Source organism: Trachinotus anak, unplaced genomic scaffold (assembly GCF_046630095.1).
Source record: "Trachinotus anak isolate AG129_WGS33_773 ecotype Australia unplaced genomic scaffold, CSIRO_AGI_Tana_v1 ptg000033l, whole genome shotgun sequence".
In the NCBI taxonomy this organism is placed as follows: Eukaryota; Metazoa; Chordata; class Actinopteri; order Carangiformes; family Carangidae; genus Trachinotus; species Trachinotus anak.
The window spans coordinates 5,606,556-5,716,108 of NW_027273884.1; the positions used below are offsets into that span (position 1 = coordinate 5,606,556).

Sequence of the window (109,553 nt, forward strand, 5' to 3'; positions counted from 1 at the left end):
GGTATTCGTGATTATACAGCTGACATCACTGTTGTGGTCAAGCCAAAAGGAGAAACATGTTTAATGTGCTGTCATGTCAATCACCAAGAATTCACAGACATAAAAGACTTGCAACTGACTTGAAATTGTCCTATAAAGACTTGTCATTTGATTGCTACCTTGGGATTTAATTAAAGCCCTGATGCTGAGGAAACTATTGAAACCAAACTGCCATGTTTTTATTGCTCTACTGTGTAAATGTCCCAGATGTCTTCAGAAACTTTTAGATCTACAGTAGAATTTGTTGATTTGATCAATGCTTGGCTGCACAAAATGACCCTTCTGAAAAAAACTATATGAATTTTTGAATAATTTAATTTTATCTTTAATTCTTTAGTCTTTCTTATGACTGAAAATATCTGTTACCAACACCTCTTGTCTTTTTTTCTTCTCACCACAGCAAGGGAAGAGAATGTGGCCACTTTCCGTGGCTCAGAGTACTTCTGCTACGATCTCTCCCAGAACCCCATCCAGAGCAGTAGTGATGAGATCACGCTCTCCTTCAAGACATGGCAGCGTAATGGCCTTATCCTTCACACTGGCAAGTCAGCTGACTACGTCAACCTGGCCCTGAAGGACGGCGCTGTCTCCCTTGTTATCAACCTCGGCTCTGGAGCCTTTGAGGCCATCGTGGAGCCAGTCAATGGAAAGTTCAATGACAATTCATGGCATGATGTCAAAGTGACCCGCAACCTTCGACAGGTAAGTCACAGGGTGGGGTGTATTATTATCTAAAACTATGCAAAAATACTCTGCTATGATTAATAGTTTGTTTAAAATGGTTTTCCCACATGAAAAGAAAAAAACAAAAAACAAAACTAGGACTATAAGCACATCGACGCTTACTTCCTCAGTGAGAAATGTGGATCAGGCTTTGTGCCCTGCCCATCACAGCTGCTTGCACTAGATTTTCAGGTAAAACAACAGTGTGTATCAAGATGGTTAGTGGAGGAAACATCAGAGAGACTCAGCTACATGTTTGAGCCTTAGTTAGACCCAGACTCAGATGAGGAGTCTGTTGTGCACCAAAATCAGTGACTAGCAAACATAGCTCACAACTGGCAGTGGCTGACAGAATGTTAGAGGTTATGCTAATGCAAACTCACGCTTTCTATAGTGACAAGGTTTCGGGTTTATTTTGCCCGCCCCACATCCCCGCACATTGATGGGATGGGTGCCCTAGGTTTTATGAGACTGTCATTGGTTCACTACAGTTCCAAGATGGCATTGTGCAGTCATGGCGTTGACTGCTTTTTTCGTTAAAAATATCTCTTATATTACATTAAAAAAACATCATGTTAACAAGATTAAAAACTTGATTTTCATCAAAGGGGGTCTTTAAAACTTACCTTAACAAATGGCATTGATAATGATGTATAGAAGTTAAGTTATAACAGCTATCTAGCTGGTAGCATGCTGTTAGCCTTCTACAACAGGCTGCTATAGCATACTAGCTTACTAATTAGCTAATTGCTAACTGCCAGTTAACAAGACAGCTTTTTTCCTAACCAGACCATATTTGTCTTTCAAATGCTTGCAGACTGTTTGAGCAGTTTATACACAATAACAAAGGATCTAAAATTGGATGGTGTGCCACAGCTAATGATATAGCCTTCTTGGCTCTTCTGCTGATCCTTCCGTCAAAGGTCAGCACTGTAAAAAGGGTTTGCAACTTAAAATGTCTAAAATGTCTTTTGAGTTGTGTTCTTACATTACCTCAAATGTTTCATTTGATGATGTACTGTTACTGGTTTGCTAATAATAGTGTGGGAAAGTTGGTGCTTCTAGTCCTCCTTGATGTTTAGATTGTTGTAAAGTGGTTAGTTTTGTTTAGGCTTTTTTATTTTTCCAATTAAATGTTGTAATTAGTGTATTCGGTGTGGTAAACCATCTTACTGTGAGTTGGGTAGGGATAATTATGAATACATAATTGATTCTTGGTAATTCCATCATCTTTATTGTGGCAATCCATCCTCTAATGGAAAGTGGTAGTGTTATCCATTGATTTAAGTTGAGTTGATTAAGTAAAGTTGAGATGGAACATCTCTGACAGAATTTTATACCTAAATATGTGAAATTGCCTCTACTGGGGGGTAAGTAGGGAATTTGTGATGTAGTGTGAGCGCTATCTCCATTTATTGGTGGATATTTTAGTTCATTGTGTAATCAGAAATGTTGAAGTATGCATTGATGGTTTTGGTAAACTCTGTGATTGATATGTTTGGATTTTGTGGGAGTAGGAATGAATCTTATGCATGTCGGCTGATTTTATGTATTATCTTATTAGTGCGGATGCCTATGATATTGTTTTGGCATATTGTTGCTTGCTAATGGTTCGATAAAGAGTGCAAATAGTGAAGGTGAAAGTGGACATCCTTGTCTGGTACCCGGAGTGTGAAATTTTGTGAGATTTGGTTGTTGGTCAAGATTGCTGCCCTTTGTTTGGTTAGAGTTTTTTTTATCAATTATATAAATGACTCTCCAAAATAGTTTTTTGTTCTGTTAACTTTGTCAAATGCTTTCTCTGTCTAGTGAAAGGATTATTTTCTTAGAGTTATTTTGTTTGGGATATATTTATAAAGTTGTTATGTCTGCCTTCAGTAAATCCTTTTTGATCTGGGTTAATAAAAAAAAACAATACTTGTCCTGGGTCTTTTCATAGGATTTATTGACAGTAAGAAAAAAAAAAGATCCCGATCCAAATCCTTTAAAATTGAGTGTACTTTGATTTACCTAACTGACACAGATGCCCAGTGCATCAACCACATCAGCATCAATAACAAACTGGTATCTGAATGTTTTGTACACTGCTCTTTGCTAGTATGAAATAGAGAAAAGAGATAAATATTTTACAGTGGATTCATTCATGAGATTAACAAATCTGTGCATTTTGCCAATCCAGGTGTCATACCTCAAAGTCCCAAACCAAAATAATTTTTCACATTTACATACTGCAAGAAATGCTTAACAGTATGGAGAGCAGCTTTGTAGTTGAGAAAACATAGTTAATTAAAGAAAGAATCTCCATTTCATTGGGTTCATTTTACCCAATACAAATACATTAAATATACCTTGAGTGGCTTGGGATTCTCTACAAAAGACACAATGTCCACACTTACACAGACATTTTGAGCCCTTGATACAAACTTGCAGTATTTCTGCAGACTTTGCTTGAGGGAATTACCCACAGTTCATAGCATTGTGATGTTAAATATGGGATCACCAGGGGAAGCCTGAAAGCGTTGAAAAGGAACCAATCCTAATGTTACAAGAAAAGGTGTTGTCAACTTAACATGATATGTCACAAAGTGCCAACCCATTCCTAGTTATACCATTTCGAGCAAACTCATTCACTTATGAGGTGATGCCAAAGTCTGTGAAGGCTCAGGACCTAGGCTTCAGGGGGGCATTGGGATTGGGCCTGACTGTCAAGAAACAACTTTACCTTTGGATGTGTTTAAGAAACAAGGCCAGTCCTTTCGATCTAACCCTGTTTCTACCTGTTAACCTCTACCATTGTTTGTCCTGGTAAAACTTCTCTTAACTTAAGGAACAAAATGAACAATTTTTTACTAACACGTGTAATAACTCCCTCACTTTTCATCATTTGGTTTTCATTTAATTTGCTTTAGTGTTTTATAAAACCACTGTTCACTAACTTACCCCACCTTTCTGCAAAGCAAACAGGCATTGGATACGCTATGGTAAACAAACTCCATTGTATGGTAGATATCATTCTTATTGTCATTTTTGGTTTGCTGTGTACTTCTCTCCTTGCCCTTTTTAAGACTTCTGTGCATCAAGATAACATTCCCAAAATGGTTTTGTATTTCCCAGCTTTCATGATTGCTTTACTTTCCTTGTCTCTCTATCCTTCACCTGGGTCTCCCACTCACATTGCTTTTATGTTTTCCTTTTCAATCCATTCCTCTTTTTTGGTCGCCCATCATCACTTTTGTTTCTAGGTGTTTGCTATGGTTTTAATCTCTCGGGTTTTACTAAATCTGCTCAACTCCAGATTCTCCAGTAAAATGTTTTTGGTGATGATATTGTTGAAATCACGAGATTTGTACTGTAACCAAAAAAGAGAAAGACAAAATCCACACTGGAACTCTGACAGATGTGTCCTGTATACATGGCTTAACGTGGACTGAATCCTCCTTACACTAAACTCTCTTCTTCATTCATGCTCCTGACCAATTGAAAATACAAAGCAACCCACAGTGTAGGGGAAAACTATATAAACTACGAATTCCACTACATTTATTTGACAGCTTAAAGAACTTCAATCAATATTAACAGTTACTTTCCACCTCTGCTGGAAAGACTGTCAGTTCTAACCAAAATGCTGTCACAAATTAAAGGTTTTGTCAACAGTAACGATATAGCTACTACCATACATGGTTCCCAGACTGATATCCTGCAGTGTCTGCCATTGTGTGTCCTGCATGTTTGCACATGATTTTTTGTGTTGTGACATGAACTCCTCCCTCTTTTCTGTTGGTTTGTTTTTTGTCTTTTCCTGTGTTTTACTTCTGATGCAATATCTTTTTTAGTTTATTTCCTTCATCACTTGTTTAGACAGAGAAAAGAGAACCAAATAAAATGGTAAAATGGTAAAAACCACATGGTTTGTGGAATGAAGATGAATATTTAATGCAGGTTTGTTCACCGGGTTCACATTTTGTTTTAACATGTTACTAACCCCTTCATACATCAATAGTTTGAACATCTACTCGCCAAAAAAAAAAAAAAAAAAAAACAAGTGGGCTGGCAGATTTTCCTTGAATCACAGGTAAACACAGGTAAACACATCACCAGGCCTTAGATGTATAATTCACATAGACCTGAGTGAATCCTTGAAAAATAACATTTTTTTCCATCCCTACTATCAGGTGACAATATCAGTGGATGGAATTCTGACAACCACGGGTTACACCCAGGAAGACTACACCATGTTGGGCTCTGATGACTTCTTCTATGTGGGTGGAAGCCCCAGCACTGCTGACCTGCCTGGATCTCCAGTCAGCAACAACTTCATGGGCTGCCTGAAAGAGGTAAAGTATACCTGATTCACTCTTAGAGTGAAATGTGGTGCTGGTGTGCTGTGTTTAGATGCATTTATATTAAATGGATTATCAATTTTCACTAAATATTAAGTCTTACTTTTCCAGCTGGATCTTAAACTGTCTTTTTCATTTCACTTAAAAGTTTTTTTTCTATTATATAAATATTATATATATATATATATATATATATATATATATATATATATATATATATATATATATATATATATATATATATATATATATATATATATATATATATATATATATATATATATATGTATAATTAAGAATTAGGAAATCTACAGAAAAGGAATGTATTTAGAGGATACACTTTACAGTAGGTTTACATAAAATTGCAGTGATATATTTGGCAACTAGGGGTCAAAAGAATGATAAAACAAGCTGATAAACAGTCCAGCCATCCCTTGTCTGCTGGATAGAGAGCAACATTATCTGGAGTCATGTTTTTGTTTGCTTGATGAAAGTGCATGTAGTGAGTCTAATCATTGTCTTTCTCTGAGAAAAATATCTGTCTGTTACGATTACTTTTTCACTAATCTCTAACTTTACCTGTCAGCTGTTTGGTGTTGGTAGTGTACAGTGGGCTCACCAGAGCTTGTTTGTGACAGTGCCTGAAAATGGGATTGATAAGAGCAGTGGCCTTCAACCATATAATAAATCTGCATCATTGGCATGCCGTAAGGGCAAACAAGGACAGCAGTGCTTGCCCAGTTAAAGCTAAAAATAGACATCAATTACAACAATACTGAAGTGGGAGTGATGTCTCTCCCTGCATCTGATCTTGGAACAGCTTTCTGTCTGATAAAGGATCTGTTTTCTGTTTGTGTTCATCGTGTAATTTAATGCCCACTTGTGGCAGCAGCAGGGTATTGTCCCTGCAAACTGGCTTGACCTCCAGTCATTGTAGCTATTTTCGTCATTGTAGTGACATCATTGTAGTCTTTTTCGTGGGTGTGACCATGTCAAGCGGAGAGGACAGCAGCCTTTTTTGGGGGTGTACACATTGAGGATAATCCTAGGGTCTTTGACTGGTGATTAGCTATAGCCAAATTGTACTCTTTGTAAACCACACACCACTGATCTCAATACAATAAAACCAAAATTATGAGCTAGATAGTTTGTGATTATAGTTGCTATAATCACCAACTGATACAAGTACAGCCTTCAAGCTACGGAATAACCAATCACTGTATATGCTCTGCCGAGCTAAGCTAAACAGGGCCAATGGCACGGCTACTGTTTGGCCTCAAACATTACATAGCATTACTAATAACAGTTTCACTATAGGCGGCAAACACAACAACAGAACAATTTCCTCAGAGCTTGCCTAACACACACTTTACCTACCTATCTTCTGGCCCTGAATTGCCTGCCCCTGTCGGAGAACTGCTTCCCTGCCCAGGATTACTCCAAATACAAGACAGGCAAAATAACAAAAGAGTTCCCAACAGAAGGACTGAAGCACCCAGCTGGACACTCACCTACCTGACTGAGGAAGCTGCCCAGTTACCGCGGTAGCCAGTACAGACTAAAGCACAAGAACATGACTTGCTTGGGCCATATACGAGCCTCCTAACCTTTCTCTAAATCCCAGACAAGCCCACAAATGTTACGTCCCTCAGAGGTCCAGGGGATGGGGGAGTAACAGAATGAGTAAACCAGGGAAAAAGGAAACCAGGAAACCAATGTATGATCGCAAATAAGGACTGTTTATTAACAATGTAAATAAAATAACACAAGATCCTTTAACCATAATAGAAGACGACCTCCAGGATACGGGTGAAGCCGATTAATCCTTTAATGAAAAAAAAAATCAGAAAACTATACGTTAAAATGAAAACACCATCCCAGCCACAGGGAGTAACACGTGTAGCACTATCTCTATTAGCGACAATGACAACCACCGAGCAGTCACTACTCGCACACACAGCCTTCACGCTGTGTTCTGGCCCACTGGCCCCGACACATATATACTATTTATGTATATAAATATATATATATATTTATACTATTTATTTACATTTATACTGGCTCTGATGAGTGATAGGATATTGGTGCACTCATCCACTTGCTGCATGAGGGGCAGTACCTGGAGAGGCAGCACACAGACACACAACACAACACTACAGCCATAACAAGGATTTGTTTGTTTTGAATTGCTTTTTTCATACCAATTTTCAGAGTGTAAGAATTGCCCCATTGAGTTAACCCAGACACGCACACAGATACACACACACACACACACACATGCACATTGTTCCTTTGAGCTGATGACGTCATATCTTAGGACTTGACTGGAAACAGTTGTTGCAGCATGGTAGCAGGGACTTGGCTTTCTCTGTCACTGCTTGATGGCAACACACACACGTACACATAGGGTACGTAGAGTACAGAGCATGATATGGGCTGCAGAGAGAGGGAGGAAGTGGTGAAGTAGCCATTTAATCCCCCTCTGGCCTACTTCCTGCCTTGTGCCACGCTGGGCAGGTTTGCGATTCCCTGTATGAGTAGAGAAACAGGATGACAATGCCCCTATCCATAGTGCATGACACAAGGAGTCACTGAATGGTTTGATGAGTATGAAAATTACATGAATGTTATGCTATGGCCTTCACAGTCACTAGATCTCCACCCAGTTGAAGTATGGGAGATTTTGGACTGACGATTTTTGACTGATGTTAGACCACCTTCATCAAAACACCAAATGAGGGAATATCTTTTGAAAGGATGGTGTTCATCCCCCCAGTAGAATTCCAGAGATTTGTAGAATCAATGCCAAGATGCAGTAAAGCTGTTCTGGTGACATGTGGTGGTCCAACACCATATTAACACTTTATATTGCTTTTTCCTTACAAACTGAAACACACACACCCAAACATGCATGCCTGCACATTAGGTTTGAGTCCTCACAGACATATCAAGGATAGAGTTGGTGCCACATAACAAATATGAGACACAAGCACCTTTTCATGCTGGTGCACACACATATACAGTTCCTTGATAATATCCATCGCAATTCAACCTAATAACTGTGCATAACACTTCTGCTACAGTGTTTCAGTGTTGATTTATGAACTCTCTAATCTGCAAATCAAGCAGCACAGTTATATGAAAACAGTGTGACAGCATGTCATACACACATTCATCAATTTCAGATTATTAGATGTTTGTTACAATCATCAAATATTCTACCATGTTAGTGATTTATCTTCAACCACATTGATAAACATTACATACTGTATGTAGAATAGAGAAAGTGAATACATTTTATTTAAAGAAATAGGATTTATACTTTGGTCATACTTTGATTTGTCTTAGTTGAGAATGAGTTTTACAAATTACTTAAATGATTAATTAATTATTACACATGCATAAGTATTTTCCCATCAGCAATGAATATAAATTCTGTGACTAAAGATATTTAGTATATCAATCAGCTGTTTATTGATTTAAAGATTATTACACCAGTTCATCATTGCTCTCAAATAACATTATGAGACTCAAAACACAAAAGAAAATAAAATTAGTTTGAAGTCTAGGATTAAAAAAAAAATGCTGACAAAACTCTGTTTGCCCCCTCACCATGGACACACATGCAACATTTAATGAGTTACTGTAAAAACTGAACAACATTCTGAATATGAGGCAAAATATAAAGTTACAGGAGTGCTTTATGTATGATTTTTAAGAAGAATTAGGGAATTTATCCTGGATTGACATAGACAGTATAGACTGAGAAGAATAATTCAGTATTAATTTTGGCAAGTCAAAGTCAATTGTGTCAGTCATTTGATAGGGTAAAGTAGTGGGGAAAAATCTGTGCAAGTCGCATTTATCTGTTCATTCAAATCATTCTGTCACACACTCATTGGTTCTGGTTAAAAAATTATTTTCTAATAGCTTCAAAATCTGAAGAGTGAGTGCCTCTCACAAACTCTCATTTATTTGTGCACACTAGTCCGAAACACACTGCCTGAAAGATTGCCATCGTACTTTCTCCCTTACACAGTCACACACATTCTACTCACCTCCTAATCACAGGATAACCAACCCACATATCTACAGCACCCCCAGCTCTCCCTCTGCCTGCTGTCCAGCACCCTTGCATCCTCTGCTTCTTGCCATTAAGACTAATTTCCCTGCTGCCATTGCTCTTGTCCTCGCCATCCACAGAGCGGCATTATGGATAAATGTTTTGTTACCATGGCACCAGGCACTGGTCGCCCTTGGTAGCCCCTGTGGCTGGCTGGCCCATGATTGTTATGCCTTTTATAAGCCAGCAATTACAGAGAAAGCCTACATCTCAAAACCTACAAAATACATAATGGCCTACAATAACACATAATTGCTATAATTGTCATTGTCATTACACCTCCATCAACCACTCACATGGAGGCTTCGGGCTGTGCCTGTACACTGCAGCCAACAAAAAAACACAAAGGACTAGTGCATAGCCAGAACAGTGAGGATGAGCAAACACAATGAACATTGGTCTTAGTTTCTTCCAGTGGTAATGGTACTTTGTTCATGTAATCAAATATCTTCATAGCATTCAGATCACTTATGGAATCATTCTTTCTGATTTGTCTTCTACTTAACTACTACTTTAAAAAATGTTCCAGATGTTATTTGCTGCAAAATGAACTAAAAAGAATTAGGCCACAAGCAATTAAATTTTGTGAACACTAACTTTTGATCTTCATTTTAGTGAGGGGGAGGTCTCAGATATTTACCTCTTGTGGTATTAATCATGAAGTGGTGGAATTTTAAGTAAACAAACTCATACTGTGCTAAAGTAAAGCTTTGAAGTACTTGTGCTATACTTGAGTATTTCCAGTCAATGCAGCTTCTACTATATAGTATTTCAATACTACTATACTATTTCAATACTTTTCAGAGGGATTTATTGATATTCTTACATCATAATATTTATTTTATAGCTATAGTAAGAGGTTATTTGTTTTACAATGCATAATTTAAAAAAATGTTTACACTTTCATATAAAAATATAGTAAAAAAAGTATATCAAATTTATAAAATACGGTGTGTTGTTATATATTAAATAGGGCTGTCAAACAATTAGTTTTTTCTTGATTGCGATTAATCGCTGAATTTCAATAGTTAATTGTGATTAATCACATGTTTTATCACATGATTAAAATTCTATTATTTTGCATTTCAGAGCTGTTTTCTCTTGCTTTACAACACATAACTGTCAGTCTGTCTGAACTAGAAGCTAATGTTAGCATGTCTGATGTGTAATTATGAAGATGTCTGATAATTTATTTATCCATAGACGAGCTCTCGCTGAGTTATATATTTACTTTTCAACTTATTCAATCTTCACCAACGTAGTTCAGGCATTGGATTTAAACACTTTAGGTCTCCCGACACGCCCCTTTATGCAGACCGTATGACTAGTATGATTTTTACTACCTGCTGCCTATACAGTAATGGATCAATAATAATATTATGGCATTAACAAAGCTGATTTTGCAGCATAATATGTAGGTTTATGTCTGTATATACTTTAAATGCATTTTAACTGATATTTCTGTAGTTTTACTTAAAGCTGCATAAATTAAATTTTCTTTTTTCGTCCACTTGGGAGAAGCACAACAAGCTGTGAAAACAGCCCTGACATGTTCTCCTCTTCTAAAGTTGTTATGGTGAAAGTATTAGGAAATAGCAGATCCAGCACACAGAAGAATATTGTCATTCCATTAATCCAGCATTCACTCTATTTTAGCTTTGGTTTGAGCTTCACCAACATCTAAGAAAAATATCTGGCCGTTTAGCTGCTTAATGCTTCAATGTTTTCAAATGCTAGGTGCTAACGTCAGGAACACACTGCCTGCGTTACTTGTGCATGGTGGCTGCCATTGCTGACCTACTGCAGAGAAGCACACATGCTCACACCAGTAGTGTGTCTGCTGTGTTGCTGCTCCTGCCAGTTCTGTCATTCTACATATGTTGTGCATGAAAGTTACTGGAATGTTGGATTTATAAATTCATTTCTTATTTACTTTTGACAGAAAATGTCACTAAAATCCCGCCGTCTTCATGTGCAGCTGCTAAAATGGTTAAAAAATATATTTGTTTTTCACATCTGTGTCATATTCAGATTCATTCAACCAGCAATACGTTCCACATTACTCATATAACAGAATATGTAGAAGGATGACTCATCTGACCATATCACTTTGTTTCCCATCTTTACGGACTAGTACCTCTGGTTTTTGCACAACTGATCAAATGTGCGATGAGAGGCACATGCACTGCAATCCTACTATAATATCCCTCTCTGTGTAATTGTCAATGGATTGTTCTTGCTGATAGTCTGATCACATCCTGCACTGACATTCTCAATCACCTGAGAGAAGCTGCTCTTCTGTTTTTCCTTATTTATTTACCATTTTCCTACCAATGCATGTTCTGATAGTATGAGGAACAGTCACATTTAATTAATTAGTTTATTAATTAAAAAAAAAAATTGTATCACAATAATACAGCTTTCTTTGGGCCAATAAATTCATTGCTGAAGCTCAAAATTCAAAGCATTACATTTACTCTGTGACTGGTTAAATAAAAGCTTTCCTCAAAATAAAGGGCAAACACAGACGCACACACAGATGCACACACTTACACCTTGTATAAAACCACCAGCACCAGTCTTAGTCAGAGGATCCAGTCACATATTTCATTCCTCTGACCAAGGAGGATCCCAGCCCAGACTATGTGTTCTGCAAAGGAAATGATGCCACCTTGTGGGCAAGACCATACACTGCAAAAGGTCTGATCTTGCAAAATACCCCAGGGAGTGTCTCATGGCAAGAAAATGTGACTGTGAAAGTAGACATACCTGATTTACCAATATGGATATATACAATAGGACTTTTTCTTGGTGGTGGAGCACCATTGCCAGTCTTCAACCCTGTTTAATTAGATATTATATCACATATTATATTACATGCATATAATATGTGATATATGATGCATATAATTTGTGATTGCCAGAGTGAATGGAAAACCTCCACTCTCAGTCTGTAGCAGTCAATGCTGTCCTTGTGTAATGTTTTTGTTTCCTGGTGGATAGTCATATCTGCACAGCCATATATGCAGCACACACATGTGCAACATACATTATACACTGTGAGTAGGCAAAGATTTATGGTCAAGCAAGAGATCTAGAGATAATAAATGTGTGTGTCTCCCAGTGCCTGTACATACACAAACACTGTAGGAACAGCGAGGAAACAACGTCTAATGCTAACATCTTCATATTGTTTGTCAGGGCATATTTAACCTTGAGTGTGTGCACTTCTTCAGCAGTCATAAATATAACAATACAATAAATGGCAGTATAGCAATTTTTGAAGATTAGGTTGGGACACAAACAGTTAATTATACACTGCCCCATGGACTTACTGTATATCCATTCAGTAGTCGACCAATATTAGGCCTACGCTAACAACACACTGAATAAGTAATGGTTTATTTTACTGCAAACTGTATACACAAATCTATGCACTTCACTTTATGTTTAAGTAAGCAAAATAAAAAAAGGCCACTTTCAAAATAAAAGCCCAATAAAATTCTATACTGTGGGGCCATATGGAAATGATTTGTGGTCCCTGGATTCTGGTTGTTGAACAGCATTCTCACTGAGCATGGAGTCCAATTTAACAGACTAAGCAGTGGGCAGAAGACACCAGGAATTTACTATGAGTTTATTTTGCAGGACAATATTGTAGAGCTTTGTTTTCTGCTCTTGTATCATCAGAAATTATAATACGATAAATGAAGTCCACCAAGTCTCCCAAGATCTACAGTTTTTTATGAAACAAAAATCCAACGAAGGGAGAAAAAAAACTGTGTCTGGTGTTGTATTTATTATTTCTGTAGTGTCTAGTCTGAATTCGAATATCACACTGTATTGCTATAAAATTCACGACCAGTCTGCCAGTTTATTTTCTTCTAGTACACAAGTACAATTTACAAAAGTACAAATGTAACCTTTTTTTACACCTGAATGTGACTGGATAATGACAAAGCAGAGTCCATTCAGAGGTCAACTACCACATGTCCCAAAAGTTGTTGTAGACTTTGAAGATGGATTAATATGCAGGAGCTTGAGGAATACCAAATAAAAACATCATAAGAGCACTCACACAGAACTTAACACATCTTGTGTTAATGAACATACAGTACATTTAATTTAAATTGTGTTGGTCACAGATGTTACATGGTTATGTTAATCAGTGTTACACTCTTCTGTTTCTACAGTGTTTCTAGTAGTGTGCATGTTATGTGCATGGTTAGTACCTTTCCTCCAGTACATGGACAACTGGTTATGTTTTGAAATTGGGAAGAAAACTTCTGGGGACCTCCCCCAGATAAAATTTTTTAAAACAAATTTCTTGCATCTTTACACCACCTTACCTCTTGGATTATTATGTCAAGAAACAGCCACCTTGCACTAGTCTAGATTAGTTAGATAGAGCGTGCTAAGAAAACAAAGACTGTATGAAGAACTGATCAGGAAGGCAATGATTATTAGAAGAAGGGCAATTTATATTCATAAAAATATGATTTACTAGATTGCAAGCAACAAGGCCATCTTCAAGGTCAAATAAGGACAAACAATTGATATAAATGAAATCTACATCACCATATGATTTGGAAAATTAAACCTAACCTAACAGAAAGTGTTCACAGAAAGCCTGTTTCACATTTATAATGAGGGAGTGGCTTTGAGGCTTTCTTTTATTTGGCATGAGATTTGAGAGATTGATTTGAGAGAGATTGTGTTGGGAATCAGAAGAAAGTTTCAGAGCAGCAGAGACATAGAGTGTCCCCTTAACCATAATAACTCACTCACACACTTGTCTGCATGCACACAGCATGTACAGTGTATTGCACAGCAGCCATAATCAGTTATATGTAAAAGAGAGAGAGACTGGATGTTTCTCACTTTTCCCCCAGTGATGTGAATAACTCACTGCTGCATGGTGCTGCTGTAGCACTGTACTGCCCAGTCTTATCATTTTTGTTTCATGATGGCAAGGTGGCAAGCCTGTTGCAGTTGTGCTGTGTGAGCCTCCAAGTAACCACAGGCCTCAAGAGACAAAAAAAAAAAAAAAAGCTCATGATGTCTAACGAGTTCCCTGGTTGGTTGGGGACCTGAGGCCCACGTAAGCCCGTGCATTAAGGCACCACAGGACATGGCCTGCCAGGGTTTGAAGGTAGTCCTATCCTCTGAGGTAGAGGTTTAGTGTCAGTTCAAGACCATTTAAGTTTGCTCCACTGAAGGCCACAGGAGGTCTTCCAACCATACTGATGTGTAAATAATCTAATTATAATCAAGATGAAGAAGAATCCCTCTGTATATAAAATAGATAGATATGGGTCTATAATTATTAACACAACCTGGATCATCTGCTTTAAACAGAGGAACAACTTTGGTGGTTTTTAGATCCTCTGGCACAACACCTGTTTTTAAAGACACAGAGGAGATGTGACCAAATGGTTTCAATATTGACTATTTCACCTGTTTGACAAGGAATGCAGAAATATTGTCATGACCAGCTGAAGATATTTTTAGTTCATCAATTAGGGGCTTAAAAGAAGAGATAACTGGACAATGTCTTAGAATAAAATACAGTTGACTACCATGACAAACAGGAATTTTATTAGCTAATTCACAACCAATATTAACAAAAAAAACATTATTTTCATTGAAATACTTGCAGATCTAACAGAATGATTATATGTATTTCTATAAGATTTGTAAATACTGTGGGTAAGAGGAGTAGGATTTAAGACATACTTTCTATACAGTTTATTCTTTTTCCTCAACAGCTTCAGCAAGTCAGCTATAAAGCAAGGCTTGTGGAAGTCTTGGCAGTATTTCTTGGTAGTACTGCCAATTGGAAAACATTCATTAAAACTGGAACTAATAACTTTCATAAAATATTGATATGCAGAATCTGCATTATTTTGTTCATGTACATCATCCCATGAAATACTGGCAAGTATATCTTTAAATTTGGAAATATTTGACTTGCTCATAATTCTCTTATGCATTATTTCCTTTGTATGTTTAGCTCTATTAACCTAGTACTGAAATATGGAAAAATGATCTGACAAATGTAAACATAAGACCCCAGATTTAATTTCTTTACTCAAAGAATTAGTTAATATATTGTCAATTAAAGTTGCAGAATTTTCTTTAAAAGTAGATTTGTGAATAAGAGGGAAAAAATATTTAGAATAAAGAATATTTTAAAAGATCACCTGTAAGAGTATCTGAATCGTTTTTAAAGAGGTTTATATTGAATTTGCCTAAAATATAACAGGGTTTATTCTCTTTGTTTATCAGGTAAGAGAATTTACATTAAAATCTTTGATGCTAGAGTCAGGTGGGCAATAATAACAGCAACATAACATTCTTTCCACCAAAAGCCCAGTCTGATTTCAGAGAGAGATCATCCCTAATTGTCAGTTGAATAAACAGTGATAGTCCACCTCCAGATCGATTCTCACTTACATAGTGAATTATATTTATTTAATTCAAAGATTTCTCTAGAGTCCTCTGTAAGCCATGTTTCTGATAAAGCAGTAACAGAAAAATCATGTTTAGGTGAAAATAAATAATAAATACATTTGTCATAATTTCTAGAAAGGCTCCTTATATTTAAATGAAAAGTAGAGAAAACATTTTCAAGTCTGGATCAACATCAAAATTGTATGAGTCAATTGTGGAGGGATCAAAGGGCCTAAAAATCTGGCCTTCAAAATCAGATTTATTGTAGTCCATAGTGTGAGCAAAGAGAATGTACCATGGATGAGTGGTTTAGTAATCAGAGTGCTGTGTAAATGCCTAATAAAAGAGACTAATGACCAAACTCTGAGTGTTGGCCTTCCTTTGTTGTGGTGGATTTTGATTTTGGTGGATGGACAATAAGTTTGACATATCTTAAATATGCAGTGTCACCTCTCTCTCAAGCTGCCTTCATTGCTGGGAGCAATTCTTTCCCTCTTTGCTGCACAGCTTCAGGGAAGTCTTCATTGATGAAGATGCCTAAGCCCTTCAAGTTTTTAGTCTTATCCAGAACAGCAAGTTTGTCCTTCAACCTCAGAAATCTCATCACAATGGGTCGGGGCTTTTCTGATGATGACCCTGGCTTCCCAGTCATATGAACCCCATCCAACTCTATTTTCAAATGATCCAGATTTAGTTTTTCACTGAAGAGTTTTCTCACTTTTTCTTCAGATTCAGACACCTTTTCTTCCCAGACTCTTTAAGGCCATCTACAACAATATTATGTTACGTGGAAAGCAGGAGGGCTATAGCAGCCAATACTTATATATGTTATATAATTATGTTATATATCTGATTAAAGGTCTCCATACAGAAGCTGAGTGATGTGCTGCTGTGGATGGGGCAGTCTGCAAAAATGTGTTTTAGCCACTTTTTAAAAAATGCTAACAGAAAAAAGCTGATATCAGTTTAGGTATACGCTATATTTTTAATATTTTCACTGCTTTATTTTGCTGTCATACAGCACTTTCCTTTTGAACTACAGTTTGTGAACTGTTGAACTATCACATTGCTAGACACTGTATTACTCTGGAGATCTGCTGTTTGAGTCAGACAGAGCTAAGTGTAGGTGCACTTGTTCATAGTTCAATGGTTGAAAAAATTTTGTTCCAAAAGAAATGTTGGTTTGATTGCAACATAAAAATTTATAAATATTCCAAATAGGGTACACTGAAACTGATATTAGCATTTTTCTGTGGGAAAGTTAGGATGTTGTGGAGAGGATGGTTGGTATTGTCCAAGATGGCCTTCATCTCTCACGTGCACATGGAGAGCCACAACAATTGTAAGTGAATCCAGACTCCTACCAAGCACAGACCTAGCTTTTTTAACTAGCTTATCCAGTCAGGTGTTCTTGTCTGACCTGCTGCTGCTCCAGCAGCCCACGGCATAAAAAAAGGACACTCGCCACCACTGACTGATAAAACACATGTAGCATTTCACTGCAGACGTCAATAAAGCTGAACTTCCTAAGGAAAAAGAGCCGGCTCTGCCCCTTCCTGTAGATTGCATCTGTGTTCAAGGACCAGTCCAGTTTACTGTCCAGGTGCACACCTAGGTGTTTATAACTGTGCACCACCTCAATATCCTTCCCTCAAACTTTGACTGGCTGAAGTGTGGGCCTAGGCCTGCAACAGTGAGTGACCATCTCCTTGGTCTTGGAGGTGTTCAGAAGGAGGTAGTTCTTGTCACTCCATTCACTAAAGTCAGATCCCTGCACTCTCCTTCCTGCCCATTCCTGATATGTACCACAATAGCTGTGTCATCAAAGTATTCCTGGATGTGGCAAGGCTCAGAGTTGTATTTTAAGTCCGCCGTAGGTGGAGGTGGCAGAAATTGTTGTATGGATCATGTGAATTATATCCTGTAACCATCTTCTGGGGTGCCTGTGGCTCAGGAGGTAGAGTGAGTTGTCCACTTGGACAGTCGGTGGTTTGATTCCTTGCTCCTCCAGTCTGCATTTGTGCCCTTGGGCAAGATACTGAACACCAAAACTGTGTGAATATGCATGTATGTTAGAAAAGGGCTGTAAAGTGTGTGTGAATGTGGTTTGTATTGTAAAGCCCTTTATGTGGTCGATAAGACTAGAAATTTTCCATTTTGTAACAGTTTTTAAAGGCACTGACAAAAAACCTGCATTGTCATTTTATTTTGCTTGCTTTTTCATAAGAATGATACACAGGTTTCATCTGAATTTGCAGTTTTTATCAAATTTGTGAAACAAATTATTTATTATTATTTATTTTATAATGCATTTAGCATCATAAAATAAATAATATGAAACTAAAAAAAATAATGGAGCATAATTTATGTACTGTAGGACACCCAAACATTGACTCATTGTTATCACATCAAACAAACCACTAGAGACAAGTTAAAGTCAACCGTCCTCTCCCTTCTGTGCTGTGATGTCTGAGGGAGACATTGTCATTCATATCTAGGCTTCTGTTTTGGAAGAGAAAGTGGTGGTGCTATTCAATCACAGAGCAGCAGACAGAATGGTTGCTTCTTGCAGAGAGGTGGTGGAATGAGATAGATGGATTCAAGGGGCGAGAGCAAAATGGATGGAACAAAAAGAGAAGGAAAAGCAGTAAAGAGAGTGGGAAAGGAGAAGAGGAAAAGAACCATTTTCCATCCGGTCCCTGAGCACCTTTAGTGATAAGCTGATTTACTGTCAAATCTACTCGTGGAGTATCAATTATCTCACCCAATCCCCTCCACTCAGCCATGGCTGCACTCTCAGACAGAACCCTGGGCGAGGAGCAGGAGTCGAGACATTTATATAAAAGAGTGAAATGGAAGAGAGGGTGTGTTTGTTTCGTTTATGTATGCGCCCAGAACATAGCCAGACTGAGGGTGTTTCTTTGCCTAAAGAAAAAAAAGGTCCTCAATTTTCCACTTGAGCAGATTTCAATTTACACTCACAACCCCCCTTGGTGACTTCCCCTCATTGTTATTGACAGCACTTAGGGCTGCTGTGATAAAAGATTGGACATTTAATGTTTGTTTTTTTTTATTCCTTTTCCATTATTGAAAAGACACTTGATCATACAGGAAACTGTGTCTGTAGAAACCACCTTTGTGGCGTTTGTGGTGAGGGGTGTTAACTGTGTATCTGGGTATGAATGCAGCACAGTAAAATCTGTAGTCTGTGGGGCTAATTCAATTAACTATAATAAGCACGAAGAAGCCTGCTACTGTGTACCAGAGATTACTGATTTTTTTATTTCTCTATTTTTTTTTTTTAGAAAATACTTAATTGTATAGAGCAGCAATGACATGACATATCTGAAAATAAAATGTAGACAAGCCACTTAACATTTTCACATGTTTGTAGTATAGACTTTCAAATAGACTGCTGAGACAACCAGGCATTAGAAGAACCAGGCTTATATTAAAGACAGGCCTTTTTGCTGGCCTTTTTATATGAAGTGGTTAATATATTTTAGTAAGAACGCAAACTCTGCAGTTGTTGCATTTTTCCCTAATGCACTAAAACAATTAGTCAATCAGTAGACGATAAACAAGCAGAATTTTGATAATCTATCAACAGTATCAGTCAATTATGCAAAAATTCCACAACATTCCCTGTAATAATGTTTTAAGATTTTCTGTTTTTTTTCTGTTTGAGAGCATTTCAATTACTATTATTCTACCTCAAAATCATGCTGTTTTGCATGTATGGAACATCATTGTACTTCATATTGATATTGTCCATGGCAACCTGCAGCAGTGAACTCTAGGTCTCTGAAATTGACCACTTCCATGCCTACACAAGCAGTCTGTTTAAATAGCAATGTCAGCGATTGAGTATTTTTCTGTTGTTAATTAAGAAATGTGGATGGTGTATAAGCTGCTGTCTGGTCTGGTCTGGTCTCAGCATAACAGGCTGGAGGATGTTGTGGGTTTCTCTCACTCTGTCCAGGTGTCCAGAGATTATTTATGACTCAATTATGTAACTGTTAACCAACCAGGTTATCAATCAGGTTAAATCCATTGACTTTGCAGTTTAAACCCTACCCTACCTGACCCCTCAATATTACCTGACATGAGACAAACAGAAAATTCTACGTACAATTCTAATAAATATTTCCTAAAAGCAATTCCTGTCATTTTAGGTATGAGTCATCACGCTGATGTATGTTGAGGTGATGATCTTTCTTTTTATTACAGGACAAGGTATGGCTTGGCATGACTGACAGCTATGATTGACAGTTGCTTTCAAAACTCTGTCAGATGCACCACAGGAGCAGATGAGTTTCTGAACAAAGACATTTTTCAGTTCACATTGTCATTTGTAATTGTTACCAGCATTTTTCAGTCAAACTGATGCTGCTGTCAGCTGTTCTGAAAGATACTCTCAGAGATCTTCTCTGCATTCTGTTTGGTAAGATGGCCATTTTTGTCATCTAACTTACATTAGCTCAATAGCACCTAATGAGTGTAAAACCCATAACCCAGTTGGCCAGACTGAACCCACAACATCATTCAATTCATTCAAATTCAAAAATAATCAGCCAATGGGTAAATACTGTCCTTGAAATCAGAATTAACATTAAACCATGAGTCAATAGAAAGACAGTCATTGCAGTGTTGCACAAAACCAAAGCTAAACAGACACGGAGATGTTCAGAGACTGATATACAGTATAGGTTTAGATGTGGAAACGTGAACCATACTGCTGTCAGTCACTTTGTTAGTATTGCAGTCTGGTGTCAATACATATTCCTGTTTTCCAGCTGTATCCTGAACCTCAGATAGCTGCTGAGCAGCTGCACATTTGACCTAACCCATCTAGACATGTATGATTCTTTATTAACACAATAACGTACTGTGAAGTACCTGAATACAGGTGGGAAACAGAAGTGCTTGTAGTGAGTCAAAAGAATTTGGTTAGTCAAATTCAAGCATAATTTTTGTCTCATCTTTCTATTTCATATAGTAATCAAACATGAGTTTAAGATAAAAAAATGAGATGAGTTACATGTTTCTCTTAACTGGTCAAATTCTGTTAATTTTCTTCTGGCTGAGCAGACAGCACAACAGAACAAGCACTTCCCTCTACATTTCCAGGAATGCTGGCCAACAACATTTCACTGAGATCCCCAAACTACAAACACTAAGGTTCAAGATAGGATTCTGTTTTAATCCAACCTGTGGTGGAGAACAGTCTCTCTACACTACAAAAAGTCATGGGAGGAGTGATGATGCCTCAATGTTTTGGAAGATGTCCAACAGACTGGAAGAAAAAGCTGCTCCTGCCCTCATTATTCCACACAGATCCTCCTGGATATGACTATCCACCTCCATCAGCTGTCTGACAAAGATGGTTATTAGGATATTTATTAGGATTAGGCCGCCATTATTTTTCTCTGTTGTTGCTTTTGCCAGATTGGTTGTGAACTATGATGTCCGAGCTTTTGATTCAATTTTCTGTTAGGTTTATCACATCATGTCACGCTCTCTATTATATTAGAACCATTAAAAGCTCTCTTTCCATCCCTCACTAAGATCAATGCACTCAGAGACTCATACTGCTGGGCTCCATCAACCCCAAGTGGCAAATTTGCACATCTGAAATTATTTCTGTAATGTGATAAGCAAAAATATTACCTTGTGTCTTCATAGGGACTGTGCCTAAACATTAGTTTGACCACCCCTTTCAGCACACTGAGCAGGTACTTCCAATATTACACTATTACACAAGTAACATTAAGAGTTTTCTCACTGTTCTGGATTCGGAGTTCCAGCTTGTGTTTGTGGGTTTCTCCAAGTTCCACGGACTTCTGCTGCTTCCTGCCATGAATCTGTGTATATTGTTTAGAGCCTCAAAGAACATGTTAACATACAATTAATGCTGCACAGAGGACCAAATTCAGTCTATGAGAATTACAGTTAACATCCATGGTATGTGTGTTTTCAAATCACATGCACACCTTCCTTGTTTCCTGACATTAGGGAGGCAAACCATGTGTAAATATTTGCATTGTTCTTTTAAGGTGACCTTCTGAGAAATCTTGATTCCTCAATTATCATCATACACTGCATTTATAAATGATGTAAGCTTAAATCAAAATTCATATCTAAAGATGTGCATTGCATTCATCTTGAGAACCCTTACATTTTCATATTACTTGACGTCTTTTCTTGTTTGATAAGAAAAATAACAATAAAGTTTGTTGTATTAACCAAAGTAGACTAATAGTAAACTAAAGGTAAACATATCCATCTTTGACCATACCCTAGAAGAATACTTATAATGTTATCCTTGCCCTATCACAGGTGGTATATAAGAACAATGACATTCGACTTGAGTTGTCTCGTCTGGCTCGAATTGTGGACCCTAAGATGAAAATCCAGGGTGAGGTTTCCCACAAGTGTGAGAATGTGGCCACCTTGGACCCCATCTCCTTCGAGACTCCTGAGGCCTACATCAGCCTCCCCAAGTGGAACACCAAGCGGATGGGATCCATCTCCTTTGATTTCCGTACAACTGAGCCCAATGGCCTCATCCTCTTCACCCATGGCAAACCCCAGGAACGCAAAGATGCTGCTCGCAGCCAGAAGAACACAAAGGTCAGTCCATACTCCAGATAACTTGATGACTAATTTCATTTCTGCTTTAAGAAATTGTTGTTTAGAAGGACTGATGAATCTTCTAGAATTAATAGAAAAATGTGGTCAAGACAAAAGAGAAAATCCAGTTGCATTTTACTTAATAATATTCCAGGTAACCTATGACCTGGATAACTCAGAGTCTTCACAGGACTTGCGTTTCATTAAAGCGAAGTTCAAGTTATTTGAGGAGGGGTTTTGGGAGGTAGTTATCGATAGTCTGTGTATTACATGCAGTAGATTCAGATCCACACTGGCACACAGGAACAAAAGCTGAGCGATGTGCTGCTGTGGAGGGGACCATCCATTTTAGCCACTTTAAAAATGCCCAAAGAAAAAAGTTTATATCAGTTTAACTGTATACTTTATTTAGAATATTTTCACCGCTTTATCTTGCCATCTAACCACCCTTTCCTTTGGAACTATATTTTTCCAACCACTGAACTACTGTATTCATACACACAAGCACACCTAAGCTTACCTCTATCTGCGAGTAATGCAGTGTGCGCCATAGTTGCGCTTGTGCGGTAGTTCAACTGTTCACAAACTGTAGTTCCAAAGCTTTGTGATGGCAGGATAAAGTGGTGAAAACATTACAAATAAAGTGTACACTTAAACTGATAGTATCTTTTTTCTGTGGGCACTGTTGAAGTTATAATATGTAACTTTTCCACACCCGAACAGCACCATTTGAGAGTAGAGTGCCTGTATTTTTAGTATATCAAAAATTACATTAATTAAATTCAAACCTTGCACCCCCACCAGACCAAAAGTGGACCCCCCAATTGTTCTTGTATAATTTGCACTATTTGCACAATTTGCACCACCCCTCGTCAAATAACCCAAACTATAAGAACTTCGTGAGAGGAGTGGTTTGTGACATTTTTGATTTGCAGTTGAATAAAAAGGCTAATACTCATGACCCCTCATCACAGGCTGCATATGTCTTAACCAAAGAGTGATGTTCCCCTCTCAGATCATCTGCAATTAAAAGTTTTTTGACATGTAAAAATTATATAGTGTTTTTAATCTAAAAAAAGCAATGGTTAGCAAAGCCAGAAACGATAAACAAGTTGTGTTCCCTGGGTGCTCCCACTGGTCTAGAAGCCTGGACTTGTAAAATTACATCTGTATTTTGCCCATACAATTGCCATTATGGTATCACGGGGATTTTGAGTTGTGAGACTGACAAAACAGATTTCAGCTACTCCACTTTAAAGGTAACTTTACAACAGGACCACACATAGCAACAGGGATGTCATGGCATACTGATGGACTGAGTACACCACAACATGACTGCAGCATTTTGAGAAGTTAAACTAATGAAGGTTAGCAAAAAATAATAATAATAATAATAATTCAGGTGTTGTTGTCAAGTATTTGGACTGAAAGGTAATCTCTGTTTGTGTCCCTTTGCCCTTGTCCAGGTGGATTTCTTTGCTGTAGAACTACTGGATGGCAGCCTGTACCTCCTGTTGGACATGGGCTCAGGGACTATTAAGGTGAAAGCCACTCAGACAAAGGTCAATGATGGTGCCTGGTATCATGTGGACATTCAGAGAGATGGACGCTCAGGTTAGTTGTATTGGTGAAGTCGGGTTAGGGGTTGGATTTTTTCAGTATAAGAATTGTCTTTACGAATTACAGAATAAAAAAGGATACCAAAATCTTTACTCAGTAATAATACTCAGAATAAAAAATAATTAAATACTTCCATAATATTACTGATAACTTATGAAGTTGTTACCAGAGATTTGTTGAGTTTCCCTTAAAAGAAACAAATTAAAACAAACTGATTGACTGTTAAAAAAAATTCAAAGTACAGTAAAGTAAAAATAAGTAAAAATAAGAAGTACACCAAATGCTTTCTTATGGTCTCATCAGGATGAATAATTGATAATTGCTGCCATTACTGTGTGTAGAATGATTTCTTCCTGACATCACCATCCTATCTTGTACCACACTCACCACAGGCACCATCTCTGTAAACAGCAGAAGGACGCCATTCACAGCCAGCGGTGAGAGTGAGATTCTGGACCTTGAGGGTGACATGTACTTGGGGGGGCTTCCTGCCGACCGCACCAACCTCATCCTGCCCACTGAGCTCTGGACTGCAATGCTCAACTACGGCTATGTGGGCTGTATCCGTGACCTTTTTATCGACGGTCGAAGCAAGGACATCCGTCAGATTGCTGAGGCACAAAATGGTGCTGGCATCAAACCATCATGCAACAAGCAACCGGGCAAGCAGTGTGAGAGCTACCCATGCAAGAACCGAGGTATCTGCAAAGAAGGCTGGAATCGATTCATCTGTGACTGCACTGGGACTGGCTACTGGTCACGCACCTGTGAGAGAGGTACATGTTTGCATGCCTAGTTCTCTTGCATAAACCTTAGAACACACTGATAACTATATTCCAGCAAAAGACTATGGTTTTTAATGCTACTGTAGAGGATTGTAGTAAAAAAAGGAGACTAGTCATTGTGACAATTATAAAGGAAGTCCTGATTATAGGCTTGGGAATATGAGACAGACTAGAACTGTATCCTATTTAAGGAAAGTTGCTTTGAAGAACACAGGTTACCAGGCTGAACCTGTACCTGCTCCCCAAAGATTATTATCATGTCATTGTGGTCCCATCACAATAAGAAAATAACCAAATAAACAACTGGTCTGCAGTAGATTTTGGGATAGTGAGAACCCCAAAGAGTATTAAGAATATACTGTTGTGTCCTCCACATTTGGAACGGAGTAGGCTGTTCTATTAACCACATTTGGACAAGCCTTGACAGGTCAGATTTTTTGACAAATAACGTATAATATTCAGTCTTGAAATGCAGTAGGCGGCGGAGGCAGTTGCTGAAAGTAGTCACAGCCTCTATATTAACAGTGAGCAGAGATGGGGTGGAGCCATAATCGTCAAAACTGTAGTTTGTTTTCTTTGTGTTTGAGTGGTGGGGTTTGCTCTTTGGTTTGAGTCACATGGGACAGATTGTAAGTATTTTAGTTGTTAACAATACAACATCTCAGTTAAATGGTTAATTTAGTCCTGTGCAACACCAAATAGAAATGTCAAAAATGTTATGAGGTGTGGCAGTCCAGTGTTTCCTCTAGAATCTTTTCCACACCCTCCAGCCAACCCCAAGTTACTGTTTCACACTTTGGCAGGATACAAGGCAACTGGGCCTATAATGTGCATCTGCCCTAATCCTGAAGCACCACAGCTGTCAGTAAATCAATAGTGTGATTTAATGAAAAAATGTTAAGCGAAATGTTGGATGGTAAAAGGAAAAAAAAACCAAAGAGAAACACATAGTGCTCCATGTGCTCCCGCTGTACCTGGCAACACACTCATCTCATACAAGTTAGCCTTTAAAATAGACTTGGTTGTGTCCTTGAGTCTTTTGTCCCTAATATCAACCCGAGAAGTGGTCTGCGTTTTTCAACAACTGCACTTTTGTGTAGCCATCATGGTGCCTTTAAAAAATCCTCAACATGAGCCATTTTACAAACCCAGAACACAGTAATGTAGTAGTCAACACACTTGCTGCAAAATGACAAAAAGGAGCATCTGCCTAACCACATACTAAACTTACTTACCTCTGGGTGACATACATACCAATCCTGTCACTGATTGGTCCCTCCACATACACTACCTCACTGCAATCAATCAGGAAAACTGATTAAATGCACACAACCAAACCTAGGAATCAAACCTTTAGACTGATGATGACCATCACAGAAGGCTTCAATAATGGAGGTGTTCAAAGTCTGCTCAGCCTATCCTTATTAAACCAGATGAGAAATGTAGATCATAAATGACAGATACACAATCATGTTGTGTCATTTTATTAGAAAAAATATTAGCTTCAGCAATGCAATGTCCTTCAACCACTCCCATCATATTATGACGGTCTGTGTGATCACTGCTAACCTATTGACTAGTGACCTTGTCCTGACTAGAAATTGAGATAGACAGAAAAGTGCTGATATACATGTTTTCTTTTCACACACAAGTCTTAATTGTATTTACTACACAGTCTTGCTTTATCAAGGAATGTATTCCGAAAACTAGTATGCTTTAAAGGCCAAAGATCCCTGGTTATGGATGTCACGATACTGACCTCTTAACCTACTTCTATCCTCTATCTCCTATCTGGAGCTTCAATTTCAGGTCCAGGTTTATTGTAATTTCCACACATATGCTTGATATACATAGAGGGAAAAGAAATGTTGTTCCTCATGGACCTCAGTGCAAAATAGAACAGAAATAGAACACAACACAGAGTGAGCTTTCTTTAGCTTTAATTAGCATGAACAACTTGGATGTAGACAAGATTTAGTGTATTTTTGTCTTTTCTATCAAACTTTTTGTAAGTCGTCATATATAACATGCAGTGTTCTTATTGGATTTCGTACATGTAGGTGGGACGTACCATGAGGTTTACTTTCTTGAAATTTTCCACACATCATCATTTTACCACACTCCACAACTTCTTATGCGCAACTTCTTACACGTGTTTTGTGAGTTTTTGAGCTTCCATAACCCCTCAACAAGCTCCTGTGTGATGGTGAAATATTGAAATTCCCCACACCGCCACAGACACACTGGTATATAAAAACTCACTATTTTTACAATAAAGCATTTTCAAGATCTTAAGCATTTCCTGGCCAAGTTTGAGGTGGGTGTGGTCAACTCGCTAGAAGGAGCATATCAAATTCTAAAACATGACATTTTATGTTGCCATAAGGAAGCACTATGTTTAGAACTGACATTGTAATATTGGTGCGAAAGATGAGTACCATATACCAATACCACAAGTGCTACTTAGTTGAAAATTTCTAGGGGTTGCTCTCAAGCTATATTACCACTCCTAAAGTCACGACCCATATGAGATATCAAGTTACAACACTTCAGATACATTTACAAAGTACCCATAGAACCTCAAAAATGCTAAAAGTGTGGGGCTATAGAGCCAACGTACCATGCCATGCCCAACTGCAATATCAAATCAAACTAGACAAGTTTTGTCAGTTTTTGCTCATCATAAAGTCCATAAAAATGTGTTCATAAAAAAGAAAATCCAAAATGGCTGACTTACTGTCAAGTGAAAACATTTTTTAAAAATATGTATTTTGTCTAGAATGATGGGAGCAATAATGTCACTGAATTTTATGAACATCCCAACAAGTTTATTTCCACATGGCCCTGCATTTGGAGGAAGTGGAGCCTGCTGGCCATGCCCAAGCCTTGAGCCCCAACATCTCATTTTAGGTTAAAATATTTATTTTATTTTCATACTGTATTAAAACTTTGAAAAAAATTTTCAAAAGATTATTTATCACACCTCCAAATCTCCTACACTTGAGGATACCCAACTGCTGGAAATCCCTCTACCTTGAAATTCGACCATGATCGATACACACATTTCTTTGGTTGGCAAGTCCTGAATCATTGCTCTCTAAAGAAACACTGGAAAAGTCGATTTTGGGGACTAAATTGGTTCTCCAAAGCATGTGCCTGCGATGTAGTGTGAAGTTGCAACTGGCTCGCTAGAAGAACACTGCTTCAGTAAAAATGTAAATGTATATGTATGTGTATATGTATATGTCAGGAACTGACACCTACAACCTTGCTGAGAACAAAACAATTTGAACTTGGGTCCAGGATAGTAACCATGTGCAACTCTTAAATGTCAAGTTTATCTCAAGTTTCTAACCCTGGCGTCAGGAACACACTGTTGTACGTGCATGGTGGCTGTGTCTGTGTTATGTTTATATTATATTGTAGCTCCTTACATATTAAGATTCTGGAAGGCAACAGCAGAATCTTATCCCAGACATTACTATCTACCATACATTTAAGCTGTGTACACCAAGATGTTCTCATGCAAGTTTGTCCAGGGTCAAATATCTCAGAGTAAAATTTTGATATAAAGTGCTTCTGCTCTATAGGGTCCTAAAAAAAACTTGTCTAACAGGTGAGAATCATTTGTCATTTGTATGTTTTCCTCAATTTTCTCCATGTCCACAGTACATTGCTCATGAAAGGATTGTTCTCAGCAATGTGTGACAGTTCATTCAGAAGTTTATCCAACGAGTTCACGGTAGAAAAAGGTTTACATATCAGTAACTCTATATCAAACCAAGGAGATGAGTGTTCATTCACCAAGAGGAAGAGGAAAGAATTCTGGCTTTCATGGACAATATATAATTTTGCCAGGAATGATATAGGTAGGTTTCTCAATGTTGGATTCAGGTTTCAAGGTTGCAATGAGGTCCTTTATCCAGTGATTAATATTTTCTGCATATAGCCGATTAATTCTAGGAGTAGCTTTAATTCGTACGTATATAAATCCAGATGGGGCCCAGTAAAAAGTTCTAATATATGCAAGTTCAGTGTTCCCACTGTTGTCCAGGGGCATTATTTCTGACTATTTTCTGGCTTATTTTATTCCCAGATTTTAGAGGTATCAGAAGGACACCGTATAGTAAAATCTTACTGCGGCACATATAAAATAAACTACTATGTTGCTTTGTACCAATTTCTACTCCTTTAATATTTTGATTTTCTAATATCCTAATAGCCATTGCTATGGGCTCAATGGCAAAAGTAAATAGGAGAGGAGATAATGGGCTTCCTTGAGCTATGCCTCTTGTTAATTTAAAAGGAGCAGATAGCAGACCATTCGTCTCAACCAAAGTTGTAGGTGCTTTATATAGAAGTCTAATCCACCCCAAATAACTTGGCCCAATACCAAATTTCTTCATTACTTCAAACATATATTCAACATACATATATCCAGTTCTATGAAAAGTTTTTTCAGCATCCACAGAAACAACAGCACCTGGAGTATCATTAAAGTTGAGATAGTGAATAATATTGAACAAACGTCTTGTATTGTAATAGGAGTTTCAACCTTTAATAAAGTCTGTCTGATCTGCATCCACAATGGAAGTCACAATTTGCTCTAACCTGACAGGCAGTATCTAAAAAAGTATTTTATTATCCACATCGAGAAGTCTAATTGGCCTATAAGATTATTAATTTTCCCTTTCATCATTTAAAAAAACCCAACTGGAAAACTATCCACTCCTGGGCATTTCCCTGATTCAAGTGCAGAAATAGCTTTATCTACTTGTAATTGGGAAATAGGTGATTCCAGTAGGGTTGCTTGATCCTCTGACATCTTTGGAAAGGTTAAGTAAACCTGTCCCAGGTGTCTGCCGATCAACCTCTGACCTATATCACTTAGAATAGAATTCTTTAAAACTAATTAATCCGGCGATTGTTTAATTGTCTTTGGCTATTTGGCTATTTGTCCAGAACATCTGGTATCAATCTTTCCAAAAATTCAGTAAGTGTTTTACCTTCCTCACCGTCCTTGCAGTCTGATTCTGTTGTTGATTTTCAATACTTTCCAGGTAGTTTTATTGAGGAAGCTTACTACTTCTAGGAAAAAAGTTAAATTGTGGTTGACAAGCTTCCAACGATGCTGATAGGTCTCTCTTATCTCCTGGAAAATTAGGGAGTTGTCAGTGATATGGTTGAACAAAAACAGGGTCTCTTGGCAAACATTCCCATCAAGCTGCCTATCAACATTAATGGTCCTTTGGAAATTTGGGCCTCTTGGAGAAAAGTAGTACAGCTATTTGTTGGCAGTGCAGATCCCTGATGACTGGACAAGAAATGTAACCTGTGCTGCTTGCAGCATCATAAAAATGTTACTGAAAAGAAAAGAAATTGGATATGTTGTCATACTCGGCTCATAAGAAATCTCAGAGAATTCAGATTTCGATGTCATGCACACAGCTTTGTGTCACAACATGCAAATATGACATGAAAGTGTCATGCATACAATAATAATGACTATTACACAGCCTTTCTTGGTATATGGATCTTCGAGGAAAGGCAACAGCATCACAATCCCAAGAGCATACCCTTCTGGGATTGGTTTAGTGGGGACGTCCCTGAGAGGAGATATTTGATTAGTGCCCTAAATTTATGCAATGCCCATGCAGTTATTTAGCACAAATAAAAAGAATATGAAACACACATATCCATGATTATCAATCACGTGAGCCCCCAGTATGTTAAACATTTGTCTTCTTGTGGTATCTGTCAAGGTTTCTACTGGTACTCCTGTACTAGTTCTTAGCGTAGCTTCAATCAACTAATAAATATCAAAAACACAAAAATGCAAAACATGGTGTTAAACAGCTTTTCTAGAGACACTGAAAAAATGTAAAAGAATTAAAAAACTCATTAGAGCTTTCTTATGACCTGTTTAGCAGTGACTGCATTAAGTAAATATTCAATTCTCCGTCTCGTTAGGGACCTCGTCTACAATTAAGCCTGGAATATACTTGCTTTTTACAACGCATATGCATATGCATCTCGGCTGCCATGTGTATCCTGTGTTCGTTTGGTGCGTCGGTTGTGCACGTTGTCAAAAATTGTGCGACACGTACATAAGATGCAATATTGACATGAACGTTAGGGGTGGTCATGCAAGTACAATGACCCTGAGGTCAGAGGATCAGATAAGGTCAACGAACTGGCGGCTACAAAACAACCGCTGTCTCTTTTTCTGGTGCGATCAAAGCAAAAGCAGGATACAGACCTCTTCTAGTGTCAGCATGTTGTTTATTTACATGAGTGTGCAAGACTGGCTTTGGTTACGACTCTGGGTCTGATTTCTGTGATCTGCCCCCAAGTGGAGAACTCCAGTATCATAGTGGCCATGGTGTGCTGAAGCAAGTTTTCGTTCACAACGCAGCCGTTATGTACGCGAATGCTTGGTCAAACAGCAAGTATATTCCAGGCCTTACAGATGATGCACTCAAGCTGAAGCTTGAGTCAGACATCTCAGAAGCAGAGGACAGGGAGCATTCAGAGAACTCTAAAAGAACAGAAAAAGTATCAATAATTTTATTCTGTAGGTTGTAGAGTGTTTGATTATACCAGCCTTTATATTTCAAAGTCATCTAAGAAAACTGTCAGCACCACATTACCTTGTCCAATGCGATTGATTAATATTTCTGGATCAACTTCTGTCCCTATGGCAGCCTTGTATATAATTTTTGGTCAGACAAAATCTCTCAATTACAGTAAAAGATAACAAGATAAAACTGAATGTGTTTTTTAAGTGTTTCTTGCCTTGTACCGAATGACATCACAATGAATACATTCATCCACCACTGTATAATCACTAAATAGACTCAGAGTGTTTTTTTTCTCAGAAACCCATTCCTTCTTAAGTCCAAATTTGAAGGTTCAGATTTTACTATTTTTTGATTGACTGTTTTGGTATATATTATGCTTTATACACTAAAGAATGAGGCACATATTGCAGAACTTGAATGTTTAGTAATTTACCCCCCATTTATGAAAGAGTTCATTCTACAACATTAAGGAATTTGCAGAAGTAGGTTTTAAAAGAATACGGGTGGCTTTTTCCCAAGCCAAGCTAAAGTAAAAGTCCACACCTTTCTCATGAAATTGCAGGAAGTCAAACTGGGCTTCAACCTTGTCGAATTTCACATACTTCTGCCATTGGCTGTACTTCACCTGGATCAGCATTTTTACTGAGACATACAAGAAAGTCTGACATGGTAAATTTGCATTTCAAGGAAAAACAGTAAAAAAACAAAACAAAATAAAGTTCATGTCACACAGAGAACTAGACATGTGAAATGTGTTTCTGCTAGTTGGGACATGTTATTTATGGTCCCTTTGATGCTCAATGGCTATGAAGGTTAAAAAAAAAAAGTTCTATCTCTTCGAAGTTAGAACCCTGGCCAACCTGAGAAAAAAACAATAGGGTTCTACCCCTATGCTGTTAGAACTGTAAGAAATATTAGTAAAAACAATAGGGTTGTACTCCTTGGGATGTAGAACCTTAATAATAATAGCTTATTCATATAGCACTTTTTTATATTGCAGGATGTCTTAATTATTGCATGATTCCCAGCTCATTGAAAGATTTTTACTGTCTTCCAGACACGATGCACATTTGACAAACAAAAGATTGTATGCAAAAACTGTATCTAACTATTAAGTTCCAAAGCTAGAGTTTCAGGACATGCTTTGTATTATCTATGTTGGTGACAATGAGTAAAGTACAATTATTTATTGTGTACTTCAAACAGCATGAATAGTAGTTGTGTATTGCATGCAGAATTGCAGATTATTGATTCGGGACACCATGATCACCAGTCTCTTTTTGCATTAAACAGATCCCAGATCTTGTTGTAAGGGGACATCCAGACTCAATTGCCTCTTCCTACAGTCGTCTGCCAGAGAACATTTCCTTTATGACCAGTGTTAAGACAGTTTAATAAAGACTGATCAGAGTTGAAAACTAATTAACCCATGCACAACCCTAATAAATTGCTCCTACTGCTTTTTAGCATATCAAATAAAAGCTTTCTTATCATATCTCTTTATCTATAGCAGTTTAGTAGCGTGCTCGATGATAATTTACCCCGCAGCTCATTTTTACTCCTGAAAAGAAAAGTTGTAGGGCATCGGTGGATCGATCTGATATGCAGTGTGCATTTCACCTTGAATTATTTTGCAAGAGATAGCTTAATGAAACATTGCAATATAATTTTCAGGAACCAAAGATTGTCAAGATTGCATAATGTCTTTTTTATTAACACGATAATTCATATTTAGATGTGTAAGAACATTTCTCCTTTAGTCAATTTGACCCATGTGAAAAAAATAGACATCATATTACCCACCAGTCTTAGAGAGATACATCTGTGCTTTTCACCCGATGCTGTGATTGGAGAACAGTTGTGGCAACTTAAGGTGAGGACAAAAAGTTTCATCTGGATACTCATCTGTGTGTGTGTGTGTGTGTGTGTGTGTGTGTGTGTGTGTGTGTGTGTGTGCGTGTGCGTGTGTGTGTGTGTGCATGTGTGCACGTATGCATGTATGATATAGGAACCAGTATATAAGACATCACTAGTACTGTAATGGAGTTGATATAACTGAGGACAGACTGGATGGCATCACCAGGAGAGAGAATGAGTTAAAGGTGGTGTTCCATGATCAAATTCATGATATCAGTATCAAGGCAGACTGAGATCCAAGCTGAGACAGTCTTGCCATCTGGTGGGAAGGACAGATAGAGCTGGACATAATCAGCATAGTTGCTATGCTGATTATGGATAATAACGGCGTTTGATGTGAGGGAGAAGATGATAATGCAGCAGAGACAAAGATGAAGATTCTGATCATGATGAGATTAGCGGACAAACTGGGACACCTATAGCATCAGTTACAGAGGGAATCCCCCTATAACACCAATAACAAGGGAGTTTTGGGAAAGAAGTCCAGCAAGACACCTATCCAATCTGTGGGCCATTCACCCTCTGGAAGAGCAGGGCCACGCTTACACCCCCCCCTGACCAAATGTCACATATTTAATGATGTTACTTGTAAAACTGGGTTCTCAATAATTATATCTTGTGATTGAATAACTACAATGAATAAATATCTGGCATCCTGGCATCTCTTCAGTGGTTATAGAAATATTAAGGTAAGTGTTTAACAAACATACAGCTTGCAAGTTTAACTATAAATAATGAAAAACCTAAACAAAAAACTTAATAAACAATAAGAAAAGTAATAATTCATGACCTGGTTACACATTCACTTGTCTATAGAAGAGTACACAAGATCGGCAGTGAGAAAAAAGGGACACATGGCAGTTCCTCCTTATATTATGTTTCTCAAACAGTGATATGGGACTAGTCTGATGATTTAGTCCAATCTTTTTTTTAAGAAGGTATTTTGTGCCCTTATTATTTGATAGGACAGTAGAGGGGCAGGGAGAGGGGAAATTACATATAGGAAAGAGTTTGGTGCTCATGGGGTACACGTTCTAACTACTCAGCTATCGGGTCATCCCAAATGTGGTCCAGTCTTGGAAAATATTTCATTCTTCTGTATGTAATCCTAGAGGTCAAACAATGGTCAGTTAACAATCAGTTTGTGGTTCATGAGGACCTACTATCACAAGTTTTACGACTATAGTGATTACATCACTGAACTGAAACGTGTTGAATGTCAAAATTGATTAAGGGCTTCTTTTGAGTGGTTTCTACAGGGCAAGGTCAGCTGGTTAAAAGTGTATCAATCCATTAGGCACACTGAGATCATCACACATGCAAAACCGTGATAATACACACACACACAGTTACATCCAAGAAATATGACATGTCAGAGTTAATCTGACAGCCTAGCTCAGAGCTGCAATGAAAATTAAAATTGTATATGTTACACTGTGCTGTCATCTGACACCCTGTCAAACACACATCAGTACCGGCATCCGTATCCAAACATAGCCATGTGCAGTTGAATTTAAGATCAATTAATCAATTAATAAATATTAATAAATAAATATTTATAATATAATATATAATAATATATAATTTATATAAATATTTTAAAAGGACTCTAAATTGGGGCGTCCCGGTGACTCACCTGGTAGAGCACATACTACTGAGGCTTAGTCCTCACCCCAGCGGCCTGAATTCAAACCTGGACTGAGGCCCTTTGCTGCATGTCATCCCTCTGTCTCCCTGACTTTCCTGTCTCTCTCCCACTACAGCCAGTGTAATAAAGGTATTGTAATAAACTGCCCAAAAAAGAAACTTTAAAAAGAAGCTATCATAAACTGATTTTTTTTTTAAATTTGTATTTGAAATGCATTTATTAAAAAGGAAAGGCACTGTTAAAGCTAAAATAGATATCAAATAGAACAACACTGCGGAGGAAATGATATGTCTCCTTCGATCAGATCTCAGAACAGCGTTCTGTCCCATAAAGGATGTGTTGTAGCATGTTTGCATCCATCCTGTAATTTACTGCTGTCTTGTGGCAGCAGCAGGCCATTGTCTGGAAGCTAGCTTGATTATCAGCCATTGTTTCTATAGTTTCTGCCTTTTTTGTGGGCAACTCTGTGCTGTCTCCTGTTGACAAAGGATGGGGCTATAATTCAGCACAGAGGGGAGCAGCATTTTCTGGATGTTTGCATTGAAGACAATCCTTGCATCTTTGATGGGTGACTGGCTACAGCCAAAGTATGCTTGTCAAGCTGCCCTTCACTCAGCTTCTACCGTTCTAAGATCAGTTGACACATGTGGAAATCTTAATGGTATGAGAGTGAGCCCTCTCATTAGGAGCAATAACTTGCAATGCTTGACATGCTATGGAATTTTGGAAGAACAATCCCCAAATCTGTATGACTGAAGTCACCATTGACGATGAAAAATCCACCAGGATGTTCTGATTGTTGGTTGCTGATGCTCCTGTACAGCTCTCACAGGTAGACTGCTACCATAGCAAAGGCATTGAAATCCCTTTGCTATGGTGTTATGATAGAATTGCCGGCACTTCACAGTTGTAAAACCCACCACACCAAATTGTCTTTGGACATAATCACAGCACTTGTGCACCTTTTCTTGTGGATACAAACAGTCCACAGCTATGAGTCCCACAAGGCAGAGTAGAGAGTTAGGCTTTCTAGTTATGTGGATGTGTTCAGACCGTTGCTGTGTAGCAGTGTTTCAATGAAAACAAAGCAGCAGTTCTTCATTTCATTTTTTTGTAGCCCTTTGCACGCACTCTCCAAAAGATCCTGGCTGCATAAAAAAGTGCTCTTTTTTTTACAGTTGAAGACCTGACTGAAAGATTTGGTGTGAAAGGGCTGAGGCGTCTACACTCATCACCGTGGCGACCAAAACATTCATTTCATTTCAGTTGGTTATTACAGTTGTGAAAATGTATCTTTTGGGGAGCATGGATGTCCATCCAGCAGTTGCTGAGATACTTCAATCTGGACCTATGTTGAATAACATACTTGGAAGAGGGGCCCCTAAAGCTCAAGGCTTTCTGTGCATTAGATGGTGTAGGCTCATATGAGTTTTGTGCTTATGTGTTGCATATTCCACAATTAATGTGTAAATTACAACACAAACCGAAGACCAAGTAGTACTGAAATTTTTATACATTGCACAGAGAATGGGGATTTACAGGGAGCACAGATGCTCAGGTTAATTTAGTCATGGTCTATGTGAAAGGGGTGGATGAAGTGACCAACATTGCCAGCTAGAGCAGCTAGCATGACTAATTCAGTATTTGTACCAAGTATCATGTTCTAACTGATAATATTGTCATTAACCTTACTTGAAATATGGCTAACAGTCTTTTTGTGCTCCTGACTTTTCTCACACAGAGGCTTCCATCCTCTCGTATGATGGCAGCATGTATATGAAGGTGGTGATGCCAAACATCATGCACACTGAGGCAGAGGATGTCTCCCTGCGTTTTCGTTCCCAGCGGGCCTATGGCCTCCTTATGGCCACCACCTCCCGAGACTCAGCCGACACGCTCAGGCTTGAGTTGGATGGGGGTCGCGTCAAACTCACAGTCAACCTAGGTATCGTATGCACCCCCAACCATCTGCCTCCATACCTACATCCTTCACCATAAGACAGTTTACCGTTAAGCAGTGACCTCTCCCTCCCCTCACCCTCTTTCTATCTTTCTTCTATTTAGTCTTTTCATCAGTTACTCATCACTATGATCCCTTAAAGGTTTCTACCAGCTTTACAACATAGATAATTAGGTTTTTATCTTTTGCATGGGTGTTAATGCATTTTGAGCACACAGGTAACCATGGACTACTTAGTGAACACAACTAGTTGCTGGATAAGAATTCAAGCTATACCATTCAAGCTATACCATCCTGACTTCCATTTCAGTGGTAAATAAGCTTGGCCCATATTTGAAACAGTCAAACCATAGTCATATCCATGTCCTTTTTTACAGAACTTTTCAGACAGTCACAGCACAATAAGCAGAACACATGACATGATGTAGAGATAATGGGCTTTAAAGTCCAATCTCTAACAAAGTCTTTGGCAAGAACAAAGTGTGATAAGAGTTTCTAAGAGGTGACTTCCACCATGTATAGCCTTTGATCTTCAGTCCATCATCCACCAACACAATATCAGAAGAAACTTTTCTTGTCCTTCTCACTAACCTCATTTTTCTGTCTGACATGAAGTAACTTCTCTGTCACCTTCCAGTTCCTCTGGGTGGTTGTTTTCTTTGCTTACAATGATGTGTATATGGAAGTCTATGCTTACGTTTATGTTCTGCTTATGTTTACCCGTCAACTTCATTTTCCATCATGTTTTGTCAAAAGATGGTATTCACCCCTTCAAAGGCCTTAAGCCTGCGGCCCGTCAGGTGAACAGCCCGAGAACAGAGCCCAGCAAAACCTACAGCTGGCTGTGACCCCAAATACTTCCAAAAACACTTACAGTCATAATATGTAAGGAATGCTACAATGAAATTTAGCCATTTTATCTTGCATATACAGCACCTCCAGGAAAAATCATGAAATGTAAGAATAATACCAATGTTAGCAGTTGTTAGCTTGTAGGGGAAGTCTTGTTCAGAGAAATTCTAAACCGATTATATAAATTCGTGCAAGTCATACCCTAGATTTCAGTCAAAATGTTTGTAGCTCTAATTGTTAAGTGCCCATATGATTTCTTAGCCTACGTTAACCTGTGTGATTTTCTGCAGAGCGTTGTAAATATAGATCAAGCTTCTGATCCAGCTTAGTGACACATGCAGGGATAGCATTATACTCCAGATCCAGTGGTTGGGGTTACTGTGCCTCTGCATGGTGCTGGTGCTGATTGGATCGTGGCTGTTTGCTCCCACTTTTCTGTTGCGGTTGACGACACATGAAACCACCAGCCACATAGTGACCAACCCTCACTGTCTTTACAGTTGCATACATCAGTTATTCTGGCCTCAAAGGAACTTAAATATTTCATATTTACTTATTTTTTTATCACAGCTGGTTGCTGTTTGAATATTAAATCAAACTATGTCTCAACTTTTCAAAGATCCAGCACTCTAAAATGAATGGCTACTGCCTCCTTGTTGGTGCAGAGGCTTTGGAGCCAGAGACTTTTACTTTTCTAATCTGATTATCTAAAACTTAAAAGATTAAAGTCCAACAGTCAGAGTTGGGTTGGAAAACTCATGTAGCTGGTACTACAAGTGGCCATTTTACTGTAAATACTGTGCCTAAACAATTCATACATTTGAACCCTGGTATTACAGGTATCAAAAGGGCACAAGCTCTAGAAAAGCAGCTAGCACATTTCTATGATTGACAAATCGAGGCATTATTTTTTTACTATTAATGATGGTTTTGGAAATTTATAAAAACTATCATTTATTTTATGGTAATTAGGCATAAATGTAGACACAAATACTAAATAAATAAAATGGCTACTTTTTGCATGTGTACGTCCCCGGAAGGGTGGTCTTATTGTTTTTGGATGTCTGCAGCAGTAACCTTGAAGGATGCAATTTCATCTGTCATTTATTCTTCCCCATCTAGACTGTATCAGGATAAACTGTAACTCCAGTAAGTTAACACTCAAGTTTCATTTTGCTTTCTATGTTGATGGTCTGTTGATGTTTTATTTAAAGAAAATGTTTTGTTTTTTTGTTTTTTTTCCTTAAAATGTGAGTCCTGCTCCACCCTCCACTTTCTCTTAAGTCTATCATGTGGAGGATGGGTTTGCTCAGTTGGTTTGAGTACCCCTCAGTCAAATGGAAGGAGTGGTGACCTGCTTTAATTCTTAGACATAACAAAGTCTTTTTAAATCAACCACGTTACTCTATTTTCTGCTGATAGTTCTGTTGTCCCCTGCTCTATTTGCTATAAAGAACCATTTTCACATCATGTGCACTGTATACAGTGGCAGGTTTAAGCAAACAGTTTACATGTAACTGAGTGCTATTTAGATTCATTATCCAACCTTTAAGAGATAGAGGAAAAAGAAAAAGGAGAGTAATTCTAAATAAATATCTTTGATACTGTAATACCTTCGGTTCTAGTAAATGCGACACTTAATTTGGATAGTCTATTTCTGATTTTAATACTAGTGCTGGGCAGAACCCCTTTAACTTTTCTAACATCTAACAAAGTTAATTCCTTCCATCTGTTAATATTAATTATAAAGAATAATTTGTGTGAATAATAAGTAAAATCCACAAAAACACACTATTAATAAGTAGAGCATGAGACTGGGCTTGTCTGCTTCTTTACCTTGAGAGCCCATATTCCACACACATTTCTTTAAACCAAAACCTCTTCTTCAGTGTAAGTGTATGGAACAGTATTTGTTTAGAAGACTTTTACATGAGAGAATGTTAAAATCCTCTTCTAAAACAGCAGTCCAGTAGTCTGTATGAATGAAACAATGTAAGATATTTTAACCACAACTCTCAAACTTTGTTATAACTTTACCAGCATGGGTGAGACTCACCAATACGCAAAACAGATGCAGCAGCAGTATCCTGAAGGTAATGCTGATACTGTCCCAAGCAGGAAACAGCATAATGAGGGTGAATTCTGAATGAAAGTGAAGAAATGAATTGTCTGGATCATTCAATCCAATAGAATAACCAATCCAGAAGTAGAATATGACTACTTGATATATTTATATTTATATTGAATATGAGTATGGTTGGCTGAGCTGAATCCACTTAGTTATTAGCCCTTGACCCCCAATGCATCAGTTGTTCAAACGCTTAAAACTAATCTTGATTTCTAGTGGGGATCCAAAAATTTCCAGACACCAAATACTTATGGCTGGATTTTGGAGAAAAGTCTACAAAATTATACAAAAGACACAAAGGACAACTTGATTGACATTTTGATTAAATGATGAAGCCATTATATAATATAGCTTTGATGTGGGAAGAAGCTATGTTGGAATGTCAGGAGCTATGTGGGGATGTCATACAGTGTAAAAAAGTTTTTTTTTTCCAAGATGAAAGACAATAATGGGTAAATTTTTAACCAAAGACAAACCCAATAGGCTAAAATATTAAACATTTACAGGACTTTTTACTTTTTCAATCTTCAATTTCAATTTCAGTTTCTCTAATAGAAAGTTGCAATTTAAGATGTTTTGAATTACAGTTATTTTGATTGTTAACCTTTGCATGTTAATGACAAATAATTAGTCATTGATTAGTTGTGCACATTCCTATCCCAAACCCAGAGATTGATCTAAACCAAATGACTGAAAATCACAATGTTTCAATCAATTAAATATTTTTGAATCAGACTCTTCAATGAAAAAATTTAGTTATGTTATAGGAGACTGAGTATCAAAACTGGACTTAAAATTGGACAAACATCTTGCAGACACATAATATGCAGGATTGTTAAGTATTGTTAGGAAAATTTATGTCAGGTTTCATTCTACACACTATAAGTTTAGGAATGATGATTCAGCTCTGTTTCCAACTGCGAGTTGAGTCTACTGCTTTGCCAGCTTAAAGTTGTATATAGAGTCTCTTAGTTGCAGGCAGTTGTCAGGCTCTCATAAATCACTACCAATTGCTTTTACTCATAAAGGGGCCATGGAGATCTTTGCCTTTGCCTTTATGCTATTTTAAAGTAAAATAAAATAAAATGAAATAAATATATCCATCCATTATCTATACCACTTATCCATACAAGGTCGCAGGGGGGCTGGAGCCAGTCCCAATCAACACTGGGCAAGGGCAGGGTACACCCTGGACAAGACGCCAGTCTATCACAGGGCTGACATATAAAAACAAACAACCATTCACCCAGAGGGAACCCATGCAGGCACAGGGAGAACATGCAAACTACACACAGAAAGGTTCAAACTCAGAACCTTCTAGCTGTGAGGCAACAGTGCTAACCACTGCACCACCGTGTCACCCTATCTGTGTGTGTGTGAGAGAGAGAGAGTGTGTGTATATATATATTCAAAAAATAAGAAATTATGGTAAATAATATTAATAATAATAATTATTATTATACATAAAATTGCAATAAATAATTACAGATCAACAGGCTGAAATGCTCAGTACAGAAGAAGACATTTATTATATATTATTATCTATTATAATGGCACACATCAAGGAAACATCGGTGTGTTCCCTGAAATTAGCCAAAGCTTGTGACATCTGCCTCTAACTTTTTATTTATTTTATTTTATTTATTATTTTTTTATTTTTTGAGCAAAATTGCAAAATATTCAAAGCCAAATTTGTTGAACCACTGCAAAGGTTTGAGTCCAATCTCCACAAAACTTTGCATTTATAATCAAGAGACGCTCATGGTCAAATGTATTAAAAGAATTGTGGTTATCAAAATAATGCACAAGTTACAAAGGAACAACTCTAGGTGGCAGTCCAAACAAGAGGCGTTGCATACCTTAGCAATTGTCTTTCCTAGTAACACAAAACGTAGGCCAGTAGTTCCTCATATCACCCTGAGGCTCTGCACAAAATCTTGTGCCAATTGGCAACTAGGTGGCACCACAAATATAAAAAGTGAATTGTTATACTCAGATTTTTAGGGGTATATACCCAAGAGTACTGTGGCCCATGCATGCAAAGCATGGCTCCCAGTACCTGTGGTGCCAGGAAACCAATTATAATCGCTCAGAATTGTATTATTATTAAGGATTTAAATTAAGTTGAACCCCTTTCCACTTTCTGTGTTGTTCAGTTTTTATAGCTGTTTGTTGTTGGTTGTAGCAGACACTACAACTTCAATTCTGAAATTCATCAGTCCTATAGTGGACAAATCAATCTGCCAAATTGATACTGATATTGTATTGATCATTATCATATTTGCAGTTGGGCACTTTGGGCTGTTTATTGAAATATTTGGCACAGAATAACCATAACAACATATAACGAAGCTATTTTACACATTAGTAGCCTCAAAGGTCGATTCTAGACAGTGTCAACATACACCAGACCTCAAAGAAAAAAATTCCAATTCAGAGATATTTCAAATCTAACCCCAAAATTTAAACGGCTCTTTCAATAGGTGATTCTGTCGTGAAAATGCTTTGTGGGATACTTTATTGCCATACATTGTAGGAATGGCTATTGTAGGAATGGCTGCCAATGTTTGACGATTTATATGCTTAACCTTAAGAGTGGTACGGCGGGGGAGGGAGAAAGTCTCAATATTATAAATCTGGCTATCAGGCTGACAGTCCAGACTATGGGGATTTTCCTGAGTTGACTTCAGTTCTAAACTATTGGACTCCTAAACTACACTTCCTCTAGCCCTAGCAGGCTCTCTAATCGCCTGCGACCTGCTGAGCAGTAAGTCCCTAGTGTCAAACCTGCTGTATATATTCCTAGATAAAACAGCAGTGCTAACTCCAGTAGGATGGAGACCGTCTGCTTTCAGCAGGTCTGGGTGGTCCCAGAAAGAAAGCCAGTTATATACAAGTTGATGTCCCTGCTCCCTACAGTGACAGGCCAGCCAGCTGTTCAGAGACACAAGCCTACTGTAAGCCTCGTCAGCCTTGCCCCACAAGGGTAAGGGGCTAGAGACATATAATTGATGCCGACTCATCTTTCTAGCAAACTCAAACATCCTGGCAAGGCTTTTGTGACCTCTGACTGCTTCATCCTTATATCATTGGCACGGACATGAATAACTATGTTGTTGTAGCTGGGGGTAGTGGTGGAGTGTGCCTGGGATCCCTGTTTCTCTGTGTGATGACAGCACCCAAAGATTAGCCTCTATGTCAGAGGCTCTGGCACTAGGTAGACAGTAAATGCTGGCTGGTGAAGCTAGTCTAACATTGCGGGTAATGGAGTCACCTATAACTAGTGTACATAGCTTAACCCCGTCAACGGGAGCGGAGGAGGAGTGCAGGCACAGGACTACCAACAGAGCTGGCAAGGGTTGAAAACCAGTTTGCAGTCGGGAGGGGTGACTGCAGACCAGGTCACACAACCGGTTGCTTGCCCTTGCAAGCCTTTCCGCACCTGGTAATGGGGAGGAACTCCGCCGCATCTGCCAATGAGGCTATGCTGCTGCTAGCACTTAGAGGCTCACTGTCGAGCCTGATCCTCATGCTATCTGGAGTGCCCATCATATCTACAATAAGCTTAGGAGACAGCAACTGTTCTAGCTGATGGATACGTCTCTCTAGTAGAGACGTTCTGTCTGCAAAACCAGAACAACCAACACAAGGCATCATTAAGATCAAAGAAGTTAGGTAGCATTAGTGGAATCAGATTAGCGGCCAGTGTGCTAAGCTAACAGAGGTGCAGACAAGCAATCACCCAAACAAAAACAAATTAGTTAAAAGGTGCAGCTAGCAGCTCAAACACCCGGTGAATTAGCAGAAAGCAGTGAAAATTGATCAAGAATAATTAGTCAAGGGTATAGTAGAAGCGTAAAGGAGAGAGAGCAGGTGCTGATCTCATGGACGGGTACATGTCACAGCGTCACGGCAGAAGCCAAGTGTTGCTCACTTGAATACCTTTCTTCATTTCTCAGTTCAACAAGGAAAAATTAAAAAAAGGAATTTACAAACAATATTGGATTGTGTTTCCAATTTAATGTTCTTGTTTCACGTTTTTTAAATTCTGACAACAAAAACAGAAAGATGGCTCTGTTTTTGTGTTTTTGGTTTTAAATGAAAAAAATGGAAATACCATGTTTTTCTCTTTTTCATGAAATACGGCGTTGGGTGACATCATGAACTAACATGGAATCATGAGAGTTGTTATCTTAAGCACGATTGGTATGGATCCCTAGTGTGTCAGTCTTTCAGGAGGTTTTTACCTGGAGCTGAATTATCTACAGAGGTCTCCTTCTCTCCCAAATAAACAGACCCGGTGTTTATAACCATTACAAGCACTGAAAGCAGTTTCACATTTAAAGTCAGTGTTTCACTGAAGCTGTACAACAGACAGAGCATGTCAGGGAAGGGTTGAGAGCTTAGACTGCTAATGTTATTAACTAACTGCTAACTTATGCACCATTTCAGGAGGTTTTTACCAGCAGCCATATTATCTGCAGAGGTGTCCTCCCCTCCATAACAAGTAGACCAGGCAATTAAAAGGGGTAAAAACACCTAAAAAAAAGCAGAATGGCTGGAAACTGAGACTCCCTACCTTTGTGTATTATGAACCAGACTTTCAGGAAAGTTTTACAGGCAGCTGAATTATCCTCGACGCAGTCCTCCTCTCCATAACAAATGGACCAGGGGCTCAAATCTAATACAGGGGTGATCTGATAGCTAAGTGATTAGGACACACACCAAGTAGGCGCTAATCCACCAAGCAGGCAAGTCCCAACTTTACTTCACTAAGACCCGTTACTGCATGTCTCTCCCCTTTCTCTATCACTGTTTAATGGTTTTTACAGGCAGCTGATAAGCAGAGTGTCATCCTCCCCATAACAAACATAACAAGGGATTAAAATAAACTGCAAACAAAGCAGTTTCTCTTCAAAAATCAGTGATTCGCTGATGCTCATCAGCGGACACAGGGGATCTCAGAGTGAATGCATGGACATTCATGGGTGGATGGGACCTGAGTTGCCATTTGCCATGATGTTTTCATTGATAACTAAGATCCATAAATCCTATGACTAAAATGAAAATAAATAATTAAATTTTAAAAAACGACAAAGGTGTATAAATTGTATCTTAAGATGTGGCTTAAAACAGGATAAATCTTGAGCTTCTGACAAGCAACTGCAACAATTTTTTTTTTTTTTAAATATAAACAGAAACATGTAAAAATAAAATATTTATATGACAATATGAAAAAAAGACAAAACTAAATATAATTTAAAAAAATAATAGAGTTCTCAGTGATATTCAACATCTTGCTGTAATTTTTTCTGTATGCACAATTCTTTTTTCTCGGTGTTAGATTCAAAGTCACCAAAATTCCTAATTCCAGAAACATTTTCTTTTACATTTCTTTAAATTCTCTAAACGTCCTGATAGCAATGACTATTTTAAATGCCTTGAAAACAAACCGACAGATCACATCCCTGTTTATCCAGAGTCATATAAAATATACCGTTTGTTTGAAATTTTGTCATGAAAGTCTTGATTGATTAGCCATTTATATTTTAGAGGAGTTTTGTGAGGTCACACTGACTTTGACTTTTGACCTGTAACTACCAAAGTCTAATCAGTTCATCCTTGAAACCGTGTGGATATTTTTTGCCAAGTTTGAGGAGGTTCCTTCAAGTCATTACTGAGATATTGTGTTCACAAGGCCAAAAATGTGTTTTGTGAGGTCACCATGACTTTGACCTTTGACCTTTACCCACCAAAATCTGATATGTTTGTCATTGAGTCCCAGTGAATGTTTGTATCAAATTTGAAAAAATGTCCTGGTGCGGAGACATAAAAAAATCCTCTGTGACAGTTGCAGTGCTGTAGAAAATCTTTCCAGTCATTTCATTCTGATTCTGATTGCAATGATTGGATGGGCTACCTCTCTGTCAACCTACCACCAGCTTGCCTGCATGTTGTCAGGCTGTGCATTTAGTTATTGCATATAACCAGAGTGTTTTCAGAGTCAGACAAGCAGCAGTTGCAAGTAAATAATAAGAAGACGAATCCACACAGGAATGACAGAGGAAGTACAGCCAGTTCCACCTAAGGCTATGACTTCAGCAGCAGCTTCCACTCCTACCATTACCATCGTGGTAATAGAAAGAGCTACAACCAAAAAAGACATTGGACAGCACAGGCAGCCTAACAAGATTAAGCATTGGTGTCACTTTTCAAAGATGGCGACAACTGAGGGAACAGAAGGTCCTAAAAAGCGACGCAATGGTGGCGTATTTCTGCAAGACAGGTAATTATCTTGTTTTTGTTTTGTTTTGGGAAAGGGGGAGGTTTGTGTTACCAACGTAGACAGCTGCTTCATAGGCTTCATAAGCCTCTTCGTATAGTGTTCAGTGTAAGCCACTGAACAGTGTTGACAGTGATCACGGCTGACCATAAATGTAGTTTTGTGTGGAACTATTTCAGTTGTCAGAACAGCAACAAAACTGTATGTAATGTGTGCAGGACCGTGAGGTACTGTGGCAACACCACAAACCTTGTTAAGCAGCTGAGATTTAATCAAAATAAATATGATGAGGTTACGCAGTGGTGTCTGGAGGAGAGGTGCTGCTAGGGTGACACAGACTTCACTCACCAAGTCTGTGGCAGCTATCATTCAGGTATAGAGAGAGAGTGTAGTTACTGGTGATTGATATGAATAAATAAGTTAGCTAATTAAATAAATATGATTATGAAGTAAGTAATGAAATAAATACATGCTACAACAAATAGCATCTTTATGAGTTGGATTATTATTTTCGAAGCCCAGGATTCTGAAATGTTTTATTGTCAGTACTAAATTAATGACATTTCCATATCCATTTTAAATGATGTAGCAAACCCTGCCTCAGTAAAAGTAGGCATATGACCTATAACATTAGACTGTATATAAATATGATCCAGTCTCATTTGTTTTGACTGACAGCTGGCTGATTATTTCACTACATAGGTATTGACTTATTTATGCATTTAGTATGGAATTTATTCATTTCATTATGTATTTCACTGGCATTTTGTTATTTCATATTGAATAGAACAGTGTTCTATATGAAACACCAAGCCTATGTAACCTTAGTATCACACCCCACCATTTGCTGCACTGCAGACTGCAGTTTTTATTTTTTGTTTTTTTTTTAAGAAAAATATTTTTAAAGAAAAAACTATTATTCATAATATGTGAATCACACTTTCTAAATTTATTCTTTCTCCCTTGTTTTTACCAAAAAATATGTAAGTTTAAATAAATAAATATGCAGAAATAATAAATAATAATAATATTTTACTAATAATAAATAATTAAATACATAAATAAATGCTAAATTATATACGAATACATTTTGGTAATTAAAAATACTATTTATGCATTTCTATATCTATTTATTTACTTCTGTGGTCATATGTTAATTAGGTAAGCAGTCCTACCTCAGTCTAAAGCAGGATTGGGTATAGCAGTGTGATTGATTGGATGGATCTACTACTACTGCCTTGACTTTACTGGTACACAAGGAGCTTTGCCTTTCCACTTAGCAACTTTGACACTAGATTTAGAAACTTTTCAGACCTCTTTAGCATTGTTTTTTCTTTACATATATCCTAGTAACAAATCTAGTGAATTTTTTAACAAACCTTACCTATTTTCCAAAAATGAGAGTCGCCAATACTGCCCTGCAAGAGGCACTCCTCTGTCTGTACTAAGCTAGTGACAGAGAGGCAGAGCAGCACATTCGCTCCTTTGATCGAGATATGAATGAGCTTCTAACTTTCTCTCTGAGTGATCATTTACAAATAAATATAACTATACAGCTAAATCAGTGTAGAAATGTAGAAATACAGAACTAAATACATAAGTAAATCTTGAATCTCATAAATACATAAATACATGTAAACATTTCATAAGTACCAACATGTATTATTTTGCATTTATTTATGTATTTAATTATTTATTTCTGCATTTATTTATTTTTACTTATGTAATTTTTGCTGTGTTTAGTTTTTGATTTTTCACAGCTATTTTCATTACAACAGGACTGGTGGTGTTCTAAAGACTCATATTTGCTTAGATGCACTTTCAACTATCAACATGGAGGACTGCGCATGATTCGGTTGAGAACTCCCAAGATCCCACCACCACAGACATAACTCCATTCCCCGATACATTTTAGTCAATAAAGATATGCTGTAGGTGCTAAGTCAAGGCAGATCCAGTAGTATGACAACAAGAAGTCCAGGAAATGGAACTTGTACACAATCCAGGTGGAAAAGGACTACCTCTACATCCAAGACCTCCGGAGTGCTATTCTGTGCCAAAGGCTGGTTTCTAGAAGAACAGATGCCATTAACAGAACAGAACGATGAGGTCAGATGATCCCTGTCAACATGGCCTTCTGTCATGTGATGCTGCACCTACCAACAAGGAGCTGTTGCAGAAGCAAGTCAGCAGAGGGCTAGGTGAGTTGGGTAACATAATTGTGTGCAAAATACATATGGCTATGTTGTAAAGAAGTCCAAAGTGTAGACTATCAAATTACTGTAAATGGCAAAATGGATGTGCAAACAAAAGTGTACCCCTGTTTATGACATTAATTGAATAAAATATCACCAAATACTTATACACTATAGCAATGACAGTGAAAACCGACGTGAAAGTGTATCACTGGATAAAATGCAGAAAAACCTGCAGTGTTATCATTCTTTGACAGTTATATGATTGTCTTTGAAGTGCTGCAATTGCTGTCATATATATATATATATATATATATATATATAATTGTGATATTCTTTCTAAAGGACAGTCACTGCCAAAGAAGTATAAGATTGCCACAGCACCCACATGATGCCACGTTCAGAGCCTGTCTGACCTGTCAGCCAACACTCAGCTCTGCTTATAACCAACAGTAAATATGTTGTATGTAGTGTATATATCTGTAAATATATTCTGTGTAGTAATAATACATTGTGCATATATCTTATATTGTTAATAGCATTTCAGTAATATTATACATGCCTTATTGCAATTACAATAAACAAGTTACATACCATATTCGATTGTGATTTTTTTTTTGTATAGAATATGAAGAGATAATAAATGTAGCGATTTAACTGTTTAGGTTGTAAGTGTAAGGAAAAAAGAATGTATAATTTTCATGATTCTATTCAAAAAGAAATTCAGAACAGATTATACATATAAATAAGAATGCAAAATGAATAATAAAATGCAAATTAAAATATTCACAAGTAAGATACAGAAGGAAAAGGTATACTTGACATTACTAGATCCTCATGGGAAAATGGAAAACAAAATACTCAGTGTAGTGATACTGAGTGATAGTGAGTGATATTGCACAAATTATTGCCTGACATTGCTATTGCAGGTTACACTCCAGTAGGGATGAAACCTTGATACCGTCCATGTGGTTTCTGGGTACCAGTCATGTTTTTTCCGGACACAGCAACTAGACCACCTCTGCTGCACTAGTGACATCAGCCACTGCCCAGGTGTTATTGCAGATGTGTCTGGCAAGGTGCAGGACCCCCCATCTGCAAAATATATGCTTATATGTGCAGCACTATGGATATGCAGGATGTGTGGTGTTGCCCGCAGCACTTCCTTATCACATCTGTGGGCATTTCCCAGCAATTCTGGGAGACACACTGGGCAGGTTTATACCTGTAACTGGAGGACCTGGTGAATGAGCATCTGCTGATGTCATTTGTAAGATATAAAACATCAGGCTTGTGTCATGCATCAGACTGAACTCCAGCCAAAGGTGTTGCTGGGATTTTTTTTAAATGTCAATTGATAAATGCACAATTTTTGAGCAATTTAAGATGAATACTGAGAGCCTGGGTTATCAAACTACAGTCATAACATAATGACCACAACAATATATTCTTGAGAGGGTTCTAGTGGGTCCCCATAGCTTATATATATATATATTATATATATATATATATATATATATATATATATATATATATATATATATATATATATATATATACATAGCTTGTGCATGGGAGTGGCAAGGTGTAGAAAATATCACCCCCTTCAGATTTCAAAACAAAAGCCCCCACCTGTTGCTTTCACCTAGATGTGCCAAATTTGGTAGGCATGTGTGTCATAGCGAGACTTAAAAAGCCTCATAGAGCTTAGAGTTGGCCATTTTATTTTAATTGTGAAATGTTTTATGTATTTTTAGCCATTTTCAGGGGGCATACTAGAACAAGCTCCTCCAAATGTAGTCAGTGCTTTCTAATGACCTGCATGATGCTAAATTGCAAGGCTTTCAACTTCAATGAACTGTGTGTCCATGGTGAATTTTGATGTTTCGCCATGAAAGCCAAAGTTGTTGCAACTCTGATATACATTGTCCAATCTGCTCGATGCTTATCGTGTTTGATAATAGTACCAGCCTGAAGACACGTACATGCCAATATTAAGTGACAGTGACAGTGTTACCCAGAAAAGCCTGAATATCTTGATGATGCTCTATTGTAAAATATGATGCACTCCAAGCAGGAAATAACATCTTATTCATTTGTGCAGTGTCTAATGGTTGCAACTCTGCACAGTTCAGTCAACCAGCATCCTGCCTGCCTGCACCCTCGATGTTAAGGGTGCAGGCAGGATGTCGACAGAGCAAGAGCCAGGTCAATGCTTGTAGACTTAATAATTTTTTTCTTCTCTAAATCAATATGTTGTTGGTTTTGGAAGACAGTTATTATTTTTAAAAATGATTTGGTTGTTTATTTTGGAGGATTTGTGAGTATCTTACATTAGGGTTCTTTAAGCAATATATGTATATAAATGTACATGTAAATAAGTTTGCATATTTCACATGCACTAGCACTTAGTATTTTCTGTCAGCAAAACTCTCCTCACACAAAGAAAATATGTTTAATCAGATCATGGATCTAAAAGATTTGTTACCACTTCAAACTGAAGCAGATAAAGTGGGTAGATGATGCTCCACTTAATGGCAATGTTTTCAGATTGCATTTCATGGTCAAAGAAACTCATGACAAGAGATGAAACTGGGAAGGAAAGGAAGTAATTATTGGGAAAGATTTCTAAAAGCCTTAAATGAGTAAAAGCAATTTTCCTACTGTTTGCCTTTTTTTTGTTTCTAACTAATTAAGTAATATGACTCTGTTTTGCAGTATAGTGGTCAAGTGTATTCTAATTACATATATCACAAATGTCAAGTATTTTGTACAATTTCACAGTGTATTTCACAGACTAAACCAAACCTTTGTTTCCCAAAGGTGTAAGAACTAGTCTGAAAAGCTGCTAAACTGCATGTAGATTATAGGCCAATGATTCTGGCCTGACTTGTGGGAAAACAAAGGTTTGGTATTAGGCTCAGAATGTCTTTAACTTTGTGATTGACCATTCTTCTCAGGCAAGGGACCGGAGACCCTGTATGCCGGGCAAAAGCTCAATGATAATGAATGGCATACAGTGCGTGTGGTGCGTCGTGGCAAAACCTACAAGCTAACGGTTGACGATGATGTAGCAGAAGGTACTTATCAACATCAACTCAGTTCATGCTTAAAGAAATGTTCTTAGTGATGCCTTGTCAATGGTATTACAAAATGCTGTGGTGTGTTGCCATAGAGATTGATAGTATCCGTTTGTAACTGTGTTACAAAGAAACCATTAGTAACTGTTTGCATCCATGTAATACTATTAATGGAATTTTCTCCTTAAATCAGCCCTTTTGTGTTAGTGTCAGACAGTGTTCTCTTTTCTTTTCGCTTTTTGTCTTTCTTTTCAACCCATCCCCTCCACCCTCCCCATCTTCAGGCCAAATGGTGGGTGACCACACTCGTCTGGAGTTCCACAACATTGAAACAGGCATCATGACAGAGCGCCGATTTGTTTCCAGCATCCCATCCAGCTTCATTGGTCATTTGCAGAGCCTTAGGTACACAAAAACATACTTTTATTTTACTTTTTAAATATATATATAGTTTCAAAAATAATTATTTTGATGTTAGCAATGAATCAGGTGACAAGCTAAAAATAGAGAGAATTATCACCTAAATTATGAAACTCTACAGAATTATTTAGCCTCTTTAGGTAATTGTTTTGGCTATACCCAGCACATTTACTATTTGGTTCAGTCTCAGCACTCTCCCTGTGCACAGAAGACATTTTAGTGAGTAGATGGTGAAGAACCTGAGAACAACTAAAGAGCCAGATCTTTTTGTCAGGAGCTAGTGGAGACCCTGAATGCAAAGTTATTACCTGACTCGCTAATGTGGCGTTGTGTCTCCTGAGTGCATGAATTCAGAAGTTTAGATATGCCTCATAAAACTGTAAGATATATAATGCATCAGGCAGTGTAGCTGATAGCTTGTTGTGGAGTTGAGGATTTCCTCTGCCCCTAAATGGCTAAAAAAAATTCACTGATTTCAGCTGTATTTTCTCAAGTTTCAAGCAATGCATTAACTTGAGATACATTTAGCTTGTCCAAATATTTCTTTACTTCCAATTCTCCATGACTATTGTCTTTTTTCTAGATTTTGAAGAACAAGTTATGAATAATTTGAAGTTTCTGTTCCTTTTCTTTCTTCAGATTTAATGGCATGCTCTACATCGACCTGTGCAAGAATGGTGACATTGATTATTGCGAGCTTAATGCCCGCTTTGGGATTCGTTCCATCATTGCGGACCCTGTCACATTCAAATCCAAGAGCAGCTACCTGAGCCTGGCCACCCTACAGGCCTACACATCCATGCATCTCTTCTTCCAGTTCAAGACCACCTCCCCAGATGGCTTCATACTTTTCAACTCTGGAGATGGCAATGATTTTATCGCTGTTGAACTGGTTAAAGGGTAAAGTTTATTTATAAGTGATACTTCTCAACTTTTTGCATGTTGAAACCTTGAAGGTTTAATAGTAACATTACAGTTACAGTGTCATATTGTCAAAACAATATGACAATGTGAAGGGAGTCACTTTTGATGAGCCTAGAAAATTATCACTGAATCTGCAGTTCTCCTCAGCTTTACAGAGCTTTCTAGCAAATATTGCTACCCTGGTACATCAGTCATGCTTCATACAGGTGTCTGTTGAAGATTTATTTTCTCTCTCACTTATTGGAAGACATCAAAAGACACCATCTCTTTATCATTTTAAAATATCTTAAGTGTACATTGATAAGCAGGCTCAAACATGTTAAGATAGTATCCATCAACAAGTAGGACCAACTACCTTAGCACAGAAATGTGACCAAATCAAATAAAATTACTGGAAACACATCACATTGTCCAGATAAAGCAAAATTAACAACATTATACAAGAATACAAACAAATAAAAGACAATTACCATGTGCGCCTCTTGAACCATGGGCAGAACAATATCATTTTGTTGTCATTCCTTTGCATCCATGCTGATTCTGACCCATTCCCAGACCCACAATGCCACAGTCAGACCCTTAACTAAACTCTGGTCATGTGACTCATTCCTTTTCTTTTTAAACTGGTATATTTCAGACAAATGTTTCATCAATATTATCCTTTGAACGTCATATTTATTGCATTTTAAATCCTTTTTAAATTATCACAAATTTATAATAGAACCATATGAAATAAACATCTCAATGAAACCTAACTCTTAGACACTTATTGGAAGTTTTAGCTCAGCTGTCCATCTTGCAGTTTTATTCTTTTGATTACTCAGTGTTCTCATGGCATTGTTTTCAGACATAACAGGCACCAAAACAGTGTCAGACAGACCAAAAAAAGTTGAAAGAGAACAAATATTAGATTTTCATTCATCAGGTGGATAGTCATACAAATACAAATGAATGATAACGTTGTTCTGTATCTGCTGGATGAGTAAATAAGCAACTGTTTGCCAACAAGTTCATCATATCTACTTAAAACATGATCATATGTCAGTGTTGTGTTCACAGTTTGTTTCCTCTGCCCCCATGTGGCCAGGTTTGACCTTCTCAGATATTTTAAGTTACTCTATTTCAATAGTTCTCACCTTTTTGTGTCACGACAATGACTGGCAATGCTGGCAACACTGGCACTGTATGCTGGTCATTGCAAGTGGTTTAACACTTCGTGATATCTAAATATTGGATTGGATTTGGTGCATTCCTTGACCTTTCTCCCCCTGACCTGCCTCCAGGACCTCCTGATTTACAAAAAAAACCAAAAAAACTCTAAGGGTTTGTTGATGTGAGAGTTGTCCTTTGTTTCCAAATGTCTCTGAAGTTAAACTGGTCTGCATGCGTTTCTCAGTTGATGGTGCTGCTGTATGATTTTCAGGTGATCCACACCTTCTATTGGTCTGAAACTTGAGCTGGAATATTTTTTTTCCAAAGTTGTTCCATGTGATAGCTAAAAAAAATGGTTATAGCTGCTTTGCATGACACTATGGCACAAAAGCAGTATTTTCATTGTGAAATCACCATGACCAGTACTAGGAGTGATGATAAGTAACCGTTACAGGCAATCCTGTTTTGTTACAATTAGGTTAGGTTGTTATGGAACAATTTTGCTGTACCCTGCAAGAGTAGGGTACAACAAATTTTATTTCCAGACAATGTATTAAGACAAAAGGTTCAAGCAGACCAAATGATCAGTTTGTGTATTAACATACACTTAATGAGCATTTTATTTGGAACAGCCCAGCATCTGCTTAATCATGCAGTTATCCAATTAGCCAATCATATGGCAGCTTCAGTTAACATTCGCATCAAACATCAGAATGTGGAAAAAAATGTGATCTCAGTGACTTTGACAATGGCATGCAGACTGCTGACCTTGTGGGATTTTCTTCTCAGTATCTCAGAATGAGGTGGATGTGCTACAACAGCAGACAATCACATCAGGTTCCACTCCTGTCAGCCAAGTGGTGGTGGTGGTGCCCCTTAGGGTCCTAAAGTGTGCCAAGAAAACATTCTTCAAACTATTACTGTACCACCACCAGACTGGCTCAGTGTTATAATGCCACAGTCTCTCTGACTATCGTTGCTGACCATGTGCATCCCTTTATTTTATTATAATTATTAAGAGAACAAATATTATTAATTATTATAATTTAATTTACCCATCTTCTGATTGCTACTTCCAGCATGATTCTGTAATGTGTCACAGAGCAAAAGAACATGACAGTGAGTTCCAGTCACCAGAATATAATAGAACACCTTTGAGATCTGCAGAAATTATGTGATGCAATCATGCATCTCAAAGGAATATTTCCAACATCTTGTGGAATTCATGCTACAAAGAATACTGTTAGTATTCCTGATTAAATGCTTGGTGAGTTAATGCGAATATATTATAGCAGTGATTCTATTTGAATATGATTTAAGCAAGGCAAACACTCAGTTTATCAATATATTTGCTCTGCTGCCTTCACGTGGCTGCAGGGAAGAATATGAAAACTGCTTAAAGTTAGTAAAGTAAGGGTTCAGTTTTGACCAAATACAATATCTGTGTTCATCATTGTTTTGTATTGATATCTAGTGGTATGCCAGTCTAATTCTTGTGACTGCAGAATAAATCATGGTTTAGCATGGCAACAGCTCAAATCTAGTTTCTATCAAAATACCATGTTTGTGTATCTCCATCTACCTTTGCAACATATGTGCTGTGCTGGGCACAAATGTGGGAAAATCAGGAAGACAGGAATATGCCAAGTTGTGCTAGTCTTTACACCCACATGAAAATAAAGCCCTAATTATCATTATCTAGGGAATATACTAAGGATACATTTTAGTACACCTGTCATTAGAGCTCTTTTTTAAATATCCAAACAGGTGAGTTTTGACTTATCATTAATGTATTGTTGGATGCCAGAAAATTTCAGGGAATTGACAAATTAAGCCATGAGAGATTGGCTGGACTTGTATAAATAATAATTTCGTCTGCAGTGACTTGATTACCCATTATATAATTCTCAGAAAATGTGTCATCAAAATTCACTCAATAACTGGTTTAAGGATGTCAGTTTGTGGACATCTTAAATAATAGCCTTTAAGGCAGAAAGCTGAAGATTTCTTAAGCATTAACTAACACTCAACAACTTTCCTCTTGCAGATATATCCACTATGTTTTTGACCTTGGAAATGGGCCTAACCTCATCAAAGGCAAGAGTGAAAGGGCACTGAATGACAACCAGTGGCACAACGTGGCCATCACTCGAGACAACAGTAACACCCATACACTGAAGGTGGATGCCACAGCCACTAGTCAGAGTATCAATGGGGCCAAGAACCTGGACCTGAAAGGTAACCAAAGGACACTACACTGTTGTATATTTACATCTCCATATGTATTCAGTTTTCATTCAGCCACTTTCGTTAACAGTTAAACTAAAAAAAACTTGAAATGACTTTCATTCATGGTCGTCAAGTCAAGCATTATTTTTCTCCAATTCCTTTTACCAATTACAAACTTTTGCAATCATTTTAATTTTATTAAGTCATTTATCTCAATGAGGCTATTCGCACATCCAGAAAACTGATTCAGGTGCATTAGAGAATGTCATCTTGAAAGAAAATAAGTTGTGATGCAGGATCTTCTTTCACTTTATTAAGTCATTCCATTTTAAGTCAAAACATCTGAGGTTCACATCCCAGACTTTCTCTTGGTTTGAGTATAAGAACATCCTGTTCGACTGAAATACTACTCATTGATTAAAAGCTTTTTACTTTATAAATAGCAGAGTGCATGTTTTTTGAAATACGTCTTTGAAATATGTCTTCCTAGAAATTAGGTTTATATACAATTAAACTGTAACAGCAATTATGTTTTGTAGGAAGCATCCTTGCATGCATGTTTTGTCTTTACATAATGAGGATATAATGTTAGTTTATGTATTTGGTAAGTAACAAATCTGTCAATAGTGAAAGTATCAGTCAAATGTTCCCAGACAATGTATTAGTTTCCCACCAAAATATTCAATTTTGCCGTACTATATCCACTTGTACTGCCACATTTTTCGATGTGCAAATTTTCTATTTGTTTAGGTTAGAGAGCTCTTTAGGCGGATCTTTCAGTATGCTACTACCCAGTACAATCCAATTCATCAAAATATCTAACCTTCTTATTAAAGTGTAACACCACGCTGTTTTTGGTTTTTCAATTTTTTGTGCTGTACACAGTCACATTTGCCTTTTCTGCTCAGAATTAGATTGTATGTGTGTGCTTGAATTTAAAAGATAATTTCAACTGAATTCTTGTGCCCCTAATCTACCTACCTAACCATGACTCTATACATTGACCTCCACTTCCCACCCCTACCAAACCATGTACCATGTTTACATACACAGAAGAATTCATAAACTAGACCTATTAAGATTATATCCTCTGTACTGTCTCTATGTTTTCTACGCCCCAGGTGATCTGTTCATTGCAGGACTCGGTCCAGGCATGTATGGCAACCTGCCTAAACTAGTGGCATCCAGAGAGGGCTTCCAGGGCTGTTTAGCATCAGTGGACCTCAACGGTCGTCTGCCAGATCTCCTTAATGATGCCTTGTTTCGCAGTGGGCAGATTGAGCGTGGATGTGAAGGTACACCGTCCCTCAAATCCCAGCCTGATTTAGACTACTACAACACAAACTTCAACTCCAACTCCAGCAGCCCTTTCTTCCTGCTAAATGCAAATAGTAGCTCCACAGCCCTGCATCCATACAGAAGTCCAGCCTTCCTTTTAACTGTACTTGTTGCCTCACTTACCCACTGTTAGAGTCAGGCCAAATACCTCCTCACCTACATCACCACATGCAATTGGCCACATTGGTCGCCCACTGACAGTGCCGTCACAACCACCATCAGAGCAGTTGTTGCCAGTGTAGTAACATGAAATACTGCCAGGTGCTTAATTGTTATGTCTTGTGCTTTGTGAAGTTCAGGGGGTTTTTTTTGGTTTTGTTTTGTTTTACAGAATTTTGTGAGTGATTAGACTGTTAAATAATATGATCATCTATTAAGGTACTACAGAGCTTCTTACAAGTGGCTGGTTCAGGTGTATTGGTACAAAGACACTTGATTGTACAGAGAGACATTCACATTGAGTGTAAGATTTTGCACTGCAGTAATATTTTAAAATCTGTAACATATCTAATTGACCGCTCACTAAGCCCTGTCCCCCTTAGTTTTGTCATTATCCCTGTCAAGCTTTCCATTCTAGAACTGCACATATACAGTTTACAGTGATGGGAGTGACTTTGATTTATCTCTGAACATTGTTTGCATTATTTTAGAATATACTATATCATTAAATTTCATAGCATGAGAATTCAGAAACAATGGATTTCTGTAGTAAGAGTACTGAATTTACACTTGTTTAAAAAGTTGTTCCCTACAGCTCTGCACAATAAGTTATATAGGGAAGTATAAGTGAACAATAAATTAAATACAGGGCCTTGTAATTTAATATATCCCTAGATCTATGTCCATGTTAGTTTATGATGAATCACAACTCCAAGGAATTTAGTTTCAAAAACTCTTTCAACTGCAACATCACACATTTTTAATACAACATCCCTATCCATTTCTTTTTGATAAATTTAGTTTTTTTAATGTTCAGTGACAATTTCTTAATGTCAGACCAAGTTTTGAGAATTCCCAGCTCTCCTTCCACTGCATGCAAAAGTTATTTTAAATTCATCCCAGAGCAAACAAAATTTTTGTATCATCTGCAAAAATGACGAAGTTTAACAGGTCAATAGCATTACAGATATCATTTATGTGGAGTATGAAAAGTTTTGGGCCATACACCAAACCTTGAGGTACTCCACAGGTGACCTTTCTAAATCCAGACACAGTCTGCCTTTGTAATTTCTTCCACCATCTCCATTACTGCATAGGTATTAGCTATTTTACCTAAATCAATACTGGGGTTATATACTGATTACATATATAAGTCATAGGACCTGCAATAGAGTCAGTTACTTATTTAATAATTACTTTGTCAATGTAATGGTTATCAGCTGATCTTTTGTTTTTAAATTTTCTAACTATTCAATTTCATCAATTTCATCAACAAATATAACATTTGTATTTTGAATCTTCACATATTTGCAATAGTGATGCATAATAAGTTAGCCTACTTTTATGTGTCAAGCATTTTAAGGCAGTAGGTTTCACTTTTAAACACTAATTTGTGGATTAGGATCAACCTGTACATTTGGCAAAGCAGTCTCAGGTCAATGTTCTCAAATCAAATACAATGTAAGACAGAACTGTTAACACTGCCTAAGCTTTAATATAATACCATCTAGGACTGGTGTTACTGTTTGGGGGAGGGGCTTAGGAAACAGTCAATTACAGGTGCTCAAAGAAAAAATACAATACTTTAAATCTTAAAGTTTATGAATTTAGATGCACAGTTTTCTCAGCAGCATTGGAAATTTGTATCATCTGGACTCCAGACCATACAGTTTGTTCACAAAGCAAAACCTGCCAAAGTTTTTAATTTGTTTTGTGTTATTTTACAATTGTTCATGCGTAATGTGTACATAACTACATCAAAATAGGCTGTTGAAACATTTTGCACAAGCAAGCAAATGTCGCTGTTGTTTCCATCTTCCTGTGAAAATCGTTCTTTTTTGTTCATTTTTATCATCCTCTTAAGGTTATGGGCCAGGTTCCACAACCTGTTCTTGTTTGCATGGAAGTCATTTTCTGTTTAACTGTTTTTCTTATGTCTGCCATATCATTCAGTTGGACATTGGGTATATCATGTGTTTGTTTTTTCCCCCTTTTTTTTAATGTTAACTTATAGCATTCCACGTTAGATAAATGAATGTTAGCTAACATTTCATTTTAATCAAAACAGAAAATAATGCTATGTCTACTGTATGTCCTCCTCGTTGTGACAGTCTTGGTGAGGTTGATAACAATGTTATTCCTTGTACTGTATGTACTGCAAGAAAGTAATGGTTGATTAATTTATTTTTTGAAAATAAAATGTCATCAATCACAGTTTGTTGGTCTTGTCCATGGCATTCTAATGTCTCATTTTTCTGTGTTCCCGAATGGTTTATTTTCTTGCCTTTTTTTTTTGCTTTTCTTTCTTCTTTTGCCTATGTATCATGATCAGTCATTTAAATTGTATTGTCATTTACTGCCTGCATTTCATGACAAAATTTCATCACATAAAATGGGTTTGTGTTTCTTCAGGCAGAGATCCCAGTAACGCTTATTATTGTAAGCTGGCAGCTCAGGTTGTTGCAATACATTGTACTATCACTAGATGGTGATACTGCACTGCTGGCAAACATTTATCCAAAACTGTCAGCAGAAGTGACATGAATAAGCATTTCACTGTTGTTACATCTTAAATTAAATCCTAAACCAGAACAGTGCCACAGCAGGAAATTCCTGCGTTGTAAGTCACTTTAAGTTCCAAAACACCATTCTTCCTCCAACCCATCAGCACTTCACTTGGTCTTGAAAAGCTTCTTTAACATAAGCAGCTTGCATGATTTCACCAGGTAAGTCTCCACTTAACATGTTTACCTTAAGATGATTTATATAGACTGATTGTTGGTCTGCTATTTGTTAAGATTTATTTACATCTATGCATAAGCAAATATAGTGAAAAAATGAATTTCCTGTTTGGATGTTTCGCAAAAATGTAGATGATTGAGTCTAAAACAAACAAAAAAAAATTATCATTCAAATATCAAGAAAACAAGAAAAACATCTTGACAGTATCACACTCACTGTCTGTCTGTAGGCTTAAATGCTGTTAAAGATTTATAGTTTTGTCCTTCAAGCAGCACAGCAATGTAGATTCCAGAAGTGACTAACTTCATAAAAATAAAAAAAAAACACAAGTATGTATGTGTGTGTGTGGCAGTATGTTACACACTGTGATATTTTAGCCTCAGTAGGGTTACAGTAAATATATACCTTTTGTCTCAGTTCTCATGTATGATCATGTCAAGCTCATATATACACGTGGGAAACTTAAACAGAGGACTTATTGTCCTCCATATCCCTTCACACCCGTGTGTGTGTGTGTGTGTGTGTGTGTGTGTGTATGTGTGTGTGTGTGTGTGTGTTTTGTCTGGGTGTGGTTCTGGGGTTGTGGGGATGGCTGGACTTCCACAGGTCCCAGCACCACCTGTCAGGAGGACTCCTGCGCCAACATGGGTATCTGTATCCAGCAGTGGGAGAACTACACCTGTGACTGCTCCATGACCTCCTACACTGGCACACAGTGCAATGATCGTGAGTACTGATGTCACTTTCAAATATGTAATCTAACACTGACAGAGTGGACAAAATCACCTGAGTTCAAATCACAACCCGTAAACACCTCACTCACTCTTTTGTGCCATAAGTAAGTGCTTAGATAATTATGATAAAAGTGAGTGTAAATATAAGATAGAAATGATTCTAGAGTAGAGGAACTTTTACGTATAAACATATAAACTTTTAGGTAAGTTTTGATGATGTGTCTTGTCACAGTGAACATGTGTCTTGAAAAACAATACAACTACTATGGCTGAACAGTTAATCAGAATATTTTCAGGAGATGCCATTTTTTTGATACCAGTAAAATGTGTGTAACAATGTGTCACAACATCCCATTTTAAATGAAGCATTGTGGTGGTACAGAGATTCTTCTGCCTACAAATCATATTCTCCAGACATAAGGGAACGTGCTTGTTTGGCACAGACCCCAGCAAAAACCAAATTTTTTTTTTCAGTGAAAATGAAATGTAAAAACTTTTGCATTCCCACTAAATTCATGACTCGTATAACAATCTCAATATTTGTCAAAACTATGGCAATATGATTTGATCATAAGTGAACACATTCCTGTGGCAAAACAATTACAACACAATAGAATGCATATCCGAGGATGCGAGTATTTTTTTAAGTAATGGTTATAAAATATTTGTTTTATATCCCTATAAAATATAAGGCAAATTGTGATGCATTACAAGCATTTTTTTTTTTCAATTTTCAAAATCAATCCATTCAAAAAATAGTATTGCTGAATACCACACTGTGAAGGCTTAAGGGCCTTGAAACTGTTCTGGTGTTTTGTAATGACCCACAGGATATAACACATTATGACTTCATCTTGTGAGTTAAATAAATTTGCAGTTACAAGCAGAAAAGTAATGGTTCCCCCATTTGGAAATCCACCTACTGAATGGCAGTATGAATGCAGAGATACAGCATTAGAATCACTAATTGTTACTAACTACGACTCATCAGCTCAAGTGTGTGGACTTTGTTATGATCTGAGGATCAGTGGCTTTGGACCCCGGAGCGGATTCAGACACGATCACAGGCACAGTAGGTGTTATACAATGAAATGCCTTTAAAAGCATGCCACAGAGAATCTGAGAGAGTATGAGTCCTTTTGGGTTTTGTTGGGGATTTGGGGAGAGATTAATTAATAACTGACTCATAACTGAAGCAGAGAGAAACACAGGTGAGAGCAATCCAAAAACAACAAGAAGCAAACAAACTAAGCTTTTCCTCTCAAGAGACGCAAGTGATGGCCTGGAAAGTTACCACAGTGAGAGCTGAAAACAATCTGCTGACGAGTGGATGAAAAGCTGGGGCTTTTGTGTTGAGCTTGATGAATGATGAGATGCGGATGTGCCAGGTAACCAGTGTTTTGCCCCACCCCTGCTGAGAAGCACACACATACATACACACAAAGGGGAGAAGACACTGGGAAGACAGACAGGGAAAAACACCTTGCAATTTGCATGCATCACTCTGGATTCTGTTTTTTTATTTACTTATTTGATCTAGCTGTTGTGAGCCTCTGCTGGCTTTTGCACTGAACTGATTGGATTTCAAAGGTGTCCTCAATGCAGCTTAGGTGCATTCACACGTCATGTATTGCAACTAGGCTGTGGCTGTTAAAACTAAGCAAAACTTAACTGTCATCACAAACAAAGCATTACTTATTATTTATTAACATTTATTAATCAGAGTAGAGGGGCCACAGGTTTGCACAGTGCTTAAGCAGCCTCAGGCATGCACCATCTGGGCTGGCTCCGCCCTCACCTCATCCAATGTGAAGGACAGGAGACTTGATCCCATTATGGAGGAAGTTGCAGCTGCAGTATCAAGGTTACAGCAGTGTGAAGGAGATGTCATAAGGGAAGTTGCAGCTGAAATGGTAGGAGAGAGACCAGTGAGGCCACCTCTCTAATACTGTTGTGCTGCAGCTTACTTTCTACTTTTCTTTTGTAGTTCCCCTTTCTCTTGCTTTAATCTCCCCTTCAGATTTAGTCGCACACACCTACACTCCTCCCTGTCTCCCACCCTGAAGGCCTCCTTTTTCTGGTTAAGGAGGGTCTTGATGTTACTGGTATTTGGAAAGCAGAGTACAGTCATTGTTGGTATAACAATGTCCATGCAGAAATTAATGTACAACCCTGTTTACAGTTGGGACACTGTGTAAAATGTAAATAAAAACAGAATTTGATTATGTGAATATCGTGTAAATCCATATTTAATTGAAAATAGAACAAGACAACAAGAGATTTTATTGTTTTATGAAAAATATATGCTCAATTTGAATTTGATGTCAGCGAAAAAGTTGTGACAGGGTCATGTTTACCTCTGTGTTCATCACCTCCTCTTTTAACAACACTGTAAACATTCAGGAGCTGAGGAGATCAGCTGCTGGAGTTTTGAAAGTGAAATGTTCCATTCTTGTCTGATATAGGATTTCAACTGCTCAACAGTTCGGGGTCCCCTTTGTCGTATTTTTCGTTTCATGTTGCTCCAGATGTTTTCAGTGGGTGACAGGTCTGGACTGCAGACAGGTCAGTTTAGCATCTGGACTCTTCTACTACAGAGCCATGCTGCTGTAATACTCTCAGAATGTGGTTTGGCATTGTCTTGTGGAAATATTCAAGTCCTTCTCTGAAGAAGATGGCAGCACATGTTGCTCCAAAACCTGTATATACCATTAAGCATTAATGGAGCCTTCCCAGATGTGCAGGCTACCCAAGTCAAGCTCATATACCCCCCCCCCCCCACACACACACACACACACACACCAACATGGATGCTGGCATTTGTTCTGTGCGCTGATAACAAGCTGGATGGTCCCTCTCCACTGTAGACCGGAGGACATGGCGTCCATGATTTCAAAGAAAAAATTTGAAATTTTGATTGGTCAGACCACAGGACAGTTTTCCATTCCACCTTAGACCATCTTAAATTAGCTCAGGCCCAGAGAAGTCAGCAACGTTTCTGGATCATGTTTAGATATGGTTTCTTCTCTGCATGGTAGAGTTTCAGCCTGCATTTGTGGATGAAGCAATGAACTGTGTTCACAGACAGTGGTTTTCAGAAGTTTTCCCAAGAATTGTGTATGTCTTTAATGCTCCTGTCCCAGCTTTTTTAAAACATGTTGCTGGCATCAAATTCAAATTGAGCACATATTTTTCATAAAACAATAACATTTCAGCATTTCGACATTTGAAATGTTGTCTTTATTCTATTTTCAGTTAAATATGGGTTTATATGATTTGCAAATCATCGCATTCTGTTTTTATTTACATTTTACACAGTGTCTTGACTTTTTTGGAAACTGGGGTTGTATAATGTTGCTGGTATGATGTCGATAGGCCTATCAGCAGGTCTTTTCCATGTCTAATTTTGCTGGGAGTTGTGCGACAATAGGCGAGATGCCGAATTCCCAGTTCCCTTGAGACATGAGATGGCCATGGGTAGCCAGTGTAGGTTGATGAGTAGCGGAGTGACATGTGCCCTTTTGGGCCGACTGAAGACCAGCCAGGCTGTCATGTTATGGACCATCTGTAAGGGTTTCACTCTGCACAGAAGAAGGCCCACCAGGAGAGCGTTACAGTAGTCAAGGTGAGAGATAACCATGGTCTAGACCAAGAGTACTGAGTCAGGTAAGGCCTGATTTTCCTGATGTTGTATAGAGCAAAGTGGCATGACCGAGAGACAGATGCAGTGTGGTCAGAGAAGGATAATTGGTCATCCAACATGACTCTCAGGTTTCTTGCAACCTTAGATGGGGTAAGGGATGAGGAGGTGATTGTGTTATCAATATCATGATGAAGAGACTGACTGGCCAGGATGACTAAGAGTTCAGTCTTTCAGAGGTTTAGTTGAAGGGGATGTTCCTTCATCCATGCAGATATGTCAGAGAGACAAGCTGAGATCTGCTCAGAGACCGTGGGACAATTTCACCCAACCCAGAAAAATAACATGTATGTGAAACTATAGGCCTGTATTCACAATATAGGAATAAAATGTGCTTCATTTGGAAGCAATTCGTGGTGTGATTGACTTTAGCCTACTAATTACATTAGTTTTGCGCTATTAGATGGATCCCCTGCTCCAGTAGGGAGGTGAAGCCAGCTGACCATATCGCCCATATCAGTATTTGTCTTTGGGCCCCAATGTAGACGAGACATTCAACTAAAGTCAAGATTAAGAAATGGTAGGGTCCACTTTAGGGGTGTCTGAAATCGTTTTGCAAGATTCTTCCAGGCATGAATATGGGAAATATACTGTAATATCTACAATTATAGGTAAGAATGATATATGAATGTTTTAAGGTAGGTTATTTTACCCAATCTGCAGACATTGTGGTCAGAGTAATATGTTTGTAACTTGTGCAATTTCCAGTTGATTTTTTTTGTATTTCATTGTACGCTCATCAAACCAAACCTCCCAGCTTGTTTTACTTATCCCTCTATTAATGTGATTGAGGGAGAGACAACTATAAGCACTGTGGTATTACGCAATCAGTAGCCAACACTCACCTTTTATTTTCCCGACATTCCCAATCAATGATTAATATGCTTGGATCCTATCATACTAGCTTGCAAGTTTAGTTATTATAATATAATTATTATTGCAAAACCCCATATCTCTATTCTGTGATGATAGCTTCTTGTATTATTACATGTTACAGCACAATGGCAGTAAATAATGTCATCAACTGGGCTTGCATTGCTCATATCTAGTGTATTCCTTGGCACTCTATATATTTAGAGTTGAGGTGTGATCCTTCTTTTATTTCAGAGTTGAGGTTTTTTATTTATGCTCCCCCCTCCTCTCCCTCCTGTTCAGCTGGGACAACCTACATCTTTGGCAAAGGAGGAGGACTTATTACATTCAAGTGGCCAGCTAATGAGAGACCGAGCACCAGGACAGACAGGCTGACCGTCGGCTTTAGCACGTCACTGAAAGATGGCATTCTGGTTAGGATTGACAGTGCACCTGGTCTAGGGGACTATCTCATGCTGCACATAGTAAGTTCCCACACACATTTGCTTGTCTCATTTATGTTTGATAATGTCTAAGCTGCCCTTTGTTTTGTTTTGTTTTCTAACTACTATACCTTTACTTTTTGGTGTGCCTAGTGTGTGCTGTGGGTGTCAGTTGACTCCATGCTATGTGAGGTGCTAGACTGAAAGGACTGTCACGCCCAGCCATTCTGAAATGCAGCAGAGAGAAGTGGTAAAGGAAAAAAAAGTGGCAAGAGAAGAGGATATGGTTAAGCAGTGAGAAAAAAACACTTGAAATGTTCATACAGGCCTATATTTCTGTTCAGAGGAGCAAGGAGATGGAGAAATGAGTAAGAGTACACATGCAAGGGTCTCTGCATGTATATGCAAATAAGAATTCTAAACCATCACAAGTCGCTACAGATCTCTAAAAAAGTGTTATCTCTATTCCTCTTTCCTTGCATCTTTTTCTCTCTTTTGGTCTTCAGTTGGAGGAACTAAGGTGCAAGGAAAAGAATCCAGATAAACATGGATGCAATTAAGACAATTGAAATGTATCCATGCCTGCTGTCTTCCACTATTATATATATATATATATATATATATATATATATATAGTGGAAACCACATAAATTTTGGCAAAACCATTGGTAGACAAAACTTTATCAATACACTTTATAGAGGTACAGTCAGCAAAACAGTTTTTCACTAAATAAGACAATGGGCTCTGCTTTCCTTAAATCAGCTTTAACACAATCAAGATCTTTAGGCGCAAACAAAAATTGGCAGTACCAGCAATCTCTTTGTAGTTTTGATAGGCAGAGGTAGTGGTGGACCTGTCACCACTTGGGGCAACATGGAAGAATGGCATTATTAGTAGGAAGAATATGGAAACAGCACATGGAGTCAGGCAAGTAATGACCACTCACATGACTTCCCTTGCCTCTTTTAAACATAGCAATATATATATATATATATATATATATATATATATATATATACCACATTATACCTCAGTACCCCCCACAGAGCCACCTATGGGACATAGTTGTAAGCCTTCTCCATGTCCAAAAAACACATGTAGACTGGCTGGTTCCACGACCCCCTCAACACTCTCACAAGAGTAAAGACCTGGATCACTGTTCTATGGCCAGGATGGAATCTGCATTGCTCCTCCTGGATCAGAGGTTGGAGCCTCCTTTCCAACACCCTAGAGTAAACTTTCCCAGGGATGCTGAACAATGTGATACCCTGATAATTTGAGCACACCTTCTGGTCCCGTTTTTTAAAAAATGGGAACCACCACCCCTGTCTGCCACTGCCACCTGAACACAGCCTGAGTCAAGCCCTGCTTCCCCTTCCTGCATCACTGAACAGTTTGTCAGAACTTCCTTGAGGCCAACCAAAAGCTCTCTGCAACTGCCAAAGCTGCAGCCCTTCTGGCCACCCAGTACCTACCTGTTGCTCCTGGAGACCACTGGGCAACCATGCCCAAAAGGCCTCCCTCTTCAGCCTGACGGCTTCCTTCACCGCTGGTGTCCACCAGCAGGTTCTTAAGTTGCTGCCTCAACAGGCACTGCCGACCTTAAGACCACAGCTCCTACCTGCTGCCTCTGAAATGGAGGCTTTGACTTCACGTCCCCAACCTACCCCAGGATGCATGAGAAATTCTTCCAAAGGAGCAAGTTGAAGACCTAACAGAGAGGGGGCTCTACCAGACCTTCACAGTTCACCCTCACTACATGTTTGAGTTTGTCAGGTCTCTCTTGCAGCCTTCCCTGCCACCTAATCCAACTCATCACCAGGTTGTGATCAGTTGACTCTGCCCCTTTCTTCACCTAAGTGACCAAGGCTGATGATACAATCACACGTCAATCATTGATCTTTGGCCTTGGTCCTCTGGTACCAAGTACACTTATGAGCTACCTTATGCTCAAACATGTGTTTGTTATAGCCAAACTATGACTAGCACAGACGTCTGATAACAAAGCACTACTCAGGTTCAGTTCAGGGGGCCATTCTTCCCAATAACGGCCCTCCAGGTCTCTCCATTGTTGCCCACATGAGTGTTGAAGTCCCCCAGCAGAAATATAGAGTCCCCAGGTGGAACCCTTTCCAAGACACTGCCCAGAGACTCCAAGAAGGCCTGATACTCTGAGCTGTTGTTCAGTGCATAAGCACACATAACAAAGCCTTCCCCTCAGTGACATGTAGTCGCATAGAGGCGACCCTCTTGTTGCCTCAGAAGAACTCCAACACAGTGGTGCTCAGCTAGGGGCTTGTGAGTATCCTCACAGTGGCCCGGCGCCTGTCACCCTGGGCAACTCCAGAACCCAAAAACTCCCATGCTATGCATAGAGGTAACCAAACTACATCTAGTTGGTACTGCTCCACCTCCCACACCAGCTCAGGCTCCTTCTCCATCAGAGAGGTGACGTTCCATGTCCCTTGAAGTCAGAGTTGGAGTTGGAGTAGTCAGCACGCCAAGGTCCCCACCTTTGCCTGCCACCTGCACCCAATCCTAATGTCCATCCCCACAGGTGGTAGGTGGCAGTAGCTTCATGTTGATTTTTTGGGCTGAGCCCAAACAGGCCCATGGGTCAAGGCCAGGCCAGTTGTGGCTCCAGGAAGGGGCCCCGGTTTCCCTTTTCCAGAAGAGGTGCTGCAGGTCTGACATCACCTATCCATTTAGGGTTTTGTGAATCACTCTTATTCTGGCCTCCCAGGGAAAATCTCCCCATTTTCCTTGGGAGATCCTACCTACTAACAACATAGCACCCAAGGCCTCCACCACATTAAGGTTACGAAAGTGTGAAAGTCCTGTATATGATTGATTCTTGCATCACAGTTACTACTAGTGTAGATTTTGTTGCTCCTTACAAGGGTGTAGGTTTACATATGGATGGTGGGGACATGTGGGGACACAATTGTCTCTACCAATATTTGAGTGAACTTGTTTGCACTGTTTGAATTATTCTGATGTTCCCTCCCAGAGGCGACATTTCCAAGGCATGGTAGCATTTAATTGACTGAAATGGTGGGGACTATGTAGAGGGTCATGTCATGTACAAATATCACAGTGTTGACAATGGTAAGTTATCAGTGCTGTCAGTCTATACCACAAGCATGGGCGACAATTTAGTGTTTTGGTGACTCCTTACCCACTATTCTTTGCACTGCACAACACACATAACTTAATTTTGTCCATGCCATGCTCTTTGTAGATATCATGCCAGCAAAAAAGAGATATTAGGAGCTTTTTCACCACCCAGAGCATCAGTAAGAAGTAGTATACTAAGCAGCCAGCAGCCACAGTGATTTAATATGAAAACTTCCTAGCTACCTAAAGTCACCAGCCTTACATAAGTAGATTGTTATTACTTGTGCATCACTGGATTACCAGTATTTTACTGTTGTAGCTGATGAAGGTGGAGCTAGTTTTAAGTGTGAAATCCATGAACCACAAAAAACCTTCACCCTTGCTCCTTATACTATCTCACCTGACTAAAAGAATTCATGTTTCCTTGTAGGTGATTTTTAATTTCTTCATGAACTTTGAACACAAGGTACATATAATGTCTGTTAGCAAGTTATGCAAGATGACTATTAATTATTTTGGCTAGAAATGTACTTTAATCGATAAAGGCTTACTGAAATGCTTTAGGAAGTCAGGTGAGCTAGTATAAGGAACAATAAAGTCCACAGAAGTAATAAGAGATGGAGGAATGAATCACATATAGGATTTCAACCTAAAAGACTGGGGTATGAGTCTTGTTATGTTTATTTATATAGTTAACTATGTGTTTCAGTTTTTTCAAACCTTTCATCTATAAAGCCTTGAAGGCATACTATACATGGACAGGAGCTCATGCACAACCTGAATGACAGGCACACAGAGAGGTCCAGTAAAGAAACAGAGATGGTAAACACGTATATCTCCTTCGCACAAGAATAATTTACTTTTGGAACAATATATTACATTTTCAACTCAAAATACTGACTGACAGACCATACATCCAGGACAGACACAATTCTTAGATACAACACAAATAACACTGGAGCTCTCTATTGGTCCCCCACAGCAGTAATGTACACTCCATTCAATATCAGTAGATAATCAGTCTCAAAAACTAGTACTAGTACCTATTACCCATTACAGCACCTGGTAAAAACAGAAAAATCTAAGTAAAGACAAGAACAGAAAGATACTCGATAGATAGGGTTCTTTTAATCCCAAAAGAAAATTTGCATTACAGAAGCCACTTGATTTAAATTAAATACAAAAACAATTAAGTTTGCAAAAGAAACCACTACAATTAATTGCTTAATTACATATTACTAAATAAACTACCATAACTATACAAAAGTAAATAGAATAAATAAAAACAGTATAGAGACGGGAGATATAACCATACCTATAATATACTATTTTCTGTGTATACAGTTCAGTGATGTTTATATGGTAAATACACTGTATATGTTAGAGAAAATCTGGTGTATTTCCCATATGTAGCATGATTGTCAGTTGCACTGGCAGCTGTAATCCTGTACACACTGTGCATACATTTTTTTTTTGGATTGATTTAGTTTGTTTATTTAGCTAAATGAGGAAATTTGTTGCTGCTTAATGTCAAACATTTCTGAGATTTCAAAATGCTGATACACACTCTTTCATGTGCTGATAACCTAAAAATATCAAGGGTAATAAAAATGCAGTCTAGCATTGCTTTACAATTATTATTAGAGAGGAAAGCAGATGACTTACAGCAAACGTCCTTGGATCAGACTTGAACCTAGAACACTGTTAATGAATATAAGCCTTTCAGACCTGTGCTCTACCAGGTGAGCCATTAGTGCACCACATGTATGGTTACTTTTCCTTATAAAAGGCAACCATACATGTACAGTGCATCCGGATATTATTCACAGCGATTCACTTTTTCCACACTTTGTTATGTTACAGCCTTATTCCAAAATGGATTAAATTCATTTTTACCTCAAAGTTCTACACACAATACCCCATAATGACAAAGTGAAAAAGTTTGCTTGAAACTTTTGCAAATTTATTAAAAATAAAAAACAAAAATATAACAAGTGTTCACAGCCTTTGCTCAATACTTTGTTGAAGCACCTTTGGCAGCAATTACAGCCTCAATTCTTTTTGAGTATGATGCTACAAGCTTGGCACACCTATGTTTGGGCAGTTTCTGCCATTCTTCTGTGCAGAACCTCTCAAGCTCCATCAGGTTGGATGGGGAGCGTAGGTGCACAGCCATTTTCAGATCTCTCCAGAGATGTTCAATTGGGCTCAAGTCTGGGCTCTGGTTGGGCCACTCAAGGACATTCACAGAGTTGTCTCGAAGCCACTCCTTTGTTATCTTGGCTGTGTGCTTAGGGTCGTTGTCCTGTTGGAAGATGAACCTTCGCCCCAATCCAAGGTCCAGAGCGCTCTGGAGCAGGTTATCATCAAGGATGTCTCTGTACATTGCTCCAATCATCTTTCCCTCGACCCTGACTAGTCTCCCAGTTCCTGCTGCCGAAAAACATCCCCACAGCATGATGCTGCCACCACCATGCTTCACTGTAGGGATGGTATTGGCCAGGTGATGAGCGGTGCCTGGTTTCCTCCAGACATGACACTTGGCATTCAGGCCAAAGAGTTCAATCTTTGTTTCATCAGACCAGAGAATTTTGTTTCTCATGGTCTGAGAGTCCTTCAGGTGCCTTTTGGCAAACTCCAGGTAGGCTGTCATGTGCCTTTTACTGAGGAGTGGCTTCTGTCTGGCCACTCTACCATACAGGCCTGATTGATGGAGTGCTGCAGAAATGGTTGTCCTTCAGGAAGGTTCTCCTCTCTCCACAGAGCAATGCTGGAGCACTGTCAGAGTGACCATCAGGTTCACCTTCAGGTTACCTCCCTGATTAAGGCCCTTCTGCCCCGATCACTCAGATTGACCAGGCTGCCAGCTCTAGGAAGAGTCCTGGTGGTTCCAAACTTCTTCCATTTACAGATGATGGAGGCAACTGTGCTCATGGGACCTTCAATGCTGCAGAAATATTTTTGTACCCTTCCCCAGATCTGTGCCTCGATACAATCCTGTCTCGTAGGTCTGCAGACAATTCCTTGGACTTCATGGCTTGGTCTGTGCTCTGACATGCACTGTCAACCATGGGACCTTATATAGACAGGTGTGTGCGTTTTCAAATCATGTCCAATCAACTGAATTTACCACAGGTGGACTCCAATCAAGTTGTAGAAACATCTGAAGGATGATCAGTGGAAACAGGATGCACCTGAGCTCAATTTTGAATGTCATGGCAAAGTCTATGAACACTTATGTACATGTGATGTTTTTTGTTTTTTATTGTTAATATATTTGCAAAAAATTCAAGCAACCTTTTTTCACTTTGTCATTATGGGGTATTGTGTGTAGAATTTTGAGGTAAAAAATGAATTTAATCCCTTTTGGAATAAGGCTGTAACATAACAAAATGTGGAAAAAGTGAAGCGCTGTGAATGCTTTCTGGATGTACTGTATTTTCTCAAAGCACACAGAGTTTGTCAGTCTACGCTCATTGATACACTTCTCCAGTCCCATTGTAGGTTATGACCAGTTTGATTTTACTCAACATTACATTATCCACAGTAGAGGATATAGGACAGATTGCAGCATTTTATTTTCAAATATGGGATGATCCTGTATTATATGGGATGGATGGCAACCCTGGTGGGAAACCTAAAGGTAGCTTACAAGTGGTGTGTACTATGAAATATAATCTTGCCAGCAGCACTGCTTGAAGTAACGTCATTGACTATTCAATCGTATTCAGAAATAGGGTTGAACATTGGCAATACTCCAAAATGGTGGCTCACTGGCTAAATTATCATTTCTGTGGTTTTAACAACTTTTTAAAATAAGATTTTAGGCAAGGTGGTATACGTCAGTGCCAGAACATGCACATTTTATGTCCTCTTTAACAAGAGGTTGTTGCATATTGGTGCAGCAGCTCCTGGAATATTGGTGTGGTTGGATGTAGTTGTTACAGTTAGTATATAACAAAGTCTTGTAAAATATTGAGTTGATAAGGATGTGGGCTTTGGTTATTGAATTGTTTCAAACATTAAGACATCTTTCAGCATCAAAACACTGCATAACTGTGCACACAAGAGATATTGTATGACATACAGGAAGAAAGAAATTAATATATATATATATATATATATATATATATATATATATATATATATATAATATTAAATAATAATAAAGTATGACTCACCAAACAGCAAGTGGGCAAGTGAATACAAAAAGAAACAGGGAGGGCTATTTTGCTTGCAAGTTCAGATGTAAATTTGAGTGAACTTCTCTAACTGTGCAGAGTGGTGGTAATGATGCTTTGAACGAATGGTTTCATTGAATTGTGTCAAATTTTCATTGCAGAAAGCCTAACAAAACAAACTGTTTCCATGGAGAACTACTTTACAGTCAACATTTCCATCTCTGTTCATATGTCTAAATACAGTCAGCATCTCCATTTCTGTTCAGTTGTCTAAATAGCATTACAGCTGACACACACACACACACAAAAAATGTGTTGGGTGCAGCAATTTTAATTAGATATCATAAGTATAATCCCAAAAGAAAAAAAATCCAAGCAAATGTATTGTGAGGAAGTTGGAAAACTTGTTTATTTTGCATTGTATTAGGCAATAGTTAATTTTTTTCTATACTGAAATATGAGTAAGGTTAGCTTGTAAATATATTTTCTTAATTTCTTGTAGGAGTGTCCATGTGCTCTTCAATGTATACTGATGGTGGTAGAGACCATAGGTATATATGCCGTATTCCAGGTTGAGGGTTAGATGTCACCTCTGCTGCTGGAATCTGCTGCACCTGTTTAGTTTCTTTGCAGAGAAGTTACAATAAAATATTACACAGTAAAAAAGGTATATTAATAGTGCAGGAGAAGAATGAAGCCCAGACTGCTTTTGTTGTCCACCAGCCTGCTACATGTCTGTGAGAGCTGTGGAACTCTTTATAACTTGCTATGGTCACTGAAGCTCTGGGAAAAATCCCTGCTTGACTGATACTGCTTATTTCTCCACCATGCTTTACACCCCACTACTACTGGCTTTCATCCTGCTGTAAGGGTTCACCACCACCAAAACCTTACACCTATGTATCAGTGATTATAATGAACAATTGTGTTTTCTCTTTTCAGCAACAAGGAAAAATTGGAGTGACATTCAACATTGGCACAGTGGATATCAGTGTGCAGGAAAGCAGTACACCTGTGAATGATGGGAAGTATCATGTTGTCCGTTTCACCAGGAATGGTGGCAATGCTACACTGCAGGTGGATAACTGGTCGATCAATGAACACTTTCCAACAGGTACAGTGCTAATTAATCGATCTAAAATTAATTATCTTTATTTTACATCTTAACTGTACATAAATGTTGGCAAAACAGTATCAGTTAATAATGAAATCATACTCCTAAAAGTATAACAATTCCTCTCAATAATGCCAATGGCAACTGGATCACATCATTATGAGTCACTTGAGAAGGTCAATGGGCAGGATCTGCATCCAAAACAAGAGCAACATTATTAAGTTCAACTCCTGCTTTTGTTTTCAATTTGTGTCTAGCTTATGCTTTTAAGCTTTTAAACAGTTGACTTTACAAAAGCACAAGAATATACTTTGACTTAGCACATGATGGTGTATCTCTGTCAGTGCCAAAAATCCTGTCCATATAGTCACTGTTCCTTGTCAGGCATTAATTTCTGTGCTTTTTGTACTTTTTTTTATGAACTATGAAGTGATAGCTATGACAATGTCTGTAACTCTCATGACTAATTAGATTAGGGATCTGAAAAAAAAAATGACTAAGCTGAAAATGGCAGTAGGGAAATGATTATCATTAAAAATATCATGTAACACACACACACACACACACACACACACACACACACACACATATATATATATATATATATATATATATATATATATATACATATAAAACCAAAACAAAAAGGATTGGATAATATACTTATTTTTGCCAAAGACAGTGAAAGATTGGTATATATATATACATATATATATATATGTATATATATATATAGATATATGCCTTAAGTGTATCTAAGGATGAAAGCAGCACTTTTTTTCTTTTTGCAGCTATCGCCTTGTAATTTCGTAAACCCAATCTTTCACTGTCTTTGGCAAAAATAAGTATATTATCCAATCCTTTTTGTTTTTTGTTTGAAAAAAATGTCAAATGACTGATTGCATTTAACAGGCAGTATTAAGATAAACCATGTTCGTACTGGTGCTTCAGATCAGTCAAATCTAAATGTACTAATTTCGAGTGATGGGGCCTGGAACAAACAGCTATATAGAATACAGTTTTCTTTCAATATTCAGCAACTTATGTTTAAACAAACACCATATTATTCATCAGACTTACAGAGTAACAGACATACTTGCGTGTGTTGAAAATTTAAGTTACTACATAAAAGTTTTAACTATAACCATGTGCTCGAGGCCTCACTCCAGACTGTCTCATTGTCCTCTCTGTTCAGGTACTGTTTTAAACTTCACAGTGGCTAATGCATTTCCTGTCAACTTAAGCAGTCTATTGGAGCGTCATCAGAGCTTTATGTTATTCAGCCAGTGAAGAATCAGAATCAGAATCACACAACCTTGATTGATCCCCACAGGGAAGTTGCTTTGTTACAATTGCAGAACACTGTTAGGAAAGAGGAAATAAATAAATAATAAAGTAAAAATGATTACAAATAATAATAATAATAATAAATTAGGAAGTGAATAGAAAAATGTACAAATGCAAATATTCAAAAAGTAATGTTTGAGGTCGAATTAGCATACAGCAGGTCCAGGGTTCTGTCTCCTTTGGTAGTACAGTCCACACACTGAGTGAAAGTGACAAACTCTTGTCCAATTGTCGTGCCCTGGCTATCATAAAGACAACACTGTGACAACAGTCTTGTATGGACCCTCTCTTTCATGCAGAGGAGGGGTGCATGTCAACAACAACCAAGATGGTTGGGTGATATGCTCTTAACCATCTCTAGTACATGGACCCCGTGCTCTTCTGTCATTATTTCAATGCTTGATGAAGCATTTTTTTAAAAGAAAAGAACACTTTTATTTGGCGAGTCAGCACCAGAGAGGTCATTCCTCTAAAACACCAAATAAGGAACCCTGAGAACCCTGAGTCAAAACTTCTTTTCTCAAGAGGACCAGCCCTTTGGGCTGTTTTCATGTTTCCATGAGACCTTGTTATTGGAACATATGGTATTATGGGACAGCATTTGGAAAGTGGTGTTAGACAGTAAGGCAACAAAATTGGTAAAAACTAGGTCTTTGTTTTTGCAGAGGTGCAGACAGAAAAGCGAGAGAATCAACATCTTCTCCATCCTATTCAAAACACTTTCGATTACAATGAGGACTGTAGAGCCTAAATGACAAGCAGTATATATCCTGAATGAAGTTCTGTAAGGAAGATCTCTTCTCTCTTATTCTGCTTTGTTCCTCTACACATTATCATTGGCTGTATACTCCTGATTTCTTTCTCTTTGTCACTTCCACTTTGCCATGCTGTCAAGTCTCTCCATTAACAATCCCAACATCACTATATCTGGTCAAGGATCTTTCTGCCAGCATTCTTCAAGCCAATCAGTCATTGGATGCTATTACTTAAATATCATTGCAGTTCTGCTGGTGTGTCTTTGAGACCTACTATTGCATGATTGTGCTATAGCATGTAAAGTCAAAGCTCTTGTGTTGCCCATTGATAACTCTCCAGTATTTCGGCTGTAAACATAGATCCAGATCTGGTCTCTAGTTCAGGATCTCAGAACATCAGCCAAAGCTTGACAGCAGGAATGGAAAGCACTCACACTCTGGCTTCCATCACCTCTGCTCTGTTGCTTGTGCGTCCATCCCACAGGCTGCCAACATCCCTTCAAGACAGTGCTCTAAAACCTTTCAAGGTACTAGCCAGTAGCCTGCAAGCACTCCCCGGCACCTCTCAGGGGATTAAGGTTAGCCAGCCTCTGTGTCAAGATTGTTGCCCCTCGCCATATGTTGCCAGGTGCACATTCAGCTATATACATATGCAGTTCATCATATGCAATCCATCTTGTTCACTTTGTTCACACAGACTCGACTCAGATTGGGATTGGGATTTGGGACTTGTTAACAATCTTAATTGTATTACCTTTGTCAAGGAGGTTATGTGTTTATCCACTTTTTTGTGGGGCAGATCAGGATTATTTACTATGACTAATTCTTAGGCTGCGTGGCCCACTATGGTTCTGTGTGGCCATCATCTCCCTCATGTCTGCCTCCCCAGAAATCCACTGCAAAAGACAAGAGCAGCAGAGTGAGTTCAGAACCATAGCTCACAATGAGCCTAATCTTACAGAAAAAAAAACAGTAGGCTGACAACAACACAAACCTAGTCTGAGTTTATTCAGCAGGATAATGTTGTATAGCTTTGCTTTCTTATGCCGTTACAGCAGAAATTCTAATACTTGTAAAGTACTCAAAGTCTGTATATGATCAGCACAGATTTCCAGAGTTTTAGATAAAGGCACAAAAACTACTAGAATATATAAATAAAAACTAGCCAATTCAATCGCCCAAGCAGCATCTGTTTGGAATTAGTGAAATTTAAAATTCTACTTTGCAGTCAGATCAAACTTTCACTGGCTCTTCACCTGCTGCAGTGATTTTGTTCTCATAAATTCCACACAATGACTCCAGTAGCTCTCTCGCTTTAGTCTTTAGTTAGTGATGAGGTATCCTTCGCACAGATGAGGAAATGCTTGGTCCCATTACAAGTCTGAAGACCATGAATATTACTCTTGACACTCACAAGATATAAGTTTTGCTTCACTATGTAACTGATAATAGTAGGCTAATTGAATGTATCACAGTGCAAAGTATCCCAGTTCCTCTCAGTAACTGAAGATGTCCATATTCAAATGTACTTCAATACTGAAAACACTGAGTGAACACATCACTGTTCAAGGTACTGCAGTTCATAATAAACACGTCACCATTCAAGGCATCCCCATTCATAGAACACTAAGTGAATGCACCACTGTTCAATGCAATACAGTAACAACAACATTAAGGAATGCCTGACCGCTCAAACAACCCGACGTTCTGCTTTGAGTCCGAATTCTTCTAGTCTGTTGCCAGACAGAGCTGTTACTGTCAGTTTATTTATCGTCATTAATACACATGAGGAAGTAACATACTGTAAATCACAGCTAAGATAACAATGGCACATTGTCACTATAGTTAGGAGCTCTAATGCTTACTGCGGTCAGTGACTGTGGTGAATCATTTCAGTTCACAGATCTCTTTGTAAAGATGTGTACAGGTGCTGAACACATTTTGTATATACCTCACAAACTCCAGCTGATTTTTGCTTGGCCATGTAATTTAGCTGTGTGCATTATACCATTCATTTTCTGTCACTAAACCCAGCATTCAGTTCTTCCCTCATACATCGCCATCTGTGGTTGGCTGATTGTTAGGGAAGGTTTTTACAGATTGTTAGCAATCTCAGTTTCCCATTCTATCTCCCTCTTCTATTCACTTTTATTTACTCGATTAAGGCATTCTAACAAGAGTCAGTTTTGGTAGGCATATTGCAACCCATTTTAACTGTGGTTTAATTTCTCTTTGCAATGATATAAAAATAAAAGTCCATATATTTGCAGTTAGTACACTGTATAGACTGTAAATAAAGACGGATGTAGTCTTTGTGACATCACCCATAGGTTTCTGATGAGCGGTTTTGAAGCTCAGAATGGGGTGCTCTGCCGTTGCCATCGTGGCAGTGCTTGACTCTGGCTGACTCCCAGCTAATCAGGGCAAAAAGGTGAGGCATGTGTAGAGCTGAGACTTCGGTGCCTACCGGTTTGTGGCAAGCATATCCTCACTCAGCTGTCATTCAAAGTGGCACACTCTCAAGTTTTCTTAAATTTAAGCCTTAATAACAATAACAGGTGAATGATATAAAAATTCACCCTCCATACAGTTGCCAAGAATGGGGGAAATTAGCTGTACAGACCAAAACTTTTTTGTACCAGGCTGAAAAAGCTTTTCTGTTTGTGAAGTTGGGCAGTTTAACAAATATGGGAATTGACTTACTTTTGGAGCCAGTCTCAAGTGGCCATTGAAAGAACTGCAATTTTTGGGACTTAAATGTTGGCTTTATTTTTCAGCCCAAGAGGCATTCAGACATTGAGTTTTGGATTAACATTTTCAAAACAAGATAAATCTCTGGCCATCATCTCCTCTCTTTCAACATTTGACAGTTTTCTCATGTCTAAGTCCTGGTTCAGCCATAACATGTTTTTTTTAAGTGCACTACAGGGAGTTTTGGTGTACATCCTCTCTGTTCAAATTTCTTTCTCTGTGGTCTCATAACCCATATAGCTGATGGTCATGGCTCATTTACAATCCCTTCACATAACCTTAATTTATTTTACCCTTTTTCATTCTGCTGGCTCTATCATCCTCACCAGTGTCCTCTGCATCCCACATTAACATCTGTCTCTCTCCTCAGGCCTTCGACGGCCCTCTAAATTTCATCGCAGACTAACATCTTATCCTCTTCTGAGGCATTTGGCGGCTCTCTAGCATTCATTGTAAGCTAATATCTAATGCTCTTATTAGGTCTTTGGCAGCCTCGATCCCTTCTTTTCCCACAGTAACATGTCTCTCCTCTAGCCTTCCCTGCCTCTAACCTTTGTTGCACCTTAACATTGGTCTTCTCTGGCATTCAATGGCCTCTTGCCTTAATCCACTTCTGCTTTAAAAGTAGTTCAATGTATATATGGCAAAACAATTTGCTTGGGTGCTGCTTGCATCTATATTCGCATATGCATTGATAATGTATTGTGTGATGATTTTTTTTTGAGACATGTGTCCTCAGTTTTGATATTCCTAAAACCAAAATATCAAATTACCCCAATTACCCCAATTATTATGTCACAATAGACAGAATATTACAAGCCGGTATTACATCTACTAAAAAAAATGCAGTACTGTCGGGAGGGGTTACTCAAGGTAGGATTTCACATTTTGTAATGTTGCAGTTTTATCCTAAAAAAAAACAAAAACATTTATTCCCTCATTATCTACACTCAATACCCCATAATCACAAAGCAAGCTTATTAAAAATGCTATGACACTTGCATTTTGGCTGAGTTAAATAGTAAATACTACACAACACTTTTCTAATCTTATCACACACTCATGGAACAGCCATCAGAGGAATTTTGGGGTTCAGTATCTTACCCAAGGACAAAGTCAAAATGTGGACTAGAGGAGCCAGGGATGGAACCACCGGCCTTCAGATTAGTGGATAACCCACTCTACCTCCTGAGCCACAATCGCCCAGTTGCCACCTCTTCCTCCCTCTCTTGATCATCTTTGAGATGTTTCTTCACCTGTATAGTGGTAATTCAATTGATTGGACATGATTTGGAAAGGCAAACATCTGGCTCTAAGGTCTCACCATGTATATCAGAACAAGAACCAAGCCATGAGGTGGAAGGAACTGCCAGCAGTCCACAGAGACAGGATTTGTCCAGGTACAGATCTGGGAGAGGTTACAAAAAAATCTGTGCATTGAAGTTTCCCAAAAGCACAGCGGCCTCCATATTTCTTAAATGGAAGAAGTTTGGAACAGCCAAGACTCTTCTTAGAGCTGGCTGCCTGGCCAAACTGGGGGAGAACGACCTTGGTGACAGAGATGACCAAGAACCGATGGTCACTCTGCAGTTCAGCACTGCAACACTCCACTGAGCTGGGCTTTAGGGCAGAATGAGCAGACGGAAGCTGGAAATTAGCAAAAAAGCACCTCAAAAAGCATTCAAGATTGAACTGGCTGGTCTCAATTCTAAGCACAATTTCTGGAGGAAACCAGACTTAATTTTTTTTGTTTTTCTTGAAGTTTTTCCCATTTCCACACAGGATCTCTGGAGCTCAGCCAGAGTGACCATCAGTTTAAGTTTTAGCTTTTTAATAAATTTGCAAAAATAAAAAAAAATTCTGATGTCACTTTTTCATAATGGGGTATTCAGTGTAGATTGATGAGAGAAATTTTTTTTTTATTTTTTATTTTAGCATAACACTTCAACATAACAAAATATGAAAAGGCTAGCGATCTAGCTTTTCTGCTGGGCCATGCATAGACAGTAATCTGTTAAATTTCAATAAGAGTTGCATTTCTAACCTTAATTTTAAATACTTACCAGTGATGTATTTTATCACTCTTGTTATTTATGTTTAAATCTAGTTTGATGCTGGAGTCCAAGAGCTCCACTGATATGCCAGAAATGTCAAGGGTCTTTGAACTTGTGATCCAGGGTTCAAGTGCTCAGGCTCAGGGGTATAACTCCCAGCAAGGTGTTTGAGCGTACAACAAACTTGACTTGACATACATTTATTTAAATGAAAATATTTGAGATTGCCACTTTAACATCATTTTGCCACTATATTAATAACGAACATAATTCAGGCAACAATATATTTTCCACAAAACATATTTGCTGTTAGTACTATTATTAGTACTAGTAATATACTAGTATTATATCAACTTAATTTCTAGGAGAAAAGATTGCTATAGCTTGTTTAAGTCCACCTTGCTAAAATTATTGCAATCTAATTAAACATTTTCTTAAGTTAAAACATGTTAGAAAAATGATGATGCATCTGTTCATTTTGGAGGCTGCAGTTTGTGCTCCTGTTGAATTGTGTTATGTTACATTAAGAAGTGATTCTAATATTTTGTCCACCCTATTTATTAATTTTTCTATCATTTATTTAGTGAGCATCCACTAAATAAGAAAAACACCTCATAAGCAAAGTCCCCACAGTTTTTCAGTGGGGCAGATCAAAAAATTGTCACGACCTTTTTGATTAGAAACATAAAAGAATAAAAAAGTATATGCATTTACACTGACTACACAACACATTTAAACTAAAGAAAGTACATTTACAAAGCCCAACATGTCAACATATGACCACACTTAGAACATGTAGAATTGAGACTGTACAAACCCACTGACAAAACCTATCCTAACAGAGTTACTAGTTTAATTTAAAAGGGGACTAATTATTAGAGTAATTGATCAATGAGTATGAATGCTTATCAGATACAAAACACTGCATATCAGTTTATAATAATCTAAGAAAGGATATTACACATCAGTTACCACAATCAGCAACAGATCCTCTGCATGTTCATGTTACAAAATCATCTGCAAGGAAAGTGGAGTATGACATTGCATTGCAGCAAAAATGGAGCCAGGTTCAACTTTGTTGCCTGAGCCCTTTGTTGATGACCAGTGTGTAGGAGCTCTAAGCCATCACTGACAGATTTACACATCACTTTATTTACTTATTTATTTAAAGAGAATCCTCATTTAAGATCCTTGTATCTCTGCATAGTTCTTTTTTATAAATTCTGTAAGTGCACATGCTTTCCAATAAAATATAAATTTATATATATATACCCTTAACTAATGTGTACTGTGTAGGGCTATATTTACAACCTCTCAGTTATGCTCAGGGCTCATTCCTTATGTTTTTTTTTTCCTGATTCTTACTGAAACATTCAGATCTGCATAACCTGATCAGGGTTAGCATAAGCTGATTTGCACCAAGATATAATAATAAAATAGCTGCAAATCACAGGTTCTAAACTTGCACTCAAAAGGAAGCAACTGAACCACCCAAAATTAAATCCACAAGCAAGCAACCAATTATTATAGCTGCAAGCAGAAAATCACAGGTTCTGACCCTTTTGCCCTGAAGCAGACAAACTTGAACCTGTATGCAGCAACAGGCAGGTTTAAAGCTTGACAAAGCCAAGCAAAACCATTTAAAGTAGTGTAATACTGTTTAAGGAGTGAGGCTGGGCACACACTGGCATGCACACTGGTGCACTGCAGCTGCAGATCATCTTGGTTTTTGTTTCAGCACCCACGTCAATGGTTAGAGTGGACACACTGTCTTGCATGTCTCATGCCTCAAGGCAACATTGAGTGATCTAGCAATTCAGTGTCTTTTCACCTGTGCAGCTCCCAACAAAAATAGTCAGGGAAAAGATCTGTTGACAGTCATATTGACATCATACCGGGCACATTACTAGGCTGAATCTGAATATGTCATAGACATGAAAAAATATAAATATATTTTTTTTACCATTTTAACAGCTGCATCAAGAGACAGTCGCATTTTAGTTACCTTTTCTGTCAAAATAAATCAGAAAGTAATGTATAATGAAAAGAAATCCAAAGGAAAACATAGCTTGCAAACTCTATATAGAAAGATAGAGCTGGCAGTAGCAGTGATACAGCAGACAAGCAGCCAGTGTGAGCACACGCACGTGTGTGAGTTACAGCAGGTCAGCAATGCAGTGGCCACGCAATGCAGACACTGTTGCTGGCGTGAGACCAAGTCCACACTTATGTCTTCTTTACAAAGCGTAAAGTAGTTCAGCGATAGTGCACTTAGCGCTCAGCCATTTATTCTTCCTTCATCAAATGTGAGAAATCAGCTCGAGTTGTGAACAAATATGAGATAGGCCACGCCCAATTGTACCAATCAATATAGCACTTCAGAATTTGGTTATTATTGGCCCCAAGATCATGCACACCAATTTTAGTGAAATCATGTCAACTAGTTTTTAGATACACATTTGTGGGATTTGTGGCAACCCCTATGGGTCAATGTTCTCAGCCCAACAAGGCTGTATACCAAATTTGGTGTTGTTAAAGTGAAAATCCAAAATGTTCTATTCAGTCAGTTTTTCACATTATGCTAAAAAGCAAAGAATCCCATATGGTGGACTTTAATGGTATTAGGGGATATTTTTGTAGAGCACAATGAGATGGACTTGTCACACCAATCAGACAAACGGTGTGAGGGGTGTGCCCCTTCCAAAATTGTATTAATTATAGCGCAACAATTTTTCTCATTTTTCTTGGGGAGCATGTGCAAATAATTTTCAGTTATTAGGCCTATTTATTAGGTTTCATGTTAGCTAATTATTAATTAGCTAATTTCAGCTCACAGGAATCTGAGTCAACCGGAAAAATGATAATAACCAGACCGGCAAACAGGTATCAGGCAACGTATCAACAAACTACTGGCCCAAGTTTCATGTCAATCTGACATATATAGTATGTGAAGATACGATGTCACTTCCTTTGTACAATTTTTCCTTTAAACCTTTTGCATTTTTCTAAGTATCAAAACTATCTGAAGAATAGTTATAACATTATAGAAGAACATTAGAAGATAGAACATTAGAAGACATAGATGATGTGTGCAAATTTTCATGCAGATCCCATTCACAGCCTAAACATTGTTTGGAAAAATAATTTTGGCATAGTTTATGATTTCTCAATGAATGCACCACCTAATGGCCATTTGGTGCAGAAGATTGCACAGATCCTTAGTGGGACAGCAGAAAATCCAGTTCCAGGGTTTGTGTTGACCTGTTGTGAAGATATGCAAAACTTACTGTTTTGACTACTACAGGAAGTTATTCCTGTAATTTGCACATTTTGTTGCACAATCAAAATTCTTTTCATAACTTCTGTTCAGGAGAGTCCACAGATTCTATGTGCAAAGTTTCATGCAGATCGGACTCACAGCCTACAGGCAATTTGAAAGTAGGTTTTGCATATTTTGCAATTTTACAAAAAAAAAAAAAAGAAATGGGCTTCTGAACTGACGATAGGTTGGAATGAGGCTTTTGTCAACTTTTGTCAGAATTCACTTGAATTCCAGAGGGTGGAATTACTGGTGATATGCCACAACCATATTAATCAATCATTACGAATGTCCATACAGGTAATGAGTAATGACTGTGGATCATGCAAACCAAATATCATACAAATCCATGCAACATTTTACAAGATATTCTGAATATTTATTGCAGTAACTTTTCAGCATTTTGTAAGTCATTTGTGTGTTTACATTCATTAGTGCAGGGTCTCACCATTGAGTTGACTGAGGATTAACTTAAGACAAATGGATTTATGGCTAATTTACTGATAAGACCAACCATTTGCAAAGTTTTTGGATTGATAGCAATCATGTTTTTTGACTGATGTAGCTTATTTATAACAGAATTGTTTACTGTATCTAAGCCCTGCAGTACTATATTCCAAATTTGGTCAGAAAATCTATCTATTCAATATTACTAGACTTTAGTAAAACATCTATCATTCTGGCTGTTATTATCCAGAAGGCTTATACTGAGAAGTATAAGAGTGCCACATTTCAACTTTCAAAATGTTCATCTTTTTAGGATTACAGCACTGCTATCAAGCCAATTGGGATGATATTTCTTGTTAAGCTTTTGCACATCATGTCAGTTATGGTGCCAAGTTCCATAAAGATTGCTACAGCTCACAGAAAGGTCATGTCCACATTCATCCATCAATATGGCACTTCAGGAAGAAGCAGTTCAATTGACCAAAATGAAAGTGAGCAACGAGCATGTTTCACGGCCTATTCATTTTTCTTTTATTCTAATTAGCAAATATCCAATATGGAGGAGTTTTATCATCCATGAGGCTTTTTTGTAGAGCACATTGAGCTGGTCTTGTTGGTCAAATTTCAAGTCAATCAGAAAAATGGTGTGAGGGAAGTGGCCTTTCCAACACCAACATCTAGCGATTGGACTTATATTTCTTGGGAAGCACATGCACATAATTTCCAGTCATTTCATCAAATTTCATGTTTCTAGCCCATTCCAGCTCATGGTAAAATTAATAATAATAAACCAGGGCAAAAAAAAAAAAAAAAAAAGGTTATATACCTGCAAGTGGGAACATTTATGGTATTTGTAGTGCCCCCTATGGGTCGGTTTTAAAATTCTTCAGTTGACCTATTCCATTGAACAGCTTGAAGATATGCACCCAGATTTCTGATGAATGGACAAATTGTTAAAAGAGTTATGGCAATTTCCCTGCTAAGTATTGGCCAAACTTTGAAGTGCCATTTCGATTGATGAAAGTGGGCGTGGGCTATTCATCATTATCTGCTATCCTAGGTCTTTGCTCAATTTGCTGTGAGCTGGAATGAGCCAGAGAAATGAAAATTGGTACCATAACTAGAAATGGTGTGTAAATGCTTCACAAAAAATATGAACACAATTGCTCCTGTGGTGTATAATTACCTGTTTCTTTTTGTTCAGCGCAATAGGTTTAGAAACTGCAAATTGCTACTTGTGACTGTAGTTGCTCCACCCATTTTTATAGCAACTGTAGATTTTCTTATGGAAAAAAAGGGCTGAATACACAGATAAACTGCTGTTGATAACATGCCAGGGCCCCTCAAAGTAAAGATATATATATATATATATATGTGTGTGTGTGTGTGTGTGTGTGTGTGTGGGTGTGTGTGTGTATTTTAAATCCTTTTCACCCAGTTATTTTATTATCGTCCCCCCCATACTGGTTGATAATTTTGTGTGTTTTGATATTTTTGTGTAAAGACCACAGATTCATCTAAGTTTTACAAAACATGGTTCAATAAAAATGTAATCTTCAGATAAAATGATTTAAATATATTGTAAATGTTCAAGGACATGTGATATTTCCTCCAGCTGACTTAATGCTGATGATCAATAAATGTCTTTATAAATGTCTTTTAAACTTTGAAGGGAACAGCGACATTGAACGCTATCAAATGGCCAATAAGAAAATTCCTTTCAAATACGCCAGACCAGTAGAAGAGTGGCTACAAGAGAAAGGTAATTTCGAGCAAACATATTTATGTTCTTATGTTTAATGCAGGTTATAACTTTATATAAAGTTTTCCTTTGATGTTGTCAGACCAAAGTGATGTTTTCCATGTCTATCAAGGTACAATTGGTGTCACAAGCATGAACATGAATGTCAACCCATGCATGCAACTTTAAATGGAATTTCATCAATTTAACAAAAACAAAAAGTAATATAAGGAATTAAATAAGTGTAAATAAATGAACCAATAAACTGTAACATAATAAAATACATAATTAAACATAATAAATGAATCAGTTATAGCAATGAGATGAGAAGAAACCTCTAAATACTATGACAGGTTATATATATTCATGTTACCACTGAGGGTCCTATTTTAATTGTCTATGTGCAACAACCAGTGCAAAGTGGTAGGTCTTGGGTACATCCTGTGTGGCCTCTTAAAGCTAACCTGCCAGTCTCATTTGTGTATGTCTAGCAATGCCAAGTGCAAGACTGGGTTTGGTGATTAGTAAATACACTCAGGTCTTATCGCTGAAACAGAGTCAGTCACAGTGAAGTATGATTACAGTGACTCAGCAAATGGAGAGATACCTCCAAGATATTATGATCTGGGTAGGCAATGCAAGCAGAGGCAGATGGCGAGGTGTTTAAAACTGTTACAAACTACTTAACTGTTGACTATTAACTATAACTACAAAGACAACAGAAATAATTAATAGCTGTTTATATGATAACATTGATGCTATTTCAGTTATAACTGTCATGTTGTAAGTCATCATCACATCATTTCATCATGTGACAACAGAAATGCATGAAAGTTTGGAAAAAAAAAGGGCAATGATGCACAGTACTGATTAGCCTTGGCAGTCTGTTTTTTACATGTTACAACTGCAATAACACTGAGTTCTAACTGACTAGTCTGATGTGTCTAGAGGTGCATATTATTTTGTAGCAGCATGAGGCCTGAAGCTCATACTACGAAGCAGGATTTGTGGTTAGCAAGTAACTCCAGGTTTAACTCTGCGTTTTCAGTCCTGCGATGGTGGGTCACTTTTTACTGGGGTAAATCACCACGGTAACTGATGCTGAACTCCCAACCTGCTCTGGAGCAGGTTAACTTCAGATGATCAGATCAAAACCTGTCAACAGCCCAACTACTGACCAATCAGATACCTGGAAAAAACTGAAATTACCTTGATAACCTCAAATCCTGCTTCGTAGCACAGGCCTCTGGTGTCATTTCCTTAACAACTCTTCTGAGATTATCTTGCTGCCTTCAAATTGTTGCAGGTATTTAAGCAGCTATGGACAACAGACACTGTAAGAACTGCCCATATGCATTTATAGATCAACAAATCACTGCTTTACTTGAATTAACCTCCTATGAGCCACCTTGCACTTGTGCAAGGAGTCAGTCATCCAGCTTGTAGTTATCCAAGAAAAGTTGAATCAATCATTTCAATTACCAAGTCCAGTTGCCCTCGATTCATCTTTTCTTTGACTGGGCACTAAAATGCAACACATCAGAAAAGGGAATTTCAAGGTCAAGAAGAAAATAAATGCTTACGCACTGCTTGTTCTGGTTGTTGTGCCACCATGAAAATAAGGCCCTTAGTTTTGTTGTAAATGACTATTGCAGCTATATATAAGTGTAATAAAACATTTTTCCTGTTTTTCTTTTGAAAACATCATACATCTGGATGTCTCATCTAGGACGGCAGCTGACAATTTTCAACACTCAAGCAACAGTTGCCATTGGTGGTAGTGATCGTGGGCGGCCCTTTCAGGGTCAACTGTCTGGCCTTTACTATAATGGCCTCAAGGTGTTGAACATGGCTGCTGATGGTAACCCTAACATCAAGATTAATGGCAGTGTGAGGTTGGTAGGTGATGTGCCCAGTGCGCCAGGCTCAGCCAGGACCACGGCCATGCCTCCAGAGATGTCCACAACCTTCATTGAGACCACTACCATGATGTCCACCACTACCACGCGGAAGCACAGATCCTCCTCAACAGTACAGGTATTGGTAGACTTCCCTTAATAAGTACACATCCAGTGAATTAAGCATATGACAGAAGACATACTCAGTATACCTGAAAAGTACTTAAAAGTAGCTCAAAGGTGAAACATGTAAACAGTCTGCATGCAGTTTATTCTTGATCAGTCAGCAGCAGATGTGTTGTCAATTCCAGGAGGAATGGATCAGAACACGATACCTGTGGGCATAGCATTGCATCCCCTTGCATCCCAAATTATTTTGTTTTGTAAATGGTCAACCACACATCAGTATGAAGTGGCTATATTGTTTTGCTGAGTATATTAACTAACCAGAAAAGTCTGACTTCATTAAAGCCAGATTCATACAGTTGTAATTTGGCATGACACCCAAACATTTCTGTCTGATACTGTATCCAATTCCAGTTGATTTGCAACACAATAAAATTATAAACAGACAGAAACCTTTATAGGGTAGGTTCACATTTTTCAAGCCTGTCTGAAAACATTAGCAATGATGATTGTGACTCCCTCCTACTGTAGTCCATACCAAATTAATCTGGGACATACAGTAGCATGGGAGTGATAGTCCCAAAATATTCTAATGTGGTTATTTTATCATATCTATTCATATTTGCACTTAGATTCTAGTCTCTTGAGCAACAGGGTGATTGGCTCAGGGGTGACACAGATGAGTCTCACATAGGGAACAGATATCCATTTTAGAGTTGGATTTGAACTATGTTAATTGTTATTGCAAACTGAGCTGCTGTTGTTTCACATTAAAGCTTTCCAAAGCAAACCAATCTGAGGCCTTTATTCTTAGGAAGCTGTAGTAAATATATGCTTTGGTAGAAATGATATTCTTCAAAATGTGTTTGTCATGCATTACCTTTTACTTATCAAGTTTGTTGACATCTTAACTCAAGGTTGTTAACTTAAGTTTTTTTCAACCACAGTCTACTTAAGTTAATTGTTGATTTTTAAAGTGACACTACTTTATTTGGTGTTTCTATTGGTTTTAATCCACTGGTAGCAATTAATTAGTTGGATTAGTAGTTTTACCCCCCAACTCTTCCCTGATGTCCTGTGTCTGCCATATAATGAATCGCTGATTTTTAAAATTACACTGCTTTATCTGTAGCTTCTACTGGTTTTAATCCACTGGTCTATTTGTTATGGAGAGGTGGACACATCTGTGCATAATTCAGCTGCTGGTAAAACCTCCTGAATGTCTGGTTCATAAATTAACAGTTAGTTTAGTAGTTGATCCCAGCCCTTCAGTGCTTTTAATGGTTATAGTCAATGGATCTGTTTATTTTGGAGAGTAGTATACCTCTGTAGATAATTCAGGTCCAGGTAAAAACCTCCTGAACCACTGACACTGAAGAAATCCAAACCAGCAGAAGCTTACGGCAATGGTGGTGAATTCCCATGATCCCATGCTCATCCAACGCCGTTTGTTATTGTTTTGATTTAGAGACCCCTACTGGCAGAAATGACATACTGTGCATTTGAATAAACACATATCTTAGTTTGATCTCTAGCCACCATACAAAAAGCAGTGATGAAGATCCTACTTCACAGACCACAGCATCTTGTCATTCAGGAGGAGGTCAGAGAAAGGGAGGTGCAGCAGGTCTGAGGGGCATCCTGGGTCAGTGGACAGTGTTCATTTTGTTATTGAAAACTATAACAAGAATTATTCATTGATGAGGTACTTTTCACAAACAAGACTAAATATAAAAGTAACTTTTGAAAACAAGAACTAAGACAAAATGTATTACATTGATCATCAATGCATTACAAACGAAACAATAAATGAAAGAAAGATAAATGTAGATATTTTTAATTAATATTTTCTGAATGCACTAACTGGATTTACACAGGGTGAGTCAGTAAACTGATAGGGTATGTTGGTGATATTTTGCTCCGGTCTGGTCTCCATGCTTTGCGGTGCATGAAGAGAATGTGGGCTGCGTGAGGACCAGGAATTTGAATTTGGAGAAACTCGCTCACAGTGGACAGCATGCTGGATAGCCTGATAGAGTCCACTCTCATCAATTGAGCGGCGGTTTTGAACATCCACCAGCAGTCCATAAGCACAAAAGAAATCCACACCTTCCAGCCAAACTGCTGCCCGCTGAAACAAACCTCCACATACCTAGTGCCATATGTACATATGGGGCTGCCATTAGGCATTCCATGGGGTGGCCGTGTCCACCAGCCAGGATGTCTTCTCTGTGCATCCATGTTGTATAGTAAATGCTGCCCTGGGGGGTTTCTTGGATGAACAGCAGCCTGCCAGCTATGGCTACTACTGAGCGCTGGCCACAGCATTTCCAGACATGCTGAAACTGCATGGTGAGGAGGATTTGTGAGAAGGCTCACCATTCTGGTTTCTGTTGAACTCCAGAGGGTCGACACCATGTAGTATTTCATCTCATCCACGGTAATCTCCCGCAAGGCGAATTGTCTGGGCAGATAACTTCAACTCTCGCAGCTTAAAAGAAAATGTGTTGGTTGTCATGTTTGTGAAGAGCTGTCATTGGAGACATCAAGCAGACAGGGTCAGGGTCACTAGTAGAAATTGCAGGAAAGAAAATTTCTTTGTTTGTTGCACAAATGTGTGTGTCACAAGCCGGAACAAGGTGCTGTCCTCAAACCCCCCCAAAAAAGGTAGAGTCATTTACCCTGAAAAGCCTCCTTTCTTAAAGTGATGTGTCAACGTATCCACTGACCTAACACAATTAAACACAGTTATGTCCATAGAGTCCGCTACAAAGTGTAATATTTTTCAGTGAAAAAATGTGCATTTGTTTATCATTCATGGATTTGTATCACTGGGTACTAACTGGAGTGACAAACAGCGAAAACAGACATCTGTTGTGTGAATATCAGAACAAACCCACTTACAGCATCGACTGGGAAGAAGTCAATGGTCATTGGGGAGGAGTCAGTGGACAACTGGAGAAAGCTCGAGGAGGACATTCATATGTGACACCAGAGATCATCTTTTCCTGAGCAAAGAATGAAGTCACACCCCTACTATATGTGTTTGAGCTTTCTCTGTTCTTTGTTTTGGTCTTCGGGACAACAGTGCATGCATGTTAGTCTGTGTGGATATTAGTGCATTTGAGTCCCAGTTTAACTGTTGGCCCTCCTTATGTTTATTATGACAGACAGACCGCCCACATGCAAGATGGCCAAGTGTAGTGCACAGCGTTCAGGTGTAAGAAACCTTATAGAACTTGTTCCACAGAAGAAGCCACCTTTTCATCTGAAAAGGTCTACAACAAAGAAAGAGACCAGAAGAAAGACCAGAGCATAGGCGAACAGGCCATGGGGACTCAAACCTCAGTCGGCCAGTGGATTGTCAAAACATCCATGAAGTTTTTTAAGTTTTTATTGGCTTTGTCAGTGTCTTGTGGGGATGGTCCCAGCGAAAAGGTCCAACGCTGAATTACTTTATCAGTCTGGGCCAGAGCCAATACTGTTTCAGCTTAATCAAGATGGAGAGCCCTATAAGCTGCTAAAGTAATCCATCTTGACTTGGAACTGATGAGTGGCTGGAGGTGTGGCCAACAAAGCATTTGTTTTGGTCCGTGATGCTGGTGGTCTAATGGGACACCAGTGATGATCGCCTATAGAACCTTTAAAAGCTTTATTCTGATGTGACAAAATAAATTGAGTACTGTTGGATTCAAAACTGGATCCAACTGGATAAAATCTGGCTCTGGAAATGTGGATTACCTGATGAAGTGGGTAATTACCTGCCAACCATAATCCTGTTTCTTCTAAGGTTTTGGAAAAGGCTGTGGCAATGCAACTGATGGACTACCTAGAAATTATTTACTATTTGCACCCATTACAATTCATGTTTAGATTAAAATCTTCCACTGACAGTTTAAATTGTTATCATTTGGAAAAAATTAATCATACAAAGGGAATTTTGTAGGACTGCCTTCCTGGACCTTAGATACCATAAATCATCTCATTGGCTCTGAAATTCCAAGTACAGTTTCTTGAAAAAAAAAACAAAAAACTTGTCATGTTTCAATGGTGGGCATTGTGTCATCACTAAAAATATCTTCTCTTTATCAGTCCTAGAACCAATAATCTTTAGTCTATACATAAACGTCCTGAATCATGTAAAGGAGCTGGTTATTAAATGTACACGGATGACACAATCATATGCTCATGGAATAACAGCTATTACAGTTACAGACCAGTTGTCAATACACCTGGAAGCTACAGCACATTGGCTTCAAAACTTGTGTGTCAGTCTTAATGTTAAAATAGAAGCATCTACATATTTTTCTTCTGGAAGATGTCCCACATCAACATAATTAGACGTTAAGTCCATGGTCAGCCAATTAATCAGCTTTCTGAGGTCAAATATGTAGGTCTAATGTTCGATCATAAAGTGAAATTTGACATGTCAAAAAAAAAAAATCATTCACATCCGTTCACATTTGAAGCAAGCTCATGAATGATTAATCCCCTATAGAATTTTAAGTTGGATAAAATTAATATTTGACAAAAAGCCAATAAGATAAAATCACTGTAACATCCTAAGAATCCAGAATATGATAACTTTTAAGAAGCTATTGATGAAATTGCAGTTGCAAACATAAATCTTATCTGCAAATCTTTACATGGCCAGGCCCTATGTGCTCTGTGACATGGTGTAACCATTACTAGGCTTTTGGATTATCAATTTATACCACTGCAGGGAATTGTGAAGTTTCACACTGGAATACCTGTTTGAACCAGACAGCTTTTCTTACAAAAGGAGCTTGTGCTTGTACTGCCTACAGCCAGTTTTGTGTGTTATTTTAAAGGCCCTTCTAAGGACAGACATTGGAAACTGGCAGTAGATACAAATACTGTAATGCACTGCCTTGGTTAATTGTTATGCAATCCACTATGTACACTGCATCTGTCTGTATCAAATAAAACATTCAATAAAACCTGTGACCTGTGATCAAAGTTCCTCCTAAGGTTACGTGATAACAACTAAGCAATCTCCGTAGCAAATGATCAAACTCGTATCAATTGAGGGACACAAGGTAAAAAAAAAAAAGAAAAAAAAAGGTGAACCTTGAGTTAAGATCTTTTCATCAAAATATTGTTTCCAAAGTAACAGTTTAACTTTCATGCTCACCTTCTAACTTGTTTTGTGCATTTTCCCTTGTCTTTGTGTGTCTTCTTTGTTTTTTTTGCTGGTGGCTCTTTATGTTTGGGTATCTTTGTTGTGGCTGTGACCTCTGATGACCAACGTTCTGCCCATGAAGCATACGGCAGATGACATTGTGTCATCTGCAGAGTGTTCGAGTGATGACGAAGACCTGGAGGAGTGTGAAACTAGCCATGCAGGTGGGCTAGGTTAGTTTGCATTTGCTTGCTTTCTTTGTGCTGTCATTCATCTGCATCAGAGGATCAAGATATCCTCAAAGCATCACACCCCATGGATGGACAAAGTGTAACTTCATGAAACAGCCGATGTAGTAACAGTAAGCATAGCAAGCTACACTATACATTACCAAATCAAAGAGAAGCTGGATTATCCAAGTTTCAATTCAAATTGAAAAAAATTGAACAGCATCAATCCTGCAGAAAGTTAATTAGGTATGTTACTAGTTGATAGTAATGGAGAAGGCAATTAATATCATGAGTTACACTTACTCATGGGGTTTTCCAAAGTGGTTAACATGGTCACCATACAGATTTTGTCTGCTGAGAGAAACGATAAGGGGTATACATGTCATCACAAATGTGCAAAATTTGTAAGATGGTGAGCCATGTTCTCTGCACTGTTTTCGTCCACTGCTCCTGCCATTCACTACTCTTCAAGTTTTCATTTTGAAATAATACATTTTGCCAGTTTTTGTTCTTTCTTTTTTCAGCTTTCAAAAATTATGTTGTCTAGACTACATTGATTCATTTTTGTTTTCATTGGTGTTTTTCCATAGAGGCTTGCGTTGGTACATGTAATTGAGAACAGATATCATTGAATTTCTGTGTACAAGCTTTTTTTGGGTCATACTTTTGCTTTTAGGTGTACTTGCTATTCTGTCTTTTTTGTATCTAAACATTAGAATTCTAAAATGTTTAAGCGTTGTGATAACTTTGAGAATCAGCTTGAAAGAATTTGGGAATGTCCATATTTTAGAAACAATAATTTTGTAAAACAGCAAATACCCTGTTGTCATTTCCATGCTAAATAATAAAAGTTTTTTTAGTTTTTTTAGTTCTAGTTAGTTTTAGTTTTTAACATTTTCAGAACACTTTTAAGTTTCTGTAGCCTGTTATTGATTTTTCTTTTCTTTTTGATACACCAGAGCCTTTAAAAAATAACGTCTATTTGAATGTTCAAATAGGTTTTGAATTCATGATACCCACCAAGACAGCTTTAACTAACTAGTCTACCTTTTAAAGTGCTTCTAATGGGTGGAAATGACAGGTCAGTCTTTCTATGATTATGAAAAATTACTATTAAAAAGTAAATGACACAGAATGACAAATTTAGTTATATAAAATACTATAAGTAAGAAAATGTCTATGCGCCATTTATCATACAACCAGACTTTTAGCTCAAGAGTATTTGTATCAAAAAGGTGGTGCTGCAAATAAAAAAGATAGATTTAATGAGTGAGTAGCACTCTGTGACAATTTGCTTCATTTCAAGGATCAACATCAGATTGTTACTTTTCTCAAGTGAAGAGCTAGTAGTCTGATTCTTAATGGTAATATTCAGTCGTATGATTGGTGAGGATTTAATGCTGTTCTGTTGACCACCAGTAGGATCTTGCTGTTAAAGGTCATTCCCAGGTTTTTTCAAAGAGTGTGAAAGGTCATGGTGTAAATGGGTTTAAAGCTGTGCTGTCTAGCCTGATTTTCATGGGGATTTGTGAAGAAAGACAATGACAGGGCCCCAGTCATCCAATCATGTGTTGACACAGAAATTCACACCATTATAACACTTAACATCACTTTGACGATGACAGCGGCATGCTTTGATTTTAAATTTCCTTTGTTCTTTTGGGGAGTCAATGCTATTTCCTGTTTTGGTTTATCTTTTCTGAATTTTGTTATCACGACATAATTCCCGTCTATTCACCAATTATCCAAAAAAACATTCTTTTATTTTTGCCTCATCATGTGTAGTGTGATGTTTTGGTGGGCAATAATTGTTTCGACATATATTCTGGAGTACCATGCGGCTTTGTACCATGCAGCTTTTGATTAAAAAAAAAAAATATATATATATATATATCTTTTTTTTCAAAGTAAATAAAAAGGCAAAAAAAAATTTCTTGCCATTGACTTTTTTTGTCATGAAAGTTCATTATGTAAATGATGGTAGTTGTAATTGAAAACTGTGTACCCTCCTAATTCTTCACAGTGCCTTTCCTTCCTTACCAACTTCACTTATGCTATACTGCATTTGAATGTTTTAGTGAGGATGGCATAAAAAGATTTTTTCTTGCCACAAATTCTTGTTTATACCATTTTACATACAAATTCTTGTATTTTCCACTTTGCTGAATCATGCTACCAATCACTGGTACCACGACTTAGCAAAATAATGGGTAAATCATGGCACCAATGACTGGTACCAATCGTTGGTGCCATGATTTAGCAAACCCTTCAAATCATTCTCTTTAGTGTCACCCGTGATCATTTCTTTGCATGCTTTTTGATTGACTCCATGCTCCTGCATTTCAACTGACTTGGTTGCTTTATCTGCATACATGTTTAAGTTGGAAATCTTTTTGGCGGTCGTAGCGTCATCGAATATCGTCTGTTTTACCCCACACAGTCTTTATTTTGTCAGAGTGGCTGTTTGTCTGTTTGGTTTGTCTGGAGACATTATCAAGTGATTCTGTTCTCTGCTGTGAATCTGTGTCTCTCCTTACCTTTCAATTAATTTCATAAGATGGCAAATGAGAAGAGTTCTTAAAAAGTTACTACTGTAACCTGTTAGATATTTGATGAATAATTAAACAGGTTCTATTACTATTTTTTCTTGGAGACCATCGATATTCTGAATCATACAATTGATTTCAGTACAAATAAAAAATAATAAACAATACGGTTCTATTCAGCTAATGCCCACGTTATTTTCTTTTCGCAGTCAGTTACTCATTAATCTTACAACTATATTTACGAAGACACTCTATACTGTTTTAAATTACAGTACCAAATGAAAGGTTAGATTATTGTCTGGCCAAGCTCTTTCAGACCCACTTCTGATATCTGATATCAGAATATCGTCGAACAGATATCAGCTCTGTGGCTGTTGATAAGGCTTAAGAACCATGATAGTTTGAAAATTAATACAAATTTGATCAGATGATGTTGTAGTTTGATATGTATAGCCTTAATTAAACTAATAACATGATGACAATTTGTATGACTTGTCAGACTGAATACTTTTCTTTCAAACATATTTTCCAATAAGTGCACCTTTGAGCAACTTAGAGTGCACCAACATGGGACAATGGTGGGCAAAATTAAATGGGGTGCAGTTAGGGGCAATATTTATGTGATTCGATTTATTTGACTTTCCCATACGATACAATATGATTGCCTGTCTTGAAGATTTCTAAATTAACACTAACATTTAAAAATCTCATTAGCCATGGGGCCATGAGGATAAACACCTCAAACAGTAATCATGACTCACATTGTGCAGAATGTTATAAAAGAAGGACCTGTAATGCAGGAGTCTTCTAAGTTTTATACTGAAATACTGACCATCTTCAAACTATCAAAACTGGACATTACTACATCTGTGACTTTTGTCAAGCGCATCGTAGCTTTGTAACCCTGAGGCATCTGGGCAGGTAGATAGCATTGCAGTTTTGTGGATCAATATAATTTAGAAAATCTCCAACTACATCTTCTTTATACAAAATACTGTACTTTAGAAGACTATAGAAGAAAGAAGAAACCTATGAAGTTTCATTTCCTGAGCAAAAAAAGTCATAGCTATTCCTTACTGTTGATGGAGATCGTTTTGATAGAGCAGATACATTATTTTTTGGATAAATTCATCTCTAAATTTACAATGAATTTCCCATAGCAGCATCAGACTACCAGTCTGACATAATTAAAATAATTAGGCTGCATGATTCTAACAACCAGGCACCTTAAGCAGGTGTGTTTTGGAACTGCAGTGGAAACATGGGTGGATTTTTTTTCCTCTAAAGGTGGAACCAAACAGATTGATATTTGGTCTGTCTTTTCACAAGTGTTGTTTGATATTTTCCAGCAAAGGCTGGAATATCTACAGTCAAAAATGGCCAATTTTGTATTTTCAATTGTCTCTACATCCTTTGTCCAAAAACATTTTAAAGGCCAAAGATGTAAAATCATAGGGGTAGTTTTTCAGAGCGATGTGGATCATTCAGTGCAATGGGGAAAATAGATTCCTCGGGTCTTGATGTGGTGTGTCAACTGACAATGTGAAATAATGTGAAAATGAGGCCTTTGTAATGATGAGCCTTGAATCTGTAGCTCACCTCAGCTTTACAGAGCTTTATAGTGAGTTTCAGTTTATTGTTTACCTATCTGCAACATTACTTTTTTATTTCATTCTTTTTCATTTCACTCTAATGAATTTCCAGCTTTTTCAATAAATAACTGCAATAGGTGATCATCAGGTGAATTCATATGCGATAAGACTGCTGCTTATATGGGGAGTTGATGTATGTCAGCACTGTGTAAATAGGACAAGGGTAAGCTTTGATAGACATCATCCACTAAGGACTGGTATCAAAATGCTACTGTATGAGAGCTTACAAACAAAGCTGCAGACTTTGAATTGGCTTTGTGGTATTTTGGTGTCACAAACAGAAGTGAGGCAGCAAAAGGAACCTAATGGTATTTTGGTCAGGCCACTCCCATGTTGTCCCATACAGGTGCTTGGTCAGGACCCCTTGGCATCACCTTTTGAATGCACCAGGTGCCCTATTAGCATCATTTTTCAGCACGCAGGGTAGCACAATAGACTTTCAATGTTCTCTGCTAAATTGAAAGTTGATGAGTCAAGCAGACCACAGCCATTATTTACTGATCTATATGGGAAGACCATGCATTATGGTTTTTAGGTCAAAGTGAACTTTTTCTGTATGAAACCACACCACAGTTTTCCCCTAACCTTAACCTAAACCTAAACAAAGGTGGACTCTATCAAACCAGGAACCGGGGTTTGAATCCAGTCCTGCATTTTATACACCCGCCACTCCACTGTCATTTGTAAATGTAGTGCTTTAGTCATTCATTTAAAAAAAGTTGCTAAAGGTGTAGCCAGAGTGTTAAAAACTGACTTCAAGCACATTGTGAGTGAGAATATCGTTTTGGTGGAAACTAGTTTTTGTCATTGCACTAAGGTTAGATGTCTAAGAACTATCTGTTTCTGGCCCAACGTCACTCTGCTGGCAATCTGTGTACTTGGTCGATTAAGCTAAAATGCACACACTTTATTTTCTTCCACTGTCATCATACTGATTAACTCAGATTGCAGATTTGTGTGCTGTGTGTTCACAACATGGTCCTCTGCACAAAAATCCGATTTCTGTGTCTTCATTTGTTGAGCTGTTAATCACAAGCTTCACTATGACATAAGACCAGGGTTGTGATAGACCTCCACTGAATTTATTAAATCACCACACTCACTAATCTAATTTCACCCAGCCCCTTTTGCACATTGTACTGCTCATACTGCACACACTGTGTCTACATAAATCAAGATAGAAGGTGAACTTAGAGAAACCCACAAAATTGCACATACACCAGCTGTGTGTTACCGTGAGAGAGGGGGAGATGAAGCACTCTGTCATGGTGCTTTGTTTTAGTTAGGCTACATGGAGACTGGTAACACAAACAGCAGCCATTGTTGGGTATGAAATATACCCTTCAGGTATTATCCCTAACTTAATATTTAACCAAATCCCCACAAGCTGAGCAATATCAGACCCTTAATCAACCCACATCAATCACATCACTGAGTAAACCAGTTGACCAAAATGTAAAACTGACTGGTAAAAGCAGCCAGTTGTCCCAGCCAACATTACACTGGTTATGGTATTCACACAGATGCCAAGGGTTTTCATTACCCTTTCTAAGATCATATATCATATGGGCAAGTAATAACAAATCAGACAAAAAATGTGTTGGCCATTTTTTCTGTTTTTAAATACAATTCCTGCTCCCTAGGCAACCGCTGGTCTCCATTCATTTTTACTTGAATATAGTCAGACGTGCCATCTTATGGAATTCCTCTCAGGAATATATATATATATATATATATATATATATATATATATATATATATATATATATATATATATATATATATATATATATATATGCTACCTACATGGGAAAACCAAATAGGTAGCATTAAACAAAATATTGAATTATATGTCAAAAGACACTATGGAGATAAAGCTGGTATCCATAATATTGAGTAAATGTTTATGTATCTTTCTAAATTTGTAAAACATACAAGTACACCTGTGTGACTGACTATCAATTAGAGTTGCTGCTATAATAATGGTTTTCTTTTTGTTCTGATGGTAAATTTGTTTAGTTTTTTCCTCATCAAAATGCAGATGTTTATTACAACTGCTAGAGAATAACACTGGAGCTTGTTTTTATCTATGTATATGGGCAGAGAAATGTGAGCACAACTTAACCCACAGTTAAAGTACATGTAAAGCAAGTATCTGTTATTCCACTACCTGCCAAGATAAAAAAATATATATTGTGTTGCATCAAGTGAGGCTTCATTTTTATTGTTGGAGTGTCATCAGTGAGCCATTTTAATAATCTTTCTCTTATGGTAACATGCATGGTGAACCCCTTCGGATTTCACATTAAGTGTGAGCATGAAAATACCCTTTGACCCACAATAGTAATAAACTGCAGTTGAGAAATATTGAACAGCTGGTCATAACTTGTCAGTTCAGTCCTGTCATAGTTGACAATGCCAATAACCGAGATGTTACATGTAGCATGTTGTATTTTCATGCGTCAGTTTAAGTCCAGCTGCAAACTTCGACCTCCAACAACCACACCTTCCATCAGTACACAGGGTCAACAACATGCACAATGTTATGGATATCAGCTTTAAGCTAGTCTTTTGACTTTTAATCAAACTTGAATCCTAAATAAACTGCATCCCACATTATACTACATGACACAATATTATTAATATATGTTTTGTGTTTTTATTTTGTTCCTGCTATTAATTAAACTTGAACTGTGTCCCAATTGCATACTACACATAAATTTTAACTAGGTTATTTTGGGGTGTAGTGGTGACATTTGCAATACTTTTACTTTGGGAAAGTGACAAAAATGAATTCACTTGATGTTGAGTGTGATAATAATGGATACTATTGTGTCACATTGAAATATGCAAGGGATATAGAGAACTGGCTGGGACTTTACAAGGTTGCAGTTTGACTGATGTCTGTCTGCATGCATGTTGTATTGTTTCTTGCCAGTACAAATTACTTGTTACTGTTACTATTACATAATTTGTTTATAGTAAGGGATTGGGACACAGTGTCCGTCTCTGATTTTTCTAACCAGTCTTACCTGCCCTCAGTTTGCTGTGTTGTTTATTTTCTACTTTCCCTAAATGCAACTTACTTTAAGCATGCATCAACATCCTGCAATACAACTAAAACAAAACCAAAAATTAATAATAATAACCCATTCTCAGCCAGTACCATCTCTCTCTGATATACACCCAGACTGCTCAGCTAGTTCATGTTTAAAGACTAACATTACAGATAAATTTATCATCAAGAAACACATGAGAGAGGAGACGGTCCTCTAGCCGAGTACCTCTCTCAACAGTGTCTGTTTTCTATTGTGTGCATCTGGTTGTAGTGTGTGCAAAATTTTAAATGGCATTGTTCTTTCATCTCAACATATATCATTTGGTAATTTTAACTGGTCATATTTTTGCATTTATCCAAGTGATCACTGGCATTTTGGTTCTGATTATGATTTTTGGCTTATTAAGTATGTTTTGTTTTTGGGTTTTTTTTTTTTTGTTTGTTTGTTTTTTTTGGTCAATTGAATAATATTTAAATCACAGTGTGAAATATTTTTTGATATAATTTGACTTTTGGTGAGTTGGAACTACTTCAGAAACTAACTTGTGTGTTATTTCCTACAGCACGCTGGCAAATACTGAATAAAAAGTAAAGACTCAAAACAACACTTGCTCGATCAACTCAATCACTGGCATTTTGTAAACATATATTCAGGCCCACAAATTAGTAGGTGAAGCAGTTCCAGATTCACTTTTCAGATATCTTCCATTTTTTTTTATCTATCTTGACATAGCAAATTATTCTTTGCTGAATGACATTTTGATTATAAGGAAAAAACAAATGAATTGCATGGCTAAGAAGTTGCAGTTTAGGGTTTGTCAGACTTGTCAGTGTTAGAATTCTTCTGTTCTTTTCTGTAGATGGGCATTGCTCATTGTTTGTATATCCCCACCCTTCCTTACAGCCAAAAGCTCTAATGCCGCCCGACCGCTTCGTACTGCCTTTACATGGACATGGCAACTGACTTACACTGTCACCCTCATCACCCTCATTTCCTATGTAGTGTTTTCATAGGTCCCACCCCTTCTTCACCTTCTCCCTTGTCTTTAGAGATATTAAACTAGTCATCCATCCATTCTACACTAAAGAACAAATGATAATTTAAGCAAAAACTGTAACATAAATAGATTTTAGATAATGCTGAAGTCTATTGCAATGAAAAAAATGTAGATACACATTTTTTGTAAAAGCAAACTATTTACCAGGAAAAAGCAAAACATAAAAAAACAGAATTATGGTGTTTATTTTTTATGTGGTGTGGATGTATGTGCTGTTGCCTCCCTGTACCGTCATCTTTTAAGATAGAACACAATGGAGAAAAAAATGACATTTAACGGTACCAAGTGGCTATCCAACATTCTTACACAATTTTTTCTTTGTAAATTCCTCTCTTCATGCCTAAATCATGTGGGCAATTTGTTGATGTAAGTTGACAATATATTGTATGTATGTTTTCATTCTCTTTGAATTGTTTTTTTTTTACTTTTTATTTTTAAAGATGCGGTTTGTAAAATGTGAGGAGTGGAACATCTCAAAATGTATACTCTTCTTGTGTATCTCACACTAAAAGCAAAGCAGCTAATGAACATGGTAGGTGTTACATGTAGCAACTTTAACAATTTTACATCACTTAATGAGTGTTTTCATAAATTAAATAGAGGGAGACTTAGTCAGCATTTAGTGACACTCTATATAGACACAAAATGCTACATGTACTACCTTTAAGAAATATTGACTAAATCAGAGCCAATGTGAGCTCACAAACATTTGTATGAAGCAGCACTTTTCTAATATTTCAAACTGCATCTCTGATCAAGGTGTTGACATTGACAACTAATTATTTATATTGTTTGAAAATATAGAATAAAATAGCCTTTGTTTGAGCTATAAAGTTGTGTGCTTGTGAATGTATATGTTGATGTTTGTGATAATTTGTCCGTCACGTATTTTTTTGTTTTAATTGATAAACGATTTCAAACCTGCATCAAAGATTCAGTATGCAGATGCTTTGGCAGTTGCTATTTTCCATGTCAATGGTAATTTGAATGTTCACTCCTGTGATACCAGCTTGAAAGCACATCCATGATAAATTCCCTATTTAAAATGTATTTTCAACCCTTTTTCTCCAACAAGTCAACTCTTGAAAAAACAATGGTGATGTCAGTTTATAGTATGTTGTTCCACACTCCATACAGAATCTACAAAGAATACAAAAGTACTGTACATGTCTGGAAAGTCCAACTCCTAAGTGTTGAAAGGGTATTCTGACTGCTATTTGTTAGGAACTATTATAAATGTATGTGCGATTCAGGCTTCCATTTTCCACATCACACTTGTGTTAGTTCCCTCTTAGACCAGTACATGCTTACAAACTAGTAGTGTATCATAAATGATGCTTGCATCTATACACCCTAACTTCAGATTCTAAGTGAGCACAGAGAAACTTTTCACTTTCAGCAGAGGAATTTGAAAACAGTTTCAGTGTTAAACTCTGAACGTATATCATTATGCACAGCGAATGTCAAATAACCCAGAGAAGCAACAATGCCAAAAATACATTTTTGAATGGTGATTGACTGTTTAAAGAGTTAAAAAAACAAGAGGAATTTGCTGCTCTGTAGTCACATTTATCAAGTTTGGCATGTTTAGGGAGTAGAAATAAACACATTTCTAGAAAGCCTTGTTTTTTGCAGTCTTCACAAAAAGTGATATAGTACTGTAGACTGTAGACAGTACACACAGTAATAGCATTCCATTGTGGAAGATTCATCGTAGAGTTTACATTTGAGTTTCAACATTATTTGCCGTTGAAATAAAGTTTTTTTCTAGTTTTATCTTTTTGAATTGAAAAAAAAATACAAAATGAAACCATTAAGCACACAGTAGTAGTACAAGTATATGTCAACATCTTTCACACAATATTTCATGAGGGGTGAGCATTCAGGTGACATTGCTCTGCCATTGACATTGTATGAACTTAAAATTAAAGTTATAGTTAAACAAGTTTTTCTTGGTTACAGAGCTGCTCTTACGACAGACTTATTGTATCTTGAATAAAAACTACACTGAAGCAAAAATGACAAAAACAAACAAAAACAAATAGCAAGAAAAAAAAAGCAACAAAGAACTTTTTTTAAAATCTTGTCAAGAACTGTAAAGTGTAGAGGAGCTGAAAGGAGGTTCCGAATGCCATCAAAATTGTGTTGACACTATAATGAAACTAGTTAGTCATTTAGTCTATTGACCTTCCACCATCTGGAATGTCTTGATTATGAGTACATGAAACCACTGGCCTCATTCATGAAATCTGCACAAATATGATTGTTACTTCAAATGAACAACTAGGAATGTTTGCATGTACAAACAAATTGATGAAACTAATATGTGCAAATTTGTCATGATTTCTATCTGGAATTTAATTTCCCCAGATGGTTTGCAACATGGCAAAAAAGACTGAGGACTAAAACATATAATTACTAAAACATTGCCTAGAATTTGCATTCAATTTTATATAAATTCTGATTCACCAAATTTTTTTGAAACAGTTAAAACAATTAAAATAACAATAAAAACATAATAAATAAAAACAATTACAATTCTTGCTGATTGTCTCCTCTCACTGAAATTTAACTTCAAGGTTGACCTGCAGCTCTACATCTGAGAAATGTTTGTGAAACTATAACTACAATTTTCTGTAGTACTGTAAAAAAGCAAGAGGTTTAAGATGATCTGAGAGCCACTGAGTAGTGACACTGTCAGTCTGTCATTTCAGTCATGATAAAAAATTTTGTTTATCTGTCTTGAACAAATACATTTTATTTGATCTAAAATAATGTTACTGCATGTACTTTTAAATGAAACTTTTTCTTAAACTTATATTTTCTTATTCAATAAAGAGGAAAATGAATGGAATAAAAATGACTACATTATCTTTTGACTGTAACTCTGCTGAATACATCTTCATCAGTATTAGCACTTAAAGTTCATTAGTTTACATTCATTAGAAGACTGAAGATTGTTTCCTTTAAATGCTTCTTAAATTATATTGAGAAAGAACCTAGTACACACATTGAATTTAAAGGAAACTTCGCCCGATCTTTCTGGCTCATCTTTGCATGCCTCTTAAACCTTTTGAAATTTGTATCAGAAATATGTCAATTTTCTTTCAAATTGCTTTTAGCACTCTTAAATTGATATGCCAAGTTTATTGTAATGGATTTGGCTTTAGTCATTGCCTGTATTGTTGTTCTGTCAAGATGTATCTAGTTTAATATATTTCATAAAACTGCCATGCTTCCCTCTAACCTGTCTGTCTCCAACCCCAGGAGCTGAGTTAGTCATCCCAGTACTTGAGGATCCATTAGCGCACCCCTCTGTAGCTCCTCGTACACCCTCCATCCCCACTCCCTCAACCCACCACCCACTCCTCACCATTATTGAGACCACCAAAGAGTCCCTGTCCAAGGCCACTGAGGCGGGGGTACCTTGCTTGTCGGACCGAGGCAGCGATGATTGTGATGATGATGGCTTGGTGATATCGGGGTATGGCTCTGGGGAAGCATTCAAGTCTAACCTGCCCCCTACTGATGATGAAGATTTTTACACGACCTTCTCCTTGGTAACAGATAAGACCTTGTCCACGTCAGGCTTTGAAGGTGGCTACAAAGCTCACAAGCCCAAGACTTTTAGACTTAACAAACCAGTCTCCAGACGCAGTAGGACTACCACTACCGCTATACCACTAACTGCCGACCAGAGCCTCACCACCGCCACCTCTGCCTCCACCGCAACCCTCCACAATGCTCCGGCCAAACAGCCGGCTGGCAAAATGAATAACCGCGAGCTAAAACCCCAGCCCGACCTAGTGTTGCTTCCATTGCCCACATCCTTTGAGGTAGACAGCACCAAGCTGAGGGGCCCATTAATAACCTCCCCAATGTTCCGTAATATACCCACAGCACTCCCCACAGAGCCGGGCGTCAGGCGAGTTCCAGGGCCCTCGGAAGTGGTCCGTGAATCTAGCAGCACCACCGGGATGGTCATCGGAATAGTGGCGGCCGCTGCCCTGTGCATCCTCATCCTTCTATATGCCATGTATAAGTACAGGAACAGGGATGAAGGCTCCTACCAGGTGGACGAGAGCAGGAACTACATAACCAACTCAGCTGTGCAGAGCAATGGCGCTGTGATGAAGGAAAAACAGCAGAGCTTGAAAGGCAGCAACAAAAAACAGAAAAATAAGGATAAGGAGTATTATGTGTGACTGTGAGACTTCCATTAACACAAGAGAATGAAGAAAGAAAGCACTAATCACTTATCAGTTTCCTTGTGAGGAGCTATGACAAATGATGGTATAACATGGAACTTGAATAATCTTATACTGTGCAGAGTAGTTGAACTGATGATATGTACTGTAATATAAAGCACACTTACTATTGTAAGCATAATGGCAAGGCTAAATAGCAACTTTAGAGATCTTACTCTTCTATCTGGTGAGAGACATTATCAGTATAGAAATATTTCACAGCTACACCATTCTCTTAAGTGACTTTTAGAGCTATGTGATCCTTGGCATTAACAAAAAAACTTTTGGTAAAATTGTTAATTACAAAAGGTCCATAATCTTATACGTTTTCAGCATGTAAACAACATGTAGTGCTTAAAATGAGGGGTCAAGCACACAAACACCTTAAAAGTAAAAAGGGATGCTGTATCAGAATATGATATATGGTTTATACATTATACAAGTGTGGTGTCTTATTTATTTTTGCTTTAAGCAAAAGAAAAAAAATGACAAAATGAACATCAAGAAAAAAAAACAATGTGTATAAAATGAAACCAAGGGAGCAAATTGCCATGTGCAGAACTCATAGAATCTGTTCACTCTGGCATCTGATTTACCACAATGATTCTCATTATCTGACAAGAGTGACTCTACACTTTGTGGAAAGAAATGGTCCAATCTCTAGGTAAGAGGACAGAAGCAGATTGTAAAATACATGCCATCCTAATTTTACAGTGAAGTACAGAGGGTAAAAGTCCAGTATACAGTGTTCATCTTGAACCCTGTTTTCTAAATGCCAAAACAGCTTTGTCTTCAGATCAGAAGTTAGCCCTTCTCTTTGAACCCTTCAAAATGTTAGCTATTGAAAAATTATCTCTCAAAGAAAAGGTGCACAGACAGTGGTGGTTTTATCTTTTTGCAAAATTGTATGTTGGTTCATTGCATATCGTTCTCTTTTTCTATGGTGTCAGGAGGAAGACAAATGCAGTACTACAACACTGTTAACAAATGTGTATACAAAAATAAATCAAATGTTGAAAGTGTGGATTCTATCTGCTGTCACAATCAGCTGTGTCAAAAAAAAACAAGAAATTTGTTTACATATTTTATTACACACTAGCTGTTGTACTTTGTAGGTAGGAAATTGTACATATCCATGACAGTTGTAATTTTTTAGTACCTCTATTGTACAGACTGAAAATATGGTTTATCAGCGTATTTGACATGATGGGATCTATTAACTGTTAATTTATATGGAGAAAGAGTTTAATCAGAATGTGGAGAATCATATTGATATTCATAAAGAATAAACATGTATTGTTAGCCTAGAGATCTAACCAGAGATGTTTCTAAAGTTGCATGAATATTTAACTACTTGCAGTTGTCCAACAAATACAAGGTGCCCATCCTTCTGTATCATGGCTTTCTTGTTCTGGGTTACACAAGTGTTGTTTCTTTTTGAAAGAGAATAAATTCAGACTTGTGACAAGAAAGACAAAGAGACTAATGGGTGGGGCTTTAGAAAGTGTGACTGGTCACCTCAAATCATAGTCTTGTTACTTCTTTATCATTAGTTAACATCTTGTTTTGATGTTATTTTACTATCCCTTTATGTTGCCATTTTCTGCCATTGTCATTTAATGATGTGGAGGTGCAGTCTTTCTCTTGACTGGAATTCACATTTTTGTGTTAAAATTGTTACTTTTCGCAATCTTTTTTCATCAGTTTGATAACAAATAAAATATTCTTTTTTTCTCTGAAATTACACTGTGCTCTTTGGGTAAATCCAATTCTGCAGCTCCTCGGGGGAATACTATAACACTTTGACATTTGCCCTGATTCTCAACATGGAATCATTTTGACTCAGCAGGAGAGAGAAAATGCTTTAAAGCCCCTGGAAACTTGTTTTTTTCTCTAAATCCTAAATATGATGCATTGATCAGCATTCAGCTAAATTCCTTCATTGGGACTGTGTGAGTGTTGTTTGATCACCTTGACTGCAACACGAGCAAAAACCCTGCCAAATGTTGTCAGATTTTGTTCCCAGTGTTGTTATATTCTGATTCTGGTATATGACATCATTAGTTTGCAGCCAGAAACAGAATATTTAGTTTTTTGCAAAACGAAGTTGCATATGTTGGATGAAGCTGCTGCTATTGTATTTGGTTGAATGTGTCATCTATCAAATGCCAAGTGGAGTAGAGGCCATTGCCAGAGAAATGTGTTAAAAATGTACCGTCTACACATGAGCTACAGTAAGGGAGAGGGGTGGCTATACTAATGGTTACTTTCAAAATTTCCCTATAAATATGTATGTGTTGAGGCTGAGGTAAGTTCTTTTTTGAAAACTTAACAAACAGATACATTCTTACATTCATTAATTTTTCAATTTATGGCCCCAAAGTTATGGTGTGTATAGTTCTGTAACTTGTTTGGACAATGCCATGGAATATCATGCTTAGTAAAGCAAATGGTTAAACTAAAATCACCAACCAAAAGATTAATTGTTTTGCTATTGTTTTTGTTATGTATGACAATGTATACATCCCACAGAAGCCCCAGTGAGACTGGAAATGAGATCATCATTCAAGAGCAGGTCTCCCCAGAGGAAAATGTATACTGTTCAAAACTTGCTCTTCTACGCCTCAGGAGACAAAATTGTGATTTTTATTAAACCTCATTTTAGTTTCTATTTAGTCTGATATTTCATTTTTATGGCAACAGTATTCATACTTG

General features: G+C 37.7%; 1 protein-coding gene and 1 long non-coding RNA gene across 6 annotated transcripts; both read left to right on the plus strand.

Annotated features, from left to right (window-relative positions):
* Positions 1 to 424: 424 nt before the first annotated feature.
* LOC139614038 (neurexin-3a) lies at positions 425 to 108,584 on the plus strand. 5 transcript variants are annotated; one of them, XR_011686881.1, is made up of 20 exons: positions 608 to 741; positions 4,935 to 5,096; positions 22,018 to 22,311; positions 23,778 to 23,925; positions 24,324 to 24,707; positions 36,604 to 36,807; positions 38,797 to 38,823; positions 51,241 to 51,360; positions 51,645 to 51,765; positions 52,420 to 52,680; positions 55,904 to 56,094; positions 57,207 to 57,380; positions 60,931 to 61,050; positions 65,914 to 66,095; positions 74,295 to 74,466; positions 86,812 to 86,901; positions 88,610 to 88,917; positions 94,190 to 94,280; positions 102,438 to 102,957; positions 105,859 to 105,999. XR_011686881.1 is itself a non-coding variant. In XM_071471123.1 (19 exons), the coding sequence occupies exons 2-19, from the start codon at positions 4,995 to 4,997 to the stop codon at positions 106,794 to 106,796; spliced, it is 3,285 nt and encodes a 1,094-aa protein (XP_071327224.1). In that variant the 5' UTR covers positions 425 to 741; positions 4,935 to 4,994; the 3' UTR covers positions 106,797 to 108,584. The 5 variants fall into 5 exon arrangements, 3 of the variants coding, with proteins under 3 accessions (XP_071327224.1, XP_071327225.1, XP_071327223.1); XR_011686882.1 differs by having other exon boundaries at positions 94,190 to 94,271; XM_071471123.1 differs by lacking the exons at positions 102,438 to 102,957; positions 105,859 to 105,999 and adding an exon at positions 106,492 to 108,584 and having other exon boundaries at positions 425 to 741; positions 94,190 to 94,271.
* Positions 39,008 to 48,863, plus strand: LOC139614039 (uncharacterized). Its single transcript, XR_011686883.1, has 3 exons — positions 39,008 to 46,088; positions 47,864 to 48,286; positions 48,626 to 48,863. It is a non-coding gene; the product is annotated as an uncharacterized lncRNA (long non-coding RNA).
* Positions 108,585 to 109,553: the final 969 nt, after the last annotated feature.

Excerpts from the sequence above, each read along its gene's own strand:
- LOC139614038 (XM_071471124.1), top strand. The coding sequence starts at position 4,995 with ATGTTGGGCTCTGATGACTTCTTCTATGTGGGTGGAAGCCCCAGCACT. Across the intron at positions 22,312-23,777 it reads GCAGCCAGAAGAACACAAAG|GTGGATTTCTTTGCTGTAGA; the intron begins GTCAGTCCATAC and ends GCCCTTGTCCAG. Across the intron at positions 74,467-86,811 it reads CAATGAACACTTTCCAACAG|GGAACAGCGACATTGAACGC; the intron begins GTACAGTGCTAA and ends TAAACTTTGAAG.